General features: G+C 38.6%; 2 protein-coding genes across 5 annotated transcripts; one reads left to right on the top strand and one right to left on the bottom strand.

Annotated features, from left to right (window-relative positions):
• Positions 1-22,615: 22,615 nt before the first annotated feature.
• Positions 22,616-44,040, top strand: LOC117394979 (nucleotide-binding oligomerization domain-containing protein 1). 3 transcript variants are annotated; one of them, XM_059012841.1, is made up of 12 exons: positions 22,616-22,693; positions 30,683-30,993; positions 32,590-32,764; positions 33,332-35,132; positions 35,570-35,653; positions 36,103-36,186; positions 37,149-37,232; positions 37,821-37,904; positions 39,426-39,509; positions 39,880-39,963; positions 42,559-42,642; positions 42,864-44,040. In XM_059012841.1, exons 2-12 carry the CDS (start codon positions 30,796-30,798, stop codon positions 42,934-42,936), a joined length of 2,835 nt encoding a protein of 944 aa, XP_058868824.1. In that variant the 5' UTR covers positions 22,616-22,693; positions 30,683-30,795; the 3' UTR covers positions 42,937-44,040. The 3 variants fall into 3 exon arrangements, with proteins under 3 accessions (XP_058868824.1, XP_033849668.3, XP_033849669.3); XM_033993777.3 differs by lacking the exon at positions 22,616-22,693 and adding an exon at positions 22,893-23,009; XM_033993778.3 differs by lacking the exons at positions 22,616-22,693; positions 32,590-32,764 and having other exon boundaries at positions 30,879-30,993.
• A 22,948-nt stretch (positions 44,041-66,988) lies between these two features.
• Positions 66,989-131,576, bottom strand: LOC117435746 (E3 ubiquitin-protein ligase znrf2-like). 2 transcript variants are annotated; one of them, XM_034059156.3, is made up of 5 exons: positions 130,392-131,564; positions 89,279-89,374; positions 68,526-68,631; positions 67,938-68,019; positions 66,989-67,630 (listed from the first exon to the last, which is right to left on the bottom strand). In XM_034059156.3, exons 1-4 carry the CDS (start codon positions 130,816-130,818, stop codon positions 67,962-67,964), a joined length of 687 nt encoding a protein of 228 aa, XP_033915047.2. In that variant the 5' UTR covers positions 130,819-131,564; the 3' UTR covers positions 66,989-67,630; positions 67,938-67,961. The 2 variants fall into 2 exon arrangements, with proteins under 2 accessions (XP_033915047.2, XP_058868822.1); XM_059012839.1 differs by lacking the exons at positions 66,989-67,630; positions 67,938-68,019 and having other exon boundaries at positions 68,557-68,631; positions 89,161-89,374; positions 130,392-131,576.
• Between the last annotated feature and the right edge of the window lie 4,834 nt (positions 131,577-136,410).

Genomic DNA, 136,410 nt, shown 5'->3' with positions numbered 1-136,410 from the left:
GATTGATTAGAAATCCTGCTGTGTATATATATATATATATATATATTGCTACATTGAATTGGTTAAGAGTCCAAGGAGGGCTTACAAAAAGAAGCAAAATGGATACATAGGCTTCAAGTGGAATCTCCAGGAAGTTTAAATGAGGAACTTTCATTGGTTCCATTTCTGTAATTGTGGCAAAATAATTAATTGTAAAATAAGTTGTTGAGAAACAACTGTTGTGTTTTATTGTAATGTTGAATCTTTCCCTTTAATAATGATTGAATTAGCTACTTGTAATAATCACCAATAATTAGATGAAAATGTAATTAATTTTGTTTGAATACATATGTAGCCGCAATGCGTTAGTGCTTGCGTGTCTGCTGTTTTAAAAAAAATAATAAAAAATGAAGAAATGAATAGTCAACTTTTTTAATTATGTAGTGTATGAGGTTTCACTATGTAGTGTATGAGGCAGGGGTGAAATCTTGCCGGTACTCACCGGTACTCTGTACCGGGACTTATTTTGATGCCAGTACTTGGCACCGGGATTTATTTAATCTGCTTATCATCCAATGCGGATGCATTCCATCCTCTCACACAGTCCACTAGTGCAACGTTTCCTGATACGGCTTCTGTTTCTGTTAGCTGCTATTGGCCATCATTATCGTCAATATAATCACTGCGTGTTGATTGGCCGAGCTTTCATTCTGATCATATTTCATTTTGGCATGCGTCACAAACCTCTGCCCATTTCGCTTTGTGTCCGTGCTCATTCGTTGATCAACGAGAGAAGACTTTAGCAGAGCAACGTGAAAACAGCGATATGGAGTAATTATCATTATTATGAAGTAATAATTATTTTCTTTACGTGGTGGAGAAACTATCTGAAATATTCGAAACGAACATTGGTGCACGTGAATCCGAAGGCAAAAAATCCACGTCAGTGTTCGTCATAAATTACATAGTTGATAAATATTAGAAATAATTGTCATAATGCATTTTGCCTTGCACCGATTGACCACATTGCCAGAATTTGTGTGAAATTTTCTAAAATGTCAAGTAATGTGGGGCACAGTAGGGATTAACAATAACATAAAAAAAACAGGATCAAAGTGCAGCTTCAGATTTGGCAAGCGAGTCAGAATTGGCCAGCAGTGTGGAGTAGTGGTTAGGGCTCTGGACTCTTGACCGGAGGGTTGTGGGTTCAATCCCCAGTGGGGGACACTGCTGTTGTACCCTTGAGCAAGGTACTTTACCTAGATTGCTCCAGTAAAAACCCAACTGTATAAATGGGTAATTGTATGTAAAAATAATGTGATATCTGTATAATGTGAAATAATGTATAATGTGATATGTTGTAACAATTGTAAGTCGCCCTGGATAAGGGCGTCTGCTAAGAAATAAATAATAATAATAATAATAATTGGGATACGGATGTAGGTGTGCTTCATGCTTTTCAAACACAGGCCCAACTTGCAAGGTACATGTTAAGCATAGTGATCAACGTTTTGTTTTGTTGTGATCCTAGTATTTTCTGTTATGAGGACTGCAATAAATGAAAACCAAACAGTGAGGTGTTTTTTCTTTGTACAATGCTCCATTTTCTAAAACATTTTGAGGAGTTTTTTTTAGTTAAATGTGAGTTTTCACTTGAGTGCACATCTAAAAAAAGGCAGAAGTAAACCACAGTAATGATATTACTTTATGAAAATGTGTCTTTTGCCACTTTGTTTCTTGTGCAGAAACCACAATACCAGGGATAAAATAAAAATCAAAAGTCTGTTTCTGCCTGAAAAATCATTTTCATTCAGAACATATTATTGTAAGATAAGTAATAAGTGCAAAATAAATAAAAGAAACAGGTATATATGTTCTAATCCAAGGCTATTATTGTAGCATGGCCAGGTCCTGTTGTAGGTGAGTACCCAGGGTCTAGAAAGTATGGGGATGATTTCAGAGAATACTATGGAGATTAAAATGGCCAAGTATATCATTAGTAGTAGTAGTGCCTGTTACATAATACATTTGAGGGGTATTTTAGCCCCTATTGTGCATTGTTTGACTTAGACCTTTTTGTATAATTTTTTCATAGCACACTTGTTTTTTTATACCCTTTTTTTATAACAGCATCCCTTTTTTAGGATATCTTGAAACGAAACTCCCTCTCTACAGCAGTTACTGCATCGTGTAAGGTTTAACTTAAGTGTTATACTACAGTACATGACTGAGTGATACACGCAGAGGGTACAAAGCTTTCAGTATTTTCAGCTTCTTTGTTTATGGTGAATTAGTTATAATTGATCAGTTATTTTTAAGGCTTATTTTGTATTTATAAATGTAATGTGTACCAAAATGTATACATTTTTAAAGTATTTATTCATTGGTACTCAAATTGTCTTAATTTTTAAAATGTTTACACCTTGCTGTGCATATGAGTACCTGCACTTTTTTGTTGTGAATTTCACTATTGAGCGTATGAGATTTCAGTATGTAGAATATGTGGTTTCAGTATGTGGTGTATGAGGTTTCACTGTGAAGTGTATGAGATTTCACTATTTAGCATATACAGTTTCAGTATGTTGTGTATGAGGTGTCAGTTTGAATTATGTCCATAGCGGCACATCATACCCTGATTCTGGCTCTCTAACCAAATCTGAAGCAGCACTTTGTTGTCCCTTTTCTTTTATGTTAATCTCACACATCACTTCTTGTTGGTCAACCAATGAGCACTATCGCAATGCGAAATGGGTAGAGATTTGTGACATGTGCCAAAATGAAATCTGATTAGAATGAAAGCCCGGCCAATCAACATGCAGTGATTATACTGGCATTAATGCTGGCCATTAGCAGCTGACAGAAACAGAAGCAGTATGAGGGATCAGAAAACAAGCAGCAGTTGTTGGGAGGGTGCTGTGGCGGCACAAAATCCCGCTGATGGCCGCATTGAGAAACATTGGTGTAGAGTTCTCGCTTAAGGTTTAATTACTGGTGTTTATTCCATTATCATGCACATTTATAAACCTGTTCTCATCCCTCTGAACTTGTGGTGGAGCGAGCAGGTACGACAGATTAACCAAACAAAATGCTGAACTTTGGGAGAGGAGTCGGGAACCAATGAAATGATTTAACAGATTGCATTTTAGCAGATTTGGAATTGTATGAATTTAGAAGACATTAATGGTTATCAATATGTGATTTAAGATTATCATCCAACCCTAAAGGAAGGTTCTACCTGCCTGTAGGTAACACTGCTTACCATTGTGCCCCACTTCAGGTCTTGGGCGCAGAGCAGAACAAACTTCCTTCCACATACCAGGTGAAGTTAAAGGCAATAGAGACGAATAATTATGATGAATCGCTGGACATCATGTCAGATGTTGAGGATGCCATCAAGAGAAGGAAGAATAAACATCCATAACAAATATGACAAATGGAACTCATTCTTCAGATGAAGAATTCCAATTATAAGATCTTCAGTAATTCTTAAAGAAACTGTATTAAGGCAGACAAATGTCTTGGCATTAAATTGTATGTTAAGGTAAAGGCATAACAAAGTAAATTCCATAGTAAAGCATGGTGCCAAACAGTGTAAGGGTGGCGGTTTTAAAGCTGTATTTATTTTCACTGGACCCCTATGGGTCTGTTAACCCTCTATATAGAATATATTTTCTGTAATGTAATCAACACTAAATAGAGTAAATGTTCAAAAATTTTGTAAACTATTGTGTACTGTTTAAACCACGTATGTATGTTCAATAAAGAAGAAAAATCACTGTTGGTATATTTTTGTTTTGTATTTATAACATACTTTATGATCATTGTTACATAGAGTACTGGTGTACAGAATCAAAGGGAGATCTACCTTTACTTGAGTTTATACTGGCTTTGAACTGGAGCTAAAGATCCTGAGAACAGCCTTCATCATTTTATTGAAATCATGTGACAACATTACCTCTTAGCTCTGCCAGCCCCACCAACTCGCTGTCTAGATATTGTATAATCATATAATTGACGTTAATCTATACCCATTTAATTTAATTATGCATGTCTGTCATTACTGTAGAATCCCAAACCAATATTTTTGGAAGGGAGTGGATTTATGTAATTTACATTAGCCATTATAAAAAGAAAAACAAAAAAAAAACATGACATATAGGATACATAATAAGGGTCAGTGATATCAGATTTTCAGACTGTTCACGAAACAACAAAATAAAAGAACATACGCTGGCAGTGTGAAAGCCCTGCTGGTGCACATGTGTATGTGTTGATGTTGGAAATATTGGGTTTGCAGGGAGGGGGTTAAATTTCTCCCTATCAAAACATTTGGGAATGTGGCTGGAGCCGTGAATTGAATAAATGAGTAAATGATTAAGTAAGGCTCCAACCACAGGTGTATAAATAGGGTGATCACGGGTGTTAGGTAGAATTAGTAGAGTTAATGTTGGTGCAGCTTCTCTGTCTGAGTCTCACTTCCTGGTAGAAACAGCTTGCCAGTGACGCTGTCCTGTCACCCATACTAAACACATTTAGTGGATATCCCTAATCTATATTAGTTTCAGATGCTGAAAAATTACAGCAACTGCTGGCAGGGGTGCAAATCATTTTGAAAATTGGTGATAAACTCTTTTGAAAGTTTAGCACCAGAGAGCCTATTGGTGCTAAATTATCAACTCCCCTCCCATATCTAATCACACCCATATTTGTAATCATGTTTACCTGCTTTATATTTTGTAAAAAGGACATTCTGCCACATCTCTCTCATCCAGGCAAGACTCATAGCAGCCTGTAATATTATTTATATTTTTTCTTAGAAGAAAAATAATTTGTAAACAAACATGTACTTAAAAATATGGTATTTTAGATGTAGTTTAATTGTCTTTGTTGTTATTATTGCATTATTGTTCCATTTTACTGGATAAAAAAAATAGATGAACAGTACTGGAAACAATCGTGCTGTGTATATATATATATATATATATATATATATATATATATCTATATATCTATCTATATACATACACTGTATATATATATATATATATATATATATATATATATATATATATATATATATATATATATATATATATATATATGTGTGTGTGTGTGTGTGTGTGTGTGTGTGTGTAATCATTTAACATCAGAATTGCTATATTATGAAACCTAAGACAGCAGATCTGAGTAGCCCAAACGTTCATCATATTATGAAAACAATAGCTCATGAATTCAGCTACACTGAATTCTATTAATGGATTAGATTCACATTAGCTGCAACAACTAATTTGGTTTTAACATACATCTGTGATATATGCATCTAACCAAAGCATGAGTATTTTTTAATCAACAAAATGTGTTTATAAAGTAGATAAGCTTAACTTTTGTGGTAAAATGAAGATGTTTGCGAATGTCACAGGTCACTACCCAATATCCCAGTATCACAGTATACCCAGAAACACACACACACAATCAGAGACTAAGAATAACAATTTTTATTAAATAAAAAGTTATTTTGCACATATAGCTCCAAGAACACCCAAGGTTCTGATATGAGTCATCACCCTCGATTGGTACTCCCCTCCCTGTTCCACCGCCACATGGTTTACTATAAACTTGTGATACAAAAACAGGTAAGTATATAGGCAAGCAGAAATACTCAATAAGTATACCAATAAGTAACGATACTCAAAAAGTATACAGGTAAGTGACCATATTCAAATAACCATACTAAGTAAGTTGATAAATAACAATACTCAATAAATACTGTTCCAGCAACTAGCAACCACACAGTGAGTGCCCAGTAGAATTTCTAAAAACACCAATAAACATGTTTCCAATAAATAACAAGATATAATTCACTATCCATAAATAATAATTAATTCATAAAACACAGTGTGTAGTACCTCCTTCAAAATAGCCCCTAAATATGTCTTATCCTCCTCTTAACAGAAATGCGGTACTATGTAATTTGTAAGTACTGTGCACCCCCTGCCTTAGTTCCCTGGTACTGCGCCCAATCTAATTGCACTGTTTGTTTTGCACATAAAAATCGCAGTTGCCTTAATGCCCTGTCCCACAATAGAAACTTGTAATCATGCTTTGCTTTATCCTTCTGTTGTCACTCCAGGGTCCGAGCCCCAGCCTGGAGATATGCACATCATAAGGTTGTCTGGTGATTAGTAACCCATTGCGAGACTGTACCCCGTTGATCCAAGGGCATTGCCCCCAGAGCCAAGTCAACAGGTAGCTGGGCATGCCTACCGAACATAATAAAACAAGGTGTTAATCCAGCACCACGATGCATGGTATTATTATAGGCATGCAAAATCTCAGTGCCTTTGGTCACTATCACTGAAAGACCCTAACAAGGCCAGTAAGATTTGATTTCATCTTTCACAGGCCCCATTTCCTTGCGGATGATACGGGGTTGTCCGACTTTTCGTATACCCGTACTAATGACATAACTTACTAATCATGTTAGATTCGAAATTTGCTCCCTGGTCAGAATGAAGCTGTTCTGCACACCTGAACGGCTGAATGAGGGTTGTCCATAGTACATTTGCGGTGGTTAACCCTTTGCGGTCCATTGTCGGACCTGGTCCGACATTGCAATTATTCCTATCCGGTCCATTGTCGGACCCTGTCCAACATCATCAAAAAAACGCAAAAAACGGGTTGTAGTCGTTTTTTCTCCAAAAAAGCCGAGAAAGCCATTCAATGGCCGAATGGGAGCGACAGGAGCCGAGACAAGCCGATACAAAAAAAAAAGAAAAATGGCGTATCTCATGATTAGTCATACATGCCCCTGGCATTACATAGGGGCGGTCATAAGGAAACAAGCTGAATGGTACTGTATCAGCACACAGAGACTATCACGGACATTTGCAGAGTTTTTTTGAGATGTTATAGTAATAAAATAATGACTTGGATTGCATTATTGAGGAGTTTGGTGATAAAACGAGTGATCAGGAGATGATCGATCGGTATGTACGACTATTATTATTATTATTATTTATTTATTAGCATATGTGAAAGCGATAGTGAACGAAAGGGTGGGGCGGGGCTGGAGATGCCTAGTGAGTGCTTTGTTGATATGTAGGGCCTTTTAAACCCATTTGACTGTGAAAAGAAAATACTTTTAAACAGCGCGTCTAAAATTAACTGCGCATGTGAAAATAAATTGGACCTGACCCGCCTGACACGCACTTAATAAATGGACTGCAAAGGGTTAATGCAGTCTGGTCTTTGGTAGGCACTGCCCAAGCAAACCTGGAGAACATATCAACTATTACCAATATATTTTGTTGAGGATCAGCAGGTCTTCCCAGTGTTAAATAATCAATGGCCATCGGATAGGAACTGTTTATGGGCCGCTTAGGAACGCTGTTAACTGGCCCTTCTTTCAGTACACATATCTCTCAGCTGGCATTCCATTGTTCAACATCTTTAACCATAGTGGTCCAATAAAACCTCTTCTGATGGCTTTATAAGGTTTTTTCTACACTCAGGTGTCCCACTGCTGTATGATATTTCTGCCACACCAGTTATGTCTACGCCAGTGGAGTGATAATTTGTAACCGGTCGACCTCCTCACCTCAGCACACGCCCTCCACAACAATACCCCCTTCTTTACCTGCAGTCGATCCCAGTTCTTTAACACCTCTCTTACAGCTCTAGACACCACCTTCTGTATCTGTTCCTGTGGTGGAATCCCTAACCGAATCCAATACTTTACGGCCCGGGGCACACACTCCTTCCTATTCTTGCCAGACCTTCCGCTGGCCCTGGCCATTCTTCATCAACTTTGGTGGGGACCTCCTGTAAGACAGCAGACACCAACTCTTCTTCTACTAGACTCATTTCTTCCTCCCTTTGGGACAAAATATCAGCATTAGCATTACAGCGTCCAGGTCGATATATTATTATTATTATTATTTATTTCTTAGCAGACGCCCTTATCCAGGGCGACTTACAAGATATCACATTATTTTTTACATACAATTACCCATTTATACAGTTGGGTTTTTACTGGAGCAATCTAGGTAAAGTACCTTGCTCGAGGGTACAGCAGCAGTGTCCCCCATAGGGATTGAACCCACAACCCTCCGGTCAAGAGTCCAGAGCTCTAACCACTACTCCACACTGCTGCCCTATATAATCTGAAAGGAGAAATTGGCGAGTTGCGCCACCAGTTTAGCCGTTTCCAAGTGTACTAACGGATTATTGTCTGTAAAGATCGTAAAGGGCATGTCCCAGAAATATTCCTTGAATTTTTCCATCATGGCCCACTTTATTGCTAGCAGCTTCAATTGAAATGAACTATAATTATAATTATCTAAAAAAAAATCCACAGTATGTAAACCCCTACTAGCATAGGCAATAACTCTCTTTTGTCCTGTTAGTACCTGTGCCTGCACTGCCCCAATCCCCCCCAGACTAGCGTCCGCATAAAGCCTAAAAGGCTGGCTAAAGTCAGCGTAAGCAAGTATAGGAAACTACAACAAGGCTGCTTTCAGAGTATCAAAGGCCTTCTTACAGTCCCCAGTCAAAACTATAGGGTTGTCTTCCACGATCTGGCCGTAGTTCCTACTAAGTCATCCGGCTATTTTTGCAAATCCTGGAATAAAGCGAAGATAGTACCCGGATACATTTGATGGGGCTATTAAACTGCTGACTGAGTATTTTGGACCAGGGCTCAACAGTTTGGTGATTCTATTAGCAAGCTTTTGTAAGTTCATGACTTTGGAACTGGACTTCACACTGCTCCACTGCGGTTCAGGAATTGAAGCGCTACCTGACAACAGCCCCTGTCTTTGCACATTTCAGCCTCTCAGAGCCCACCATCATCACATGTGATGCCTTAGGCACAGCGCTTGGGGCGGTGTTGTCTCAGAATCAGGGCGGGGTGGAAAAACCGATTGCTTTTGCCTCACAAGTCCTTTCATTGGCTGAACAAAAATATTCCATCAGAGAGCAAGAGGCCCTAGCTTGTGTTTGGGCATGTGAACGTTGGCACATGTACTTAGATGGTCAATTTTTTACACTTCACATGGATCATGAATTTGACCACTCCCAGGTTATTTGTTTATTTAGCAGACGCCTTTATCCAAGGCGACTTACAGAGACTAGGGTGTGTGAACTATGCATCAGCTGCAGAGTCACTTACAACTACGTCTCACCCGAAAGACGGAGCACAAGGAGGTGAAGTGACTTGCTCAGGGTCACACAATGGGATTTGAACCAGGGACCTTCTGGTTACAAGCCAGTTTCTTTAACCACTGGACCACACAGCCTTTCTGCTAATGTAGAGACACAGTGTGGTGGCCTGGCATTGATTGAGAGATTTAGCTGCTTGTTTGAGAGTGTGAAGCTTGCCTCATAAGCAGAAAGGCTGTGTGGTCCAGTGGTTAAAGAAACCGGCTTGTAACCAGAAGGTTCCTGGTTCAAATCCCACCTCAGCCACTGACTCATTGTGTGACCCTGAGCAAGTCACTTCTCCTCCTTGTGCTCCGTCTTTCGTGTGAGACGTAGTTGTAAGTGACTCTGCAGCTGATGCAAGTTCACACACCCTAGTCTCTGTAAGTCGCCTTGGATAAAGGCGTCTGCTAAATAAACAAATAATCATCAGGCACTCACAACCTTACTGGGACATAAGCCATTGCAACTCTATAGATGGGCAGACCGCCAGCAACAGTACAATTTTAAGTTAGAGTTTACACCTGGTAATAAGAACACTGTTGCTGATTGTCTCTCATGGCCCCCGGTTTCCAACAAGAGTATTACTCATACTTGTGATAATGAGCAGACCTTGGTGCAGATGCTCCATGCTTCTCTTACAGCATATGTGTCACCTCAGCAGCTCTACCAAGCATCGCACACGGACCCACAATTTGCTGTTCTGCGAGACTACATAACCCATGGTTAGCCGGGCAAAGTTGAAGACTCAGTGTTGCCTTTTTTCAGGGTGAGACATGAGCTGACATGTTGGAATGATGTCTGCATTGCCAGAGGACATAAGGCTGTCATTCCAGTTTCCCTGCATCCCAAGGTTTTGCGCATGGCTCACAGGGGACACCTGGGAGTGGTCAAATTCCAACAGAGATGTAGAGACACAGTGTGGTGGCCTGGCATTGATTGAGAGATTTAGCTGCTTGTTTGAGAGTGTGAAGCTTGCCTTATTAGCAGAAAGGCTCACCAGCCACCATGGACACCCCTGCAGCCTGCTGAATGGCCGACATCACCTTGGGATCACATTCAAGTGGACTTATCTGATGAACTTCATGGTACTCCACTACAACACAAATACTTGGTTGTAGCATATGACCACTCAAAGTGGCCAGACGTCTCCCTTAGATCGCCTCCACCCTCCAATGTTTCCTCGTCCGGCACTGGAACCTGCTGCCACCGTTGAGCGCAGACAGCAAGCAATGAAACATCACCGATCAATCTCCAAGGGTTTGACCCATGGGCCTAAGAAATGGGGACTGGGTCAGAATTAAGAGACCCCGTCGAGGTCCAAAGCTGGGGTCCCAGTAGTTTCCATTGCAAATAACCAAGCAATTACGGCCTGCGACTTTCCAACTACAGGACAGCTCCAGGTGGCATGCAAGTCAGCTGACACGAGTGCCCCCCACCAAGTAACCCAGTTTCCACGTCAAACCATTTGTTGATGGATGTGCCCATCGGGCACCAGGCCTCAGAGACTATGCCAGCGGCCCCCTCGGTTCCAGAGTTTTATCACCTCTTATCACACCGGGAAAAAAAGAAGGGGGGGAGGAAGAAAGGGGGAATTGTTATGTTTGTTTATTCCAGCCATAATTGCCTTTAAGACTGATAGAGTTTATTGTTCAGTTTGCCTTTAAGAGAGAATGATATTATGGGACCGAAAGGGACTGTGGGAGACAACACAAATGTATGTATGTGGAGGGTAAAGGAAGTATGATATGTCTGTCATAGGAATATGACGTCAACACGAGTGGTGAAAGCTTGGAGGCATTGTGATTGGAGAGAGAGAGATAGATAGATCTGCTTTCCGGAACCTTTCAATTAAAATATAATGTGGTATTTTGCTGTACTAATATAACAAACTATGGGTGACTATTACTTTATATAAATTGTCATGTTATGCACGAATGTAAGATTGGCTTTCTGTGGTGATCTACTTTTTTCTTTCAAATAGCATATCATTTGCGTGATTTATTTTAATTGCAAATATATATATATATCCTGCCCACTTACAGTTTTGTTACAGGATTCATTCGTTTATCTGTAATGTTACCACAGTTTTACATATAGACTGCTTGTTCTCAGGGTTCTGGGCCGCTTTGCTTTAATAACGTCCCAAATTCAGGGCCGATTTGGTTTTCAGATAACGTCCCAAATTCTGGGCCGATTTAGTGTTTAGATAACGTCTGGGCCGCTTTGCTTTTCTGAATTCAGCCCAGTTTTTGGGATATTCTGCTCATCTGACAGCCGAGTTTCTAAGTTATGCATGCTCAGTTTAACATAAAAAAGTACACGAGAACTGGATCGCGAATTCATTTAAAAGTAACCCTTAGTACATGAATCAAAGTTAATGTATTTTATTACTCTCCCCAGAAAACATTATTCATTTTATGAAGAAACAGAAATAAAATTTAAATGAAAAAAAAGTATTTCTTTATTACAATGAAGAAATTACATTGCACTAGAAATAGATAAATGAAAATTCATTAAAGCTGTCGTTTTCCTTTATTAAAGGCTAATACTAAAACAAATTTTTGAAGGAACATGGTATTCCAAAAAAAGGACATCTAATTTTCTTATGTAATGTCCATCAATATATTGTAACGTAGCGTATGCAACCCCTGCACGCACACACCACCATGCAACCCCTGCACGCATACACACACAGGCAACATCTGCATGCACACACCAACATGCAACCCCTGCACGCACACACCACCATGCAACCCCTGCATGCACACACCCACCATGCAACCCCTGCACGCACACACCACCATGCAACCCATGCACGCACACACCACCATGCAACCCCTGCACGCATACACACACAGGCAACATCTGCATGCACACACCAACATGCAACCCCTGCACGCACACACCAACATGCAACCCCTGCACGCACAGACCACCATGCAACCCCTGCATGCACACACCCACCATGCAACCCCTGCACGCACACACCACCATGCAACCCCTGCACACACACACCACCATGCAACCCCAGCACGCACACACCACCATGCAACCCCTGCACACACACACCAACATGCAACCCCTACAAGCATACACCCACCATGCAACCCCTACACGCACACACCACCATGCAACCCCTGCACACACACAACAACATGCAACACCTGCACGCACAGACCACCATGCAACAGCTGCACACACACAACACCATGCAACCTGTGCTGCATAAACCCACCATGCAACTTCAGCCTTTAAAGCTGTAATTAACATTGTTAAACCATTTCAATTTCTTAACGACATCACAGATATCTGACGATGATGAAACAAGCTGAAACATGTTGCTAGCTATACATTCCTTGAACAAAACTGTTCGCTTTACACTCACTGAAAAGATTCTGTAGTCACTACACTACACACTGCTTGTTTCATAAAATAAATACATTCTGCCTGGATTATGTAGAATTAGCAAGACACAATAGGGGGGGATTCATTAGGTGTTTGAATTAAAAAGAGCACAATATAAATCTGATGATGTGGAGCAATGAACCTGCTAGCAGGGGTCTCTAATCGTGGTCGTGGAGGGCCGGTGTCCCTCCTGGTTTTTGTTCCAACTGTACCCTAAATTACTTAACTGGACCAATTAAGTGCTTTTTGGAAGCTTAATTGGTCCAATTAAGTAATTTAGGGTACAGTTGGAACAAAAACCAGGAGGGACACCGGCCCTCCAGGACCAGGATTGGAGACCCCTGATCTAGACAGTTATTAAGTGGCACAGGTTGATACCAATATTAGGAATGCCTATGGATTGTTAGAAGTATGAACTACAACAAAGTATCAATCTAGGCATTAAGTAGGTCACACAGATTTATACAATTAACTTGTGACATACTATCACTCTTGCAGTTGACCCTTTTATGGCCAGTATAAATGTTTCCAAGTGGGAAGGACTACACAGTAAATGGCTGAGGGGCACATTTTTACACATTACTTGTACTTTGCACAAGAATGTCTTTAATCTCTCACTAGATGTAATCATTACTATTGTAAAATGTGTTTAATTTTTTTCCATTATATTTGCATAGTCCAAGTTTTTAAACAGTATCTATAGCCTACAGTATAAACTAGGAGGAACAGATAATGAAAATGTTGACTAATACAATACAATAAGATTTATTTGAAGTTGTTGAAGGGCACTGGTCTCGTAAACCCAGGGTTGCTCTTAAATGAATTCACAATCCAGTTCTCATGTACTTTTTTTATGGTAAACTGAGCATGCATGACTCAGCTGTCAGATGAGCAGAGTATCCCAAAAACTGGGCTGAATTCAGAAAAAGCAAAGCGGCCCAGACGATATCTGAACACTAAAGAATTTGAGATGTTATCTGAAAACTGGAGCGGCCCAGAATTTGGGACGTTATTTGAAAATCGGAGCGGCCTAGAATTTGGGAAATCTGAAAACCAAATCGAACCAGAATTTGGGACGTTATCTGAAAACTAAATCGGCCCTGAATTTGGGACATTATAAAAGCAAAGTGGCCCAAAACCCTGAGAACGAGCAGTCGATATGTAAAACTGTGATTACAGATAAACTAATGAATCCTGTAACAAAACTGTAATAGTGGACAGGATATATATTTGCAATTAAAATAAATCACGCAAACGATTATAGATATATGCTATTTGAAAGAAAAAAGCAGATCACTACAGAAAGCCACTCTTACATTCGTGCATAACATGACAATTTATATAAAGTAATAGTCACCCATTGTTTGTTATATTAGTACATTATATTTTAATTGAAAGGTTCTGGAAAGCAGATCTATCTATCTCTCTGAGATCACAATGACTCCAAGCTTTCCCTAGTCGTGTTGACTTCATATTCCTATGACAGACAAGGACCAATCAAAACGCGGGACTGTTATGTGGTTCCATCCCAAAAAACGATTGGAGAGCCTGAAGGAGTTTGTATTAGGTGAAATAAAACTACTTGTTTGTTAATCACATCAGTGTTCAAGCCTGGTCAATATATAACAGCTAGCTATTTTTTTTTTAAATGTAAATGAACACGAATACGAACACGAACCTGATCAAATCAAACTCATAAAAGTAAACTCATGAAGAACCTGCTGAATAAATTACTATAACTTTTAAAACATTAAAAGTGGTATTGTTTGGAGGATTCCTGAGGCTACAGTATTGTTCCTTTATTACACTATTTTTCTTTAGGCGTAATTCCTGAAGTGGCGTGATCACAACTACACCCCAAATTCAACCAATCTCCTGCAACCATGGGTACAGTTAATGCTTACCGATTTCAAGTGGTAGCGTTTTTCTATACCTGTATAAGCTACACAATTTTCTTTAGAGATACATTTTTCCAGTTTATAGAAAGCCGACTTTGTTGCTGTCCCAGATTTTGTAGGTTAAAGGTTGAGCTGTACGTTTAAAATCATATGATATAGTGGGATATGTGGAAAAGGTTGAAGTTTGTAAATACTGATTCATTTACTAGAATTCAACGAAAACATAGTTGTCTTCATGGCATGTACAAATGATTTCAATAATATCACATTGGCTACTTTATATATGTATGTGTGTGTGTGTGTGTGTGTGTGTGTGTGTGTGTGTGTGTGTATGCGTGTCTGGGTGTGGGTGTGTGTGTGTTTTACCAGTATACAGAATAAAACAAGCAGTATGTGGAAAAACAAAGTTTGCAGATGACATTCAAAAACACCTGTTTTACCTGTTTAGTTTAAATGACTGTGTTAAAAATACCTTGTATATCTGCAGCGTAATTTTATTGGAATTAGACCCAACTGCAGCATTGGTTTGTATACAATTGAGCTTTTTGCTGCTTTAATTCAAACACGTGATTCGCATCTAACATCTGTATTGCTTTACCACAATCTTTTCTTAGGGATCAAGTCATTTTTGTTTATTAATGCAAATTGCTCTGTGTATGCACTATTATTCTGTGTTTTGTTATGGTGGTTTGGTATTTAAACGGTTTAAAATGAAATAAAAAGATGACTCCAGAAGGCCGACATTGATTAAAAAAAACAAACAAACAAACAAACAAAAAAAACTTACACGCACCCTACACAAACATTGGTTTTGACCTATAGGATATGCCTGCCTGAGCTGAGCTTTCTATACCAGAGCTGCCGATAGACCCCTTCCTGGGATGATGTACTCGGTCCCGCCCACCAAGGAAAGCCATTTCTCTTTTTCCTTCTCAAGACGGTACAGTAAGACCTCTGTGTTGAGCTGAGCGTATTGATAGAAAAGAGCCCCTCGAGTCGAATCGAGTCTATTGTATTTCCCTTGCATTCGTGCTGAAAGCTGGCTCGCCGCTTTCCCGGAATCAACGTCTTTGAAAAGACAGAGCCTTTTGCCTTTCTGTCTTTCAGCGGCCTCCTCGCTTGCGTGGTAGGCCGCTCTTTGTTATCTGTCTGTCGTGTGTGTGCGGCTGCCTGTGCAATCACCTGCGAGTGGTTGTCTATTTCTTTCTGAGAGTACACAGTTCCTCCACGGGGCTAGGCCTTGCCGCATCTCCGCTGTCAAGTAGACCTCGCCGGCTGCGTAGGCCCGCCCACCTCGGTGAGTCGGGCCTTGTAAACAAACAGTGTGCTATCCCCTATACTATCTTTTTACCGTGGTTTTGCTGTCTGCTTCAACTCACCCACAGCGGCTGCGGCCCTTGTGTCCCCCTGGTGCACCCTACACGTTGACCAGGCGTGTGTGACCGCGCAGTTAGGGTAGGCACAATTGCGTAGCCACCCCCCCCCACCCCCCCCGGTGCTTCGGTACTGCGGTGCATGCATAGTCCTTGGTACTTAGGTATCTCGGTGCATATGGCCCAGCGCTACAGCATCAGTGCACAGTCACAGCGCTGCACAGTATACCGTGCGCATAGTGCTCTTGGTACTCGGTGCATGCGGTGCTTGGTACGCACAGTGCTTGGTACCCACTGCTACAGCACTAGTGCACGAATGCACGGTGCTGTACGGTATGCAGTGCACACAGTGCACAGTGCACGGTACTTGGTGCGCACGGCCATCGGTACGCACGGTGCATGCGGTGCTTGGCCACTGCCACAGAACTAGCGTAAGAGCGCACGGTGCTGTGCGGTACTTGGTGCACGTAGTGCCACGGTACTCGGTGCGCACGGAGCACGATGCTTGGTGCCACTGCTACACTAGTGCATGTGCATAAGGTACTGCACAGTACACAGTGCACCAAGTGCCCACGGTGCTTGGTACACAGGGTGCGCATAGTGTTCAGTACCCTCTGCTACAGTGCTAGTGGTGAGCGCATGGCATTCACACTTTTAATCAGTGCTTGAGCGCAGTGCAAGCGGTGTTCAGTGCACAGCCCATGCACAACCCCAGGTCATGTCAGGCAAGTCGGGGTTCCACCCCTTCACGGCCTGCAATGCGAATTTCCCACAAGAGGATAAACATACCCTTTGTGCGCGGTGCTTGGGCATCCAACATGCCACCTTGGCCCTCGAGAGGGACATGGCCTGCAGCATCTGTGAGTGTTTTCAGCCCCGGGTGAAGGAAGCTAGGTTGGAGAGGCCCATGAAGGCGAGCTCCGCGTCCTCTATGACCGGACCGTCAGCGGCTCTTGGAGCTCCAGAGCCCCTCCTCCATGACCTGTCCCAGGACCCCCTGCTGGACATCCCCGATGCGCAGGCCTCCTGTAGTCGCTCCCCATCTCCGCAAGCGAGAAGGGTGAAGCGCTCCAGGCAGGCGAGGGACATTATGGACCTCAAAGCCTAGATGGCCCAGGTCCTTGAGCACTTGGCCAAACAGGTACCTCCGGCCCTGGCTGCAGTCCAGTCTCCGTTGCAGCCCCAATTGCCATACCCCAGGGGAGATCCGGGTGGATGGGAAGAGGCGTCCCAGCTGGTGCAAGAGGACACGCTTTCTATAGCGGCCTCTGGAGAGGGGGCCTCCTTCTCCTCTGACAATCAGGTAGGCGAACCTCTGCTGAGGCAGAACCTGGCTTCGAAGTAGCCTGTGCTCCCCCGTTGTCTAGCTTGGTTTCGGCACTTATGGGACGTGCTGCAGCCTTCCTGCAGGTCCCCTGGACGCCAGCGACAAAACCACGCAGGTCCGTTTTCCAGACACAGGCGATGGCTCCTCGCCCTCAAAAGTTCCTGGCCTTCCAAGATTTCATGGAGGAGGTATGCTTCTACTGGGATTGTCCGGCCTCAGGTACTAGTGTGCTAAAGCAGGCCACACCGCTTTTTCAGAAGGTGCTGAAAAGCTTGGCCTAGTGGGGTACCCCCCGGTAGACTTCACCATCGTGGCCTTGGTTAAGGCCCCGTCTGTGGGCGGTGGGTGGTTTGGGTAGAGACCCGGCGTGCCCGAAACCTCAATGCAGAGTGACGGAAACGTATCTCAAGCGGGCGTATGCAGCAGAGGCGCAGGCAACTCATCTGTCAAACACGGCGAGTGTGCTCACGGGTTATTTGGACGGTGTACTGTGCCAGGCCCTGGGGTACTGCACCATGGAGCTATGTCTCCTGTCCAGCACGCTGCTGCAAATCTCTGGTCTCCAAGGGCAAGCTCTTTGCCGGAGCCTGGCTAGCTTGATTGTGGCTCGCAGACAGCTGTGGCTGTCACAAGCCAGAGTTCCTGATGCAGATAAGGCCGCGCTGCTTGACACGCCTATATCCCCAGGACATACCTTTGGGCCAGCCGTGGAGGAGATCTTATAGAGATCCCACCGGGAACGAGAGGCTTTGTGCACACACTAGCGTCACAGGAGGTGTTTCTAGGGCCAGCGCCCTAAACAGCCACCCCAAACTGCCCCACCGCAGCCTCAGCAGCTCAAGCAGGGCCCCTGAAGGCTGGTGGCCTCAGACCCCCTTTTTGGTACAGCTGCAGTGCTGGCGCACTTGCACCTCAGACTCCTGGGTGCTCGCCACCATTATTATTTGTTTATTTAGCAGACGCCTTTATCCAAGGCGACTTACAGAGACTCGGGTGTGTGAACTATGCATCAGCTGCAGAGTCACTTACAATTACGTCTCACCCGAAAGACAGAGCACAAGGAGGTTAAGTGACTTGCTCAGGGTCACACAATGAGTCAGTGGCTGAGGTGGGATTTGAACCGGGGACCTCCTGGTTACAAGCCCGTCTCTTTAACCACTGGACCACACAGCCTCCTATACTGGACCACACAGCCTCCTATACCATGCAAAACAGTTACGCGTTTCAGTTCCCCTTGGGACCTCCTCCCTTTCGAGGTATCACAAATACTTTCGTGACAGACCCTCTCCAGGCCTCGGTACTTCAGAAGGAAGTGGCCGCCTTGCTGTGCAAGTGAGCCATTCGTCTTGTATACCCCAACTCCCACGGAGAGGGGTACTACTCGAGGTGTTTTCTGGTACCCAAAAAAGATGGTGGCTTTTGCCCCATCCTAGACCTGAGGCTCCTCAACGGGTTCTTAAAAGAAAGGAGTTTCCAGATGCTGACACATCGTCACATTCTCCAGTCTATCCGGCCGGGCGACTGGTTCACCACCGTGGATTTACGGGACACATACTGTCACGTTCCCATTCGTCCAGAGCACAGGACATATCTCCGCTTCTCTTTTCAAGGAAGCATTTACGAGTTTGCTGTGCTGCCCTTCGGCCTCTCCCTAGCTCCTCGTACATTTTCAAAGTGCGTGGACACTATCCTGGCCCCCCTGCGGCTGCAACGATACAAAGAGTCGGCTTACACTGGTGCAGTGCACGACGTACTTGGGGCTCCGGCTGGACTCCAGTACGATGAGCGCATGCCTGTTAGATGACAGAGTTCCGGCTATCCAGGGTTGCCTCTCCCTGTTTCAACAGGGAATGCAGGTCACCCTCCTATTGTGCCAGAAACTATTGGGTCTGGTGGCCACAAGTGCGGCTCAATGCGTTCCACTTCAACACCAAACACAACAGACACCGTCGGCTGACTCTGTCTCACGCGTGCTCAGCAGCCCTACGCTGGTGGAGGATGATCTCTCACCTGCACAAAGGTGTGCGAATGGGAGTAGTGTTAAACCGCCAAGTGGTGACGACAGATGCCTCCAACTTGGGTTGGGGGGTGGTCTGGGAAGGCAGAGGAGTACGCGGATCCTGGCCGGACCACTGGACACCCCTGCACATAAACATGCTGGAGTTGGAAGCGGTCTCCTTTGCTCTCCACCACTTCCTCCCATTGCTGAGTGGTACACATGTGTTGATCCAGAGGGACAACATGATAGTGGTGGCGTATGTCAACCACCAGGGTGGCCTACAGTCCCTGGGGTTGCATCGCATGGCATTCAGGCTATTGACATGGCCTCAGAGGAACTTGTTGTCCCTACGGGCGATGCACATTCCCGGAGTGGTGAACTGGGCAGCGGACCTCCTCTCCTGGAAGGGTCCACATCCGTCAGAGTGGCGACTCCACCCTCAGATAGTGGAGCACATTTGGGAACGGTTCAGGAAAGTGCAGGCCGATCTCTTCGCTTCGGCAGAGATTACACATTGTCCCCTGTGGTACTCCCTCCACCACTTAGGCGGTCCACTCGGTGTAGACACCCTAGTGCACGAATGGCCCAAAGCGTTTTTGTACGCTTTCCTGCCTATACCGTTGCTCTCGGCCTTTCTCGAAAAGGTCCGGTTAGAGGAAGAGTCAGTTCTCCTAGTGGCCCCCAAGTGGCCCAGGAAAATCTGGTTTTCGACCCTGTGCCAGCTGTTACATGGCCAGCCCTGGTAGATCCCACTGCGCATGGATCTCCTTAGTCAGGCGAAAGGATCTCTTTGGCACCCAGAACCGAGCAGATTCTGGCTATGGGTCTGGCCCCTGAAAGTGACCACTGGTTAGCCCTAGGGCTATCAGATGCGGTTGTGGGTACGTTGCAGAGCGCTAGGCCAGACTCCACTAGGTCCTTGTACATCTGTAAGTGGAGATATTTCCAAGCTTGGTGTCTGGCTAGAAGCAATGACCCCATATCTTGCCCTTGCCAGTCATCTTACAGTTTCTGGAAGAACTGCTTGAAGGTGTATTTAGCAGCTATCTCTGCTTGCCATGCCCCCATAGATTCAGTGTCTCCGGGTGCACATTTTTTTGACTACCTGATTTCTTAAAGGCGCTCGACAATTACGCCCTCCCAGGAGGACTGTTCTCCCCAAATGGAGCCTAAATATTGTACTGGAGGCTCTCACGAAGGCCCCGTTTGAGCCCATACACTCCATAGAGTTGAAGTATCTGTCTATGAAGACAGCCTTCCTCGTGGCTATCACCTCCGCTAAGCAGGTCAGTGAGCTGCAGGCGCTGTCTGTGCACAGCTCCTGCATGCGTATTTGGGAAGATGGCAGCAGGGTGTCTCTGCGCACCAACCCTGCTTTCCTCCCCAAGGTGATCACAGCCTTCCACATTAATCAGTCTGTGGAACTGGAGTCCTTCTATCCACCTCCGCTTGCTTCAACGGAGGATGAGAGATTGAATTTCCTCTCCCCAGTGTGGGCATTGAGATGCTATGTGCATAGGACAAGAGCTCTGCGTCAATCTGACCAGCTCTTCGTCTGTCACGGGACACGGACCATAGGACAGCCCCTCTCGAAGCAGCGACTGTCACATTGGATTGTGGACACAGTCTCGACTGCGTATGATGGTGCTGGCTTGCCCCCGCCTGGTAGGGTAGCCGCACACTCCACTAGAGGTTTGGCTGCATCAGTGTCTGATATTTGTACTGCAGCTAGCTGGGCTGCACCGCATACCTTCTCCAGGTTCTACCGTCTTACTGTGGTAGACCCTGCCTTGCCTTCATTAGGCAGGAGGGTCCTTGAGGGTGTAAGTTCACACAGCTAACCCCTGGGTTAGGCAGTGCTAGTTCTTCCCTCATATGCTGCCGTTCCTTCTCCCTCGCGACGGCTCTGATATACATTATCCCATATATAATGTCATTGGTGGTCGTCTTCTCTTTCAGGTAACCAGGGTTATGGTAATTAACCTAATGTTTGTGGAGATTGCAATAAATAAATAAATAAATAAATAAATAAATACATTTCTGTTTAGGCTAGATAGCTTGGTTTGTTTTTATTCTCTATTAATTAAATTCTATTCATTGAAAAAAGGCAAGAGAGAACCAGACCGTTATTATTGTTTTTATATATTTTTTTGAATAGGGGAAGTTAGCGGGCAATGTTCCTGCGTGGGGGTACAGGCAGGCATGAACGCGTTTAAGTTCAACACTAACCCTAAATAAAATGCTGTTCCTGTTATTAAGCAGTAGTATAATCGGAAGCAGTGGTATCTAAAAATAGCAGAATGCAGTTTTCACTTTAGAAGTAGGTTACAATATTTGTTTTCATTAAAAACGTGTTGTTTGTTGAATTTCATGTTCCGCTTTCATACTGAAGCTTGTTGTGTACTGCTCATTCAATCCAGTGTAGGAATGTGCTTGTGTCGTTGAAGACGTTTTTCAAATCAAGTAAGCTTATTTCATATGAGTATAAAAAAGCGACAATAGAGTCGCAGTCCTTCTTTCACAGCCAGTGGCATGTATATGGTAAAGTAATTAAATGTCCCTGTCAGTGGACTGTCTCTGTTTAGCGCACGCAAGAACTTGCAGAATGGGTAAAACTGTGTTGAGAATTGTAAGAAAACGCATTTGAGAGCAAAACATTTAATGACATTTTTAACTTTCATAGCTAAAGTGCTGGGGCTATGTCAAGCCCAAATAATGCGTCTGCATTTTGCAAAACGTTGCGATGGTTATATACCTCGAGAGAGTTGCGGTTGATTTCCGGTTTTAATTCATGTTAATGTATTAATGTCCGCAGCGCTGCGGTAACTAAAGTTTCTACTGTATATGTCAAATACTATTTCAGAAAAGTTCAAAAAATACCATTGGGATAGCATTATAATATCGACGTTACATCCAGGAACACTAACAGAAATGACCCCAGCATTACCATCAATGGCATAGATACACCCCTGATTATGTTCTAATTACACTGAATTATCAGTGTAGTTTGAAAAAAAAAAAAAAAAAAGCTTCCATTGTCCTTATAATATGACACGCTTTCACCCTTTTTAATGACCCCCCCCCCCCCCCCCCCCCAATTACACTTTATAAACATAAGGACAGGAATGCCAATTCCTAATTGAGTGACTTGGACTTGCAGAACTGCAATCTCACAAAATATTTTGTTTTCTTTAACCTACTCTATCAAGTCTCCCTCTTGTTTAATTTGAATCTCCCTCCTGTAATTTTGTGTTTGACATGATACAGAGGCTGGAGAAGAATATTTATCGGGGTATGACAACAGGCAATTGATATGTAGCACACACTTTAAGTGATTTATATTCAAATCGGACAGTTCAGTCATTCTGTTATATAAATTCGAATTCACACGCCCCTACTGCTAGGCAGTGTCAGCCACAATGGGCAAGAGAGCAGATTCGTCAATAAACCGATATGCCCTCAGTTGGCAGATGAGCAAAATGCAACACGGTGACGCATTTATTACACACCAGTAAGTACCGCATACTATGTTAAGAAAAATAAATAACAAAAGGAGGAAAAAAATAAGAATTGGGCAATTTTGTTTGGGTATTTTAGCAAATAGGTACACGCTTACATCTCAAAGTAGTATTTGAAAATGTTTGTGACAAAAAATAAATAAATAAATAAATAAAGAACTGCTCGCTAATTTGCTAAGAAGCTGTTGTCGACTAACTCGTAATGTGCTTGTGTGCTGAGATGCACCACTGGCCGAAGTAGAAATAGTTTTCACTTCCTGCAAAACGGAAGAGAGTTCTGGGAAGGGACGTCTTTAGTAACTCATTCTGGTAAGTTTCCACCACCTTATTTCGGATCATTACCTATTTTGCGATTTAATGTCTCGTATCAAACTTATGCGTTTTTTCTTTTTTTGTTTGGTTTTGCGTTCAATAATTTTGGAATAGTTTTTATTTCGACTCCTGGTTTGTGAATCGGACATCATTTAAGAGCATGAATACATTGGTAGATGAAGGGAATGTTTAAAATGGGATCCGACCAATTTTATTTGTTGATGTTAAAAAAAATAAAATACATCAACAGTATTATCGAACAACGTTGTAATGCTGTTTTGACATGATCTTAACGCTGGAATTCACTTCGCCAGAATAATCGCATGTGAATGTTGATCGTATAAAACAAATTGTTGCATATAAGTACTGAAAACAATAACCTTGAATGCGAATAAATACAAGTCAATACACTTTAAAAAGCTGGCGTGTACAGCAAGTATGGGTCATTTATTTTGCTGGAAACCCTTTGTCAGTGCAGTAATCACCACGCCCACTTACAGACGTGCTCAAATTTGTTGGTACCCCTCCACAAAAAACGAAGAATGCACAATTTTCTCTGAAATAACTTGAAACTGACAAAAGTAATTGGCATCCACCATTGTTTATTCCATATTTAATAGAAATCAGACTTTGCTTTTGATTTTTTATTCAACATACTATTGTAAATAATAAAACAAGTGAAAATGGCATGGACACAAATGATGGGACCGCTAACCTAATATTTTGTTGCACAACCTTTAGAGGCAATCACTGCAATCAAACGTTTTCTGTAGCTCTCAATGAGACTTCTGCACCTGTTAACAGGTAGTTTGGCCCACTCTTCCTGAGCAAACTGCCTTCTCCAGACTGCAAGTTTCAGCTCTTTCCATAGATGTTCGATAGGATTCAGATCAGGACTCATAGAAGGCCACTTCAGAATAGTCCAATGTTTTGTTCTTATCCATTCTTGGGTGCTTTTAGCTGTGTGTTTTGGGTCATTATCCTGTTGGAGGACCCATGACCTGCGACTGAGACAGAGCTTTCTGACACTGGGCAGTACGTTTCGCTCCAGAATGCCTTGATAGTCTTGAGATTTCATTGTGCCCTGCACAGATTCAAGGCACCCTGTGCCAGGCGCAGCAAAGCAGCCCCAAAACATAACCGAGCCTCCTCCATGTTTCACTGTAGGTATGGTGTTCTTTTCTTTGAAAGCTTCATTTTTTCATCTGTGAACATAGAGCTGATGTGACTTGCCAAAAAGCTCCAGTTTTGACTCATCTGTCTAAAGGACATTCTCCCAGAAGGATTGTGGCTTGTCAATATACATTTTAGCAAATTCCAGTCTGGCTTTTTTATGTTTTTCTTTCAAAAGTGGAGTCCTCCTGGGTCTTCTTCCATGGAGCCCACTTTCGCTCAAAAAGCGACGGATGGTGCGATCAGAAACTGACGTACCTTCACCTTGGAGTTCAGCTTGTATCTCTGGCAGTTATCCTTGGTTCTTTTTCTACCATTCGCACTATCCTTCTGTTCACTCTGGGGTCGATTTTCCTCTTGCGGCCGCGCCCAGGGAGGTTGGCTACAGTTCCATGGACCTTAAACTTCTTAATAATATTTGCAACTGTTGTCACAGGAACATCAAGCTGCTTGGAGATGGTCTTGTAGCCTTTACCTTTACCATGCTTGTCTATTATTTTCTTTCTGATCTCCTCAGACAACTCTTTCCTTTGCTTTCTCTGGTCCATGTTCAGTGTGGTGCACACAATGATACCAAACAGCACAGTGACTACTTTTCTCCATTTAAATAGGCTGAATGACTGATTACAAGATTGGAGACATGTGTGATACTAATTAAAGAAACTAATTAGTTTGAAATATCACTATAATCCAATTATTTATTACCTTTTCTAAGGGGTACCAACAAATGTGTCCAGGCCAAAGGCATGCAAGTATACATGATAAAATAGCTTTTAATTTCATCACTTTTCAGGAGGAATGAAGCATTATTTCAATGAGCTGTAAGGGTACCAACAAATTTGAGCACGTCTGTATCTGTATCAAGCACAAATGGGCGTACCAAATATAGTCCACTTGATGTGTCAAACTAATTGATTAGGCAGGTTTAGTCCACTTGATTGAGCTAGTTAGTACACCTTAAAACCTCAAATGTAGCGTTCCAGTTTAACGCAAATCCAATTTCAGTTAATATGCTTTAACTATAAAAACTAATGGTCCATTGTCACTCAGTTAAACTTTTCTGTGCCTATGCAGCAGTGTCGGCAGCTTAAATGTATGATCTGCCAGTTTTAAATGTGCACAAAGACAGGACATTTATTTTTACTGAAATGTTTGATGTAATAAAAAAAATGTGTCTTCTTTTTGTACAGAGATCCCTTTATATATTTATCTGACACTGAATTCCACAGATCGGATTAGTAAAGAAGGGTTTGTACAGCTGTGGTCAAATGGTCTGCATCACCTTGAATTTTAGGACTGAGACATAATTAAAACACATATGTACATAATTTATATCTTATTTAACATCATGTAATCAAAGAAACTACAACCTAATATTGCACAAGTCTACTGGAAGTCATAATAGTAGTACAGTATTTCATGTTAGATTTCGAAATGTAACATTTCGAAATCTAACATTATATGTAATTTAATATATGACTCTAACATTATTTGGCAGGTTTCATTTTACTTTATGAAGCAAAATATGTTAATTCTATAGGGTGATGGAAAACTTTTGGCCATAGCTGTGTGTTAGTACCCTTATCGTCTAACTTGTTCCACTTGTTCCTGTCAGATTACCGGGATCATCTGCTTGGTAGGTACGCTGCAATCAGTATTAAATTAGTACAGGATTTTCTGGTCGGCATTTTAGTCCACTTGATGTGGACTAAATCACTGGTACGCTGCAATTGACCCAAGAAGTCTAGGCAGCACAAACAAAGAGACAACTCAACAGCAGTAGTTAACATTACAATGATATTATAAATACTGTATAAACAAACAAAAAAAAGGCGAAGCTGCAATATTTTTATTCAAAGTATCTCAACTGACCTTGCTAGAATACCAATTGTGATCGTTACAATAAATTAGACATTTTTGTATTCTTTTTATAAATACAAATATTTTGCTTTCCTAATCGCTGATTTTACAGCAGCAGTCTTTTGGGGATTTCTTACTCATTAGAACTTATACTGGGTGTAAGAAGGCCCAAAAGGCTTCTGGTTCTAGTCATTCAATTTTTTTAAGCAATGCACTATTCCTTCCTGCATCAGCAGAACACGAACACTATGGTGACGTAAAACAGAACGCTATATTTAAACAAATATAGAATAATGTGTAAGTCAGAATGTATTAACACACAATAATATACATCTCGATTTGGTTTTGGGTGATAATATGTTAGATGTTAAAATATGAAATTAAAGTCTCTGGGTTAAGTTTGTATAGGGGCATGAACCCAAAATAAGGCCAGTATTGTCACACACCCTAGTAAGGGTGGCAATATCTTGCCAAGTTCATCAACCAATCCGCTCACAAATAGTAATGCTGTTATCTCTCGCATTTAGGTTTCTTATGGCTTTTTGTTTTTTTATTGATGTATTTGCAGTTTTAACAATTTACATTTTAATCTCTGTGGAACAAAATTGAGAATATCATTGTTTTGTTAAAAAAAAAAAAAAAAAAAAAAAGAAAAATATACATGAAAAAAGTAATAGTAATACATATACCAGGGGTCAAAAAAAAAAGATCAATTGTATTGATAAGAAAGACTTATTATACGTAAATGGAGGGCTACAAAAATACATATCTACTATGATATTATGAAAGAACACTTATTGAGGTACAGTGAAGCTATACGATCAGTAAGATGTGCTTTCTTCTCCAATCTCATTCAGGTAAATAAAAATAACTCCAGGGTGCTTTTTTTCAACTATATTGATATGTTGGTTAATCCTTCATTTTCACCTGTTGGTAACCTTGAAGTGTCATCTACTAAGTGTGAAGAATTTCTCAGTTACTTTCAAAACAAAATAAAGACATTGGAGAACAAATTCCAGTTTATGGTTCTGATTTCAATATTTCAGACAGACGGGGAAACAACGATTGAATCATTTTCTTTAATTACTGGACAGGATCTAAATATGATTTGTAATGCAGATGAAACCTGCAACTAGTACTTTAGATCCCATTCCAACAAGGTTTCTGATCTGTCCTTAGTTACCTGTGTAATGATATTATTGTGATTGTAAATAGTTAACTGGAAACTGGAATAGTTCCAGCTTCTTTTAAAACTGCCCTGGTAAAGCCCCTTCTTAAAAAACCTAACTTAGATCGCTCAGTTTTGAGTAATTTTAGACCCATTTCAAATCTTCCTTTTTTAAGATAAGATCCTTGAAAAGGTAGCGTTAAAGCAACTTAATGGATTCCTGAATACTAATAATAATTTTGAAAAGTTTCAATCAGGGTTTCGTTCCAATCACAGTACAGAAACTGCCCTGGTAAGAATAACCAATTATTTATTGGTGAGTGCAGATTTAAATGCTATATCCATTCTGGTTCTGTTAGACCTCAGTGCAGCTTTTGAAACAGAAGATCACTCGATTTTAAATGACTGTCTTAAGGGATGGGTGTGTCTGGTGGGCAATGTACTAAACTGGTTTAAATCTTATCTTTCAAACAGTTTTTTGTTTCACTGTGGGAGTCAATGTCAGGTTTAGCAAGTATTACCTGTGGTGTTCCTCAGGGTCCTATTCTTGGTTCTGTATTATTCTCTTTACACATGCTACCTCTAGGCCAGATTATTCGTAAATATGCTGTACATTTTCACTGCTATGCGGATCATACAGAGTTATATATCTCTGTGAAACCTGGTGACATTATCACTACATCAGTCTTACTTGAGTGTATTAGTGACATCAAAATTTGGATGTCCCAAAATTTCCTGCAATTAAACTCTGATAAGAGAGAAGTTTTGGTAGTAGGTTCTCAGCAACAACTTGTACTTGTCAAAAATAGACTTGGGTGACTTAACTCCTTATCTTTGACTCTGCTTTAAGTTTTGAGTCGCATATTAAAATGATTACAAAGGTGTCTTTTTATCATGTAAGAAATATTGTCAAAATTAGATAATTTCTGTCATTCTCCGATGCCGAGAAAGTAGTCCATGCCTTTTATTTGATCTAGACTGGACTGTTGCAACGCCCTGTTTGCTGGGTTTATCACAGCTACAGCTTGTGCAGAATTCAGCTGCAAGGGTTCTCGCCAGAACAAAAAAGAGAGCACATGTAACTCCTGTGCTGACATCACTGCACTGGCTTCCAGTGAAATATAGAATAGATTTTTAAATTCTATTAATTATGTTTAAATCACTAAACTATTGTTTGTCCTCTGTTAGTGTTTTTATAATATTTGTCTTTATTTGTTGTTTTATTTTAACTTGTGTGAAGTGCCTTGAACCTCGTGGAATGAAAGGTGCTCTAAATAAAGATTATTATTATTATTATTATTATTATTATTATTATTATTATTATTATTATTATTATATATAACTATACATGCAGGCATACTTCTATATATACACAATATCATTTTAATGTATGTGGAGATCCACTTTATAAAAGTAAATATTTATTTAATGATTTAATTTTATTTTACAGCTTTAATGTAGAGAGTGATTTAATTTGTAAAGGTTTTTACAGAAGGCACAAAGGTTGCAACCAATACCAAATCTTGCATGGAGTCGTTCTGATGGATACACATAGTTTGTAATGAGTTTATTTTGCTTTTGGAGGAGGATTTAAATACAAGGTAGCTGCATTGTTAAAGATTCGTTTTTTATTGTTTGGTTGTTGTTTTTTTTTACCTTTGATAAGGGAATAATGATTTCAGAATTACCCCTCGAAGCCCTTTATTATTGCATTTAGTGTAAATAAGTGTAAACCATTTATCAGTAAGCTGGGGCATGATGGGTTGCATCCAGAATATTGTATTACAATTTTAATAAGAGAAACTGTAGGAGGAGATGCGTTATTGCTAGCTTGTATCTATTTATGAAGTCTTTGTAAGTTAAAAAACAAAGCTGTAAAATAGTGACTTATTTTTTATTTTAATAACTCTGTTATTCTAAATAATTGAATTATGAGGTGTAAAGTCAAAAAATATTTTCTAGTATAGAGGGATACCAGATGGGAAGCAAATACAGATATTTAAACAACAGAATGTATTTTACTGATTCAGTTTGTTAGAGTCAAAATGTAAATGTTACAAGTGCTTGCCAAGAAGAGGTTTAACAGCCAGGGATATGCACAAGGTAAACACAGCTTTACCAAAAACAGGAAAGGGAATGCAGTACTTGGAATAAAATAAGCAATCAATAAAAAAGCTTGCTGATGCATTTCCTTCCTGGTGCACCACGCTCCTAACCGTCCCTTATCGGCATGTTCAGTTACACAATACATTTTCGCTCTGTTGAAAAAGGCCACAAACCACCCATAACTACCTAGTCACAAGACACTCTGTAAAACTAAAATTTAATGTAATTTAAAAAATGCTGTAAACTAGCATTTTAGATGTTTCTAGAGAACTGGACATTCAATTCAGTAGCAGAGTTTCTTGAGTATTAGAATGTAGACTAGATTTCAGTGTTTACCTCTGTGAATTCTGGCTTGTGATCAAGAGATCCGCTTACCATAAACTTGTTCAGACCGTTTCTGCTGAGGCTACTGGCTGTCCCTTAATACTAACTTTTGTAACATTGACATTTTTACATATACTTTAAGCATGGTATAGAAACCAGGAAATAGACTTAGGAAAGAGGGAAAGCGACAATTAGTCACACAGAGAGTGGTGGGGGTATGGAATGGGCTACCTAGTCATGTTAAGACAGAAACACTTGGATCCTTTAAGACCCAACTTGACAAAGTTCTGAGATCAGTTACTAGGAACCGGATGAGCTTAGATGGGTCGAGTGTTCTAAAGCAGGAGTTCCCTCCTGGTTTTTGTTCTAACTGTACACTACATTAATGAGTTGGATCAATTAAGCTTCTAATAATCACTTAATTGGACCAATTAAATAACTTGGGGTATAGTTGGAACAAAAACCAAGAGGGACACCGGCCCTCCAGGACCAGGATTGGAGACCCCTGTTCTAAAGTGATTCTTCAATTTTGGCAAAGGCTTTCTTTAGCACAGGTTAAGGACTGTTAGAATCTGGGGCTATATGAAGCTGCTTGGCCATCCTTCCATAATAAGTACAACCAATAAATGTACTGTAGATGATGAGAAGACAACAATGTGGCCAAACAAATGTAGCACTTCTGTACTCAAATCGAAAGTGGTATTGACATTTTATTGCTTAGTAACGAGGAACAATTGATCTACCACATATGTTATCCATCTATCATTAGTGTGGCAGAGAAAGCAATTCATTCTTTGTTTAAAAGCATATTGATTGCATTAAATAACTAACCAAGGTATTCATGGATATTTTTGCAACTCGCTGCAATGCAGTATAGCCACACGCTGAATGTAACTTATAGTATATTGCTTTTTCAGGTAGTAGAGGAACCTGTTATGTGCTTTTAATGTTCTTAGCGAGGGGGATATACTTCCTACAGGGTATTCAACATATTAACGGACTAAACTTTGTTTTTCATGTTTGTTTGTTTTTTCTACAGCTGCCTTGCAATATGCCACCTGTACGGCTCAGGTTTTCACACTCAGAAGGGTCCTTTTAATGAAAAAATACTAGAGGGAAGGATTTGAGCCTGAAAAACATGCAATTGAAGCAATGGGAACCCGATGTGGCTTTGCTGTGGAGAAACAAAGCCAGTGCAAGCAAAGCTTCAGGCTTCTTACAGTGCATCGGGAGTTGTTGGTCGCTCGCATCAAGAACATTCAGTGTGTCTTGGACAATTTAGTACGCAGTGGCTTCTTTTGCACTGAAGATGCAGAGATTATTCTGCGGTTTTCCACCAAAACTGACCAGGTACAGTGTTATTCTCCATTCCCCTTTTTCATTTCTGTAGTCTGCTGCAGCCCATAAGGCTTTTGAAGGGTTTGTTTAAGGCATTTGGCTGCACCTTGTGTCTCACAACGCATTGAAGGGTGGCGATATCCCACGACACACATGCTGTCGGGCTATATTGCTTCATTATACACCTTGCCAAGTTCATCAACCAATCCGCTCACAAATAGTAATGCTGTTATCTCTCGCATTTAGGTTTCTTATGGCTTTTTGTTTTTTTATTGATGTATTTGCAGTTTTAACAATTTACATTTTAATCTCTGTGGAACAAAATGGAGAATATCATTGTTTTGCAAAAAAAAAAGAAAAGAAAAGAAAAATATATAACTCATTTTCTCCAGAGTTAAAGTACCATACTATGTCAACATAGGATAAGGCTGGTAGGTTTGGAATTTAATGATAGCCAGGTGTGGAGACCAACCCAAAAAGATTGTGTGTATGCACAATAGTAAAATAGATGGCCAGCATCTTCAACATTGTTTTTACAAAAGGCACAAAAGTTGACACCAATACCAAATCTTGTATGGAGTCGTTCTGATGGATAAACAAAACAGTTTGTAATGAGTTTCTTTTACTTTTGGAGGAATTGGGAGAAAAACTAAACATTTTTTCCAGTATTGTTTATAGTAGTTGGAAAAGCTTAAAATGGATTTAAAATCACATTTAAGTAAAAAAATCTAATCCTCCAAAACATTTGAAAATAAAATTTGATATCAAACCACAACGAATCATTGTTTTTAATACAAGCTTTTAACCAGTTTATTTTAAAAGTCCTCCTTCTATAAAAGTCTTAACTATATGAGATTTATTAAATATAGTTTTTTCAGGGTTTCAATTGAAATAAACAGTGATTGGGCTGGGTAAACCAACCTTGATATGCCCTCTGTTTTTGACTAAAGAATGCGTCCAAAGATTGACAGATCTCTTGACTGAGAGTAGTTTTTGCTTTCTCAAGTCTGTTGTTAATGTTTAGAAATTCCATTCTTTCTTGATTTTTTGTAAGAATAATTCCAAGATATTTTATTCCATTCTTAGTAGGAATAGATTCAGTTGAGTAACTAATTTCTATGAAGTGACATCTTTTTTTTTTGTTAAGGGATAAGCCTGAAACTTCAGAAAATATTTCAAATTTTTTGCTGACTGTGGATGTCTGTTTAGCATTTAAGAAAAATTACAGTGTCATCTGCAAACTGGCTTATAATAAATGTTTTTTTCAAGTAAGTTCTTTATGAAAATTGCTTATAGTTCTGCAGCAACAATAAATGAGGGGAAATTGGACACCCTTGCCTTTATACGTCTTGAAATATCAAATCGAGGAGTTCAATTTTAACCAAAGAAATTAAACTATTACATTTTTTATACGCGAGTTTAATTATGTTTATACATTTTTCCCCAAATCCAAAAGACTCCGATGAATTAAAATGGGTTGTTCTATGCTGTCAAATGCCTTGAAAAATTATAAAAAAAGAATATCGCCATTATCTTTGATTAACTCACTGTAGTCCAGCATATCTAAAACTAGATGAATGGGATTTTGAATACCTCTATTGTCTGCAGGTTCGTAAAATCCTGGAACTAGTGCAGAGCAAAGGAGAAGAGGTCTGTCAGTATTTTGTGCACATTCTGCATGAGGCCTATGATGCCTTCATAGACCTGAGACCCTGGTTTAAGGAGATTCAGTACCAGCCATCAGAGCAAATCCAGAGTATACCTGTAATCAACACAGATCCTGGTGAGAAAAACGACTGAAAAACTACTGTGTATAGTGTGTGTTTATTTACACTTTAGAGTCAGATACTTCAAAGTGTTACAGAATTAGACCTTGCCTTACTGAATGAGAAATGGGTTAATATGAAGCTTCCTCAGTTGGTAAGCTAGTTTTATTTTATTTTTAACAAAAACAAGTTAACTAAAAATCAAAGAGCAAATAAAGTCCTCAGTCCATTTGGTGGCTGATGTCATGAAATGCTCTCCTAACTTGTAGAAGGTTCCTGTTCAGCACTGTTCTTTGTTTGCGAACGTTTCAACCAAGGCAGTTTCTAAATAGGTTTATTCAGTTATTCAGTTCAGATGTTAAGAGAGATCAGACTTCCGAGAGCTGCCCATTTTAGTGCAAGATCAGCACCTCTTGCCCAATTTAGGCCCGTAGTTAGGGAGCAAGCAATTGACCTACACTTTTTTTTTATCTCACGATTCAACTAGTTGTCAAGCATTCTTTTTATTTCTTAAATAGTTCCTATTAATGTGGCTTTCTTACAGGTATGTTTAATGTTTTTAAAAATGTTTGGTTTCTTTTCAGTGAGCAAGTACTGTGAAAAGCTTCGTCATGAGCTGGGACAGGACACCAAGTTCATTATCTCGTATGCGCAGAGAGAGGAGACGTTGCTGGATGAGATGTACACAGACACTCTCATGGAGCTGGTGAACGACCGCAACGAGAGCCAGGGCTACTTGGACAGCCTAGATGAGCTGTTCAGCGACAACGGCGTTTTTAACAAAGATGCAGAAACCATCTTAATCCTTGGGGATGCTGGCACGGGGAAGTCCATCCTTCTCCAGAAACTTCAGAACCTGTGGTCCAAGAGGGAGCCAAGTATCCCAGTCAAGTTCTTCTTCAAATTCCGCTGCAGGATGTTCTGCGTCTTCAAGGAGACAGATGAGATATCATTGAAGGACCTGCTTTTCAAGTACAACTGCTACCCGGACAAGGATCCAGAGGACGAAGTTTTCAAATACCTCCAGCGGTTTCCAGAGATGGTGCTGTTCACCTTTGACGGATATGATGAGATCCACTCTGATTTTGACCTGAGCAGCATTCCAGAGGTCTGCTCGCCTGATGAAAAGACCCACCCACTCTTGCTGCTCATGAACCTGCTTGGCGGGAAGCTGCTAAAAGGATCTAAGAAAGTTCTGACTGCAAGGACGGGCACTGAGATCCAGAACAAGGTGATCAGGAAGAAACTCATCCTGAAGGGATTTTCCCCAGAGAGCTTGCGGAAGTACACCACCATGCACTTCAAAGAAAGGACTTACCAGACCTTGGTGCTAAACCAGCTAGAGGCAAACCCTCATCTATGCAGCCTGTGTTCCATCCCCTTGTTCTGCTGGATTATATTCAAATGCTTTGAACATTTCCAGTCTGTTTATGACAACTATCAGTTGACTGACTTGTACGTCACCATCACTGATGTCTTTCTGCTGATGTCGGAGGTTTTTCTCAGTCGTTTGACCAATCCCAGCTTGCTCAAGAAGAGCAGCCGATGCCAGAGTGAGACCTTCAAATCTGGTAGAGAGACCTTGATTGCTTTTGGAAAGCTAGCCCACCAAGGAACAGAGAAGACAAGCTTTGTCTTCGACCAGGAAGAGATCACATCTTTGCGCATTGCAGAGAAGGTGATGCGCCTTGGGTTCCTCAGACCCATTGGTCATTACGATGGCTGTGGAAACCCCACCACCTTTGAGTTTGTCCATGTGACCCTCCAGTCCTTCTTCACCGCATTTTCCCTGGTAGCTGATGAAGATGTCGGTAGCAAGGATATCCTGAAATTCTTTGCAGAGTGTGAGTATCGCAAAGCCAAATTTCCCGTGATGTCTTGTCTTCGCCCTTCCAAACCGCGGGACAAAGACCCCTTCAAGAACAACGAGCACTTTCAGTTCACCAACCTCTTCCTGTGTGGGCTGTTGTCCAGGACCAAGGTTAGCCTGCTTGAGCACCTGGTGTCACCCAAGATGCTGAAGAAGAAGCGTGAAGTCTTGAAGTCCTACCTGTCGGACAGCGTGAAATCCCACTTGAAAAACCTGCCGCGGTTCAAGTCTGAGCAGGAGGGGTGCAAAGTTCATGGGATGCCCAACTTCATCTGGATGTTGAGGTGTATCTTCGAGACCCAGAGTGAAGAGGTTGGTAAGCTGACTGCTAAAGGAATCTCTGCCGACTACATCAAGCTGACCTACTGTAATGCCTATTCAGCTGACTGCAGTGCATTCAACTTTGTCCTGCAACATTGCAGGAAACAAATTGGGCTGGATTTGGACAATAACAACATTAACGACTATGGGGTAAAACAGCTCCAGCCATGCTTCAGCAAGCTCTCTGTTGTAAGGTAAGTTATTTACTGTACAGTAGGGAAAGTATTCTTTTCAGTCAGCATATACAGTACTTTCCCCTATGTCTGGGAAATTTAGATTTTCAAACCAGTGATAAAGAATTTTCAATATAAAAGGTTCAAAATTACTTATTGTGCAGCTGCTGTATAACGTTGCATTGCACAAAGAATGAGCCATTGCATCAAACAGACTGATGATGAGCTATGAAATTAGAAACCAGAATCTCCTGGCTCCTCATCTAAAGATCTAGTCTAACCTGTGAGCCACACAGCTTTCCCCTCACAAGAGATAAAATAGTACATTTCATAGGAGTTTTAATATAATAATATAATAATATATAATATGGAATCTACACTAAAACATTTGAGAAAATCAAAACTTTTACATCAAAATCATAATTTAATAACACATGGAGGTTTGTGTTTTCTTCCAGGTTGTGTGTTAATCAGGTCACTGACTGTGGAGTAGAAGTCTTAGCAAAGGAACTTGTAAAGACCAAAATTGTCAAAGTTCTAGGGTAAGTTTACATTTCTAATGCAGTGGATAGCTTTCCTTACTAGATAGTTATGAACAATAACTAAAATAGTAGAGGAAATGATCATGCAATCATAAACGGTAAGGGATATCCTTGCAGTCATGCAACCTTCAGTTGTGTGCAGCCCAGATGCATGTCGCACACTTTAGTGTTTATAATTGTAATTACTTTCCAAATGCTCTGAAGAGTTGCCTGTCAATGCTGTTTGGTTATTTATTTATTTATTTGTTTATTTTTCATTTTTACCTAAATCTGCAGAACAATTTATCTGGTGGTTTTGTAATATGTACTGTATATATATATAAAATAAGGGTGTGATGGTGATGGATGTAGGTCATAGTGATTTATTCTTTTTGTGATACTAATAGCTCTAATTTTGTATTTACAGCAATGGCAGGGGAGGTATGTTACTAACATTCTTGCTTTTACAGACTTTACAAAAATCAGATAACAGATGCTGGAGCCCAGTGGGTTGCAAAGATCATTGAAGAATGCCCAAGTCTTCGGATTCTTAAGTATGCACAATTCAGTATCTCTCATTTCAGAGTGCTAGAGGTCTGGGTTATAAGCTGACACTGTATGGATCCAAAAAAAAAAAAAATTGATTGAGATAGTCTGTATTTGCTCCACAAGCTTACTGTAGTAAGCTACAATTTGCTCCACAAGCTTACTCAGATAGTGAAGGTTTTTGTCATATAACCTGGGAATATGCGTTCCATCATCTTAAAGATATTGTCTGAATTTATAATTTCTCTTGCTTATTCCTGTTGGTTGGATTAGCAGAAATAACTGACAGAATCCGATTGTCTGGGATTTTTAGTGCAATCACTAAGGGGGTCATGGGACAGTACTGGTAACCATGGTATTACTATCTACTATACATCGCTAACCAGACTGAGGAAGTTCAAGAGAAATTAGAAGTTCTGGGAACTATGTAAAGAAGCTGGGCTTTTTAAAACAATATAAAACACTTTCCCAGATTGTACAGCATGTAAAAAAATCTGAACTTGAGTAACGGCACTCCAAACTACTTTCAACGATTGCAAATCTCTAAGGAAGGGAAAATAAAATGACCCTAATGTCACTTGCACTTAGTGAAGGGTCATTGTAATATGCAGCATCTGTTAATTTGTAATTGGGACATACAAAATTAAAACAATCACTGCAGTGCAGTTTGAGGACCTTTTTCTTCTTCTAGATTAAGGTTTAGATTGTGATGTAAAATGGGTACATTGTTTTTATCTTGAGTTAATCCTGTAAACACTGCTATGACAGGAAATACACTGACTATGAACCTAGCAGAACCTTTAGTTAATTGAAATATTATTTGAGATGTGGTAACATAGGAAAGCGGACTGGAAAAAAGACTCTGAGATTATAAATTCAATTCAGTATGAAAGTGGTTCGATTTTTTAATTTTTTTTCTTATTATTATTTTGTTTTGAACTTGATAAATGACTGATTTCTCACTTTGCAGGATCGGGTGCAACAAAATTACAAGCAAGGGTGGAAAATTGCTGGCCTATGCAATTCAGAAGAGTAAAACTATCTTTGACGTGGGGTAAGGACTGAGATTATTGCATCCACTTCTCTACTCATTCTGGTGAACACTTTACCCCAATTTCTAAAAGACATCTCATCCAAAAATGGATGGTGGAGATATAATGTGTATCAATTATTTATTTCCCAGTACACTATAGGACATAAAATCAGCAACTAAAGATTGCTTTTTTTATTTAAAAAAAAAAAAAAAACTATAGTGTTTTTTTTTTTGTTTTTTTTTTATATTTCTTTCTGTTCTCAAAGACTTTAAAAATAAACTACAGTGATGGAATATGGTCCTTACTCTTTTGTAATTCTATACTAGTGTGAATGAGTAGAATAGTATTGTGGGGGTGAGTAGAATAGTATAGTCCACCCTGGTATTCACTGATACAGCTGAATATGTATAAAAACAGAATAGCTTTCAAAACCACAAAGTTGCAAAGTCTGAAAATACTTTCACTTCTGCTTTGCCCAGTGTGCCACACATTGCACTGCAGATTGTCTTAGATCCCCTAAATAAACGGTGCTCACATCGACGTTACAGAGAGGCAGTGAAAAGGGAAACATTTCGTATTTTGCATAACACATTGTTTTTTGTTTTCAGAATGTGGGGTAACACCATTGGCGATGAAGGGGCAATCGCCTTTGCAGAAGCCTTGAGGAATCACCCCAGTCTAACAAACCTGAGGTACAGTACAGTATGTTACATTGTAGTCATATTGGATTGGGAGTCCATGAAATTAAATCCTCACTTGAAGGAAGCATTCATAACAGAAAGTGAGAAGCACTATCATACAATGTCATACATGCTCCTAAGTTGGTGGTGCATGTCTTGTATCCATGTCCAGAAGTGATGTCATGATTCTGTGTTGTTTTTTGTCAGATTTTAACTGATGTATTCATATAAAACTGGATGCATAAGAAGAGATTCTCTGTTGGAAATTAAAAAAAAAAAAAATTGCTGCAACTGTGTGTTTTTTTTTTTTTTTTTGGTGGGGGGGGAGGGCGGGGGGAGTGCCACCCTATGGACAATTGATGTAATTGTGGTTAATGTCCCAAAGAGAAAGGAAAATCACCTAATAAGGGTTTTACTCAAACAGAAAATATTAAAATAAATGAATAATTTATAAACACATTCCATATTCTCTTACAAATGTAAAAATACATATTACGTCCTTGGTTGTATTACCTGTAGTTAAACCTTTGTAACCTATGCATTCTTTTTCACTTTTTCCCTGAAATTAACACAATATGAAAAGCTTCTTTTGAAGGTTGCTATGGTTGGCCGTATTGGCGTGAAGACATTTCTTCCTTTGTGAAGTTCTTGGCAGTGAAGCTAAACCCTCTAAACTGTCAATGTTCTGATGAAGGAACAGAGCATCTAATCTGACTGCACGAGTCCTTGGTCTCTTGCTTGTCTTCCATCACTGGAAGCCTGGGCCTGAGTCCCAAACAAGATCAAGTGTATACATAAAATAAAAAGAGAAAAAAGAAAGAGAGAAGTTACTGTTGGTCATACATAAACCATTAAAGGGAGGGGAGGGAAGAGAGTTTAGGTTGATTGAAATTTCAAGGAAGGTCTACCAGGCTGTGTAGGAAAAGCACGCAGTTGAATGATTTGTAAGGTGTTTGCTCGCAGCGCGAGTGGTACTGGTTTGATCCCACCCACTCTTTGATAATTGATGAATTTATAGTTGGGTGTAAGACCTGAGGAATCGGTATGCTTTCTGAAGAAAGAGAAGTGGTTTAGCATTTAAAACCGTGCTTGAGTGTACATCCTGTGAGTGGAGTTGAATGAAATATAAATAGACAGGATCATTTTGACATGGATGAATGTCTACAGGACAAAGGGATGCTTGATAATTCAATACCTTGTCTTACACTATTAATTAATTTGATAAACCAGCTCAGATTAGTTTTCTTAGTGGTAAACACTATATGATCTAGGATGTCTGGGGCATGTCACAGTGCTCTACAGGGATCACGTGTACATCATAAAAAAATGTGTAAGCTGTGAGTTATAGTTGCATTTGTGAACAACTGACAAACAAATTTTGCTTTGAACATTAGGGTTTTTTAACAGGTAACTTTTTACTGTATACACCCATACACAGATATGAACATACAGGGTGTTGATTAAGTCCTAGTATACTTGGCGTACACCAGCAATTTTTCCATGTATTTTAACCTGTTGAACGTATTCTTTCAGCCTTTCAGCCAATCTCATCTCTACAGAGGGAGGAAAAAGTTTAGCTGCTGCATTGAAAGAAAACACATCTGTGAATATATTTTGGTAATTATTATTGTGATTTTTTTTCACTGTGAAGTCTTGCCAAATGACAAATCCTCATACTGTAGTGAACAATATTTCAGTTGGATATTAAAGGTCAAAACATGTAAAGGTTGTAAACGTGTTGCAGCAAGTGCAGCCAAGGGTCATAAACCGATTTTCACATGATTAAAATAGAAACAAAAATACATCTGTCTGACAGGTATAAACCCTGACGTCACCATGCTCAAAAACAAAACATCACCAGTGTAGTTGACCTTTTCAGCCTTGTGAAAACAATGCAGTTTCTTCCCTTTAGTATTCTGATGTACTGGATGATGGAATGCTCCAGATATGTCAGCTCCACACTGTTTAATTGCTCTTGTTTCCTCAGGCTGGTGCAGAATGAATTGAATGATGAAGTTGCCAGGTGCTTTGCAGAAACAGTCAAAGTCAACACAGCATTAACCCACCTGTGGTAAGCTTGTGTACACTTTGCAATCTGAACTTGGTGTATTTGCAAACCAGCCACACCAGAATAGAGACAGAACAATAAATAAATTATCAAGGAATAATAGAGTATTTAAAATAGGAGCTGAGAGGGCATAAAAACAAGTGAAAATGAGTCTGATAAAGTGAAAAAAGAGAAGTCTACTTGAATTAGGTATCGGACCCTAAGCTTTAAGTTGTTACTTTTGTGTTTGTGAGAAACAATACACTTTGACATTCATGAATTGTTGCTGGTTTCTTTAACAACATGAATATCAAATGTTGTATTCATAAACACAGACTTTAAATACAGTTGAAGCTTTGTGAATAGAGCACATTATGTCAGGAAGACCTGCTGTGTATAATATTTTAGTGGATCCAGGGAGTATACACTTAATTTCCATATTCATATTTACAAACCTATCACTATAATATGGCATACTCCTTAGACTATGCTACTGGGGTACTTCGTTTTTGTTCACAAACATTCCCATTTCTGGTTTGGAACATGACAGAGGCGTAGGAATGGAAATTTGGATGGGCCCCAACTTCCGGTGGACGGGCAAGTACCTAAGGTCTGACGTCACTGGAAATAATTTACATTACAAGGTTTGAGCAGAGCAAAGTAGCCAAGACTGAAAATGTATGGTGCCGAGTGAAGCAAGGCGAACATTTTTTGCAGTTTATAACAGTAGTTGTACGTATACGCTACAAATACAAAGCACATATGCATACAACCTACAGAAACAAACACACTGTCCACAATAACTGCAAAAACTGTTTCATTTGACAAAAAAGTGCAAACAGAAACTAAAAAATCCCCAAACAAAAAACTGTATTGCTGTTTTTCTTAGCTGTATTGTAATCTGTTAGCTATATTGTAATAACTTGCTACCTCTGTAAGTCGCTCTGCATAAGGGCGTCTGTCAAGCAAAAATTAAAAATCAGGCTAAGCTCCTGCTGCCTTCAAACCAAAACTAAAATCTTAGCTGTGCTGAGAATACCTTGTTTCCAGTTAAATATGGCTGCTTTCGTTTTCACTGCATTTTCTCAGGTACAGCTACAGAAAGATATTGCGTTGGCTGCAAAAAATGTAACAAGCAGACAAAAACAGATTTTTTTAGAAACAGCCTTGAGTGACAAATTCAGCAACATTTTTCAAGTTTTGTAAACCTTTTGAAATTACGTTGACACGCTAATGAAAAGGAACGTGCAATTTCCATATTTTGCTGCCTTTAAAATAAATCTTATACAGAGGAGAAAAGTTAACGGCAAACCTTAAAGACAAAACCCAAGTTTTTGTATTTCTTTACATTTCTAATACAACGTAGCAATAATTATGAAGTTTTAAAACCACAGATACCTTCAAATTATTAATAAATTGTAACATCATACATGCCACTGACACGCTAGGTCATTGTAGTATGACTCGAACACCAATCATGAAGTCGGTATTTGTTTGACCGCGTTGCCATAGTAACCAAATGCACGGCGCTGATAAAAGTATGAATTCACAGTGTGAAATACTGTGAGGACAATAAAATGCCTATTTTTTCACAGGAAAATTGCAAGAAGCTGAAAGCAACTTTTATTTTTTGCTATATCTCTCATGTAAACCATTTAAAATGTTTTAAGTAGAAAATAAATGTACTTGCATATATTCGCAATGAATGCACTTTAAAGTCAAACAGGCAGCGTCACCAAACCAGCGAGAACACAGTATTACATTTTAAGCAATTACTAAATACAGTGAAAGTCAGTCAGTTACTTACCATTGCCTAGTTAGTATCCTCTTGTCTGCGCTCCACCTTACACAGGATGTTGGGGCTTGCAGTATATAGTCATGACACTCCAGAAAATCGCACGTATCTCTTCAAAGGATAGCAATTTTAAGCTATTTGTCAGCATTTGTCTTAATCCTGTTCACTCAAGCCTTTCTACTAAACTAAACTCTTAAAAGTGTGCACGTATTTATTTTGTGATGTTGACCCCCGCACAACTACTAACTTACTTTAAAAATGCACATTAAAATAAACGTATGGGACTTTTCAACAGACTTTCAACAGATCTGTGCCAACTGCCTCGCAAGATGTCAATCAAACATAGCTTGCAAATGATTCGTTGTGTGATCTGACTTAAATATTGCATCGCAGTTACTATTTTGATTTGATTGGCTAAAGCCTGCTGCATTTAAAAAATAGGTTATTTTACCTAAACTTAAACACCTGCCTTCGGGGCGCACAGTTGACGTTTTTTTTTTAAATAAATATACTTAAACTTGGCATTCACATAGGCGCAGTTTTGGGTGGGCCTCTGTACAAACTGGGTGGGCTGTGGCTATGCCACTGGGACAGGATGAAACGTGAGTATTCAGCACATTACAATCCCTCCAGCAAGCATATTCTTTCTATATCTCCACCTGCTGGATGTGAGACTGCATGACAGCACACCCACTGCTCAAAAATTATGTCTATACCACACTCATGCAGGAAAGTATTAGGTACTGAATCCTATTATCACAATAGTTCAATATTTTTTCACTGTCCAGAATGATTTTGTTTAATCAGTCCTTTTGTATTTGTAGGTTAATCGATAATAAGGTCACAGTAGAGGGTGCAAAAATTCTTTCCCAGGCTCTGTTGGAAAACAAAACACTAAAAGAGATCTGGTACGTACCTCCCTCAATGTCACACTATCCAGATAGAACATGTTGAAATAACTTCTCATAATACTAATCTACATAATACTGATTGTACATACGCTGTAATGCATTTCTCAAATCAAGGTAACTAAGTTCAGTTAACTCTTATAACTGTATTAATATACTGTACTCTTCCCTGTGCGCACATTAATAAAAGCCTTTTTTTCTGATCCCCATTATCAAAACAGCCTGAAAGGAAACCTTCTGTCTTTGGAAGAAGAGAAGGCTTTTACAAACGAGAAGCGACTATTCTTCAACTGAAGTGCACTGCTAGATATCTGACACAACTGAACTGCAGATATCTGACACAACTGAACTGCAGATTGTGTTCGGCAGCTCAATGGGTTTGGCAGTGAGGAAGAACAAGGAAACAAACGTTTGTACTCTTTGAAGTAACTGAGCACGGCCAGTGAGTACAGCACTGCTGAGCTGCTAGCTGGAAATGAGGTGGGATGCAAAACAGAGGTCCCGTCTGCTCTTGAGGTTAAAAGCTCATGACGCATTCCTCCAGAAGAATTGCTCCAGCTCTCCAGCTAGAGCAGTGGTGGCCAATACGTGGATCACGATCCACCAGTGGATCTTGAGAGATTTTTGGTGGATCTTGGGGCAAATTTTGAACAAGCATCAACACATAAGCATAGCATAGTTTTAACAGGATTGATTGCGTATTTAAAGGTGGGGTGCAATGATTTTTCATTTTTTTCAGAATTCACTTTTATAGTACTGTTGGTAGGTCAATAAAAGTATCTGTGTAGTTTTAATGTATATGTTTTAACGCTAAGTGTATCAATCAACTCTGAAGTTGACACCTGTATGAAAAGTCCAGCTCACTTGAAGCTGCGGCTCATTTATGCGTGACATCACACCAGGACAAGCTCACCATCCCGTCCGCTGTTTTCCTGCATTACCGCTCACCAAAACCGCTTGCCGAAACACAACGCACCCAGGGGAGAGGTACCATGGTAAATAGGTATGTAATATATGGTTGCTCCAACACAGCAGCGCCATTGATATCTCTCCCCGAGTTAAGCCCAACAGCAGCTGCATCTGCAGCACCCACTTTACCAAAGACATCTTTATTAATTTAATGATGTTCAAGATGGGTGCTGTTAAAAAAGTTAAATTAAATAAGGATGCCGTACCATCCATTTATCCGGATACTACCTGCAGGACAGCAGCATCTTCTTCTATTAAAAAAAATCACTGGGACTCGAGCGGCTGCCAGGAAAAGAGAGGTGCAGAGGGTAAGGGCATGATCCTGTCATGAAATTATAATGATCTCTTACTGTTTGATGAAAATATGTATAAAGTGACGCGATTATATACAACCTCCCATGTACATTATTAATAAATAATGTGATAAAATGATCACGTTATGTGACGTTCTCGTATGCATTCCTGTGAAGTTTCTCGATTTCGAAGAATAATCCCGCATAAAATCTTCTGGCTCCGGATTATTTAGATCGCCAATTTTAACATAAACTTCAACTTTATTTATTTATTATTATTTTCCCCATCCGACCTGCGAAAATGTCTTAGGCTACTTTATGATGTTGATGTAGGCTATATCAGATTCTAATAGGCTACAAGTTAAGAATTTTTTACTGTATATGTAAGAATTATTATATTGATTTGTTCGGAGAAATTTGTGCAGTAAATCCAAAAAAAGGAGACCTCTGGTTCTCGTGTGTTCATAAGTTGACAGTTATTACTGTACTTGTTTTGCATGTTAAATTGAGGCTGATCTGTTGCCACGGAGATCCGACGCACTCTGCTTCTATTGCTCGACTTTTAAAAAGCCTATAGTGAAGAAACGAGACTGGCAATTTTGTACGGAGTTCCTGAGCTGGGAGAACGCACCTTTTTTTTGTTCTTTGTGTCTCGAAACAAAGACGGTATAGTCTGTATTCTTTTTTGTTTATTTGTTTATGTTTAAAGGGTGTCAGCCGACCGAGTGACTAAGAACCTTTGCAGCGAGGCATATTATTATAAAGAAAAATGTAACAACAACTAAAACTTTCAGAATACTTCAGGGTCTATGTCTTGTTTTTTACTGTGAACCTGGACAGTAAACGGCCAGTTTTTTTTGCAGTCTGCCTCCTTGTTGTTTTGTATACTTCCTATCAATCACTGATGTTCTGCCCAGTTAAATACCTGTGCGGGAGATCATTTATTGAGGGTGGTGTAGTCAAAACATACAGTTGATAATTTAACATCTTGTTTGATTAATAACTAAATTCCAGTAACATGCATAGATGCAACAATCAAGCGATTATTCTTCAAAATAAATTCAACGTCTGAATAAGGATGTTTGGCACAAGCGTTTCACTAAAAGCAGGCGTGAAAATACTGCCAAGAAACAAATTCAAATAAAAAAACCTGAAACTGACACAAAAAAACTCTGTCATGTGCTACTCTACCATCAACAGACTGCAACTAAGTGCAAATGTAAACTTTTTTTTTTTTTTACATTGTGAAGCCAATATAAATGAAGCACAAGACCAACATTTCTGATCTGTTTGATTTAAGATGCTAAAACATCTGAACCGGTAACATCGCTTTCACGTCTGTCCTCCATCTACTGCATTTGTTTACAACAGTGAATGTCCTGGTGTGACGTCACGCACACGCGCTCTTCTGGGTAGAGGTCTCGAAGGTTTTTGAAAACGGTCTAACCACAAATTTGCCGTTTTTCCACTATTTAAGTAACAAATGTGAATGAAACTTTCGGGACATGTATAGAAAGTTTAGCTGCACTCAACAATGATTTTTTTTTTATGTCATTGCACCCCACCTTTAAAAAAAACAGAATTCCTGACCATGAATACATACAAAGAAAAATTACATTCATTCCGAATAGTAGATGGCGCTAATAACTGTACTCTGGTTTCCATACCTCAGCAACCAGAGCAACAAGCTTCCTCAACTTGTTGGTGCGTAGTGTACAGTTGTGTTTGGTGGTTTCAATGGATCACTTTGTGGTGTGAGTTACAAAAGATTGGCCTTCTGTGCCTTCCAGTAGTACCAGTTTGGATGAAAATATCCCAGCTGTTTCAAAGAAGGTGAAGCTGCCGCCAAAGCCTAATGAAAGGTGGGAGCTGGAATTTGCTGTTATTTTTGGTTCCACATGCGAGACTACGTTTTCAGCACAGCACTGTTTAACAGTTCTGAAAAAGTGCGGAAAGCTTTCTGATTAAATTCTTGAGGCTCAGCTTTGTTGTGCTGTAAGATCTTTTGAGCCTGTGCTGTAAAAATGGCCTAAACCAAACCATGCAAAAGTTTACACTAAACTTTAGGCAATTGTGCATTTTATTATTATTTTTTCTTTATGCCACTGTGTTTTGGTTAATTGACCCTTAAAAACGGGACACATTTGTCTACTTGACTAAGATGTTTCTTTCATTAATAAGCTAGCAGCTTTCAGAACTTTTTACCTTTGTCCTTTTCTTAAAGTTAAAAATGCTGATATGTTTGCATTCTTTTTTTTTCTTTTTCATTGCTAACTTAACGTATTGGTCAACATTTGGTTAAAAGCCCAAGATAATCCCACTTGGTCAAAAGGGTTTTACTTTATTGTACTCTTGTTCACTTTATTGCTGGTGGATCATGGAGCCCTGTGGCAAAGTGCCCGCCCCTGTGTGTATTTTGTGTGTTATGTGTTGCTGTATGTTGCGTGTGTTAATGTTGGTGTATAGATTGGTACACGGGATATAAACGGGTCTGTGTTTCACGTGTGTTTAAAGTGTATAATTATATTTAGGCACGAGGATGGCACATCACGCACGTGTATTTAAAATATAATATGTGTGGCACGGGGTTGCACGTAATGGGATTCAAGTGAATAACTAATTAGTAATTGAATCCCAGCACAAACAGTATAAATAGATGCACGTTTAGTCACTCGGGGGTTGGGTGTTCGGAAGGAGAGAGAGAGAGAGAGAGAGAGAGAGAGAGTTAAAAGTAAAAACGTGCAAGATAAGTGTTTGTTCTCACCGTGTTTGTTTGTTTGTCTGTCCGTGCACCGTTTGTTTAGTGTCAGTCGTTTTGTCTGTCTGTTTATTTTGGCGTCAAGTGCCGTGTCCTGTTTTGTATTCCGTTGTTTAAACCTTTTATTTTGTTATTAAACGCTGAGTGCAGCCATTGCACTCGGCTCATCATCACAACCACCGTCTCTGTGTATTCCTTTCTGGTCTGACGCCACCCACTCTGGCCGTCTTTGTGACAAGCCCATTGAGATCCACCAAAATGGATCTCGATACTTGGTGTATTGGCCACCACTGAGCTAGAGCGTATAGATCTGTGGCGTGTGTGTCATCCTCACAGACCAGTGTAGTGTGTTTGTGTTGATGGGTGGCAGGGGGCAGGGCATTATCTTGTGTGCTTTAAATTTGAAATTCCAATCCAAGGACAAACTGTGGCTGGATGTCTTTGTCAGCGGTTCAAATCCGGTTCAGTCCTATTCCTACAGTAACATCTAAGTTTAAGGCTGTCTGTTGTACATAATTAATAATACATCTATAATGTGATGGACTTGGGACTTGAAACAAATGCTGTGTTTCTGTCTGTTTCAGGGCTTTATTGTGTTGCACTGTAAATGGGATGGCAATAATAGAAACTGAATGGCATTTTCATGTTTGGGGCATTTTTTTAAATTGCATTGTTATATAGCTTTGTTTCCCATAAAAATAACATTTAGTTACAAAAATGAAATAGATATTGATGATATTTGTTTTATTATTTATCTTGATATGCCTGAGAATAAATGGAAATACAGGAAGGTGTGTTTTTGCATATTGGTCCCTGTTCCAAACAGGCTATCCCGGTTCAATACAGAGTTGTTTTAGCCATGTCAGATAATTGAAACAGCTTCCTGTTATGTGGACTGGAGTGTGCCTGTAGAATACCTAAGTGTTGGGTAGTGGTGGGTATTTTGTGCAAGGAAGACCAATAAGGGCTGATATAGCCCTCCTACCTGTAAACATCTATTTACTTTTCTACATTTTTTTTGTCTAGAAAATCCATAAACTTTATTTTTGTCTGGTTTGTTTTTGTTCTGGTTTGACATCTATTATTAAACGACCCAGACTTGTTTACTGTAAAGATTGTCTGTACTTGAATTTTTCAATACAAACTTGCTGTGCAAGTACTAGTATATCTACTGTCTACAATGCACCGAGCTCCAGCCACTTCATACCAAATGAATACTCTGAGAGTAACATGTGGAATGTAGTTGAAACAAATATACAGCAAAGCTGTTTAAAATGTTGTTGTAGGTAGCCTACTTCCCTAATGCTCTGTCCTGTGTTATTTTTTTCTTGAGAAGGCCATGTTCATTGTTTTAATGCTGCCCTTCAGTTTACTGCAGGTGGTTTATCACATTGACAAAGAAATGTGACAGCCCCATCTTCCCCCAACAAGTTGGCATTTATTCATATGTATGGTAAAAATATGGGGTCTTATTTTCAAAGCATTTCCTCCATTCTGTAACATGTTTTTAAAGGAAAAACATGTTACAGAATGAGACAGAAAACACTTTTAGAGTGCTCGAGAACTTTAAATGTATAACTTAAGGTGCGATTCACATAGTGTACCAGTGGTAAAACTGGAGTTAAGACTGGAGGTGTGTTATTAACACTTCCAAACTTTACTCCTTGCTTCCGCTGTAATTCACAAATGTCCTACTGGAGGTTTTTCTGTGGCATAAAATACCCCCCCCCCCCTCCCTTCTCCCTCCCATCTCCCTCCCATCTCCCTATCACTGCTGACATCCTCCTCATGCTCACCACCATTCACCAAGGATACTCTTTTGATGTTCTAGTTCAGGAATCTCTTTGTCTTTCTGTCACCTTTTGATTTCCTCTGCTGCTCTGAGTTTGTTGTCCCCTCCCCCTCCAGTTTTCCCTCCCTGGGCCACCTCACTCTGGTCATTGATTCTCTCTTCCTACACATTTCCAAAAAGGACTAGTTCTGCCAAGGTCAATTTGTTCAGCTCTGTAAACTCAACTCTTGCCTGTGCATCTTCATGGATTGCACTGTTTATATAATTAACATGGAGACGCCCCAAATTTGTTCACAAAGCTCTTATTAAGAAAAGGTTGCAATTCAAGCATACAGATTGACCTTTGTGGGTTAGATCATTTGCTAAAGAACAGTAAATTTGAATGCCGCATGCTCCGTGGCCTCAATATATCTGAAATACACCCTTGGTGCCTGTGTTAGGGCAGTATCAGGACTGTGCAAGACAAATACAACACTATATTGTTTTAGCATTTCTATATCCACTTCGGTCACAGCGTGCATCACTTTAACATGTTAACTTTCCTATCTATGTATCTATTTTATAATGCATACCTGTGTGTGTGTGTGTGGCAGGGCAAATTTAACAAACCCCATAGAATTCACATAAACTTAAAATAAATTATAAAAGGTTATAAAAAAAAAAAATATTGATGGCAGTAAGCAGCAAAGATATTAACATACATCTCCCTGGCCTTTATAAAAGATCACGATCCTACAAGTTCCCTAATCATCGTGTGCCATGTCTCTTATGATTTGTAAAGAGTTCAGACTCGGTGGCAGACGCATGGAACGAAGCAAAGGAAAGAAGAGGAGGTCAGATTTAGAGAGGCTAAGTTTGAGGAGGTGAGAATGCTTCCAAGTTGAGAGGCATTCGGAGATGTGGGAGGAGAGGAAGATTTGGACATCATCAGCGTAAAGGTGGTAGGAGAAGCCAAAAGAGGAGATGAGAATACCTAGCAAGTGGATGTAGAGTGAGAACGGACCCAGTGAGAGACTTTCACCATATATGGTTGCTAAGGAATAAAAATAAAAAAAATAATAAAATGAAGCTGTCGACTGGCGGCAGAATTTAATGTTGCTGGTGCTCTATGAGGTACCCTGGCGCTAGAATCTAGCGACATAGCGACAAATTTGCCATTTTCAGGGAACCTAAACAAAGGGGCTGATTATCAAAGCTTTTTACTACAACGTGTAAATTATTAAACTTTTTCAAAAGTAAAAAAAGCTTTCAATATACAAATAAACTTAATCATACTTTAAACTGCCTTACATTAAATACCTGCTGTGTTTCAGATCTAGTTCTAAAACATTAGCAGGTGCATTTCTCCTTTTGAAAAACAGTAATTTAGTAGTAGACTTTGAAAGTCAATCCCAATATAACTACTTGTTTAAACATGTCATCAGATAAGGCTGTTTGTTTCTTTTTTATAGGAAGTTGGTCAACCAATTTTACTTCAGCTATGCAGCTTTTCAGAATACTCATTTTTTTAATACCGTCCTACCTATTCCGACCAGGTGCTGTCAAATTGACCGCTACATATAAAACATATTATAACAATGAAATGTTGCGGTATTATTTGTATTTATCAGTTGGGATTTGCCGCCATGTATTGAAGTTTGTTATGTCAGTCTGCATTCCCTAAGTGAGCAGTCTTCTGACATTTCTGTTGTTTCAATGAGCCTCCTGGTAGCCCATCAATCAGCCTTGACAGCTCATGGCGCCTGGCTGTCTGTCTGTGTGATAGTCTATCACCTGTGTGAGCCACTACTTTTCTCCTCTATGTTTTAGATGACCTCTGGTTACTATGTAAGTCACTTGTTTTTCTAAGAAATTAGTTGTTACCCCAATACACATTGAAAATGGATCGCGGAAGAAGCATGACAGCAAAGCAGTGTTTGGAATTACGGAAAATTTCACCAAGCAATAATTCTGATGTGGCAGAGACGGACAATGACGAATCTGGCACTGAAGCAGACTAGGTTTGCGAAGATGAATCTTCCAGCAGCAGTGACAGCGAGGAGGATGCCAGCGAAGTGCGAGGACCGAGGGCGCAGGAGATCCCATGGGAGATGCAGCAATCCTGTGGCAGTCCCTGCAAGGATGCCAGCCACATCACCTGCATCAGCCCCTGCACCTGATCCAGCCGCTACTTCACCTGAGGCAGCCGCTTCTCCAGTGGATAACTGAGCAAGAAGGAGACTGATCAGAGAGGCTACCAAGAGGCCAATGGCAACTTTGCAAGAGCTACAGGCTTTTATGTCCAAGACTGGTCAAAGTGTGCATGTGACAATAATATCCCTAGCACTCCACAAATCTGGCCTGTATGGTAGGGTGGCAAGAAGGAAGCCATTACTCAAGAAAGCCCACCTTGAATCCCGTTTGAAGTATACTTTTGGCCTAAATGTAAAGCGTTATGTTTGGTGCAAACCCAACACAGTGCATCACCCAAAAAACACCATCCCTACTGTTATGGGGATGTTTCTCATTGGCAGGGACTGGGGCACTTCTCAGGATAGAAGGGAAAATGAATGGAGCAAAGTACAGAGAAGTCCTTGAGGAAAACCTGCTGCCCACTGCAAGAAAGCTGAAACTGGGACGGAAGTTCACCTTTCAGCATGACAACGACCCAAAGCACACAGCCAAAGCTACACTGGAGTAGCTAAGGAACAAAAAGGTAAATGTCCTTGAGTGGCCCAGTCAGAGCCCCGAACTAAATCCAATTGAAAATTTGTGGCATGACTTGAAGATTGCTGTCCATCAACACTCCCCAAGGTACCTGACAGAGCTTGAACAGTTTTGTAAAGAAGATTGGTCAAATATTGCCAAATCTAGGTGTGCAAAGTTGGTAGAGACCTATCCCAACAGACTCACAGCTGTAATTGCTGCCAAAGGTGCTTCCACCAAGTATTAACTCAGGGGGGTGGAGACTTATCCAATTATGATCTTTCAGTTTTGTATTTTTAATATATAATTTTTTTCTCAATAAAACCTTTTTCCCCTTAACAGTGTGGAGTGTGGTGTGTAGATAAGTGGAAAAAAACCTAATTTAAATGCATGAAACTGAGGCACTGACACGACAAAATGTGAAAAAAGTTCAAGGGTGTGTAGACTTTCTATAGGCACTATATATATATATATATATAATATATATATATATATATATATATATATATATATATATATATATATATATATATATATAAATACAGGGCTGGCAGTGGAATATGAAACAAGCAACCTGTTCGAGCAAGGTTCCAACATTATTAGAAATCACTGAACTGCCTCACAGAATTTAAAGTGCTGGTAGCTATCTTGTTTACAGTTACAGATGTACAGTAACTATTAAACTGAGTGACCAATTACCAGCAAAAAATTCCCCAAAGTAGTAAGTAGACATGCCGATTTGGATGAAGAACAATTAAATTAACTGAAAGATAGCAAAACAGGAAAAAAAACAACAGAAAAACCCGCTGTCTTTTATACTCACTCACCCCGATTTTGTCACTACAAAAAATGTATTTTTAGAGGTTTGTAAACGCTACAGAAAAACACAAAAAGACACTTCTGCACATTATCCACCCCTCTCCGACACAGACCTTGAAACATTACCGGAATCCGAGACTCCCTTCTGCTGAAACAGCAGCATCTTGCACACACAGAAAAAAAAAAAAATCTGTGCTGTCTCAACTCTTTTCAAATGGCAATGTAAAATTCAACACATCAATTCAACACAAGTAAAATATATTTACTTATTTTTGCATGTTTCAATTACTCAGCTTAACTTAGTGTGTAAAGTTAAAAATGGGTCTACCTTTATGGTCCCTTTATTGGCGTTAGGATATTTAATTAAAAAAAAATTGCCCTAAAAATTACTTCTGTTTTTTTTTTTTTCAAATTCACTGTTTGACCTGGATTACAAATGCAATAAGGCCCTTCAGGGTGTCCGTATACATTGAATATATGGACTTTTCGGGGGTTGGAGGCACTCTACTTCGTCTCGTGCTGCACAACGCCCCAAGGTGTCCATATATCCGACGTATACGGACACCCTGTTGTGCCTTACTGCATACTTATAATCCAGGGCTGGCAATGGAACATGAAACAAGCAACCTTATTGGTCGAGCAAGGTTCCAGCTGTCCGTATATTGGATGGATATTGGCAGTTGAAACCTCATCACATTATTAGAAATCACTGTGCTGCCTCTCAGAATTTACAGCACACTACAGTGGCCATCTTGTTTCCATCTACAGTAACTAGTAAAACTCAGTGACCAGTTGCCTGAAGGTATGAATATCTCACAAGAAACTGAACCACCAAAGAAAATAAATTGGAAGATAGCAAAATGCTTTGCTTTGCTTTTTGACAACCTATATTCACGACAGAGATATGCCTGTGTTACTACTTTTTTCAAATGATCAATATAGTTTCCAGCTTTGTTGCAACATAAAATGATTTTCATTTCAGAGGCATAGTTACACAGCTCGCACTTCTTATTAAGACAAAAGAGTTGACTTCACTGCAAGGTGGCCGAGAGGGTCAACAGGAGCTGAGACGCGATTCTTACGAACTAGCAGAATGAAAACGGTGCAAGATAAATAACATTGTCCTTTAACAAGGACACAAAAAATCACAAAGCTATGCATGAGGCAAACAAAGAGAGCCTCCGTCGCTTAAAAAATTGTAATAAACTTAAGGCTTGGTTGAAACATAATCAATTATGCAAGCATTAATTTATTCAGGATGTATTTGAATTGTGTATATTGGATATCTATATGATATAAATTGTATTGTAACTTGATTTTCTAAGCTGCTGATTGTTATGCCCTTTTAATAGGTAATTTATGACTTTAATGTTGTATGTATTTTTAATCAAATATTCATTAGGAGGTTACTGCTATAGTTTAGACAAGAAGAAATATGGAGATTTATTACTGTTGTCATCAATGTCTGCCTGGGGACTGTCAATGGAAATTAGCCTACTGGCTAAATTGAAATTGCAGTGCATCTGTAAGTGACACATTATAATTGTATCTATCCCTGATAAATAAATACAATAAACAAAACAAATACATGAACAGGCAGGAAACAAAATGTCTCCAGTCGAAAGCCTACTTAACACTAGAACTACCGGAGCGGTTATTTTGACCAAGTGCATTTTTTTAAATGCATTTTTCTCCACTGATTTGGCAGCTAGGCACCTGTGCTTTTTTGACTTTAACTAAATATATATATATTAAACATCTCAAAGCATCATTCGACCCAGGGTTGCAGAAAGGTATGGAGATATAATACATTATACATAGAACTACTGCAGCTGTCATTTTGACCGTCACAGTGGATTTGGCTTTAGTGCATGTGATGGAGCTGCTGAACTTGAAAGCTTGCGTTTATTTTGAATAGCTAGAACAGGATACTTTTTTCAGACAAGTGATTTATTTATCAACAACTGTAAAAATACTTCTTGTCTAGTGAAAACGAATAGACAAACACAACGTAGGACTGCACAGCAAGTTTTGCAGGAGTTATTGGAAGACGAATCTGGACACGAAAATGTGCCAAACCAAGAGACAGCGATGAAACTTACTGTGAGGTTACTGATAGTGACAGTGAAAGTGATAAGGAAGTTGCAGAAATATTGGGACAGAGACAAACGCAGCCACAGCTGCATACTCAAGTTAGATTTTTGTTACCACCTAGGAGGCAGCAATTACCTATCTTAGATAGAGGCTGATCAACAGGCTGCACTCTAACAGTGCAAACCAAGAAAGCTCAACTTTCCAGACGCTACACAAACCACTCCCTCCGAAGCACAATGGTGCATGCTGTCAGCTCTGTAGGTCTAGAAAGCCAACACATAATGGCTGTCTCAGGCTGTTGGAAAACATGGAAAGATGAATTACTGCAATATAAGATGCAAGTATTTACAGTTTTGTGCACTGTTAGTGTTGCAGAAAAAGTGGCAGAAAAGGTATGAGAAACTGATAAGTGCAAGATTGCATGAAATAGTACTGATTGCAGAAATCGTCCAAACCCACAAGTCTGTGCATAGAGCCAACAGTTTAGCAGCTGAAGCAACCACAATCGCCCAGTGCTGGAGGAACCGATATGCCCAAGATAGCATAGTTTAGGCGTAGTGTGATAGCACAAAAGAACAAAAGAACATACCAACATAGCACAGTTTAGACATAGTGTGAGAACACAAAAGAACACACCAAGATAACATAGTTTAGGTGTAGTGTGAGAGCACACAGAAAAAAGGACAAGTACAAAACATAAACACAATCAAGCTAGAACCAGTTTACTTTCTGCAATAGCAACCTCTAGGTCACTTTAGGACACAACACATGATTATTTGAGACCCTCCACAGGTGTAGCCCACAGGGTGCTGTCTTGTGGTGATTGGACCTACAAAGGAACAGGGGAGGGGAAAAACCCAGGTGCAAATGGGTATTAAGAGCTTGTTTCTGGGTGCATTTTTGAATCTGCTAAATTAATATCTGAAGAAAAAGGACTCTGCATTTCTTTGCATCTAAGTCACATCAAGAAACAACTACTCACTACTTCAAGATTTAACTTCTAACTTCAACTTCACTGGCGAGCCAACCGTGGGACTGTTTGCTGACATTTCCTTTCTAAAAACACCCGAGGGGTTGAGACCTGACTGCGATAAAACCTGACCATCGAACCTGAATTCTGAGGCATGAACCAGGACTAGAGTGTCCGGATGGAGACCGCTTCTAATCCATTGACCAGTCTGTTAATGAGGGACGTATCATATGAGGTGCCATGTGTAAAAAAAAAACGTTAATATTTTTTCCAGATTTGACTTAAATCTTGTATTTTTTCCCCAGATTTATACATGTTGTGAAAATAAATAAATATATTTTTTAATGTGTACATTCAGATATAATTTATAAATCTAGTTACAAGATTAACATTTATTTAGATAAATATTTAACTAAATCTTAAATCTCTTACCTAGATTTAACATTTAGCTAAATATTTAACTGGCCAGCTAAATCTGGAGTTTGTATGCAAATGAGCTCCGCCCAATTTGTGCTTTCACTCGATTTGATTGGCTCTTGTAATGCTAATCTGGAAATATGCAAATTTCACCATTACAAGAGCAAATGAGTCAGACAATTGAAGAATTGAACTGTAGAAAAATATCTACTGAGACTAAGAGACTAAGAAAAATGTTTTTTGCTATTAATCGTTACCCTGTCTGCATTGAAGCAATTACGGCTTTCTTTCAAGAGGAGGAGAGTGCACATTTACACTATGAACATTTAGAGTATAATTATGCGTAAATACAATTCTATTTAAAACAAAAAGGAAAATGTAAATGTGTTATCGAAGTATACTGGTAATTTTGTAAGATTATGAGTGCAGACGTAGTTTTATTATGGTATTGTTGCTTTACTTACATAGTAAGTGTTAAATTACAAATTGGTAATAGGGCAGCAGTGTGGAGTAGTGGTCAGGGCTCTGGACTCTTGACCGGAGGGTTGTGGGTTTAATCCCAGGTGGGTGCACTGCTGCTCTACCCTTGAGCAAGGTACTTTACCTAGATTGCTCCAGTAAAAAAACAAACAACTGTATAAATGGGTAATTGTTTGTAAAAAATAATGTAATTATATGTAAAAATAATGTGATATCTTGTAACAATTGTAAGTTGCCCTGGATAAGGGTGTTTGCTAATAAGAATAATTGAGATAATAATGTATATTGCATAAGTGGTTATTGTAATGGTTAAATTTGGCTACCGTTAAAGTATAAATAGTTTTATTAGGAAAACTGGCTGGCATGAACAAAACACTTGCCAGTTGCCTTGCAATAATATCAGTACTATAATAGGGAACAGATTTTTAGAATGGACCTGCAGTGGACTGCATTATAAAAGACTGGTGGAATGGGAGCAGTATATTTTGACGAGGCTGTTCTTTGCCATTGGGGAAAATATGTTCTTTTAGGCATGGAGCGCACAGAGTGATTGGGCTCAATTCCAATTTGAGAGGGAAAAAAAGGAGCAGTAACAACATTGCTGTGCTTGAAGTCACAAAGTACGGATAAAAAAGTCTTTGTCAAGAGAATGCATGCAATATTTAAACAACAAAATAACCGGTTACAAGATTGCTGTTAAGAATCTTTAGAGGGAATATAAAAAAATAATCTATCAGAGGCAGCATTAAATGCTGATACTCATTTGGCATTTAAAAAAGAGGTGACCCAAGCAAAGGGAATAGATTATTTAGTGCAGACTATTAAACACAGGCTCAAACCGCATGTTGATTGTTAAAAGTATGTGGAAAAAAGAATGTGTTAGATGTCTGTGGAGTACATTTTTATACTGAGAAAAATTAGGAAAGCTTTGCACAGAAATTAAGTTTTGGAATGATGTGATTAATTGAGAAAGAAAGTTGAAAGGCAGGACAAAGATTTGTCAGTGTTAGACAGGGTTAGGAAGGGGAAATGTTTATTTGAAAGAGCAAATTAATTAAGCACAGGGAGCCTTCAGGGCTGCTGATAAAAAAGAAAAAATGTGTATCACACACAGTGCAAGGTAACAAATACTGAAGCTACATAGACCACAACCTTGCAGCTCCTGAGCCTGTTTCTCTCACTCTTGACACACACATTTTCTTTTTGTTACCGGGCTATTTCTATAGTAGATCTTGACTGATTGAGTATACGATATTGTAGTGAATCTTATAAATTTACAATTGCAGCAAGAATAGGCAGTACTTTTATTTCTGTATGCGCTATTGAGAAACTAACTTTTGAATAATTTTCTTTTCTACTTTTATTTTGATATGTGCTCTGGGCATCTTGCCAAAAAAAGGAAAAATAGGAGTTTGGTTTAATTGTACTGAATCTTCAAGGATATTATTATTATTATGTATTTCTTAGCAGACGCCCTTACCCAGGGCGACTTACAGTTGTATGATAAGAGAGTGGCTTGGAAACTAGTTTCACTGATAAGCAAGTCTGCTGGATAACTCAAATTCCTAAGTGCACTGATGCAGTTAGTCTGGTGTGGTAATTGTGAGCAATGAAAGAGATGTTTTAACATTAGAGAATCAAATGCATCCTATCTGCGATTGATAAAAGGGAACAACAGTCCCAGTAGAGGTTTTGGGAGTTTCATAAACTTTTAAAGGAGAAACAGACCGCTGCGAGCAGTTGTTTAACTTTTTTCCATTACAGAAAAAAATGAATGTTACAAATCACATATATAAAGATATAGAGACGTGGAGTTACTTTCAGAGTTGGAATTGATATTTTATACTATGTTTACAATATGGGGTGGACAACCCAATTCAGAATTTAGCAGACATTCTGGTGGTAACTCCTGGAAATGCAATAACTTTATTAATTCAGAAAAAATATAATAATAATTTGAGTTTTCTTTTTCAAGTCTGGGGGGTGTACTAATTATAACAGAGATATCTGTTTGTGTGGAGACAAAGGGAGGATTTGCACTTAACCCTTTTGACCCCAGAATAATTAAAGAACCCTTCTGTAGATTCCTCAGAATTTTGGCAAAAAACAGAGATTTCAGATATTCAATACCCAATACTAACTGCTTTGCTATTTATTTATTTTTTACGTTGTTTTTAGCATATGATTCAATTATTTATAAACAGCGCATCGTACAGTTTTCTTATAAGTTTGGTATACCAGCGATATTTTTTTAAACCTGTAGCTCATCTAAATCCATGTCTGAGACAGACGAGAATGATTTCAGATCGCTTTCTTTATCAGAATGAATTTCTGAAACCATCTCAGCAACAGTCTAAAAAAAAGAAAAAAACTTTGTTTCTTCGGCGCATCAATCTTTGTTTTGGTATACTTCAAGCATGGATACTTCAAAAGTTCAAATGTGAACATACATCATTCCACAATCCTGGTCATAGGTGAATCTCTTCGTGTATACGGAAGAGTGATTTGAGTATGTTGATGCGATAATGATTATTGCAGCACCTGAACAAAAACACAGGCGCTGGCAGGTGTTCTTGTAATTTACAGGACGGGGGCTCACAGGCGTTCTGCGATACAGAGGGTTAATATACCTCAGTAGAGATCTTGAGAGTGAATGGCTTTTGTAGCAAAACAGATCAGTGAGATAAAATCAGCAAACATTCTTTCTCTCATACAGACTGCATCAGGTAGGGTACGCATTCCCAGATGAAAGAAAGAATTCAAGGAGAGAATGACCCCTTTTGAAGGTTGAAATGAAATCAGATATTATCAAAAGAATAAATACTGCACTTGTTCTCCACAGTTCCTGAGATGACATTGATGGTGCTTATGTGGATTGGAAGAACGGTGCTGTTCATGGGAACTGAGGGGACCAAGTCATGCTGAAAAATGTTTTAAAAGCAGGAGGGAAGGTCCATATGAGTAAACAATGATGTCTTTTGCACTGACTGTGATCACCATCTGCGTGACGTGCGCCTTGGCATGCACATGGCATAATGGGACTGCTGACTTCCATTAGAGGGGTGATAAGGAAGGAGAATGCGTCAGTAGCAATAGAGGCACTGACACAACATTGGGACGTGGGCATAGGCCTGACCAGCGATAACAGGACATGGTGCTTTTCACCACGAAAAAGCGCTTGGTCGTGCCTCATACCCAAGGGAAGTAACTCCACACAGGTCTGGGTCTTCCCTACCCTTAACGTAGACTGCTGCGGCCCCCGACCCAACAACACACAAACTTGTTGAGCAAAATGGCCATACGCAGGTATCAATATACATAGGGTCAACAGCGACAAGGAAGGTACGTATTGGCTGCAGTGGCCTGGGCCTGAGAAGGTATGGTACAATAGCCAAGGCCTGGAACTAGCATACAAACCAATATGGCCGCAGCCTACCAGAAAACCAAAGAAAAAGACGATTATGGCTTGCCCCACAGCCCAACCTGGGCCTAACAAGGGACTGATACTAACACCCTTTGAGAAACCAATAATTGAGAATGTACAGATTAGAAATGTGCCTGTGTTTGTGAACATTAGTGAGTGGCAAGATATGTTGCAGACACATTGCCCAAACAACACTGGCTCTAATGCCATAATGCACCAAATTGATGTAATGTTTATTATTATTTATTATTATTTATTTCTTAGCAGACACCCTTATCTAGGGCGACTACCATGGATTACCATGGACATGCAGGAGTGATGCACGTACCAACCCACAGAAGAGCCAGGCATTTCCTGGACGAGATAGCAGGTTGGTTCGGAGCAGGTAACTCTGTAGAAATCACAATTGACATTGAGTTAGTAAGACGGTTGCGGTATGGTTAAAAAACACATTTGGATCAGAAGTAAGCAATTTGGCCGAGGTAGCACAAAAACAGTTAAGGGAACAATTGGTAATTGTAAACAACTTCCAGCAAGCGATGGGGACCATTAAAGTATTTTTAGAACAAGAAGAAACATCCAAAAAATACGATCAACTGGCACAGGCCATGATTCCAAAACATGCTCAGGGATGTATATGGGGGAAGGGTGCCGGATGTAATGACAATCGGTAACTGGATGGAAACTGTGGACGGGACATGGAGCCATGGTGGGAGGACGGCTTAAGCTGTCAGAGAATAGAAGTAAAAGCAGGTACCACTCAACACCAGGAAGCATTGAATGTAACTAGGACACGTAATAAACAGCACACAAATAATGGTATACAATGGTTCGGTGTACACACCCCGTGATCTAGCAGAGCTGCAGGAAGAGGTATACTGTGCAGAACGAGGTATTGGAGACTGTGTACCATCACTAACATCAGATGAAATTATCAAAGCCAGAAAATGGTTATTCATGGGATGGAACCTTAGGTTTATACTGAGGGTACCACTGTTCCAAATTGATGATGTGATTATACAGGCATACTGGGTGCGCGCTGTAGGGGTGGTTAGAGGGGACAAAATCCTCATAGAACCAACTCTGCAATATGGTAGCCAAGGAACCGGAGGGATGGGTAAAATTGGGGGGAATGGATTGTTGCCGAGAGCTGAGTGTCTCAGTTATATGTACCTGTTCCATGCATGGAGACCCTGTGGCTCGAAATGGCACGATGAATAACACTATTGAGGTAAAACTGCTGCAGAAATATGTAGAAGGCGCTAGAACAACTAACGGGACATGGTGTTTCACGACAGGGTGGGATTATTATGAGATGGGTGGGCGATTATGTCCGGTGCTTAATTCATCCGTAACAAACTTTTCGATTGTCTTTGAATAAAACTTGTAGTCGAAATGTTTGTCATTGAATTTTATTTTCTCTCAGTTTATCTTCAGTATTGTAGATTATTATATTATCAGATCCTGGTATTAAATCATAGCTTAGAAAATCACCCTAATCATAACCCATTTTTGTTACCAATGCAATGTACAGTATAGATTTCAAAAATATTACAGTTCAAATTCTGCTCTACATAACGAGCAACCATTTTTCCTTCTTCAAAATGTGCAAGCCTGCTATTGAGGGTTTTATAATTATTTCCAGTAGGGAATGAAACCAACTTTTATCCCTGAAAATAAACAGGAAGTTGAAAATGGAACAGACAGAAGCACAGAGAAGTCTTTTATTATTATTATTTATTTCTTAGCAGACGCCCTTATCCAAGGCAACTTACAACTGTTACAAGATATCACATTATTTATTATTTTACATACAATTACCCATTTATACAGTTGGGTTTTTACTGGAGCAATCTAGGTAAAGTACCTTGCTCAAGGGTACAGCAGCAGTGTCCCCCACCTGGGACTGAACCCATGACCCTCCGGTCAAGAGTCCAGAGCCCTAACCGCTACTCCACACTGCTGCCCCAATCTGACTCTTCACACAGCACCACTCATTGCTAGTACTGTACAGTGCCTTGCATAAGTATTCACCCCCCTTGGACTTTTCCACATTTTGTAGTGTTACAACCTGGAATTAAAATGGATTTAATTGTGATTTTTACCATTTGATTTACACAACATACTTAACACTTTGAAGGTGCAAAATATTTTTTATTGTGACATAAAAGTTAATTAAATAAAAAAAAAGACATTTGTTGGTTGCATAAGTATTCACCCCCCTGAGTCAATACTTGGTAGAAGCATATTTGGCAGCAATTACAGCTGTGAGTCTTTTTGGGTAAGTCTCTACCAGCTTTGCACATCTGGATCCTGCAATTGTTGCCCATTCTTCTTAATTTTTAGTTGTTGCCAATTAGTTTTTATTATTTTCTCCCCAATTTGAAATGCCCAATTATTTTTAGGCTCAGCTCACCGCTACCACCCCTGCGCTGACTCGGGAGGGGCGAAGATGAACACACACTGTCCTCCGAAGCGTGTGCCGTCAGCTGCCGCTTCTTTAGACTCTGCAGACTCACTGTGCAGCCGCCTCAGAACTACAGCGTCGGAGGACAACGCAGCTCTGGGCAACTTACAGGCAAGCCTGCAGGCGCCCAGCCAGACTACAGGGGTCGCTGGTGCGCGGTGAGCCGAGGACACCCTGGCCGACCTAACCCTCCCTCCCCCCGGATGACGCTCGGCCAATTGAGCGCCACCCCCTGGGAGCTTCCGTCCACGGTCAGCTGTGGAATAGCCTGGACTCGAACCGGCGACGTCCAGACTATAGAGTGCATCCTGCACTCTAGCGAGTGCTTTTACTGGATGCGCCACTCGGGAGCCCTACCCATTCTTGGCAAAATTGCTCAAGCTCTGTCAAGTTGGATGGGGACCGTTGGTGAACAGCAATTTTCAAGTCTTGCCACAGATTCTCAATTGGATTGAGGTCTGGGCTTTGACTGGGCCATTCTAAGACATTCAGGTTGTGGTGGATCTCTCCAGTTCCTTCAGAGTTACCGTTGGCCTCTTGGTTGCTTCTCTGACTAATGCCCTCCTTACCTGGTCACTGAGTTTTGGTGGACGGCCTTCTCTAGGCAGAGTCGCGGTTGTGCCATATTCTTTCCATTTTTTAATAATGGATTTAACGGTGCTCCGGGGATGTTCAAAGTTTGGGATATTTTTTTTATAACCCAACCCTGATTGGTGCTTCTCCAGACCTTTATCCCGGACTTGTTTTGATAGCTCCTTGGTCTTCATGATGCTGTTTGTTTAGATATGCTCTCTAACAAACTCTGGTGCCTTTCAGAAATAGGTGTATTTAATCTGAGATCATGTGACACTTTAATTGCACACAGGTGGACTCCATTCAACTAATTATGTGACTTCTGAAGGCAATTAGTTGCACCAGAGCTTATTTAGGGGTGTCACAGCAAAGCAGGTGAATACTTATGCAATCAAGACTTTTCAGTTTTTTATTTGTAAATAATTTTGAAAAATATGTAGATTTTTTTCCCCACTTCAACATTATGGACTATTCTGTGTAGATCAGTGACAAAAAATCCTGATTAAATCCATTTTAATTCCAAGTTGAAACACTACAAAATGTGGAAAAGTCCAAGGGGGGTGAATACTTATGTAAGGCACTGTAGCTGTAATTCAGAGCACAGACTGGATTCTGGACAGCCTTGTTAAGAATGAGCACTTTTCAGAAGATGATAAAGAGGTAGAGAACACAACTCACGACCGCTTAATAAGATACAGAGAACCGATAAGGCACTGTATACTTTTATTTGTGTATGTTTGCTTATTTGTAATCTACAGGTACCTTTGTGGAAGTATAACAAAAATATACTGGTATACTCTGCTGTGCACTAGGTGGTGCTGGCGCTTACTAATGTCAAGAGACTTTGGCTGATCTAGCCTACGTTACATATGTCTAGGGCAGGCACCTAGACCTGAAGAGCACCTTAACACAGACACTTAAAGTCTTTAAAGCTAAGGAAAACCCAAAAATGCAACTAAAAATAAGAATAAGCATCACCTCAAAACAAATGTCTCTCTCTATATACATATATTAGGTTTTTGGAATACATTTTTGGGATATGAGCATGTGAACATTGTCTTCTTCACTGCAAAATCACTCCAGACTTTACAAAAAAAAATCAGAATTTGATGGACTGGTATTTGATGATCATTCATATTACTGAGCTACCTTGTGGATTATAAACACATTACATCTGCATGCTTTATTGATCTTGCTGTCGACAGGTGCAATAAGCAGGTGACAATAAGCAAGGGACATGTTTTTTCTTTATTTGGATGATTACTGGCTGCCCACTTTACTGCAGTCATTAGGGACTACCTAGATGCTCCTGTATTAACCCTCTAACTTTCCCCTAAGTAAGGAAGTTACTGGTCATGCAAAGAGGAGACAGTTGCAGAGTGCTTCTTGCATATATTACATCAAGGCAGCCATTACTACAAAGAGCTTCACTCCTGGTTTGAGAAAATCTGGCAGCCGCTCCACATAAGTTCTCCCATGGCAACATTAGTTTTTCAATTGAAGCTACCACAGCTGTGAGCAAATCTAAATGCACTGAATATTAAGGTGCTTTGCAACAACATTCAATTTGCTGTCTACCTTACATAAGAACACCAGGGGTTTTAACAGGTGGTATTATTACGATAGCGACAGTGCTGCTCTGACAGTGCTTGTTTTTCTTAGATAATAGCTGAAAAGTTCCTGATTTGGAGCAAGATGGGCTAATTCACTCTCCAAGCTGTTGTCCTTAGTCCCTTTGTAGTCCATGAGGGACTGTCTGTCTACAGCAGCGCCTTAAGGAAAACACAGTGGTGAAGGAAAGATGGTAAAGAATGGGCTTGCCATTTACAGCAGACATTCTTGTCTCTGTGCACACAGTAAGCTTATAAGCACCTGTGGGCTGGTCAAACCGAGACAGCAAACTTACTTTTCTATGGTCAGTGAGGTGAGATTACAGAGCCTTTGTTGCAGCTTCATATCTAAAGCACCTTTTTTATTCATTGTTTATAGAGTTCTTAGCTCTTTCCTGACCCAACTACCTGCCAGAGAGAGTTCAGTGGCATCCAATGACAAATGTTACATCTAGTTGAAAACGTGTGTCATTGAATTGATAGCTTCTTTAATATTTCTAAATATATTTTCTGAACCCATCATAACGCTAAACACAGGCACAGAAACAAAAACAGCGTAGCACTCCAAAATATGCTTCAAAAGATTTATTTTTATTTATTTAATATATCTGTACATATTTTACATACATGGAATGTTATACCACATACACCTTAAATCATTAAAAAAATATTTCATGATAATCTAGTTGTGTATCATCAGCTTGTCAAAAAGTACCTTAGCACATCTTAACGAGGAAGTTCTCACTCACCGATTTTGATTTAATTACAAAATGTACAAAGCGCTTGTTTCTGGTTCCAAATCAGCTGTGTAGCACTGAACACCTCTGCTTCTGCTCTTCTGAGTAAGCGGAATACATGTGTTTGTTTGCCTTTACTTCATTAACAACCTGTTGTTACCACATTGTAGTAGCAAATAATGTTAAAGCCATTTCAAGTGTGTCACTATATATAGTGCTGCAAGAGTTGTTTCTGTGGTTTTCTCCATTTTACCCCCACCTGCACAATATCAGCATTTTTTAAAACAGGTGGATGAGTTTATGTTACTCAAATCTTGATGAGACCCTTTCACATATATGGGCTCATTTGTGGCACTTATTAGCACAAGCATCAAATAAAAATAATAATGGACTATCATGTGTAAAATCCAACCCATATGAAAACTTCCCTCACACTGAAACACTAGGTATCCCCTCTTAAGGCTCAACCTCGTGGCACAACAGTGCAAAGGGTCTAGGCATAAAAGCACATAGCCGCAGTACATTGAGCCACCTCTCTACCTGAAATTAAAAACCATCTAGCTGAGATCCATTCATTATGAGCACCCAGAAGAATTTACTGGATAATGGATATTGGATGGTTAGTAAAGAGCTGCTGCCATTATAGTTGGGCATTGTAACCGTTCATGAGGATGATACTGTGCTTTCCTTTGCGGAAATGGACCTTAGGGGTTTATTACAATTTTTCTTTTTCATTGAAAAAAGTATTTTGCTTAGTTCAACTTTTCCACCCACACAAGTTTTTTCATGCCATTATTATGATTAATAAAATGTATTATATTACTGTTATTATTATTTTGATTATTATTTTTAATGGAACTCTTTCAGAGAGATGGGTGCTCCAGAAGAAATCCCCTTCAGAATAGTGATGCGGATACTGTTGCACCTGACCGCGTTAGGACCCTGAAATACAAGTTTCAGGCAGCTGTTGAAGCAGCCAGGCTTTGCAGACATTTTTATTCAAGTATCACCTCCATGTTGCTCAAATCAAGTCTGCTTTTGGATGTTGTCGCTTGTAAATGTCCCCTACAACTATCTGCTTCTAAAATTGTCTGAAAGTTGCCTTCTGGTTAAATGGGCCTTCTCATACCCATTTACAGCAAGGTGACTCGAAGTGGGCATCCAATATCTGCCTTACCCAGCTGCTGGACTTTGGACAGCATTCTGTGTATCAAGTCTTTGCAAGCACTTAAAGATTCAAATACCACATATTAAGAACTGATTTGTTTCTTTATTCCTTCTGTGGTGTTCATCTAATTATCATTTACACGTACAGGAGCTTGATAAAAACAGACTGATCAAACCCAAAAAAGCAGGTCAAAGCCATGATTGTAATCAAGCTGCCTTTTTTGCTTGAGAGGATGTTGTGTAGAAATTGTTGTGTTTTTACTTAATTTTTTTCAGTGCAGTACCTGATCTTATATATATATATATATATATATATATATATATATATATATAATGTAAATACCTGTGTACGAACCATCAATACCTTTTGTGTTTTAAAGATGTTTTTTTCTCAAAAATAAAGAAATCTGATTCTTAAAAGTGAATTTGATAAACATGTTTGTTAAAAAGTAAATGTGCATGATGTAGGCCTCTGCAAGAAGCACTGCTGAGGTTAGATTATGTACATCTATCCATGTACTTTTAAGGTTTGAGTTTAGGATCAGCCTTCCTTCATGTCCCAAACAGATATTGCTACAGCTTAATGGTTCTGAGATATAACAGGAGCATCAGCCTTCTCCACTGTTGTAGAAGAGGTCAATTTACTATAGTTGCTGTGTTTTAAAATTCAAGCCCAAAGAAAATAAGACAGTAAACAAGTCACAGATGGACCTTTTTTTTCCTGTAGTAATGAAGTACTGGCACAGTTTATTCTCTAAGGTCTAGAGTTTGGCTCATGTAGCTAAAAGGTTGATGCTCGCTATTTTGAAAATGCACATCATCACATTCATTGTCGCTTATATTCTGCACAGGGTGTGCCTCTCAAATGCAACCATGCTGCTGCCCACATTGGCCAACAGTGATGTAATTTGAATCCGCATTCGGCAACATATCCTACTTTCAAGGACTAGGGTATGCTCTGTATTTGTATTCCCTTTAGGTCTGACTGTGAAGGCACTGAGAGGCAGTGGTGGGAGAGAGACACCTGTGTTAGAAGCAAATTTATGACTAGCCAGTATCAGTCCGGCAAGTAGACAATACATTGATTATCTGCACCGATATGTTCAAGCCCCTGTGTTTTTTTTTTTATGTAGCGAATGTGCTCGTGTACATGTACACACATATCAAGACCAAAAGTGAAAATGATATGTATGCTGCTAGGATCACTTATTTAAAAAACAATATTAAATCAATCAGCCAAAAACAAAATAGCCGCTGCAAACAATCTCCATTCTCATTGGTGGTAGAATCCACTGATTAATAAGAGTGAAAAGTTAACTTCTGTCACAGGGGTGCACAAACTGGAGAGGAATTGATTCAAATAAATGTGGCTTCTAGATGAAGACTACAATGTGATGGATCCAGAATGGCTTTAAACAGGACATGGGTGTGTGCTTGTTTGTATGTATGTATGTATGTATGTATGTATGTATGTATGTGTGTATGTATGTATGTATGTATGTATGTATGTATGTATGTATGTATGTATGTAATCCCTGGTGGTTGATTTAATACGTTTTGGCACACCAAAGTGCTGTGGCAACTGGCTTGAATCGTGAGTATGATTTCTTGAATACAGTGTAGATTAATTGCAGTTTGTGTACTAGCCGTCATTCAGTCAGTCATAAGTCCTAAAAAGATTGCAGAGTCTCTCATTATTAGTGCAGATCACTTTCAACAGGAAAATAGGAAACCTATAGAAGAGAAAAGGCAAAATGATAACAAATCAGTAAAAAAATAAGTATTTATTTTAAATATACACTCGATTTATCAATGATTTTTTAAATCATATTGACGTTCTTAGTAATGTATTATTACCTTCATTATCATTATTATTAGTTAAAGGGTACAGTAGCCCTTCAAGGTTAGGCTCAGCACCTTTATAGTTATGCTTATGTTAAAGCAGATCTTTGAGAGTAAATCCATAATACATACTGTACTTTATGAAATACAACATGGCACCACACTGTACAAGAGAAAAAAAGCGCTTTGTGCTGTTACCTGTGCAAAAAGTAATGAAGCGCTTTAATCTGATGGATGTTCAGGACATGACCGATTCACTTCAAACCATTCATTTATACAACTGTTGAGGAAGAGAAACAAGCACAAAACAAGACAAGTATGAGTGTAACATGTCTCAGTCTCCGCCTCCCCGAGATGCACACTTCAGTACAGTATGGCCCCAGATCATTCTGAAAAAGTCTCTATTATTGCAATACAAGAGCGACCTACAGTTTTTAATGTAAGCAGCCAAACGCATGTTCACTTAAAAGCTCTATAAGCTAATGTGCAGTTAAGGAGCACCTCGTTGTATCTGTAAATTAATTGAGATGAATAAAAACCTTTGGCTAGTGTAAAACCAATGAGCAGTTTCAAACAGGAGAATTCTGTGGCTACCTTAATGTATTGACAGGACACGTTTCTTGCCTGTGACTTGACTTGTTAATGTGACTTTTCAGCCAGAAGGACAGTGGAACACAAACTGATGGAGACATCTCTAAAACAATAGTACTTTACAAAATGTGTTTAATTACGCCTCTTGTGCTCTACAAGACACTGGGCCTGACAGCGTGTGTTCACAACACTTACCCTTTATGGTATATGCATAGACATGGCAGGCGTGCAATGGTGTCTCCCTGCACCAGCTCCTCCAGGCATATTGCACATTCCCCAGCATCTTTAGTCAATACATCCTCTGGGGAGAGAGCAGAGAAATTCACATTTAGTATCCTATAGGGGCCATGCCTAGTTCTGTCAATACCAGACAAACAGTTTCCAGCATTTAGCCTTCAATAGCACAGCAATCAGATGTGTCAGCACTTTGAAGAAATGCAAAAAAGAAAAAAAAGCAAACACTGATGTCACTGCATTATGATGTCATTTTCGTTCCACTAATAGCAGCAAGATACAGAGACCCATGGGGTTTGAATGGTATATTATCCTTAATTTAATGCCACCGTAGTTACTATATTTGAATATCTATATAGTATAAGTAAAATCATAAAATACAGCAACATTTACATGGTTTTAAATTTGCAGTCCATAATCAAATAAAACTGATGACGTTGACAAGTACGGCAAGGAATGCGATCTAATGAATGTTTGTTTCTTACAACGTTACTCACTGCAGAAGGAATATCTATATTAAAATGTATGGATTTAAAAATGTCACCACCTAATTAAGGGTGACTGGATCTCTTTGTGTCACAGGTTTGCACAAACAAAAAACAATAATAGTGCACTCAAAATCCAGTAAGCAGTGAGAGATTTACAGATCAAGATTTGTCCAGATTGGAAGTTGTGGTCCATGGAAGTACAGTACACTACACAAGTCATTGCGTAAATAGAACCACGAACATTATAAAATGACTGTACAGTATTTTGATCATCTCAGTGTTGATCCTGCAGAGGGCAGTCAAGAACTAGTTTGTACTTGGAAAATGTACTGCATGTTTTTTTCTGCTTCATCAATAAGAAAAAAACACACTTAAATAAATAAATAAATATACATAAAACATCCCAAAACGTGTTTGTAATACAAGCAGGGCCAATGCTCATCTCTACTCCCCTCCACAACATCCATCCTTACAAAACTAATATCCATAAATCCACTGTTTCAATGTCAGCTGCTGCAGTAATGGTGCATTATTCAGTTGAGAAAAGTGTGTGTTTCCATTCTGTAGTGAATCAGGGGCTTATTTATTGGGTGTGTTACACAGTATCTCCTGCTAGTAGAGCTCAGCATTCACCACTGGGCTACACCCCCTCATTTATTTAAATACAGGATGCCCCATAACTCAGTCATTGTAGGCAAAATCATCTATTTTGCTGAATAGGTTGTTCTCTGTTTAAATGGCCTCTGCACATGAAAAGTATCTGAATTAATTCCTCTTTCACACCTGAAAGAAATAGAAAAGACTATGCCTGACGTATGGGACATTCTGTATAGTAAAATTACCAGTGTTTCCAGCAGGGACCACCAGGTATACCAGCAACTATGTGCAATCTTAAACTGCTGTTGTAAAACCAAGACCTACCCCATTACAACCAGGTTTGTGTCTGTACCACTTGTTTGTTGCCTCATTCTGCTGAATGGTCAATCTATTCATGAAATCCACACGTTTATATTTTTTATATGTTTCAAGTGCTGTGTATGGAATTGGTGACTGCACCTTTAATTGTGTCGAGTTGTACAGTAGGAGACAGCATGCTGCAGCTGCCATGCTCAGTCTAGTGACATCCTGATCTGACAGCATGTAACACAGACAGCTCTTATGATTTACATACCGTTTATTCTGCAGTAAAAACAAGTTTAAATTGCAGTGAGTTCGTTCTGCTATATTTACGATATTAAATATACCACAGCAAGCACACTGTCACATTTTCATTAGCACAATCTGAGCTAAATTTAGTAAATGGCGTTTTTTTGTTTACTGCAATTAAGTAAGCTGCAGTACATAGTACACTTCCTAATTACAGTTCCAAGTATTTCTGTGTGTTCTGCTTTTTTAAATGGTCAGTTTGAAAAATAAACTTTGTTGTCCCTGCAACAGCTGACCCTGATTTAGTAGAAAACTCATGCTACATACTGTTTTACACAATGGTAACGGTGCTCTTAAATTACTGTGCTTGCTTCTTTGGCTGAAGAGATATCATCAGCTCATCTGGAATACTGTGCAATTAAATCATACTTAAACTGCTGACGGTGAACAATGTAACAAAATCTATTATATCTGGGATGCAAGACGCAACAGACGTGTTGACTCAAGACGTTATTTAGACACGATTTGACTGGCGAAAAATAACATTGGTTTACTGGAGTTCGCAAAGATAACTTTTTTCAGCTTGGTACAGTAACCTTTTCACTTTCTTGTTTGTTTAATTCTTGCGCTTTTTGTTGCATTACAGCCCTTTATTATTTTAAGTTTCCAGGGCATTTTGTTAATGGCACATGTGCAATACACAAACTTTAAGTGTATTTGTATTTGTTGCTGTTCTTGTTCTATGTTTCTTAAATGCAGCTGTTCATTTTAAGCTATTTTTTTACACAACAGTACTCGCACATGTTTGGTCACCATCACAACTGTTGCAAGAAACTGGGGTTCCATATTCTGCTGATGTTGCATTCGTAAATACTGACACTTGCTTTTAAAGGGAAATGCAGCATTTTTGTGCCTAACCCCTAAAAACATTTGTCAAAATGTTTTTGTTGTTGCATTGTAACCATTTTAGTCGCAGTCTGGAGCCCTGCATCATAATTTATAATTTCTCTATGATTCAGTGGTACAAACAGATTGATACATTACGATGGTATGATTGAGGGAAACATTGAGTTTTGAGGAATCATATCGTCATAAAAGAACTGTCGATGCGTACTAGTGGCAAGCCTGTCGCGTACCAGTAAAGGTACGCATACCACAGGTTGAAAACCACTGCTATAGACCATATACGTTACTGCCCATTCCACATTGTACTTGTTAAATCAGAAACAGCAACAACTGATAGAATCTGATTGCATTGGATTTTTAGAATGACGTCAGGGGGTCAAAGGACACAACAGGTTACAGACATTGACTCTGATGCCAATCCACATTGCTTCTACAAGCTCAGAATTAAATTACATTGTAAATAAAACAATGAAACCCTAAGTTATTATAAGTTCATTAAATATAATACTGTCCTGAATCCAGCACTATTTGTCATTTATGCATTACGAAAAGAGACAGCAGTGAGTAGGAACATGGAAAAGTAGGTTCTATTAGTATTTTTCAATATCTTGAACAACAAACATATTTGATCACATTTTTAATATCCATGCAATATATACAAAATAACATATGGGCTGCATTTCGCTCTTCAGTTTATGATGTCACATAACCCCTCGATGAAATATTTTCTCATAATGCACTGCAGCCCATATATTATTCTAGATTTATAATCCAGGGCTGGCAATGGAACGTGAAACAAGCAATGTGATTGGTCGTGCAAGGTTCCAGCTGTCCGTATATTGGATGGATACAGACAGTTGGAGCCTTGTCACATATTCGAAATCACTGCGCTGCTTCACAGAATTTGAAGTAACGGTACCCATCTTGTTTACAGTTACAGATGTACAGTAAAACTATAAAACTGAGTGACCAATTGCTAGCAAAACATCCCAAAAGTAGTAAGTAGACATGCTAATTTCGATGAAGAACAATTAAAATGAACTGGAAGATAGCAAAATAGAAACAAATACCAAAAAAAAATGCTGTCTTTATACTAACTCATCCCTACTTTGTCACTTCAAATAATGTATTTTTAGCGGCTTGTAAACGCTACAGAAAAACACAGAGACAGTTCTGCACATTATGTTCTGCACTCGTGTTGCACAAAACCCAAACTAGCAAGTTCCCTTGAAATGCTTTCCTTTACCTTCCTCTTGGTACTCTCACTCCATTTCCACAGCCATCACCATGTGGCAATTACAGGGCCTTTTACAGTCATTCTTAAATAAGGCTCAGGTGTCTCTCATTGTTGGCCTGACAGCCAGTCAGCCCCACAGCGTCTTGGGAAATGTAGTCTTTCCCCTTCCCAATTATCTCCTTAGAACTACATAGGATTCTTTGACTTATGTACTTCCCATACATGCTACCAGAATACATACATATACACATTATATATATATGTTCTGGTAGTGTGTATGGGATCAATAAGGCTCAATATTTGAGCAACGGCACTTGGAACTATAAAAGAAAGTGGAACTATAAAAGAATGTCATCTGAAGATGCTCGCTCCTTGACCTTTAGTTGTGTTTCTAAAAGATTCGGCTCACTTCTTTGATATTGTCATGGTTTGGGATTGCCCTGGTTTCATCCTTCTGGTTCCACCAACTATTTTGGCAAGAGGACAACTTAATTAATATCACTTCAGCTGGTTTTTATTGCCCTGTGTGCGTAGTGTACAATATAATTAATAAAAACATTATCTTCTGTGAATCTTATGTGGAAAAAGACAAACCCTAAGCAGAATGCACCAAATGCCAAGCTAACGCAGAACAAGAAAACATTAACTAATCACATTTTAGTAGACTGGTTTACTGTGAATTTCTTTGTACAGTACTAAATACATTTTGTTTTAGTTACATCTATTCTGATTTAGGGGCATAATGTTTAACAGAGCAAACAGTACATTACCAATGTAGAAACAGGAGACAAACTCACTCAGGTAGAACTTTATTTGATCAAAACTGTTAAAGCAAAGCATCACCTTTCCACGTGGACTGTTCAGCACAAAACACAGCCAGTTTCAGCTAGTTCCTGTTACAGTGCACATTAACTTGCTCTTTCATCAAAATAACCACGCTTGGCTAAGATCACAGACAGGCAGATTAAAGACAGCTTTGGATTGAGTACCTTAAATGTGCCTATCCTGAAACGAAAGCCTTACAGTAGATGGCTTAACAAAACACAATGCATTACTGCACTGCTTACCGTGCCTTAATATACTGCACTGAAACAAATATTTTAGTGTACACTAAAGAACTGTGTGCACACCTTATTTATTCAGCACTCTTCTTGTAACAGTATACTCACTACAAACTCATTCTGACCTAATCCTAGCAACCTACTGGATAATAAAATAAGTTCCAACATTTCTAAAATATGGATGAAACTGTATGGATGAGTACAGTTTAACCCACAATACTGTACTCAGTAGTATCAGGGATTCATATAAAGAATGTACACGGCATTGTACACGGTTAAAGCCATTCCCGCTTTTACAGCTACTGCAGATCTCAAAGACTCAAAGGAAATTGATGAAACCACGATATACAGTTGGATACTTTGAAATTCTTCCCAGTACTGTCTACTACTGTACAGGTATGGTACAGTTGCTGGCGTAAAAAACAATGTCAGCAACACACTTTCAGGATTTTGGCTGCCCTTGTAATCTGTTCAGCGGACACTGTTAGGAAATCATCTGAAACCCCTTATTGGATTTCAGCTTACAAGTCAACTGCTATATCAGGAATATCATTTAATTGCGACCTATCACTGTATTTTGTCTCTTTCGCCATCAAGTCAGCTACTGTATACTGTCAGCAACAAAAATGCATGCCGAGAGCACAGAGTATTAACCTCCAAGGCTTCTCACTGAAGAGTGGTCTAACCAGGAAGACTTAATGTATGTCTTCAATACAGTATATATCTGTTCCCAAATAAAACATTTGTTTTTACTATGATTTAATACTGTGTTTGTCAGAGGATCAAAATGTAGACCATCTTATTTCTGAGAGAACAGTACAATGTGCAGATCAAGAAAGAGCTACTGTACTTTCACTCCTGTAGTGAACTCATTGGTATGAAACTTGCCTAGGATAGCTCATCCTGGGGAAGTCAAGTAGTGTGACTTGCGCAGGTTTTATCATATGCATGGTCAACAGCCAGTTTATCAATAAGCACTTGCTGTTGACCACACATTCTCATGATTTTATCTGAATGAGGCATTTTAACCCCATCCAGACCGTCAAACAATAATAACAATAAAACAGTGTGTTTTTAAATAAACACAAAACAGCACATTTAAATAATAATAATAATAATAATACAACAGATAACCCAAAACATAAAATATGCACAGGGGCGGGGAGTACTCTGTCACAGTATTGTATTTGCTCTACCCGAGACCTCAATGGAAAGTACAATTATTATTATTATTTGTTTATTTAGCAGATGCCTTTATCCAAGGTGACTTACAGAGACTAGGGTGTGTGAACTATGCATCAGCTGCATTACTGGGTGATAATGGATCTGAAATTGTGTTCTTTGTTCTGCCTTCGGTCAATCATGCCATTAAACAGTATAGTGCAATGGTCTCAAGTACAAATCCACAAATATGAGTACAGTTCTTTAATGTTATTTCCACCATACAGGGTTTTTTAAGTTCCAAGAAGTAGTATATTATCATCTCTTAATATCTCTTAATATCTACAGTATCAGCATACAGTTACTTATTTTTTTTTTTGTAACAAAACATATGGCATTCTGTATAGGATAATTCCATGCAAGATGACCAAAAAAGTGTGATGTACTGGTACTGTAATACATGAGAAGAGATTAATCCAATAATATTTCACCACCCAGTGTCATGGATGTCAAGTCTCAAGGTTTACCCGTGAAACTCACGGTTTTTCACAATTTTGAGAGTCTCACGACCGTGCAATGGATTCTCACATTTGTGCATAACCATAAGTTTGTTATCGTTTGCGAGGCTGTAAAACCCTTTATACATGACACAGCGGTAAATCCAAAACAACTGTCCAAGCGTATTATCTCATTTTGGGAGGGGGGGGGGGGTGGGTAGGGGGGGGGGGGGGGGGTCACCATGAAGTACATTGGTACATTACCATTATATATTTCTCTAGCTGCTACGCAAACTCCCCTCTAACTCCAAAGATAGAACTGCCTTGCTTTTTGCCTGCAGGAGCCTTCTACGTTTCTGTACGCAACACATCATTACTCGGCAGAGTCGAAGGACAGGCTGTCAGACTGTCACTGTCTCGTTCACGCAGAAATTAACACAGAAATAAAAGAGAAATGGACATCAATGAGAATTTAATTATTAAAAGTCGAAACATATAATGTTCTTTATGATGACACTGTCAGTGGTTATAAAGTCAATAGAAAGAAATACGCCATATGGTAAGAAATAACAGAACAACTGGAAACTGATGGTATGTCTATCTCTCTTTATTTCACCTTAATTTTAGTCAAAGTGATGAGGAGCGCCACACACTGGTTTTGTATTTCTGTAAAATGACGCTTTGTTGTTTTAATAATGTTGACCAATAATAATCACATTCACACACTAACTGGAGATTTTATTAAAACTGAAAATCAATACAAAAAAGTATATTAAACTAATTTTATTTACAAATAAATATGTGTAGATGTATTCTTTTTGAATAATTTACATGTTAAACCAGATCACGATAAACATTCACTGTTAAATGTCATTTTTTTTTAGTGTGTGGTGTATCTAGACTATTTCTTTGTTTTATTTATTTGATTTCGTCTCCAGAAAAGGAGCAAAAGCAGACAGTATTTTCTTTTCATAACTAGCTTTTTCTAGTGGTCTAGGGTTTCATCAATCCCAAGGTTTTTCAACAGGGGTCTCACTGATATGAACACTTAGGGGTTGACATGTCTGCAGTGTTTCACAGGATAGAGCAGCCTTTAAAGGAAATGGATAAACCAGTTGTAATATTGGAAATATCAGTTTCTCAAGACCCCAACACTTTTTGGGGAGCTGCTGTACTGTGCTGTCCACTAGAATGTTGTAGCGCTGTTGTTTATAGTCTAACTGCAATTAAGACACAAGACTTAAACTGCAAGCAATACTAATAATAAGAGGGAATTCCAGAATGGCTGACACTCCAACAACATTTATTTGCCCCAGTAGTATTTAGAGTACATGAAGAGAATGAGTAATGGAACAAGTTGCTATTGATAGAAAACATTTTGGAAACACTGTTTTCCATGTTTACAGGCTTACAGCGCATGATGAAATAATCTGCATGACCTTCAATAAACTGTTTGGTTAGTAAAAGAGAAGGTTATTTACTAAAACAGCATTTTCCTGTTGAAAGACTTTCAATCTGCATCATTAGCCACTAAAGCAGAGGATACCTGGTGAATTCCCACACGTGCTTACAGTACAGTACCATTCAGTATTATACATAGTTAACAATATACTGTAGACACAAATCAAACACCTGGCAACCAACCTGAAAACGATGTGTACCTTGGGTGACCTAATACAAGGATCCGTGTCAAGGTAGGATTAGAAACTCATGCCCAACAGACAGAAGCAGGCAAATATAATGTACGTTAAAAATGCGCTGGGATTCAGACCACTGTCTAGAACAACCATAAAGACTGAAACAATGCTGAGGATTAAGAGGAAGATTTCCGAGTTACCAGTCAGCCCATCAGCTGAGGAAGGGTTTAAAGTCCTAAGTCCTGATTTTAATCATCTACTGGCCTTACCTGAAACCTAAAATTAGGTTCACCAGAAAATAAAACAACAGTAAGTGCTTGTAATATACAGTATGCAAGCCAAAATGTGTCTCTTACTAGTGTTTGTACTACTGGCAGTACTGCAAATCTCACATTGAAAGCTATCCTCCAGGCCAATTTAACATGCAGGCTTCCCAGCCCAGGTACTATACAGTAAAATACACACACACATAAATGAATTTAGACACTGCACTGTAAATAGGACACCTGTCCTTTCAACATACAGCGAGCCAAAAATTCACCCCTACATAACAGGATTTACAACCCAGTAAAAGTACAATAGACAACATTTTGGAGAAATTACCTTTTCAATATATTCCACTATTGAACAAAGAAATTGAAATTTCTTCCAACTTCATACTATCCCTCAAAATATATTGTATATATATTTTTTTTTTTACATTGTCAGTATATATAAAATAAAGGTCTTAACAGTGTTACTGTGTATTTGAGCTTAATTGTATCAGAAAAGCTATTAATGTAAGGCCAATGTCATGAGGGTAGTAGAAAACTACACACAGAGCAAAAATAATAAAACGGTGCCGTATTGCAGTGGTGCAGCAGCAGGTAAACACCACCCTACTTGAATGATGCACTTATCTGACATTGAACCACCAGGATTTCCTGACCCGATGCAGCATCTCCAGCAGTCACAAGACTGCAGCAATTATAGACCCGATTTATGTCACCCTCCGAGTGACCTTGCCTGAACGCAAGAAACACAGGCATTCAGGCAGAAGTACTGTACAGTGTGCTCTCTTACTGTTACACAATGCATGACCAGAGCAGGCTGGCTTCCTACTGTAGAGTTGCCTTCTCCTCCAATGTGAGATGATATGCTAGTTGTGCTGCACAGTACTTTACTTCCCCATTACACTTCCCTGACAGAAAGCAGTTCAATTCATTAAAGAAAATGGATGTGTGTCGCTTGTGCCAAGGAAGCATAACTGCGATAAGAGGCTTGTAATCCCAAGTGTGTCCCCACAAGAGGACAGGCTTAGGAGCAGCTAGGATTTCACTCAAAGGAAGAAAAAGCTGCTCTGTATTTCTGATCCCACAAAAACAAAACTCTTGATATCTTTACACTGTATTAAAATTTGACCTATTTACACCCAATCCAGTCTTGACTCTGTGTCATATTTATAAAGCTTTTGGAATACTTTGCAGTGGCAGTGCTATTGTTTTATGAATACAATGCATGTGTACTATATTATTAAAAGTTACAATTCCTCTATTGTGTATGTATCTGTATGTGCATATGTAACGACCGGTGCACAAACAGTATCGGGGGCTCTGTTACTGTAGATCCTCTTCAGAGGGGATGCTCCAGCACAGATTCACAGTTCTTGTTGGACAATGAAGTCAGCACTGTAGTATATTGAACATGTACAGAATATAAAACTCCTCATGACATCATTTACCACTGACAGCAGCCATTTATTAATGATGATATTGAAAAGCATGTTCTTGTCTGAATGTCAATAGCTTCCCTAGCATGCTGGGCAGGCACAAAAAGAGAGAGAGAGAAAAAAAAGTGTCTTCAAGAAATGTAATACAGTATGTGTGTGCCACTTTCTCAAAGCTAATTAAATCAACAGAGAAGGGAACAACAGCTTAGGTGTTACCTTGGCTATAAACTGACAACACAGAGTAAAATTAAATCGCTGTGGTGTAATCAGAGATTATTAAAAGATGTTCTAAAATCCACTGCTGGCGTGGCTCTTAACTAATTGTTTTGCTTTCCGTTTGACAATCTCATGCAAAGTCAGGTCAGTAAGATCCTACAGTATGAAATATATAAACAATATGCTTCTGTGCATGTAGAAGCTCTAGGTTACAGTGGCAAGTCATAGCAACAGCACATGGCTGTAAATATAAAATCTGAGGTACTGTGCACTGTATCAGTAACATAAAAAAGTACCATGGCCAACATCCACTGTATGCTAGGGTAAAAAAAAAAGTAATTTTGACATAACATATAGGTTAATAACTGACACTCTTAATAACTTGTGCTAAAGAATGTCCAGACCAAGTTTCAATCACAGCTGAATATGCGCTAGATGTACAAATTTAAGTGTAACAGACTGACAGGGGTAATCCTGGATCCTGATGAATAGGACAAGTACTGCCAGCAAGGCAGGGCTTCTGATTAACTAAAATACTTGTATAGCCGGAGGACAGCAAGAAATAAATACACTAGCTAATAGAAACATTTTTAATATTTTACTCTTAGTCACACAAAGAAGCAGCCCAATGTACAATCTTCTTGTGTCCAATTTGGTTTTTATTTCAATATTAACTTTTTCCTTTCCTACTACTTAAGGCTTGACCTTCCTTTAAATCGTAACTGGATTTCTAGCTGTGGTTCCCTCTTTAATACAAACGGTTTCCTTAGTGGTGAACCTGCAGAGGGTTGGAAAGTAATGTTCGCCGGGATTGGGCAGGAAGCATTTGCCTTTCAAGATGCACTGCATCTAACTGTAAACTGATTCTTACTGTACATCTACAGTACAAAACAAAACACAGTATTGTATAGGCCATATTTTATAAGGATAAAACAGGTTCAGAAAGTACTGATGTGTACTACCTTCAATGTGAAAAAAAATCTGTAAATTATAAATGACAACAAAAAAAGGTATAGAAGGTCTCCTCTTTTTTATGCAAAAGTGTTGACTATGTAGTGATTATACCTGAAAAATGCAATGAAAACAATATATACAAAAATCAGTTTTTTAAAAGGTACACATGTTTAAAATACTACAATTACAAGAAGTGTATGTTTAGCAACCCCACCTTATCCCATAATTGTATCACGCTTGCCAATACTGAAAGGATATTTGTGGAAACCAAATAAATAAGTAACCCGTCTTTTGTTGGGCAAGTCTTTCAATATGAAGCAGTTCTGTGCAGTGTCCCTGTCCACTGAAAACACAGGTACCGGTAAGCTACTGACAGTCACTGTGGCCAATTGTGATTGTAGACTATAGACTACCAAGAGACCTACAGTACAGGTTCAAACGCTCACTTTAAAAGGTAAAACAACATTTGCCCTGGGTTTTCTTGTGCAAGAAGTGATCCTCCTTGGAAGAATGAGTTAATGTCTTAATTCCATAATCTGCCCACCTCCACCCAAACACGAGGTGAAAGCGATCAAAATTGTATTAGATTTTTTTAAATGGAGGAGCTCAAAAACAGCTTCACAAATGCATCATTTTCTGATGTGAAAATTGTACATCAATAAACACTATAGATCAGAGTGATAAGAGACTACTCTGAGGAAGTTTGAACAAACTTACTCTCCATAAGAAGCCTGACAATCAACAAGCAATTTTGCTGCCAAGGCCTGCTTCAGGTACTGTACAAACAGCAGGGGACTACAGCTCCAATGAGACCCTGGGGATGTACAATTTCAGTGTCCATCTGCCCTGGCTAAGAGTCAAAACCAGCTGGAAATCAACTACAGCTCTCCAGTAGAGGAGAACATCATTTACCATGGAAGGGGTTGTGTAATCAAGCCCAGTGCTACAATTACTGTAAGTTAAAGAATTGTATTAAGTACAGTACTGTATTTGTTTTTGAAGGTGTCCTCTACCTTTTGCATAGAGATAGAAAATGATCACTGCACATGTGTCTCTTTGCCACGGTAAACTCCTTGAGAACTGTGTGTTTCAATCATGGCTACAATCAGCACTTTGAATGAGATCCTGTTATCGCCAAGTCTGCAGGCTCATCATATTATTAGACTGTTTTTGTCTCCAAAACAGTCTACACATACTGTACTGTTACAAAGAAAACAGGGAGGGAAGACAATCGACTCTCTGTTTTTGTATTCGTTGATGCAGAGAACGCTGTCTACCGACACCAAAACTACAGCGTGCATGTCATACAGAATGTCTCGCTATCAAACAGTGGTTTCCCTGATGGATTGAAAAGTAAATATGTTAGTGCTCATACACTGTGGTAATGTGATCTTAAAATAAGGCAAAAAACTTTGTACTTACAAGCACAGTTTTGTTGTAAATTTACACTGCATCACAGAAGGTCATTTAGAAAAAAAAAAAAAATTTAAATTAAACTCACCCGCTGTATAATGCGACAGTATACTCTAACAATAACACAGAGCAGAATTGTGTTTGTCTGGAACAAAATCTGCATGGCAAAAGCCAATAAAAATATTAACCCTCCAAACAAGGTCATTACAAAAAGAAAAGCCCCTTACAGTACAATTAACTCTGATCTAAAAAGCTTTCTAGAGAATTAAAAACTAAGCCCATTTAAAAATCAACTATGACGTTCAAAGCAATACTGTACCATAGCCATTTAACTGTAAATAACTCAAACTGAGAGACACAAATGTGCAGTGAAGTAACTTCAGTAGCAGGTCTCCAGTTCATTAATGATCCTGAAACTTGGATAAGAATATAAGGCGTTCATAGGAAGTTAATAGTAAAAATGTAATTATGTTTAATAATAAATTAGTTCTCAGAAGGCAGCAACATATCTCCTACTGTAGTTCTTCATTTAACAAGTTTGTTCTCTAAGCTCAGGACCAAACACTCTCGGAATGCTCTGCATAGCTGGGGAATGGGTGGAAGTCTCAACCTCCTTACCTCCTTACTTTACAAATGCACAAATGTTTAGGCTTACATTTGTAAGCCTTACAAATCTACAAAGAAGTAAAGGCTCAGATTCTCATATTTTGCATTTGTGTGTGACCAGTGGTCCTGACATGCCTGTGAAAGCTAACAATCATTCAATCAACAGAAGAATGCACAGAAAGCATCTGGATTGCTTTACTGGGTAAGGTAAAAAATTCATAATAATCAACTGTCTTGGGAGAAGCACAACACCAAATATGTGTGCCTGATAATGGAAATATTGCAGACGGTGAGGCATTGGCTGTAGGTCTGATTTATCAGGTCATCCATAAGTTCAAAAACACTGAAATCATAGATTCCAAACTTATTGGAAACCAAGTCAAGTAGACAAACAGTCAGGCTAGTGCCTTGGTCAGTCTGCTGTATTAGCTGGCTGCCCCCTCCACACAACCCTCATCCTGGTGCTACAGTACATAGTATGTATATTGGATCATTGAAAGTCTGTGTGTGCAGATTTTCTATTGAGCCTCCTTTTAACAACCTTCATCGCCTCCTGTTCTTCTAGAACAGCAACTCAATTTCCTCAGATGTAGTCTGTGCTGGGCATACCACAATACAGCCTGACACACATGGATTAAAAAAAGCTTTATTCTGTGTTATAGCAGAGGCCATTGTTTTCTGTGATAGGGAGGGAACAGCAGACAGCAAATCTCTTGTCAGCTTATTGCCAGTGCAGAAAGCAGGCATTGATATGATACTGCTCACTGTAAATGTTTTATATGATATATTCACTCCTACTACAGTACTTTGTGTGGTCTTTTGTTTATTTGATGATTATGTTTTAAAATAATATTGTGTTTGGTGAATATTTTACAGTTCTGTAGCATAAACTAAGGCAGAAGCTATGCAAGATACATTCAGGTAAAAAGCAACTGTGGCTACAGTCTACAAAAGTGACTGTGCTGACTTTTAGAAGGCGTGTTCTTGGAAGGTTGCTAATCGAAATTTGCATAAATTCACCATCTGTACTGTTTATTCCTAGAGAATCATTACACACATGTACAATCAAAACGCCAAAACAGTTTTATGCAAAACAAAACTACAAAGTCAAAATAGTATAACAGTAATGAGAAAAAATCATGAGGTTATTATTAAAAAGGCACAGGGTATTGCTTTAAGTCTTTTCTCTTATCACTTCATCTGAACTTTCCTCATTGGAGGTTGTGCTGTATAGTGTCAATGATACCTGCACTGTTCCTACAGCAATAAAGCACCTGTAGAAACCCCTCTTGTGTCCTATCGCTCTCAGCAGCTGAGAGAATTCAAGGTCTTAATTCCCTTTATTAAATACTCAAATTTCACCAATTTACTGTAACATAAATCTAATCCTGTTAATGGGAGGAATCACTTTAGTGTTAAATGTGCACAGCTGGCACACATCAGTTTCACAGCTGACTCGATGCCACAGGCTGTCAGGTGCTGAGCAGAAATATACTGTATTTGTACCACTCTAGTAAGAGCTTGGTAAATGAGTAGATAATCCGATCTTTCCCATCTGTAGAACATGGTTAACAAAACCAGTGCACACTGGTGACAATGGCAAAAGCCAAAATGTTTGTCTACTTGACTTAATTCCAAACAGTAAGTGTAGCCTTCTAAGTGTTTAAGTAATGCATGGCGAGGTATATTATAAGGCGTCCCTTAACACCATGGAACCAGCTATAAGGCCGCGTGTTCGTGGCTCCCATTTGCCCAATAATGCCATTCCGCTCGCACTTTCATTCTCGCTAGAAGACGGACACAATTAGCACAGTCTTGTAATTACGACTCCTGACTACAGTGTTATAAAGGGGGAGCAGTGCATTGAACTGTTTAATTTCGTAATGCACTGTAACGGGGAGGGGGGCACTGTGTGGAGTCTAACGTGGTGACTAATTCATAGTGCTTTCATTAACTTGTCCAACTAATAAAATGGATAAAGGAATAAAAATACAGTGATGTGGGAAACATAATGATCAACTGTGACACGCACTTGCCGATTCTTCCTGAGCAACATCCGAAGAATCCGACCCTTCCTCACAAACTATGCTACCCAGCTCCTGGTCCAGACCCTGGTACTCTCCCGCCTAGACTACTGCAACTCCCTCCTGACTGGCCTCCCTTCGTCCGCCACCCGTCCGCTCCAGCTCATCCAGAACTCTGCTGCCCGCCTGGTGTTCTCTCTGCCTCGCTTCGCCCACGCTACTCCACTACTCCGCTCGCTCCACTGGCTCCCGATCACCGCTCGCATCCAGTTCAAGACTCTTGTACTAGCCTACAGATTCCTTGACCAGACTGCACCCAGCTACCTCCAGACCCTCATCTCTCCCTACACCCCCACTCGACCTCTCCGCTCCGCCTCCACTAGAAGACTGGCTCTACCTCCGCTACGCTACCCTGCCTCCAGAGCCCGCTCCTTCTCCACCCTTGCTCCGCAGTGGTGGAATGACCTTCCTACAGATGTCAGGACTGCCCAGTCCCTGACCACATTCCGGTGCCTCCTTAAGACTCACCTCTTCAAACAGCACCTGTAGAACTCCTCTGTTTGTATCCTGGGACACTACCACCCTTCATTTAAATGTGCTTTATTTTGCTCTTATCTGCCCCCTATCTTACTGCATTTAATCCTGTACTTCAGAATACTGTAATCTGCCAAGTTTTTAACCTGTAGTATTTTGTATTTAATCATATCCTTATGTAACTATCACTATTTAATCATATCCTGATGTAACTATCACTATTATCTGCTGTATTATTGAATTGTGGTTTGTCACACTTGAACAAAAGTTATTGTATTTCTTGCTTTTATTGTATTACTTGTATTGTAACACTTGAAATGTATTTGCTTATGATTGTAAGTCGCCCTGGATAAGGGCGTCTGCTAAGAAATAAATAATAATAATAATAATAATAATAATAATAATAATAATAATAATAATAATAATAATAATAATAATAATAATAATCTAATAAACAGTATCAACTTTCAAATCAATTATAATGATTACATTGATTAACCCGGCAAAAAAAACCCATCACATTTCTACAAAACACCACACTAAGGTCACAGGGAAATCAGTAGAATTGAAAGATGAAATAAGAGGCAATATGTGCCTGCCATGTTTCTCTGCATGTCTCTGACAAATGAGGTTCTTTTCCTCTGTACTATGTTCGCACTTCCCAGGAGTTGTAAATACACCACTGTCCTCTATAACGAGTAACAATGCTGACCGCCACAAAAAAGATGATCTGTTTACTGTTGATGAAAATGGCCCCCAGGATCAATCTATACACAAGTCTAGAATCAGGTTTGGATCAGGAATCAATTACCCTGAATGGCTGAATCACTGCCTAAATATACAGTATATAGGACATGTTCTTAATACAAGTAAATATGAGACAACTGCAGATATGGGAGAACTCCATTCACATTGCAGCACTGGAGGAACATATTTTTGGTGGGTAAAATGAACAAATACAGTACCCACTCAGCTGTTGTACATTGGTAAGTAAACTGATACATCTTGGAAGACCATATTCAGGTATATTTAATTAGCAAGCATTCAGAGAGGGGTAAAACAGGCAAAAAAGAAAAAGCCCAACCCATCAAGTACCATAAACCAGAACAGGTTTCAATTTTGGTTGGCAAAGAATAGGTCAGAAGTTATGAGTTTAACAAATGCTTTTTTTAAAAATCTTGTTTTCAGAAGATCAGCTGAGGTAGACAATCTTTGTCCTGTTGTAATTGGATGCTGGATTTTTTTTTCCTGTTTCTATTTTGTTTGCTGCAGATGAGCAAGGTAAGCATGGTCAAAAAGCTGTACTGTAGACACAGCTCAAGGGTTGAGTACAGCAGCCACGTCTGAATGAAATGATGCAGTTTTCTAAATCCAGACAAATTTGTCAGAAACCTATGTTCAGACTTTCATTCTGAATAATGTAGGAAAGCTTACATTTACCACGGCCCAAGGGCATGGCAATTCAAGAGGAATTAAAGCATCAGAATGGGCATGAAGTAATGATGAGTGAATAGGCAATATAATCCTTGTTGAGTGGGCTGGCATTCCTACAAGCAAGATGTGTGCAAAAAAAAAAATGCCTAAAACTAGCTCTCCCTTTAGGGTTTGCTAAAGGGAGTTTTGCTTTCCACATTACGTTACATTACCGATATCATGACACAAGGATATTGCGCCTATGGTATAGAAGAAAAAAAAAAAGCATCTTCAATTGACCTCAAAGATGACAGTATCTCCTGTACTTCTAATGTAGTGTTTCTTGATTGCACCACATTCCCTGGCTGCAAGACCCAGTCCAACAATCACTGCACATTACTGAGACTAATTCATTCACGCTAAAAGGACAGTAGTAACAATAGATATTATGGAATTAGCCCCCTGACACAATAGCGTCATTTGAAATGTAAAATCCAAGCTTTTGCCAGTGTAGCCCGGTTGTATTCTTACAGTACAAACTAGCTAAAGCAACAGATTAATCTCAGGAGGCGACTGGTGAGTCATGCATTCAATCATACTGCTCTTCAGCTTTCATTTCCAGCTGAACATTGAAAGCCAAGGGTTCTATGATGAGGCAAGTTTGTGTATTTTGAGCATCACACAAAATAGCTCACAAATGTTGTGAGCACAGAAGGAGCAGTGTGGATTGAAAGGCAGAATATTAAAGTTATAATTTATTTTTAAATTGCTCCCCTTTTCACCATGGAGCTAGTCTTCATCACACTGGTGAGTCATGACATTTTTTGGTTTACCTGCAACTTCTGACTGTGTCATTCTTGTTAATTGTTTTAACACTAAAATAACATAACATCATCAGTAACAAACTCAATTATAAAGACAAGGCAGCTGTGACAGGGTAGCATCACAGCCCAAGCTGGTACGGGCAGGAAAGAAACAGAAAGCTACAGTTTAAGTACTGGTGCACACATTTATTAACAAAACAATATACAAAAACTGGAACAAAATAAACTGGCACGAGGGCCAAAATAAAACGTTAAAAAAAAGAACAAATCACTTGTAGGCTGGGCATATAAATCCCATGGAGAATGACACATTCCAAGCTGCTTGACTAAACCAATCTTTACATTTTTATTTTTTTATTTTTTAAATAGCTTTTTTATTTTTATTTTTTACCTAATGCAAAAATAGGTTTGGGGCAATTACCACAGAAGTTACCACAGGGTGCCACGAATGTATCTCATGGGCAGAACAGGTCTGTATGCCATAATTATAGACCATCACTTACCATACTGAGTTTTATTGTGTTTTATTCTGAGTATCAGCATGGCCTACGTTGTCTGCTATACAAAAAAAAAGTCTATTAAACTGGTGACATCACCAATTGGTCACCTACCTCACCATTCTCTTCATCAACCTTTTACTTTCTTTCAATGAAAATCACAACGAATAAATAAAAGACTGTTCAAGAATAGAAAACAAATATAGATGGATTGTTAGTTGTGTATATTACTAATAAAGCAGAATGGGAGGACTGGGAGAGGGCTGTGTGTGACTTATATCCCCAATCGTAGCACGCAGACGGTTCAGTTCTACTCGAGATTCCCTCATACATAGACGTTTCCATCCTTTAACCTTATAATAGGATGGTACTTGCTTCTTATGCAGCACCAAATTGTAGCCTTGCCATGAACTGTAAAGCTTGCTGGACTGTCCTACTCTTTTTTTTAAAAATCACTTTTTGCACTGTTGTGTCGATAAAATTGTTCAACAAAACATCGGCATTGTTTTAAAACAGACTCAGTACTTCAATTCCTCAGCGACAGTGGCATCGTTCCCTGATGGTTTGTATTACATGTTGTCTAGGCAGAGATGTCGGGGGTGGTGTGAATTAATCTGTCACTTACTGCTCAGTAGGAATAATGCAGCTGACAGAGTCTGTCAGCTAGAGAAAGAAAACTCAAATGCAGTAAATGTCACACACCATTTAGCCAGCATTGCAATCCAGCAGCCACCTCCATACTAATCGGAGGGAGTATAGAGACTGGCAGCTGGAGTTGAAACTGAAATACTGCACTTTACCACAAGAAACAGGAACAAAACTGATCAAACTGACTCATGCAACTGTAAGCTCAAGCTTCACACAAACGTACTGAACACCCAGCACCCTAACAGACAAGGAGCTTGAATATAACCCTTATACTGCATTGTGATACACTTTACAGATTTGGACTAGTATTTAACCCCTCCCATCAGATCTGGACTACTGTTACCTACAGCTTTATGAAAGCTTGTCCAAGACAGGATTGCTCTGTAGCTTGATTTAAGACAGCTGTGCTTGGTTCAAATTGTTCAAATGCTGGATTACTTGTGGGGCAGCCAGGCTTTCTTCATCAGCACAGCACTGGAATCCAAAGGTGGTCAATAAATCCACTCTTTTTGTTCTATGTGCATTAAGAAATTAGTTATCCTCATAACACTACGTTACTTGTTATACCGCCAACCCTTTTGTCTGCCATCTGCCAATTTAGTAAGCCAAGCAAATGTACACCAATGCATTCCTTCCTTTACCACCACTCATAACCAACTAAAATGCAGGAAATGACTGCTTACTCTTTGACACGTTATCTGCCTTGTTGTATACTGCACCTAACACACCATTGTGATTGTTGTTCTGAAAAATTAAATGTTACGATTGCTAACCAAACCTTGGGTTACAATTACAGCTATAATTGTAATTAAAGTTGAACCTTAGGCACACCGGTGTAATTGTATTTGTAATTACAATATAATTGTCAATTACAATCAATTACATGTCTTTCAAAGCCTAATCATTCACAGTTCCATGTTGTGTTTTACATTGAGCGAACATTCTTCTCGTATTTTCGACCACTTTTGGAAACCTCATTTGTTTGAAAAAACATTATCGTATGTTTCTGTATTTGTACCTGTGATCACTGCTTGATAGAATAAACAAAGTAAACATGTTAACGTGTGTAGATATGTTACTTTTTAGTGTAATTGTAATTATAACTGCAATTACTGCAGCATATTTGTAATTGTAACTATAATTATAAAATCGACCCCAGGTTTATTTATTAATTTTTTTTGTCCCTTGTCATAATGCCACCAGCTCCAGTTCGGTACCTGTCCCATAGTTGGCAGTATAGACAGGAAGCACTATAATGAATCATACGGCACTATAAACATATTGAAGTTTTAATGACATTGTACTGCAAGCCCTGTTCCACTTGTTTTTCCATCAATGAAAGGGGTTATGTACAGTATATAAGAGACAACAACTGCAGATTTTTTTTGGCCCAATAACCTATGAATCCACCCACAATATATTATCAGTATTTTAAAACATCCTTGTGCAACACTACTAACTACATAAATTAGTGAAATGAAGGCTTTATATATTCTACATGTGTCATGCTTTATGAAAAGACTCCTTGAATAATTGTTAAGTAATGAACTATAGTAAACAGAAGCAAAATAGAGAAATCACACTGAAGATACATAATAGGTTATTAAACATTAGGAAAATACACACCTGTCAATAAATATGTGAATCACCATTTTCCTCACTGGAAGGAACAGTCTAAAAACGGGTTTGAAGATCAGGCTTGTTTTTGATGGCATTGAATAGAGTAGAGACACATGGGTCTTACCATTGTATGTTATCCTTGGCTTTGTCAAACACATAACAAGGTGCAAGTCCATTTCATCTGAAGGAACAAACTTGGAACAGACAGGGCACTTGAATCCTGTAAAAAAAAAAAAAAAAAAAGCATTTGTTAAAAATAAAAACATATAAAATTATAATTAAAATAAATAGCCTGGACCACTCATTCAGCTGATCTTATTTTCACATTTTTTTAAATTTAGGAAGTGGGCCACCCCATCACATACATCCATCATGAGGAAACAGTATGTGTAGAACTAGGCTATGTGCAGTTTTTGTTTTTTACCCAGTCTTGCCCAGTTTTCACCATTCGACAGCACTTTCCTTAATCTGAATTAATAGCAGTAAAACAAAAACTTGTTAAAAAAAAACAAACAAACAAAAACAAAAAAACATACAATTATTAAATTAACTAGCCTGGTCCACTCAGTCATCTTATTTTCATGGGTGCACTGAGGATCAGATATTGCAGCAAAAAAAAGAATGAATTAGGAAATGAAAACTAAATGTATTGCAGTTTATACCTGGCAATGAACACTAGGGAGGCCGGTCCAAAAAAACTGTCAATAACCTGTGATGTACACTATAAATGTACACTACGATAGAAAGAGAATAAACAGTGCAGTATAAAAACTGTACTTCATGACTGTAACCTTTCTTAAAGGGTCAGAGTAGATTTATATAAAGTACTGGTACTAAAGAATACGCTCAGACAAACATTTTGAAGCTTTATAAAATGTCGTTGTGGCATTAAGACATTGATAATGTCTTCCTGTTAAAATGTTTGTCGAAGATTCTAAGATTTTCTTGTCAGACTGGATTTACCTGTACTGTACACAGAGTACAAAAAGTGTGAGGTTCTGGATACAGTACAAGACTCTCCAGCATAAACATGGTATTAAATCACAGTCCTGGCAACTACAGTGCATGCACTCTATCCTGGAACACTACGATAGTACATTCCACTGCCCCAGGTTCCACTACCCTGCCTTATTAGCATTCTCCTCCTGTATGCTTTGAATTATTTTCATACAGTCCTTTTAGTACAAAGTGTTGACTCCCTGTCTGAATCAGACTATTTAAATATATAGCTTTACATAGCTGTCTGATACCCTGCTCCCTCTTCCACTTTCTGTCTACACAATGTAATTAAATCTCTGACAGCTTTTCAATGGGTCACCTTGGTGTTAATATATGACTATCAGCATTAAGCTTCATTATTTTTACCATATTATCTGGCTCCATTATTAGTATAATTTCTATTATAAAAGATGTGCTTATGTTATTTTGGAAATTTTAACTTACATAGTTAAGTTCAATACATCAATCATGTAGTCATCCCTCGGGGGTGCTATTCTTTCTTGTGGTGTGACTGACGGGCTGGTTTTTGCATGACCATCTCCCGATGGTTGTAAGACTCAACTATGAACCACCTATTAAAATGCACTGAGTTTCATAATTGGGCTTACACAAATGGCAAATTACTACTTTGAGCCGACCTCAGAATATTTATTTTGGGCCTGATGGTCAATCATTTGATTTTGAACCCTTCTATAATATGCAACCACTACAATGCCATATAGTTGGCCCAACGCATCATGACTTAACCACACCCTACACTACATGATAACACTTAGTGGATGAAAACAATAAAAAAAGAATCCCATAGTACAGGAATAGCTTTTCTAATGGAATGGTTTGTATACATGTACGTGAGGATTTGTGTGATCTGTATCACTGATACGACGAGGGGTCTAAACAACATGGCAGTTGAAAAGTACATGTTTACTGGACAACACCGGTAATGGAACTTAACTGGGAAAATACAGTACAGTTTGTACCACAAATTGAGACAATACTGCCTCTCTACAGCAGAAACTTTAGTATGGAAGCCTTATTAGGGAGGTTAATGTAAGGTCATGAATATTGCAAAGAATGCCGGTGTCTCCCTTTTAAAACCCCCGTTTTTTTTTTGCCGTTTTCACCATTCCACAGCCCTTTTCTAAATCTGCATTAAAAGCATTAAAACTAAAATTGCTTTAAATCTTTCTGCTTGATTGGTTCAGCATCGATCTTGCACTGCACAAAAACAGAATTAATTAAAATTAATTAGCAATCAGTTGCTGCCTGAACGCCCTCTGGAATAGGAAGGGTGTGTGTTAGTACGCTTACAAAATCAGAATGCATCTCCCACAGTTTCTTATAGGTCAAGCCAAGAAGAAAGACAACCTTTCAGCAAACTTGAGACCTGTATGACTGCTTAACACCTTCTCATTCACAAACAGGACACTAAGCTGCAAGGCCTCGCGGGAAATTTCCCAAGGTGGTTGCAAGTTTATTTTAGTCAAAGATTATGAGAACCACCAGTATGCACTGGTTTCCTTGTCTATCAACTACTGGGACAGGTAGTTACAATTCTAGAAAATAAGAAGCCCCTTTGTTACTGTAGTGTCAACGTTTCATTTCTTCCTATTACAGTTCCTTCTTACAACTCTGATTTCCACATGCACAGCGTAAAACTAAGAGCCTACATTAAGGTGGTGATAGTGCAACAATCTTTTGAAATATATTCTAAATGTTTAGACAATGGCTAAACAAATGCCTCTTTCAAGAACACCTGAAGACAGACAAACAGTTTGATACAGGAGTGTAAACTGTTTGTCTCTTTTTTATTGAATATTTAAGCAGCTTTGTGCATTATTTTTTGTATGGAAAACAGAATACCCTCAAGGTGAAGCGTAATGTATTCTGCAAAAGGATCATTCAAAAGCAAATACTGATTTTATGCTGGATCGAGAGGCTGGTGTGTAAGGACAGTGCTGTAATTATGCACAGTATGCAGACTACAGTAGTAAAAATAAAAAATGATGGAAACTTGTATTGAATCAATCTACCCATTTAGGTATGTATAACTGTATTCTCTCATACACAGGGGTTAATTTGTGCTGGTTTGCACCGGATCCCAGATTTGGTACCTTTTTGGTGAGAATTAAACAGTTTTCAAATGATGAAATAAAAAAAAAAAAAAAAAAAAACTCTATTTACATAACATAAAAAAAAGGCTTGCCTGTTCCATGAATTGACTGACAAAAGTAGACTGTAACAATGTATTTTAGGATGCAATGTCTATGAGTAAGAAAATTACTAGTTTTATTACAACCCAAACAGTGAAGCGCCAAAAAACTAGCGCTCTTAATAACAGTGTCTTTGCTCCTGTTCATCGATTAGTTGCCCGCTACTGCTATTTTTCAAACAATAAGTTTTACAAATCCCAGATGTCCAAGCAGATGACAAATTGAAGTCTACATGTAATTTAAGGTCAGTTAGTACATTAGTTCTATTCCCTTCAGTTACCATGTGCATAATTGTACGATGTTAGGTTTCCTATCCATGTATCTATTTTATAATGCATATGTTTTTTTGTTTTTTTTTTCAAAATGATGGCAGGGCAACTTCTCAAACTAACATAGAGTTCACACAAACTATTTCTAAACATTAAGAAATTGTGACTGAAGCGGCTATAAATAAAAATGTTGTCCCTTTTCCTCAAGATCCAGTACCTTTTTGTTTACAAATTAGGCCTAACCCCTGCTCATACACACAAATTCTCAGTTTTTATATTAACATACAGTAGCTTTTGTAAATGTGTATTACTTAGGCGCTTAACAATAGTCACTCAATAATTGTGAATACCAAGAGAATGTCAGGGAGGAACCTGTGCTGGAAGAAACAGTTTTGTGTAGTTGTAGTTCTGTCGGCAAAGAACAAAAAGCAGCTGAAAAAATATTTAAGTTAATATACACTGAGTGTACAAAACATTAGGAACACCTGCTCTTTCCATGAAATAGACTGACAAGGTGAATCCAGGTGAAAGCTATGATCCCTTATTGATGTAACCTGTTAAATCTACTTCAATCAGTGTAGATGATGGGGAGACAGGTTCAAGAAGGATTTTTAAGCCTTGACACAATTGAGACATGGATTGTGTACTGTATGTATGCCATTCAGAGGGTAAATGGGCAAGACAAAAGATTTAAGTGCCTTTGAACGGGGTATGGTAGTAGGTGCCAGGCACGCCGGTTTTAGTGTTTCAAGAACTGCAACGCTGCTGGGTTTTTCACCCTAAACAGTTTCCCGTGTGTATCAAGGATGGTCCACCACCCAAAGGACACCCAGCCAACGGCAGGCCAGTGGTTGAAAACAGCTCATTGATGAAAGAGGCCAAAGGAGGCTGACATGAATTGTGCAGAGCAACAGACGGGCTACAGTTAGTCAACTGACAGTCCAGTACAACATTGGTGCTGAAAGACCCATAAAAGAATGCACAACTCGTCGTACCTTGACACGGATGGGGTATGGCAGCCAACGACCTAACAGAGTTCCACTTCTTTCAGCAAAACACAAGAAACTGCGGTTGCAGTGGGCTAAGGAACGAAAACACTGGACACTGGAGGATTGGAAAAACATTGCCTGGTCTGATGAATCCCAGTTCCTGCTGTTTCACGCTGATGGGAGGACTAGGGTATAGAGAAAACCACATGAGTACATGCATTCATCATGCCGCATGTCAACATTGCAGGCAGGTGGTGGTGGTGTGATGGTGTGGGGTGTGTTTTCATGGCACACATTGGGCCCCTTGATAAAAGTGGAGCAACGTTTGAATGCCACAGGATATCTGAACATCATTGCCAATCATGGCAGCAGTGTATCCATCTGCTAATGGATTTTTTTTCAGCAGGATAATGCCCCATGCCACAAGGCTAGGATTGTCCAGGACTGGTTCCACGAACATGACAGTGAATTCAGCTTACTGCAGTGGCCTGCCCAGTCACCAGATCTCAATCCAATTGAGCACCTGTGGGATGAGATGGAACAAGCTATTCGGAGTAGAGATCCACCACCAGCCAACTTGACACAACTGTGGGAAGCATTGGAGTCAACATGGGCCAGCATCCCTGTGGAACACTTTCGACACCTTGTAGAGTCCATGCCCCGACGAATTGAGGCTGTTCCGAGGGCAAAAGAGGGTGCAACTCAATATTAGGAAGGTGTTCCTAATGTTTTGTACACTCAGTGTATATTAAAATAATAATGAGAATAATAAAAAAAACAGCTTTCTAGAAATTCCATGAAACATCTACAGCTGAATAAGAAAGAATAGTTCAAAAGATAATGTGAGCAAGACTTGTTTTTGTCTTTTTAAACTAGTGTGCTTTCTAAGGTGCAGAGGCTTCAAATATCTAGGATCTTTGCTCTGTCCATGAATTCAATGTGGCTACTGAACCCAGTTACTGTGAACCCTGCCCAGAATGCTAATTATTAACCAAGCTCTTTGCTCCCACTTCCTATGAAACAGACAAAATAAATAAATACAAGAAAACAACATTAACACTCACTAGCTGTACAGCAGAAGGTCTGCTTCATTGACTAGCACAAGGCTATAAGGAAAGGGCAGCATGAACTTATTTAGCCATCATTTGCACTTGGAAATGATCATGCCATTAAGAGTGTAATCCCAGATCCCTGTCAGATATTAGAATACACTCCCTTTCCGGATTTAAATCGGGAGATATATATATATATATATATATATATATATATATATATATATATATATATTATATATTACATACATTCAGTAGGGTTCTGTTTGATTTTCATAACATATTTAAAATGTTAAATGTTCTGATTTTACTAAAATCTTGTGCAACAAGGGAAATCACAGTTCTAATTACACAACTAGAAGACATTTAGAAATGGATTAGCTGCTGTAGCGTGCCAAGCACGCCATGAATGTACTGCTTGGTCCCACACTGACATTTTCATTCCAGTATAATGAGGAGTGTGACAGCTTCTTTGCTTTAAAACAGAATGAATTAGAACAGAATTTGCTGAACAACAATTCAAAGATCTTTGGATTTGAAGCTTAAAAATCAACCCAGCAGTAGTCAGTGGCTCTCTTATTTTAGCAAGCCCACGAACCTCAAACATTTTGATGCCCAAAGTCTATGCAACCAAAAACATTTTCCAAAAACGTAAACTGTACAACTAGATGACCCCCATTGACATTTGTTTGACAGTGCCAGTGGGCCAAAGGCTGACTGCACAGTACACGCATATAGCAATACAGAATGTTCCTCTCTATGTATAAAGCATATTTAAAATACCTCTATTCTGTGTTTTTAAGTAAAGGATCAATGGTCTCCAGGCCCCCATATTTTTTATACTTAATTAATTAACTTGCAATACTGTACTAGGGAATTCCAGTGTATCTTTGTTTTGTTTTTTGTTTTTCTGAGTTTCCATATACAGCATACCATCTGTGCAAGACATAAAGGTTTGTTATTGTATCACAGGAAAGAGAAAAAAAAGAAAACCCAATTTTTTGAAGGGGATGTTTGCTGTAAAATAAAAAATACCACAGAATAATGCATGACACACTCGCTGCAGCTAAAGCCACAACCTTCCTGAAACGTGCTATCAATTTATAAGAAGTTCTAGGAGCCCTTGTCCTAGACAGGCACTTGCTGAAAAGGCTTGTCTAGCGCCTTTTTTTAACACACCAGACACCAAGAGGTCGGAGTCAGAACTAGTGCTCTTTTGCCCATCTCAGCTGTTGCATAAAAAGTGCAGCTGACGCCATAGAATGATTAGCACTGCCAAGAGCTGGAACCTGCATGCACCGTTGATAGATTTGACTACTGTATTCAATCTAGTGCAAAGAAAGTGGGACGCGCAGGATAAACAACGAAGCCCAGCCTTTCTGTGCTAATTACCTCTTCTCCCCCCGAGGAAACTCGGGCGACAAAAAATAGACCAAAAAGCTGATTACTCTGCAACAGCAGCCTCAAGGCATAACAGAAAATGTGTACTGTAGGTATCCACATTTCCATACTACAGGAAATGTAACACCCTTTTTTTTGCGACTAAATGCAAAAAGCTTGCAGTATGTTTATCTTCCATCATATATTCTAGCTTTTAAAGTTGAAAGAGATGTATTTCTAAATAACACAGTACTGTTGAGATACTGTAATAATGACAAATGAAACAGGCCTACAGTAAATGCATGCAACGCTCAGTTGTCGGGGTGATTTGCTATACTTCCGCATCATCACACATATGCATGCTTGATCCCATCATACTTTCCTGATCTCAAGACAAAGAATACAAACAAGTGTCAAGTCAGGCAACCTCTTTAAACCGGACACAAAAATGACCTTTAGAACCCAACAAATTGCCAAAATCACGGATAGAAGAAGCAGACAGATACAGAACTTTATGTGCCATGTTAGCAGGCAGTAATGGTGAACATGAACTCCCTGATGCCAAGTGCAGGTAAACAAAACCCAATAAGGACATTTTGTTTCCGCTGCTGAACAGCATAGCCAGGTATAGTGGAGTAAAGTATTTGTTACCAGTGTCTTATCAAACCTTACTAAGCCTAACAACTGCACCTACTATAAGCTTTGATAAATGCCACAAACATGAACCAGTTTCACAACACAAAGAATGTTCTTTGGCTATGGTTCTATTCCATGAGTCGCTTGCAGGCATACCACCCAGAAATCTCTGGAAGCTTAGCCTATTAGGGGGTGGCAATTAGCCCATACAACCTAATTAGCAACATAAGATAACATAGCAAAGGTCACTTCCTGTTGAAAATGTTTGGACCCTGTACTGTAGTATCTAAGCTGACAAGAAAGCGCATAATGCCATAAATCTGTACAGTACTTCTAGTCATTTAACCCTTTTTATTGGGCTGAACTACTGTAGGCTGTCCTGTAGTAAATCAGGTCTCATTGGCTGTACTGTATATGTCGAGCATTTTCTGTTTGCCAGATAAGATTCCCATACAGCAGCATGGCTAATTAACATATCATCTTAATTAGTAACGCCTGACATTAATTAGGCACATTACAGAAGTACAGTAGTTACAACAGGGGCCAATAATGGAAACAGGATGACTCCACAGCAAATAAAAAGCATCTAATTTGAGGTTATATCTATTAATGTAATATTGTATAATACTACTAAATTGAAATTCAGAGAAGGGCATGGTGTTTACCTTAAACACACATGTATCTTGATTCATCACACTAAAATAAAATATACAAACTAGTTTGCATCCTATTACATCAAATAAAGTGCACTGTTCACCAGGCGTAGTAGGTGGAATTTAATTACATTTCTAAACCTGTAAACCTGTTTTTTTAAACGTTTACATATTAGGAACCTTTGTAACTAATCAGAAAACCCATGGTAAGAAGCCCACAAATAGAGAACTACAGTATCTACAAGAACTGATATTTTCTTCACTATAGCCAATGGTTAACATTTAGGCATATTCTAAACGTTTAATCTCTAAACTATTTACAGCCCATATTCAGAACTGTCCATTAGACCATGTCTATTTTCTATTAACCTTCACATGGCTAGAATGTTACTGAATATACCTACAGTTACCCTTAAAGCTGAGCATAGTACAATGGGAGAGCTACAATAATCAAAGCTTAAGGTCAAAATTCAATATTACTGTAATTACACGCTTAGTGGTTTATGCACTGAAATTGCTTTGGGCAATGTTATTAGAAACAGACATGGCGTTCTTTTGTTCTAGAGTGCTCATAAGCTTGTTAGAACCCTTGACTGTAGTACAAGGGCACAGTTATGTGCTGTATTACCCTAGACAATGAGAGTGAGAGGTAAGACAGTTCATACAGCTGTATAAAGTGCAGCTGCACATATTCTAAAACAGGGTACCAGACAACGCTGGGATTAATTTGCAATCCAAAAGTCCACTGCATGGTTTGTGTTTATAATACAGTCCATGCTAAGCAGAGAATATGGCCCTGTTGTACACTTGCATATGCTACAAGCTTGCTTAATCCTAAAATAATTGATATTACTTTAAATTGGATTCCTACCAACTGAAATACACACACACACACACACACCTATTTTAAGAAAGAAAAGAGCAGCAAATCTAAATACATCAACCATTTAACTAGTATTTTTATTAGTAGTAGTAACATTCTAACATACAATAAAATGAATTACAAAAACAATACAAAAATAGTTATGGCACCTCGAAATACATCAATGGGATCAACACCCCCAAACCAGCGCAAAAATACAGTACAGAGCTGCTAATCTGGATGCAAGTTAATGCATTTCCCATTTCAGCTGTCCAAACTAGGGCAATTAGTTTCAATCCATTTTTTCTGTCGTGAGGGAAATCCAGAATAGTATATTTGTGTTACCAGCACAAAAAAAACAGCAAATAAAAGGTTATCTGCCAAGATATATTAAAATACACATATTTAGACATCCTGAAATCGAAGGTGAAGGGGGGGGGGGGGGGGGGTTCCCAAAACTGATACATCTAGAAACTGATAAATGTGGAAGTATGAGCTGACTTTCCAAAACAAATCGAATAGCACTACATTTTTTAAGTTCGTTTTCAGATACTGTAATAACCCAGACACAACACCTCTTTTTTTAATTACTGTACTGAATGCTTCCTCAAGCAACAGCTGCACACAAGAGGAATCGAGAAAACAAAATTACTGCAAATACCATCTGTGGATCTGGCTTGTAATTATAACCCAAATGTTATTTTTGAACGTTTGCCTGATCAGTACAGCATTATATCCAAACGCTGATTACATTTTGTACAAGTTGTTAATTATGGAGGGTTCCAACAATCTGTGTCAGCCTGGCTAGGTAAGTAGAAATACAAAGAATATTAATCTACATCCAAAAAAGCCAAATACTCTAGTTCTAGTACAGATCCCTGGCCATACTAGCCTCTGAGGAGCTAAATTTTAACCAACCCTTCCTGCAGGCATCAGCACATCCTTGCCACATTAAATGTCCTTGGATAAGGTTGTCTTTACATATTACAAACAAGTTTAAAGTTTTGTATTTATGCAAAATGCATGGCGTGTGTACACCAAGTGTAAGGGGAGATAATGATCTTACACTATACGCGGATAAAGTCTATCAGGTAGATGCCACCTTTTGTTTTTTCAGGGATTTGTTTAAGAAACAGCCAGTCAGTATTGGATAGAGAAATACGGTACTAATTACAGTATGTTAGAAATCACTGGTCTGGCACAATTCTAAAGTTAGAAAAACAACACTATATGTTAAATATGAATAAGTAATATACAGAATCTGTTTAAGGAAACTATTCTAGTACTTACGGAACTTACTATATAATCACAGATCATTTCAGACAGTCACTGTATACTTATCCCTCAGACGATGCCCAGAAGCCAACGCAACTTTAGAAACAAAAATGTCACGCAACCTAAATGATCCAATCCAGGCAAATACATTTGTTTGGTTTATAATAGCCTTATCATCACCTAGGATCCGTTAGCCTAAGTGCCTTTGGCTAGGGACCTCTTACATCTGTCATGGTCAATAGTCCAGCAGGGAAGTACCACTGTGCCAGACATTAACTTGATTATTTACTCTTTCGCATTATTGATAGCCAGATACTACCCAGTCTTTCCAGTCAGCACAAATACAGAACTGCAGGGTCACTTAGGAGCATGTTGCCCTTGGAATGTTATGGGTCCTACTCCAGTTAAAAAACACCATGGGACCAAAGAATTAATAGGGCCAAGCACAAATATTTTTAAATGCTTGACAATTCAAAAGGCTCTGTTAGCTTCTTTCTATTATATTCTTGGCGTACAACTGGCTTGAGTCAGCTGAAATGTTGTGTCTTAAATCGCTTTTCACTTCCTGCCTATTAATTCTAACTAAGATTGTAAATCAACCATACTACTTTTTTTATTTTTATTTTTACGAGTGGAGGAAGCAATTTAAAGGCTATTGTTTAATATGAATGACTTAATAGATTGGTCACTGTAGTAACCTTGTGTTCAATTAAAAAGTAAAACAAATTAGTTGATTATGGTAATGAACAAAACAATATTACATCTTTTCATGCTGTTATAGTACGTCTCAGACACCTTTTTCTTCGCAGAATCTATGCTCATAAAATAGCCATTTTTGTTTTCTTGGATATAGCCACTGTGACAGTGTGAGTGGTCCCCCGTCTTGTATTACAATGGCACAGGTTCGCATTGGCAGTGCAAAGCTTGTGCTGCGCTGTGACGCACAGCCACGCTTGCTGGTTTCGCCAAAGCCAAATGGTCTGGAAACACCTAGTGTACACCTTCATGAGCATCTACACATAATATTACCTTAATCACAATGTTACCCAAAATGTTTATAACTTATTCCTAACCTTAAAGTATCAGATTACAAAATTGTTATTCGGTTCCCCAACTGAACTACGGTCAAAATAAAATACATTTGCAGAAACAGGAAATGTTATGTTAAGTGAATCTGCATTAGAAGTAGTAGGCCTAATTTACACTAAGCAACTGTTAAATTTGTCCAGGACCATGTCGTAGCATCAGGAAATTTGTTTAATCCAAGCTTGTCTTAATGAGAATTGACTGTATTATTCTCTACAGATGACATTCAAAAGTGTGGATGTTCCCAGACATTTAGTACTGGAAAAATTAGTTAGTAATTAACATGTGTCACGTGTTTTGAAATGCTAAGTTCTCATGTGAATAGAACAAGGTAGGAAGACATGTGAATACGGACTCACAAATAGGCACGAGTGGAAGGCCATAGGAAAACAGTACTGTGTCAAAGGGAGCTCAGTTTCCTCCTTTAGTGTTTAGAAAAAATCAATCTAGGAAGCTAGACTGTATTAAAACAATATAATCTGCCCCTTTTAACCATGAGTTATGGATAGTTAATCTTAAAACCCTGACAACTTGAGTGTAAGTTACACTAAAAATGTATTATACCTATGACTTAATTTATAGTATGCTGTCTCAGTAAAGCAATAATCATTTCTCTTCTTATTTGCATATAAGGCCCATTAAAAATGTACCTTACAGTTCCACTTCTGTGACAGCAAGTTTTTTGATTAATTTTCTTTCTTTACAATGGAATGTAATGTACAATTGCATTATGACTGAGAGATTAATCCTGTTATTAACTCATTAGAAGTGGTTTTAGGCACTTCCTTTTTCTAAATCATAAGCAGAAGGACAGTCATGCTGGGTTTCTCAAGCCACACCAATAAACAGCTTGGGGCATCAGCTGTCTGTTATTGTTTTTCAAAAATCATACAACTGCGAAATCAAAAAGGGGACCAAGCTGCATTTACCCTTTTGAAAAGTAAAAATGATCCATTATATAAATCTCTAGATGATCGGGCATTTGAACTGAGCACCTCAATGCCTCCAGTCCTCCACTTTACTATTTTATTTGTTTTAAAAAAGAATACGGTACAGTAAACTGGCAAATGTCTTTGGAGAAATGAAGCCTTAGGGTTGGAAGCAGCTGGTAAAGAAAGAACAAAATCAATAAAAACGTACACTTGCACACCAGTTTGTGAGAACCATTCTACAGCACTTACTGAATACAAATCAGTTGTTGTTGATGAAAGACAGGGTAGCAGCAGCTGGTAGGAGCCTACTGATGATACATTAGGAGATCTACAGTATAAAACACTACTAACGCAGTTTCAAATACTCTGAGACTGTGGTTTCTCTTTGACAGTTAACTAGGTATGAATCTGTAACAAAAAAGAACAACCATGACTTACAGTACAGTAGCTGGTACTGTACTTTTCTCCTAATAGACATTTTAAACAAGTATATTGGTAGCTTGTACATCCTCCGTCTTAGCAGGAAGTACAAAATTAGCATCACTGGTATGAAAATGTACCATGACCTACATCCACTGTGTGTAAAAGGTACAAATGCAAGCATGATATATACGGATGGACAGACAGGCATCCAAGCCTTATATTCCAAAATTTTGTCAACCTGTATAACATACAAACAACCAAGACAGACAGGTCTCAATAACCTGTGCTACAGGATGTTCTTAGCAGGTTTCCTTACATATGGAAGCTGTCCTCTACATAAATATAAAACTGTGGTGTGGCATTTGTACTATGGATGGTTATACAGTACAACCACTTTCACTTTATCCCCACAGCCACAGATAAGCAGGTAGGCAATACAAATATTTGGCTACCTATATTGTACTGAAACTACAAAACTCATCTCATTCATCTACTACTGCAAATAATACTAACTTATGTGTTTTTTTTTTTTTTTTTTAGCTGGCACCATGCATTACTGGGCCAATATTAATCACCTTGTTGAACGCGCTTCATTTCTTCCATTTGTTAATAAGCTAGGATTTTAAGTAATCCCTTTTAAAATGGAGACAGATTGTTTAAAGGATTGTGCTTCAGAAGAAATTACCTTTTTTTGCAATAGCATCATATTTACTGTGGCATGGAAACGGATAGCAAGCGGTACAGTCATTTCTGATACTTGACTATGGTCCTGTAATATGAATGAATGGAGACGAGACCGATTCTTTGCCTAAGATTGCATCTGATTAAAAATCAGCCTCCTCGGGCTCCCGAGTGGGCCATCTGTTAACGGCGCTCCGTGTGGAGTGCAGGATGCGACCTATGGCCGACCATGGCCGAGTGCCACCCGGGGGGGGGGGGGGGGGGGGGCGGCGCTTAGGTCGACCAGGGTGTCCTCGGTTCACTGCGCACCAGCGACCCCTGTGCCCCTGTGGTCTGGCCGGGTGCCTGCGGGTTTGAACTGCCCAGAGCTGCGTTGTCCTCTGACGCTGCAGCTCTGATGCTGCAGCTCTGAGGTGGCTGCATGGTGGGCCTGCAGTGTGAAAAAGTAGTGGTCGGCTGACGGCACATGCTTTGGAGGACAGGGTGTGTTCGTCTACTAAAATATATATATATATAAAAAAAAAATGACTCCATCATTCTGCTTCACCAAGGTGTAATTTATGACTCATGTTATGTTTTTCTTTTTTTTCCAACTTAAGGGCTTAACTTGTAGGAATTGATTGGTTTTCTTTGCCATCCATTACTGGGAACAAAGCCACACAGAAACTTCACAACCGAAAGCCCTTGGCAACATGAGCAACTGAACTAATTAAATGGTCATTTTCATTAAGGAAGAAATGGTAGACATAACTTGATAATGGATATTTGCATTTTCCTACAGAGCAGCACATTTTTATTAATTTCTTTGAAAAAATAATCTTATTAGCCAGATTTATCAGTGATACCCACTGCTGTATATTGAACCAATAAGAAGCTCAATACAGCAACAATGTTATCAATTTCTCTGCAGCCACGAAATACAAAAACAAATAAATAAAACTGTTAGGCTTCTCAGTAAAAAAAAATAAAAAAAATAAAAGTGGATTAGTATCACAAGAAAACAAAATGTGTAACTACCTACGGTCAAACTTAATATTCACTTCAGAAATGATTTATTAAATCAGCTGGGGTAGAATGGCTCATATAGTCAAGTGAACGATACAGTACACCCATTCCAGAACGATGGGAGACTTGGATAGAGGAAATATGTCAGCGTAGGAACTTTCTGGAAAGGAAACTTTCCCTCCGATCTACAGATCGAAAATATGCCTCCCTGAATACTGTATGCAGTGTGAGAGAGTCTCATCAGAAATGTCCAAGCCTATCCGAGTACTGCAGAAGAGGAACCTAGTCTAAAGGAGGTGCAGCACGTCAGCTTGTCAATTCTGGAATTATTTATTGCTGAAGTAAAAACATCTGGTTTCAGTTCTTGAAAACAGACCTAAAAAAGCAAAAGATAATCAAAGCCCTGGGAGGCAGAAGTGTGCTTTAGTGGTAACATCAGGGGGATGCTTGAATCACTGGAGTTGGAATGTCACTTGACCTTTTTCTGTTTCAGTAAGAAGCTGAAAGCCCACAATAAAATTATCTTCTGAATCTCATTTCAGTTTTCTTTCTACAGTATAAACCAAATACAGTATGTTAGTAACACACAGTTCATCGCCCAGTTACGGCTGTAAATTCCAAATTAGAACAACCCATGACCTAAATGAGTATGAGTGTACAGACAGGCCATACATTTATTCCCATATTCTGGTACTCACAAGAACTTGTGCTACAGAATGCCCTAACAAAGTTTCACAACAATAGCATTACAGGTTCTCTAGATGTAAAACATGTACGTACTTCAATATATCCCCATCGGGGATTAATAAAGTTGTGTACACTATTTAATCACTTATTTCTTTCTGTCTTTCTTTTTTCCATAATGTGTCTAAAGCAAGCTCCTTCAGCCCGCCGCACACAGCCCGACTCAAGCCGTCCCGACTCATCTCATCTCAACTGGCCGTATAGAGTCTGGATGAATCGTAGCAGTGTGCGTGCCCTTAAAACCAAGATTATGCAGATTCCAGACAGTTTCGTTCAGATGTGATCAGTCGGTCTGTGTGCGGCGGTTGCCGACCAAGATAAACTGAGACAGATTAGTCATAAGTGTGTCAACCAATGGTGAAGCAGGTTTAAGTGACGTAGCTTGTCGTACAAGATGGCGGAATATTGACAGATTTAGTTCCACAGGTTGCTATATACCAGATATGTGCACATTTTAATAGTATTTTAGGCATTTATTAATCAAAGGTAAAATTATCAATTAACTGGCAGCCTATATTTTCTTGCTGCACTAAAACAGAAGTAACCGGTGCGTCGATCTCCAATAGGTCACAAATCACAATCCCCTAGATCCACACGCTGAGAAAAAAATGCCAGTGTCAAACAAAAATGAACAGTGTTGGAAAACATGGATCGAGAATTGATTAGCAGTTTGCTACGCATGTGGACTGGCAGAGCTATACTGGTGTTCTTTTCTGAAAAGAGACTAATATTGCAGATAGCAGACTGTTTGGTTCAAATTGCATGTACTGCTAACAATTGATAAGAGACCTTGCGTCTACAAGCTTCTTGTCCAATATTGACTGCAAGCTAACAAGATAACAATGCTGTGAACCAGAAGGGGCCAGGCTCTAAGACTTTTGGAATACAAAGCATAAAGGAGCTAAAAGGCTCCCAGGGACTGCCGTTGGACCCAAAGGAGAATAAGAGATAATGCCACTGGACTCAAAGGGTCTCAGGCAAAACGGAGAGATATGAACAAGGAAGATGACAAAAACTAGATGTATGGACCTTTTGGGGGACCACCAGGGGTCTGAAGAATGCACCGAGTTCAGAGGTCGTCACACTAGACTACACACACACACACACACTAAATTAAATATATGGTAACAGAATAATGTGTTGTACCTTTGCTATTAGTTAAGTGTCAGAGAAAGAGGAGGTGGACCATCTATACAGAAGGGTATGTAATGTCATGCAAAAATTGTAAGAACGAGTATTCTGTTTGTCCTGTACCTGGGACCAGACTCCCTGCATATTTCAATAAACCTAACAACTGATTGAAGAAAGGGACTCTGTGCATTTTCTTGAATCTACTTACTCACCATCCTTTTTTTTGTAAGTTACATCAAACAGGTTGGATTTTATTTACCACAGGCTAAAGTGTAGTAGACAAACTATACAAAAGTCAAACACTGCCTGAAACGTCTGCACGGTGTAAATGGTCAACAGCTAAATTAATAGGCTAAGTGCTTCTTTTGGTTGCCTCACGGTGCTGTCTCTGCTGTCTAATCAGCATACGATGCCATTCATAATATGAGGGTCGCTATGTTGGGCGAAGTTAATACAAAAATGTGTACAGGGCAGTATTAATTTCATACACAGTAATCACCAGTCTAGTTGTGGTCAGTAATTCAGTCTTAGCAGTGTGTGACACCCAGTCGGGAAAAACTCAATTGTGACGTTAAACCAAAACTGAGCACTGAGTATGCAGAATCTGTGCAAACTCAGATGAAATGTGTCAGGACGGCTTGAGTCGGGCTGTGTGCGGCGGGCTACAGACATCAAGTTAAATGAATATTAGTGGCTGATCATGAACTATTCAGTGTACCTCAGACTTGATAATTCAATGTACTGCACAGTACTGTACGCACTCTGTGCTTTACCAACATTAGCAGCATAAAAGCCTTTCGGTGACAGTGGTCACAGGTTAAATTCACAGCTTGTATTGACTCACTCAACTTTACTTTTCAAGTCTAAAATGAGTACTCTTGTGTCCTGTTGGTTGGTCTTGTGTCCTGGAAATAGGGAAGTTACTGCAGCTGCTTGGCCCTGTAGGTCATACTGGGGATTAGATAAGCACTGAGAAAAGCAAGCTAAGAGGAATGGAGCACAATGCATGACATGAATTGAAGAACATTAATAACTTCTCTCATTGAAAAGCTTTTCAGGGGAATATGCACCAATTATACTAAAAACAATATTCATCCATGAAGAGGTAATCCCAGAAGCAGCCATTTAAAAAGAATGTTCCGAGGGTGGTTTTAAACAAGATAACATAATTTAATACCAACTGTGGAAGCAAACAATTGAATGTGGAACAGTAATACTGATTAATACATTGGGAAGGGGGTTGGGGCAGTGGAGCTGTATATTTGTGCTTTGAATGAAGGAGGTAAAAAAATGTGACTTTTACTTTTGCAATGGTGTGCTGAGGGTGAGGGTCCTACTCAATTTATTACTAAACACAGCTTTAAGGTGCTTGGGGTTATTTTAAATGTTATACACAGTGGAAATGTGAAAAAATGACTAGTTATCAAAATCGCCCAGCCATTTAAAGTGGAGATTTCAAAAACACAAGCCAAGTTTCAAGAAACAATTGGGGCAACCTTGCCGAGCATAAAGCAAATAGGCACAACCGTAAAACCTATGGGGGCCAAGGTTGCCCCAATTGTTTCTTCTAACTGGTATCAAAAACACAAGTTAGGTTAGAAGAAACAACTGGGGCAACATTGCTAGCACCAAGCAAATAGGTGCATTATATATTATCTATATATATATCTATATATCTATATATCTATATATATATATATATATATATATATATATATATATATATATATATATAATTTAAGGCAGGATTTGAACCCTAAGTCGTCATACTTTCACTCCAGCTTGAAAGCCGCTATGCTACACAGATTCACATCTTAACCCTTTCAGCAGTCTAGGCTACTATTTATATTTACCCTATCCAAACGGTAATATAGGTTGAAGCAAATAGGCACAACTGTAAAAGCGTTGGGGGTCAAGGTTGCCCCAATTGTTTCTACTAACTTGGCTTGTGTTTTTCATGCATTTAATCCACTTGTAGCATAGCGGTTATGTAGCTGGAGTGAAAGTATGACCAGTTAGGGTTCAAATCCTGCCTTAAATTTTATATACATTAAAGTTATGTGTGCAAAAGTATGTATGTTTAATGAAAGTGAATTTCATAGTAACTATATCTTTTTCATATAAAAAATGTGTTTGTTACACATAAATAAAATACATTTAATTTTTTTTAAAGTTTGCAATATAAAGCTCGCAATGCAGACGCCCTAGCTTTCACGCGGGGGACCACAAATAGCGTTACTCTCATCAACCAGTATCGAGAGGAAACCGTACTTCCTTGCACCAATAGGGACCACAATGAGCGGTATGCTGACAGGAAACCAGATCAGAATGATGAGATGACTCGAGAAAAAAAAAAAAACTCAAAATGTAAAAAATAACATGTCGTCCAGAGAATTCTCAGCTGGCTGACTTCCTCTTTCAAAATACTGCTTGTTTTCTCTAATCATGTAGCACTGACAGTAAACACAACACACTTGCAAACTGAAGGTTATAGTTTCAAATCCCACGCATGCTAGACCTTTTTTATGTTTATATTATATAAAAATAGATTTTGTTTGCAGGCAAATGTTCAATTTTAAAACAGAAATAGATCATTTAATATAAACGATATAGACGTCACAATAAGCGCGTTCCCTAGTATATTTCCATACTGACAAAACAAGTTAATTCTCATTAAAATCAGATGTCCTGTAATACACATATGTGTGGATAAAACTCCCTGGAGTCTTCAAAAAAGTTTTTTTGTTATTCTTTTGTGTGTGATGTGTGCGACTAGTCAATTTTAAAATATCAATAAATCGTTTAATATAAAATGATACAGACCTTATAATAAATACATTCCCGAGTATATTTCCATGTTGACAAAACAAGATCATTGTCATTAAACTCGGATGTCCTGTTATATACATATGCGCAGCAGTGTGGAGTAGTGGTTAGGGCTCTGGACTCTGGACTCTTGACCGGAGGGTCGTGGGTTCAATCCCATGTGGGGGACACTGCTGCTGTACCCTTGAGCAAGGTACTTTACCTAGATTGCTTCAGTAAAAACCCAACTGTATACATGGGTAATTGTATGTAAAAATAATGAGTAAAAAATAATGTAATTGTATGTCAAAATAATGTGATATCTTATAACAATTGTAAGTCGCCCTGGATAAGGGCATCTGCCAAGAAATATTAAATAGAAATAAAAGTGCCTGCGGTCTGCAAAAAACGGGAGAAAATGAAGGAGGACATTTCTACCTTACTTTGGCGACTTATTTCTCTTACTGTATGACAGGTGTTGACGTTTTTTCTACATTTTGGCTAAGAGTGTTGGGAACTACAAATTAAAAGTGAAATGGTGCTTTTGGCTGATTTACTTTTGCTGTGCCAATACCCTGAAAACCTGTAAGCTATCCTTGCTGTATAGAGTGTCTCTGGGAGTTCGCGCTGATAACTTGGCACGAGGAACTACCGTCCTTCTCAATTATAGTACTACATTGTACATTTGTTATCTTCAATTCCAATGCCTGCGCTACCAGTGCGTACCATTATACAGCAAAATGGGTTGATTGCAAGGAGAAAAAAAAAAACAAAACATTTAAATGGATACATTGGTTATCCTGATGAAGGATGCCCACTCACTGTGATGGGTGTGCATGAAACGATAAAGCTTGGGAACCTCTACTGCACATATAGTACACTTGAAATTTCTAAGGAAGTGCAACACTATTTCAAAGCAAGACTTGCAAACAGACATTTATTTAACCAGGTGTACCTGATTTTTGCTTTTAAAAATTAAATACTGTATATGTTTGCCATAACAACACAAGATCATGCAATCATTCCCAGTCATTGACAAGCCATGACAACAGAATTGTTACAACATACTGTATAACATGCATAACGACCATCTCTCTATTGCTCTCATGTAATTGCATTATGACACATATGACATTTGTCAAAATATCTTTGCTTATGATCTTGAGGTAGTCTAAACCAAAAACAAAGTTCAAAGACAAGAACAGCCAGAACAGGCACCTGCTGATTGCATTGTAATCCAGTGAACACACATCTACTGTATATGACATAGCAGTTGGTGATAAAGCGGTAATTAGTTAATTGCATAAGCTTTCTTTCATTTAACCTTTACAGTGCCACATTTTCTGCTCCCCACCCCCAGTGTACTAACATAGGATACTAATAGAAGCTGGAACAGTGTGGTCTTGAAGTGCTAAAGCTTTAAAAGAAAGCAATAAAATAAAAAGCCAGTGCTCATGGTGAAGCTCTCTTTAAAGCCTGCTCCTCTGCGAACGGCTCTGGTTACATGGAACCTCCTGCAGCTCTAGCAAGAGAATGAAAGAGCTGGAAATTATTTGTGAAATTCTGTATAAGAAAAAAAAAAAGGCTTTTGCCAGCTCATCCATAAAAGTGTCAATAATTCCTGTTTTGGATGCATTCAGGTGTCTGCTAGAAACTCTAGGATGACCTGCGGAGTGAGACGATAATGCCTTACCACCGCATCCTCCAGCATCCCAACCAAAGTGACCCTGGGTTTGAATTTGCTGGGTCTTTTCCTTCTCTTCCGAAGGTTTTCCTGCCTGTCCTCAACAAGAGCCAAGCGTCGCTGCATCAGGAAGTGTACCACATCAGCCATCCTGATGCCAATGACAGGTTTCTGAAGGTGTGTGTCTTTATTCTTAATTACTCTCTTCTACAATGGTTTGCACCTTGTAAGAGGAGGTGCAACATTTTTAGAGGGTCAGCAAAAGTGCAAGGCAAAATCCTTACATCTCATTATAATGTTTGAGCCTGCTTGGTATACCAGATCACTGCCCAGTTCCATGTTCTTTTCTTAATTTGACTACATTTCAATATCATTTAAATGGATTAATGATGGCAAAGTGCTCATCTGATAGCGACTGCAGAACAGCAGGTGAAAAACATTCATTACATACGCCTCATTTTTAGTGTCTGCTAAAGTTCCACGATGTGTGCATGCAAAACTAGGTTTTTGGCAGCAATATAGGTTTTGCAGTCGCAAATCACTTTGCACATATCCTTACATCAGCCCCTTAGTATTCTCCTACACATTAATGCTGTAGGTTATCACAAAAATGTAACCACTCTCCAAAAGAGGGCTTCTCATGATGACTTAAATATAAATTTAGTCGTCAGCAATGTTTTTTTTGTACAATGGAAAAGAATTGTCTGTCTCCGTACTAAGGGGCCGTCCGAAACCCTACAAGTGTGCACTGGGGGGTGGGGGGTGGGAAGTTCATGATATTTTCAGAGCCTTGGACTTTAACCACTGGGCCACACTACCTCCTATGATCTGCCTATTATGATCAACTTGCAAGCCATAGAGGGAAAAGATTATCAAATTTTGAACAGGTGCTCAAAATCTGCAATGTCTATGTGTTTGTGTACAATGTAGGACACAGTAAATGAGTCAAAAGCAACTATTTTCACTTTCTCTGTGCTGAATAATTACATTTTGCTTCAGATGTTAGCATTTTTGAAATTTGAGACAACCCCTAAGTCGGTGGCACATTCAGGAGGTCATCATACACTTTTCTATATGTAGTTGGTTCATATTAACATCCCTTAGTAAGTTTAATGCAGTAATATAAATCAAAAGTTATGGACTTGAATTTGGACATTCCGGGATGACCAAAGACCAGGCTAACCATCAGACAATTGCAGCCTTTGATTTAGATTTAGATGAGGATTAGTGTTTATTATTTATTTATTACATCGTCATCTGTATTCAGTTAATGTAATTCTCCATGAGTTCCACACAGTTTAATGAGCATGTTTTTGTCTTGACCTTTCTTTTAGGTCTTAGACTAGATTGTAACTACCATAAGACCTACCAAACAAGTAAAGCATGTAAAAAATTGTACAGCGCAAACTGCCAAATTCTAACATCAATTGAGAACCGTCTTGGTCAAACCTAAGGGACACACTGAACTAATTTCTGCCATTCTCAATCTCGTATTTGATTTCAAACTCATTTTTTAAATGGGAAAAGTGAAACCTGGCATCATTTGGATACTCCTGTTTCACAGAGGCTAAAAAAAATTAAAAAAAACAGGAAGTGCTTGCTATCTGTAGAATACACTTTTGTGTAAAGAGTCTATCCCTCACATGACTGAAAAGTAGACCTATACACTTTTATTGCAATATACTGTAGAAAAGCTGATTTCAATAGATAAGGAATGCATACAGTAGCAGTTCACATAAACTTCTACTGCTGTAGCAGGCACATTCTTTTTTCTGCCACTGTACTCTCTAAAGGATCTGTAATATTTCTGCTTAGTAGATATAAACAAGGCAGCAGTAAAGGTCAGCAGATCCTGTCCACTCCCTGTCATGTCATGCTCTCTCAGTTGGAGAGGGAGTCTGGACACCCATCTGTTTCGTTTGGGGAAATAAGACAGCAAAGCTGTGAATAATCCTCCTCCTTCCCAACCGACTAGTCAAAACAGGAGAAATCCGCAAAAGGACAGCTTTTCACATCCCTTACGTGGTTACGTCATACCAGAACACAGAGGTACTGTAGTAGCTCTACTACAACTCTAGCTTTAAACTTTGCCATTCTTTCCATTTAAAGGAAACAAATACGTTATGTTCATTTTATTAAGCTTTTTCAGCATTCAATATATCAATACAATAAATACAATTAAATTGTTTATCACATTTTAAAAGAGATGCCTGGGGTCCTAGGAAGGGATCAAGAACCATCATTTATGAATGGACTGTCATCACTTTCCTTTACGGTTGCACTGCTCCCCCATGCCATCTGTTGTTATATTGTACAGTACTATGCTGTACATATTTTTATGCCAGAAAACTAAAAAACAGACATATTGCTTTCTTCACTTTCACTACATACAATGTGTGGAAGACTGTTTCACTTTTACATGTATTTAGTTTAATACAGTCAGCACTCGGATATACGACACTCAAGATATACGCCAGTCGCGTTTTACTATCCTTGTATTAAGAAACAAATCAATTCCCATTACACATATGCAACAGATTAATGCACTTACCTGTCACACATGATTTCCGACTCCATCACCAGTTTTCGGATACAAAGCCCATCTCTTCAATGTTACAATATCTGTCACAGCCCGCGTTTGTTTTTCCTAGCATGCGCAAACTCTAACAACTATCCAAATGGCTGGAAGTTTAAAGAGTAAACCAGAGAAAATAGAGTGAGCCAGTAGCCCCCATTATAACCCCAATGGACAACTCACTGTGATGTGTCCTTGTATAGTACTAATGACAAGTTTATAAAAGTATAAAAAAAAATGTAATGAAATGAAATGCTTAAAAATACCCACTTTTTATTAGAAAAAACAGTTCTCCTATTTACAATTACATTCTGAATATATTTATTTATTTTATATTTCAGTATAAGCTCATGTTTAAAATATATTTCTGTCTTTATTGCATCTAACGTTTTCTAAACTCTTGGCACTGCAAGGAACAGCAGGAGCTTGCCTATTTGGTTCACAGATTGCAAACAGGTTTCAAGGTGGAGTGGGAGGAGGGCAACTCATGTCCTTACAATTATCATATTACCTTTAGAGAAACAAAACAGACCACTAACAAGCCCTTTGTTTTTCAGTGCACAGAAGGCGGAACGACAGAAAGACTGTACATGGAATTACCTTAAAGTGTAAAACTGAAAGGGCTTTGGCACACTGCAGCTTTAATAATTGATAGTTGTACAGATATTTTTAAAATGCAAGTATCCTTCTAATGGGTATAAAAGTGTCTGGCTCACATTAACATGGGATCCCTCAAGATTTAAAATAAAATATTATATATATAAAAATAGATAGTAGCTCATAGATTTTCTTTTTTATTATTATTCATTATTAAGATCCTTACTAGCTTTTCCGCTTTTTTTTTTGCACCATAAAAGCCACCAAGTGGATGTTTTTTAAGGTCCTCATTCAAAATGTGTAATTCACAGATCATGTCCATCTATACACCTGTCTGTCCTCTTCAGAGTGAACACACCTGCCTTTAAGAAGGCACCAGATGAAAATGCATGCAAATGCTATGTGTTAATACTTGTTGACGAAGGCTGCCAAAGCTTAAATATTGCGAAGTTCAAAAGTGCAGAGTGCTTTTGTTTAACAACGTGCAGACATGTCATCGCAAAACATACTTCAAAAACATTCTTAATATTATTTGTGAGTTAGATATGTAAAGCTCCGTGAAATTATTTTTATTTTTTATAATGTTTTGTTTTATTTTTCACAAATGTTTTATTTTATTTTATTACAGATACAGATTAATAAAAATAAGTCAACTAGATGTATATAAATAAAAACAAAGTATACATCATGTTTTAACTATATACATATTTTTATCTAAAAAAAAAAAATTAGTTACCATAATTTCTCATTAGCGACAGTAACGGCAACATACATAAAGTCCCCCCACTATTCTTAATTAACTGCCTGTTTACAGTAAATACCTCTCATGCACTCTATAAAAATACAATAAGATAAAAATAAAAATACAAAAATATTTTTATTACTGCACAATGGAAATCAAATCAGCATGAAGGATACTAAATCAACAAACACAAAAATGGCGTATTTCAGAATATTGTACAATTCAGCATTAACTCAAAAAGCAGGTTACTGAAAGAAAATTCATATATTTTACGCATGTGTTCATAAGGAGCTTCAATCTAGCACAAATATTCAAATTAAGAATTAAACGCAAGCATACAAGAGAACTCTACGTTTTCTTTTTCATGGTTTGTTACCTGTCACTTATAATCTGTGAATACTTAGAAAAAAAAAAAAAAAGACAACCATTCAGGCAACGGAAACCACAGGGTACACGAGACAAAGATAAGCTGGCATTCTGGCACCTGAGCCCAAACAGCATGGCAATAATATCTACAGAGACGCCAAAATTATTCTTAACTGCATCTTTCACACTGTCACTTAGTTTCATGTACCATGTATGCAAAAACGTGACACCTGCCATTTTTTTTTTTTTTTGGGGGGGGGGGGTATTGTATATCAACATATTTTATACTGTATATTTAATAACAACATTTCAAAATTAAATATTAACTTATCAATTTTGAATGCTTCTTAATATCGTTTTCACCTCAGTATCCAATTCTAAAATGTTTTCTACAAAATGTATAAAAACTCTGAATTTGCAAAGGAGCTTACTTTTTTCTTTGGTGGAGTAGGCCTCCACTACCAGTGTCACTTCAACTTTTACAGTCAGCCATTTTGCATAAACAAAGATAACACTGAAACCAAAACATTCTATGAATTGTATTTTGTCTCAGGCTTTTGGGGAACATGTGATGTGAGTGTAAAAAGTCACATGATAGTGGGACTATACAGTTTTATGTCTTAGATTGGCTATCCAATGTGCCAAGGTATTGCAAAATGATGCGGCAGGGGCGGGGCTTTGCTCCAAACAGATATGCTATGGTTTGACTGTGGCACTAAACTGTAAGATTGCACTGTGCCTAGGAATCCGGGACAAATTCTGTCCCAAAGTCATTTAGCCCGGGACCGGGACTTGATCTTTACATTTAAGGACTGTTCCGTCCAATTAGGGACGGGTGGTCACCCTAGTAACACAATACAAAATTATTTATTTCCACTTCCCTCAGCAGTGACACGTTCACAATACATTCCTACAACATGTTTGTATTCACTGATGCCTGAGTGGCTATCTCTAGTGGATTAAACAGTTGGCCAAGAGAAATCAGGAGAAATTATTTGCAGCATTGTTTAATTGTTATGTGCGGTTTAGGCATTTTAGAAACACCTCTTGTCTTCCATCACAATTGAGACCGTGTCTATGGTAACGGCTGAGCCGTGACAACTACAATTCCAAGTATTTTTTGTATCAACCTCCCAATTTAAAAAAAGTTATTGCATTTAGTTTTATTTCGCGCTATTTCATATTTACGAAAAACACGGGGACAAATAACCAAAAGAATGCTGTATGTGACGTCAATCTGGCACCTTTCACTCTCACTAAAGTCTTCAAATTTTGACCAAAATTCTGAAGACTGTCGATGGCATTTTTTGGGGGGGAAGTTGTTCATTCATCATGATGAAATATCTTCAGCGAAAAGTGCCATCTGGGGGGCATTCATCCATGAAGAAGTGGCGTTTGAACTGTTGATATCAGCAGAAGCAAACTTATGTCTGCTGATGCTAGCCAACATAAAAGCTATCGACCCGTTACAGTACATGAGACTTTTGCTTGCTAAAGCAGTGAAATAGGTTATGGTACAATCTAAAATACACAGAGATCATGCGGTTTTCCATCTAAATTACATTTTCCAACCAAGGGGTTTACTAAAGACATGTTTTGTTGCTATTACAGTGCCTATACTCCCCACACTACTACATGGTATTACATCAAAGACATACATTAATATGTCAGCAATGTAACAAGTATTTCAGTAATGAACTTCCCTGCCACTACCATAAATAAAATTAGACCATCATGACCTACATCCACGGTATGTACAACATAAACATTTATTGGAAGTGTGACACATGTACATGCAGTAATCTTTCCCCAGATTCTGAAACTCAATGAATAAATAGTTTTATTACAGGACAAGAGACTCTCAAGCATGCCATCCTGACTCAAGGGGAGCAATGCTAAAGCTGACAACTCAATAGCAAATGAATAATCCTCACAAGTGGCCCATGTTACAATTTTTGTCTAATTATATAAAACGACACTGTCTTTATCTTCATTTAAAACCCATATTTAAAAACTGGTTGACAGTTTGTTCATTTTTCTTATTCAGAGATAAATCCTCCTGCTCTTGAATCCTAATGTTCTTCAGATCAATGGTATGTATGTGTGTGTGTGTGTGTGTGTGTGTGTGTGTGTGATTTAGTCATGCAATTCTTAGTCATGCTCCTTGGCTTTACCTTGGTGGCTACTTGATACAGTTTCCATAATTGCAACATCAAAACCAAGACCTCACTCAATCCTGTGAATTTCTTGGCTCCAGTGTCCCAGAAACTATAGATGGTGCTTGACACTTCGGTCCTTTCTGCTTGTGCATATATCAGCTTCATTATTTTGCTGTAAAGTACCCTTAAACAAGCATCAGCCCCTTCTGTGATCTTTCGGTCCTGGCAGTTCTCTAGAAGAAATCTGTTGCTATGTCACTGCCCCTCTTTCATGGTTGAATTGACACGTAATAACATTGTGATTGCTTTAGGCACTATTTAGTATACACAGCACGTTTACACGCTGAAGCCATGAAACCGTTACAATATTCTTTATAATATACTCTTGTGTGCTCAGCAGATGCCTAACTCAATTTTCTTTGATAAAAAAAACAATCATATTTTATACCTTGAGGTGGAATCACCCTTGAAGAATGCTCACATGATTCGACTGTGCATTATTATCTGGGTCACTGTACGGTAGACTTTGATCTTGATTTTGTTAACAAAAGAGATAATGAGTTTATCTGTCGGATATGCAGCACTTTTGATAATACATTAAATCCACCAGCTTGTCATGGGTTTAGCAGTTTCCTTGTCTAGTAAACATGTGCATTTTATTTATATAATGAGTAACTTGTACCATTAACCCCAGCATCGTCCGTCAGCTGATATCCTTCCTACAGAATGTACTTGAGCTTTGTTAAATCATAATAGTGTGATTTCCAAACAGTGCACAGAAGCTCAAATGAATGCTGTATGTAAAATAAACTGTTAACTGACTACAGTTACATAAAATAACATTTCACTTGTGGTATTTAAAAGGATGTTTCCTACTGAATGTGTAAGATTCCATGCTTAGCATTACATTCTCTGGAGTCTCGACAGGTGGAGAAACTTTTCAAAAGTATTTAGTTCGTCTATCCCCTACTTATGTAGTCACTTCCAGGATATGATATCATCACCAAGTGACTACAACGAGAGCATAAGCCCCTCCCCCCAATAAAGTTTAAAGACAGACAGCCAGACAGACAACAAATACATAGTCACAGTAAGACCCTTTCCTTACCTGAATAATCAATTCCATGCTGAGCATATCCTATACCAGAGTACAGTGAAACGTGTTAAAAAGGGGGGAGAAAAAAAGGTAAAAGTGGCCACAGACAGAATGGCCGGCCCAAAAGTCAGTTGTCCAGACATAACGTCCATATTACAATGTCTGGTAAAAGCATGAGAGGATGGACAAGTGGCTGCTCTGCAAATATCTTGTAAGGGCATAGATTTTAGATTTGTCCATGCTGTTACCCGCTTGGTAGAGTGTGCTTTGATTTAGCAGTGGGGAGTCATCCCAGCCAGCTTGTGTAATCTATGCAATTCTTGATCCAGAAAGAAACAAACAGTTTGCTTGGGAACTGCATCAACTTTGTTACAAGGCCCAAAAGACATAAAAGAGATCCTTTGGACATCCAGATTATGAAGCACCTCCTCTTCTGCATCTTTGTGAGATGCTTCTGCTTGATCATTGACACAAAACGGTCAACTTGGTCACAGTTTGTGATAATCACCAATTTAAATAAGGCATTTAAGAAGACAGCAATAAATCTTGGGGTCCTCAGAGGGGTTCTACCTTCCTGTGGATAGTGGTAAGGTGAAGCATGCTTGGTAAGTTTTGAACTTTAAACATTTATTTTAAATATCTATGTAATGTACATAGTAATGATAACCATACAATGTAATTTCGTCCACAGTCTGAACTTGGAACAATTATTTAAAATATTCAAAGTGTACAGAAAAGTGAAAGATTATCTGGATGTTATAATGTGGAATATTTCCGGTCATCAGCATTTTGACGGGAAACTTTAAAGAATCTCAACTAGGTCACAGTTGATAATGTGAATCTGTGTGATCCAAGTTGACCTACCTTGTGACCAAGTTGACCTATTCTATCTTGTCTAATTAAACCATATAAATTAATTAGAAAAAGTAAAGGGAGGCTATTGTTTGGGGGGGGGGGGGGGGGGGTGGTACTGTTCCAGAGGCCTTAAACATTTCTGGAGGGGGTAGTGGAAGGGTAGCCTAAGAGTTTAAGGAGCATTCGATTAACTCCGGTCATCTTTTTGTCATCTGTGGATACAATGCAATTGTGTAGGTGTGTCGACTTTTAGACCTCCCCACACCCCAATTAGTTGTTTTTGAAGTCAATACAGTAAGTGATTTTAATATGTCTGTATATGGTATTTTCCTTTGAAAGAGAAACAATGGTAAGACTTGAAGACAGAGAACGACAAAGAAAGGCAAAAAGCTGATCCTATCAGAAAATGCAGCATATGATGCAAGAAACTGAGAGCTACAGAGAAATGATGTGTTAGAAGGAAAGATAAAGCAACCAGACACACTTAGGGAAGTCAATATTGGAAACTAAAACACCAAGAATCCACGAGAAAAAAGAAGACTACAAAACAAATGTGAGCATCTCAATTCAAACTCAAACATTTTAAAAGTTTTAAAAATGAGTGGCATGTAACAACATAGGAGTGAAAAACTAAAGGATTAAATAATGAATGAATAAAGAAAAACAAATAATTAAGGAATACTGTAGCTCTTAAACATCTCATTACAAAAATGCAAAAAACTAAGTTTTGAAAGCTTTGAGCCACGCTTAAGATACAGTATTTGAAAGTATATATTCATGCTATTGCAATCAGTATTCTTTAGTGATATAATATAAAAGTATATAGTATACAATAAATGTGGCATTTTACTTTTTAAAATGAGTGGAATTTCAGGGAATTAAATTATATTTCCTTTCATTCCAATTCAAAATTCCAATTCTGTATCCTGAAGATTTTTTCAATTCAAATTCCAATTCCAATTCTTGAATTGAATTGGAATTTACCAACAAATTCCAATTCCATTCGGAATTGACCCCAATCCCGATTTAGTCTGGTATGTAACTATTCACAAACCACCATTTACAACATCCTTAAATTTACAGTACCGTAGAGCTACAACTACGTTACTACAAAAGAAATTCCATAATTTAAAAAAAAAGAAAAAGAAAGAAAAATAGATTTAAATAAAAAAAAAAAATCTGATTTAAATCAAATAAATCCGATTTATTTTATTTTATTTTTTTAAAAATCTGAAAAAAATCGCCAACCCTGCATTGCCATAAAAACATCTACTGTATACTACTACTCTACTTAACAGAAATTCAGGAGGGACAGCAACCTGAAGATGTCATTTGGTCGGCCTACTTTGGATTTACTTTGTAGCCTTACTCGTTACAATTAAAAAGGCATTCCTGGGGAAAGATCTGCTTCAATCCCCTAAGTCTAGCCTGGAAGGAAAAGACACATTTTAGTTTATCCAAAGAATGTACTTTTAGTATCTCCTGCATTACCTCCCTCACACCAATTCTATAGTGAAAGGAGATCTTTCAATGCTGCTCCTGTCACCAGTTTTGACTAAACGATTAATAAAATTCAACAAGTACTTCCCAGAAATGTAAAAACGAGGCTAGCCAAAAAAGTAAATAGAAACCGAAACTTCATGAGTTGTCAAAATATAATCTACAAGTTTAATTTAAGTAATGTTTGAAGCTAAAGTTAGAATGTGTAGATCCTAAAACACACACACACATACAAATAAACTAAAGAGAGCAAGTACAATATTAACAATTGTATCAGTATTTCCTGATAATGGGTGTATTTGTATTATTGGCAATTTAGAAATATAAATTCCAGTGCTGCATTTTAACACATTTATAACTTTGAACATTAGTTGGTATACAAAAAAAATCTAAAACCAGTATCAAAAATATATAGTACAACTAAAATACATACAATACCTTCATGAAAACAATGCTAGTTTGAGTTAGTGAAATGCAGGATAGCAGGTACATCATTGTCAGTCATTTGACTGCAAGTTCAGAATAACCAAAGCAAGTGCAGGGGAATGTTGTCAAGCGTTATTTCCTGACTGAACTTCTTCCATTCAAATCTCAGTTAAATCACCTGGATATTTTTCACCGACTGATCAACCACATGTGTTTTGTTTATTTACTATAGCTCTCTTTGAAAGCTTGACTTGCAGGCACAACAAATCTTAAACACAACAACTTAATATTACCCATGTCAGGATGACATTGAGCTACTCTGATGGCAGGCTGCCACATTAAAGGTTTTTTTTTGTGTGGTATGTCACTTCATGTTGTTTTTAGCATGCCTCTAAACCCACTTTATACAGTGCTTGGAATTCCCTGTGCCCTAATCAGAAACACTTCAGCACTTCCTACTAAGTGGGTATGATTCACAAAACAAAACAGTTTTTCCGGTTTCTTGGGAATCACATACAAGTTTATGTTACATTGCATATATATCTGGTTTATGCACATTCATTAACATAGAGATTTTGAGTGTGCAGAACATCAGATAAGATTATTAGCCAGTTAATTATTGTATACTGAAAACAGCCTGTGGTTTCACCTGTAGGTTTCAGAGCTTTCAGCAGAAATGACTGATGGCTTAAATCTGGCTGCCAATAACAAACACAGGCAAAATAGGCATTGGAAAATATGATTAACTTCACAATGGTCTTTCTATTGCCTAAAAAAAAAAAAAGGTGTGTCCTCCAGAAAAAAATATTGAATCTCAAAAACATTATAACAAAATACAGTACAGTATTTAAGTGACGTTTCATTGGAAGGATTACAAAAGAAAATGAGTATACATATTGCATAGGTGTCACGTATAGAACACAATTAACAGACAAACTGCACAAAATCCAATAAATGTTTGAGTCAGTCAGTTAAAATCTACTGGGTATCAATCAATCTCATTTTAAGAATTAATCAGTCAGAGTTGTTTCAAAATTAAAATAAACAGCCCAGAAGATTAAATATGCACCTAACTTGTTTTTACTAGTTTTGTTTATTTTTACATTTTAGAAAAGAGGCAAACAACATAGTTGGTCCATTTGATAAATACACATATATCTATAATCAATAAAAACGTAAAAATAATATAATAATTAGCAAACATTATTATTTGTATAGGATGTCTCTAGCAGCAATGATAGAGAGATGTCTTGAGAAGCAGGAAGCAGTGTTTGCAAAAGACAGCAAGCTCTGGAGTTTAATGTCATCTGTAAAACATCTACCAACACTAGAAGAGCTTGAAGCTGTGCTCATGCCTTTTGAAAGGTGTAATGACATCTCTAGTGTCCTCCCTCCAACGTGTGTTGTCATATTGTGATGTTTTTACACAGAATAATATGAGCAGCAGATCTTTACATGATCTGAACAGAAGAGGTAATACCCTACGAAAGACAGAGAATAAGGATTGAACACCAAAAGTGGTTATGAGGCATAAGCACAGATTTTGAGAGAACTAACCTACAAAATGCTTGTCCCATGGACAATTGCAAGGCAGATCACTGGTTGTCTGCAACACAAAATGCAAACAAATATACACATTACAGACGGTCCATATAAACTGTAATATGCTAAAGTACAGTAGTTTACTACAGGATATCTAGCGCTTAAAGTTTGTTTCTAAAGATACTTTAGAATAACAGGCACTTTTAACTTGGGATGCACCGACTATATTTTGGGGCAGATTCCGATATTCCAGATCAACAAATGGAAGATACTGATTCTGATACAGATTTTTTCCCCCCCCTATCATTAATAATACAATTGTAAACCATCACTTTAAATTGTAATTTGACATTTTTTATTTAAATGTTAAACTGAACACATTGCAGATTGTACTTATTGTATGTATTTTGATAGATTTTACATTCTGCCAAAAGTGAATTTAGCAAAGCACTGGTAAATAAATAACATGTGGCATATTTACTGAACTTAAAAATGCATGATATACATTCACTGATTGGGTGGAATTACTAAATAGCAGTATCAGAGGTTGCGCTACACTAAAACCTGCATTGACATTTTGCCTTTATGTTTGACATTTCAAACACAAAATACAGCGTTTACCATGGAAAACATAAATAAAACTAAATAAAAGTAAAGACAAGCATCAGATTTTTTTAAAAATTTTAAAATAAAATCTATTATACAGCATTAACATGAATAAATAAGATTGCACTTCCTGCCGTGAGCTGGCACACCCACAAGGCAGAGTGTGCTTGATTGATGGGGAGATCCAAAGGAACAGGATGGCAATTTGTAAAGCATGAATTGGTGATGAAAACTCTGACTCAGACCTCCATGTTGAACTGAAGTATAACATCACAGATTTGAGACATAGCTTTCAAGGGCAAATAATAATAATAATAATAATAATAATAATAATAATAATAATAATAATAATAATAATAATAATAATAATAATAATAAGTGACATGCCAATTACAAATTATGGTATTTTAGTAATAAATCGCCGTCGATTCGGTTCATCCCTAGTATCAACTGTGGTTATGTGTTGCACATTGTCCACTTGAAAAAAATGGAACAAAACTTGTACTGTAAATATTTGTAATCATGTCACTTGACTTGAATGTCAGGAAAGCCAAATAAAAGTAAAACATGTGGAACTATTCAACACACAACGACAAAATATCATAAAACTCCCACTGATGTACAGCTATGGCCAAAAGTTTTGCATCACCCTATAGCAGTGGTATTCAATTACATTCACTGGAGGGTCAGATTAGGCAATGTTCAAATCTTGGGAGGGGGGGGGGGGCACAAAGCTTTGTACGTGCACCCATAAAATACATTCAAATCATTTTCCATGTCAGAAGTGGACCAGGGCGAACAGCAAGCATTTAAACATGTGCTGTATGTATTTTACCTTAGAAAAGGATAACAAGAAAGTTCAATTGTCATGATATATTTTCTTAAAACCAGCATTCACAGGAACATGTTGTATGTAAACAGGAACTGGGATTGTTCAACACAGCGACTGTTTTCCCTGGTCTGCGCTCTGGTGGGACGGAGTGTGGAATAAAAAGAAAATTCATAATACTTGTCCTTTCTGTGTATCTTGTTTTCTGTTGATGCTGTCGACGCAAAAATAGCAAGATTTCATGATCACCATATTGGTTTAAAAAGCAACTTCGATGACAAAATACTTCAATACTTCAAATAAATTTCACCAATAACAAATCTGAAAACTATCTGATCCTTTCTCCATACCACTGGATAGCGACTTTGCCTCTTAAAATAAAAAGCATAATCGTGGTTCTCCAGGTAACAAAACCAATGGCGTTTAGCCCAGTAAGTCAATGGAGGCAGGGACCTTAAGGACAGATAGAAGTTACAGGAGAAGTTATTTGGAGAAGTTAAATAATAACAGTAAACTGAAAAATATTCACCGTTAGGTTATGGAGTGTACTGATGCAAATGGGAATGAATGTGCATACCGAGTGTGTGACTAAACTAAAGTGTACTGATTGAGGGTAGCTTACATTGAAAGTGAGTTTTAAACAAGGAAGGAGAAGGGTTATTACCAGATAAAGTGCAGTGATCATTTGTTCCTGTATTATGGCATGTTGGCAATAAATATCGCTTGTTAGGGGACACAAATGCCCTGTAGATAGTGCCGACCTTTCAACCATGTGTATCTGCAACTAGCATTTGTAATGAAGGTCAGCTGACACCTGACGGGCCAGATGGAAGGCTCTCAGGGGCCGGATTTGGCCCGCGGGCCACCAATAGAAAAACACTGTCCTATAGAATTAACTAATTTTGCTTAATAAAGTCGAATGAAACCTGCTGAATAATGTTACGTTAACATACTGAATTACATACCGCTTTGTAGTCTTCCATATACTTAATGAAAAACTGACAAATGAAAAACCTGACATTTTGCAACATAGTTTTGTAGTTTCTTTGATACATGTTAAATAAAAGATCTAAATTATGTTCACATATATGTTCAATCCTTAAATTCTAGGTGATGCAAAACTTTTGGCTATAGCTTTACAGTCGCCTATGGTACTGTGCTCAGCTGAAATTGCAATTTGATTGGTAAGATATAAGAGGTTTGTTGTTATGTACATTGCAGATCCCAGCATCTCCATGATCTTTAGCTACTGTATCACAACACAGATGCCGGCACACACCAATACAGGACGCATCAGCTTTCAATATGCAAGATGTTGTTAAAATACATTTATGAAGCACTTGTCCTATGGAACCCCGAGTATGCTAGAAGCACTTCTCTATCCAAATTTTTTAGTGTCCCAGGTAAACAGACAAGCATTTAAAATAAAAACAAATAAATGTTTTGTACTGTACTGTATATTAACTTATATAAATGTACATGATTCTCATCTAATCACGCATTTAAAAAAAAAAAAAAAAAAAAAAAAACTTGACTGCTAACCCTGCCACTGTGCAAATGGGGGCAGATCCTCACAAATGAAAAAAATGTGCCTCCTGGGAAACAATAATATTAAGTTTGGGCAAGACGGCATTCAAATCTACTTCTTTCCCCCACCTAATATGTGAATCTATTCATTGAATACCAGCTTCCCAGAGTTATGATATATCATCATAGTGGGAGTGAAATTGAAGTGTGTGGGAGAAAACTTTTACAGAATCTGTCGAGTCTTGGTCCGAAACTGACTCCTCTGACTCCTAATGAGAAATAACAAACACCATGAACTGCTTTCACTTGCTGTCAGACCTACCACGAACAAGGCTGTTTATATAGCTGACAAAAAAAATAACAGTTCACAGCAAGGCACTTGCACAGAAGTACACTCTTCTAGAACCCCAACATACTGTACAGAACTCATTTCATTTGTTTGCATTTTACCAGATACATGTAACGCAAGAGTGGCCATTAATATATTAACCCTAACACTTATTACCATTGCACTTTGCTGTATATTAGATACCAATAAACTTATTGATTGCTGGATAATGTTAAATGTCCTTACAATCTTATTATACACAAACTGTGTAATGCCACTGATATTCTGTCAACAATCAAACATTTCTCTTTTTATATACGCATTTTAAAAGTGTGGTGGGACATGCTCTCTGCAGGTGGTTAGTAAAAAGAAGGCTGATGATGATGAATCACAAAGTGAAACAACAGAGCAGTGAAATACAGTACTTGTGCTTTAATGCAGAAAGGATAGTAAAACAAAAAAAAGACGACTAGCTCTGTCCCTATCAATAAATTTGACAAATACAGGCCAAAGAAAACTCTTAAATCGTAATAAACAATGTAATTATATTACAAATGTAATTGGTTCAACATTAACAAAATAATCTATTTATTAAGTGTAAGGATGCCTGTCTCTGTATTGATTTGTTGCATTTATTTTCAGAGTGGTGATGCTTTAAATCATATTCCCCTTGGCTCTAACAATGAAAAACAGTAACTTAATCTGACTTCATAAGTGTTGCTATAGCTGCAGGCAGTAGTATGATACTTCATTCTCCCACATGTCCCACAATTATCTCTTTTTGCCAAACTCTTCTGAACAGCCATTGCAGTAGTGAAAAAAGCTTGAAATGTGTCGTTCTGTTCCCCTGTTGGCTTCTTATCCAGTACACGCCTCCCTGCTACGTGATGCCGTAGGTCCTTTGTGGCCAGGTCTGGGCCCCATCGGAGTATATGTTATTTATTAAACAGATAGCCTACAGCTGGAGGAGGGGGGGGGGGGGCAGATTCTCACACATTCTCTACTGAGTAATACAGGCAAATCATCTCTTTTAGCGAATCGGGTTTGAGTGCTTTTGTTTTTCTGTGTTGTAGGCGGGGAGGGCAGACCCGTGCAGTGTGTACTGAGCAAGTCAGGGCTACAGCGTTTTGAATCCCGGTCACCTGCTTGGTAGCAACAAATCAAAAGTGACGTCCGTTTTTCCTGAGGACTGAAACGTCTTTGGCAGTTAAAGGTTGCACTGATGGAAGATCTAATATGAAACGTGCAAAATTGAAATGACACCTCACAACAAAGCACCCAGAGTATAAAGATAAATGCACAGACTTCTTTCAACGAAAGAAAGAAGAATATAGTCCGCAGAAAACTCAAATGGCAAGCATACCAACACGGACATCAGGTGAGGAAATATTCAAATTACTGGATAATTTCATGAAATCTGAATTGCTCAAGTGAGAGAAGTGCGTTGCTGTTTGCACAGACGGTGCTGCCGCTATGACAGGCAATAGGAGTGGTGCTGTAGCAAGAATAAGAGCCATAAACCCACAGTTAATCATAACACATTGTATGTTGCATCGGCAGGCCCTTGAATCAAAGAGAATGGAACCCGAATTACACACTGTGCTAAATGCAGCTGTGACAGTTGTGAATTTTATGAAGTTCAGGCCTTTGAATTCACGCCTATTTGCAAAGCTGTGTTTTAGACATGGGTGCAGAAAATGAAAAATGATTGCTTCATATAGAAGTATGCTGATTATCTTACGGCAGAGTCCTGGAATGAGTTTTTGAGCTTCGCAAACAGGTGCTGGCTTTTCTTTCTGTGCACAATCCTACATTAGCCAAAGATGTTTCTGACCCGTTATGGATAACGAAGCTTGCATACAGTACCTTGCAGACATTTTTAACCTGTTAAATGTGCTGAACCTATCCACATTTAGGAAGAAAATAGAGATTTGGAAAACTAGACTAAGCAATGGGAAATTCAGACATGTTCCCGCTACTGACAGAATTTTTGGATACAGACATTATGACAGTTGAGTGTGTGAAAGAAACGAGCATTACTCTTCTTTCCATGCTGGCAGAGTACTTCAGTGTTTACTTTGAAAATATAAATACAGATGAATAGGATTGGGTTCGGGATCCATTTTCAACTTTTGCAAAGTCATCTTGTGGCTTGAGTGGAAAAGCAGGAGCTGGCAGAAACTGTCCTGTGACAGCTCGCTGAAAAGTACGTTTCAGGAACAGACACCTTACCAATGTGTTGCCGCGGAGTTCCCAGCCTTAGTAACAGAAGCAATGAAAGTGTTGCTACCTTTCCCAACAACAGATACTTGTGAAACATCATTTTCTGCTATGGCAGCTTTGAAGACAAAGTTTACGTCCTGACCTGAAGTGGAAAATGATTTACGAGTTCGCTTGTCAACCATCGCACCAAGGACAGAAAGACTGTGTGCCCCCCATCAAGTCGCCGGCACTTTTTACTGAAAGCCATCCTATATTTTCCAAATTGATCAGATTGATCGGCCATCTATAACAATATTGTTATTATTTCCCTGTGAATCTTAAACAAAATCAACATCTGCCTGTGCTCGGCAATTTCAGCGATACGTTTTCTGTGTCTACAGCTATGGGCAAAACGTTTGCATCACCTACAATTTTAGGATTGTGACATAAAAAAAAAAAACGATATGAGCATAATTTAGATATTTTATTTAACATTATATAATCAAAGAAACTACATAATGATATCGCAAAAGTCTACCGGAAGCCATAAAAGTAGTCCAGTATTTCATGTTAGATTTTGAAAAATGTCACATTTTTTAAAATGTTTTCAGTTTTTCCTTAAGTATATGGAAAATTACAAAGCAGTATAAAATTCAATATGTTAATGTAACATTAATCAGCAGGTTTTATTTGACTTTATGAAGCAAACGTAGTTAATTCTATAGGGTGGTACAAAACGTTTGGCCATAGCTGTACATGCCAAATATGTGAGATGGGTTTTCGTGTTTATGTGTTGGCATGTGGCATGGGGCAGCAGTGTGGAGTAGTGGTTAGGGCTCTGGACTCTTGACCGGAGGTCGTGGGTTCAGTCCCAGTTGGGGACTGCTGCTGTACCCTTGAGCAAGGTACTGTACCTAGATTACTCCAGTAAAAACCCAACTGTATTTGGTAATTGTATGTAAAAATAATGTGATATCTTGTAACAATTTTAAGTTGCCCTGGATAAGGGTGTCTGCTAAGAAATAAATAAATAAATAAATAAATAAATAATAATAATAATAATAATAATAATAATAATAATAATAATAATAATAATAATGTAGCTTATACATGGATATTGTATGCACTGTTAAAATATGTATACATCCCCTCAGATTTAACAAGCAAACAAAAAGCAAACTCTCTCTCTCTCTAATTTTACTGTATTCGCAGACAAACTAGGCAAACACTTTAGAAAAGGTGAAAAACTATTTTTCAATTACAATTACTATTCCTGTACGAAGTGCTTCAGTCGCTCCAGAACTGCTACCTAACTTCACAGGGAAAAGAAAAATCACGTACATTCCGTAAATAATACTGGGCTAGAAAAGTAAACAGTACAGGTGTGCCAATAGTGTCATCGGAAGAACAGTGTCTCATTTGTAGTCAGAACACATGCGCAGTCGTGCGAATTCATCTGCGCATGCCTATAATATTTTTCCTCCCTCTGCCAAAAACTGTCACCTTTCATTTTGAATCAGTACTTCACATTTTTTAACTGAGGGTAAATACCCTAATAATTGTTGCAAAAACCAACAAAGAAATTTTAGAAGATATGCCGACAAGTTCTCTATGGAAGGTAGCAAAGTACAGTATTGAAAACTTTCTTACAGAACCTAGTCTGCAGCTTAGTCGGCGTTTTTCTTTTAACAGTTTGACACCTTAATGAAAGGTTGTTTCAGAAATAGAGAATTGGTAATGTTTATTAGAACAGTCATATTCCGTATGATCTGCTCATAAGCGTACAGTAGTGCGTGTTTCACTGCTGGTCTATCGGTTGTCGCAGGTAACAATGGTAAAGTTCACAATTAAATTATAATATGAACAAAATAAAAGTAGTTATTGAAAATTACCCCGGTGTAAAAAAATTTAAAAATCCTTAAAAAACCCAACGTTTAATCGGAGGCGATACTGAATAGCATCGTCGATTGGGAAACCTTTTTCATTAATAAAACAAAGGAAGGTACCGTGCACACAAACCATCGAATGCAGTTCTGCAAATGTGATCTGTTATTAATTAAGATCATTGAAATAACATGAACATTAAGTAATTAGACTAACTGAATGCAAGTTGTCACTGTATATAAAGCAGCCCAGTTTTGTCAGCTTTGTTTACAGCAGTCCTTGATGAAGATCGGAGCTTCCGACCAAACATTGGAAGGGGTTTTAAATGTTGCTTTTAGGATTTGTCCTACATTTGAGTAATTTGAATTTATTTATATATATAAAAACAAAAAAGCTAGCTGAAGGGCACAGTCTGAAACGCTCTGATGATTGATTTTATATTAATTATTCACATTTTTATGTACCTATATTATCTTTTTCACCTTTATTTTGATTATTTTGGTACACAGCAGTTGCCCTTTAAAATTATATAATATATATATATATATATATATATATATATATATATATATATATATATATATATAATAAAAACAACACATAATCAATATGATGATTATGCAATCTGTTGCACATTGTTACTTTATTCGTAATCTGGCGACACTATTTGGCAACTACAGTGGCAAATGCTGCCACTGCCAAATAGTGTCACCATTGAAAACGTAAATGCAGAGAGTATTCTGCTACGTAAATACACTAATTAGCAGTACAAAAAAAAAAAAAAAACACAACACAATTAAAATGTCAAATTAATATGATGGTTGTACAATCCATTGCACATATCAGTCGTAATATTCAATGAGACACAATTGTGCTGGCGACACTATTTGGCATGGGACCGTATTTCGCACTAATACTGCCAGGTGACACTATTTGGCTTAACACCGGTACTTGACAGAGAAGGATGGCAACGCTGTTACTGCGACAGCTGGAGTGGAATTATCAATAATGTTCAGCCTAAATAACACATCCCCTTAAAAAATAAATACTACGTCAGGTGTAAACTTGGGGGTGAGAGAAGGTAGTTACAAAAGGGGCAATGACAACATAGGGAAAATAAACAACAAACAGTGCGTAGCTATAAATATAATTTTAAAAAAAGCAAAACGACTTCTTAATCTTACCTCCAAACATATGAGGTGAGAGGTGTGCAGGAAGCGAACCTATCAAGAGCCTGGGCGCCCCGTGACCCCCGCTTGACCTGTCCCGTTCACCAGTATTTTCTTCTGGGGTGCCGTTATCGGACTCCTGGGAACTGTAAGTACCACTGCTGTTCGGGATATTGAGCCCGGCCTGATTCAGCGCCTGGGCTCGGGGTCCTGACCCACCTCCACTGCCCCCCATGGAGCGGGTCCTTTGGCCAAGATGATGAGCGGCCGCGGCTCCCGAGGCCCCATGCGTGGACGGCCCATAATGACCGTACCTCATCGCCAGGGCTGCAGTTCGACTGCTGTCATTGCTGCTAGAAGTGCTGGAAGGTAGATCCGACCCCGAATAAGCCCTTGTTCGGCCGTTGGCAGATGGGCTACCGGTACTTTGTTTGGCACCCATTTAGTATATCCAGAGATTTGCTATTGATTATTTAAGTTAGTACCGATAAGCACCAGTAAGAGCGTATTTCTGCGTTAAGAATAAGAGTCACAGAAACCCATATCCCGTAAGAATTTTTTTTAAAAAAAATTAAAGATAAAAGACGGCTGTTTTTAAAACCCCATGTTTGAACAGAAATAAGAACAAAAAAATAGGAAAACACCAGCAAGGGGAGTAGACAAAAAAAAGCGTACTAAAAAGGGCACCGAAGTGTTCCAAACGTAGACTCGCGGTGTTCCACCACTTCTGGCTGCTGTACTCCAAATCTTAAAGCTGCTCTCGCCTCAGTTGCTTGTATGGCTTAATTTGATTAGGCTCTAGTTTTCTTATTAGCGTCTTCTCCGCCATACCGCTTCTTTATTGTGAAAGTGAAGAGACATTGCTCACACTTCCTTCTTTTGCTACTACTGTACTGACACATAAACTGTCATTGAGGAAGAAGTGCCTTTTTTTTAGCAAAAAAAAAAAAGCACAGAGCCCAAATTAAAGAGAAAAAAAGCAAGACAATCTCCTGTCTGGTTACCGAGCGTGTGATAGTCAGCAACTGCCCGCCCCTTTGCGCGTCAGTTGACGTCAGCACCAACAATGCACCCAGCAGCAACAACAACAATAATAATACAAGGACCGAGCAAGTGAGCCGGGCACGGCAAGACAGGACACCTTAGCAGAGGGCACACGGTGACAGTGCTGCGATTGCAACTGTGTCACACCTGCCTGAGCAGGATACAGGCTGTCTTGGCACTGCACACTGCTGTGAGGAATAGTATTCGCACACCTGGGGTGCGTACGTCTCTTTGCCCGCCGATTTGTATCTGCTTTCGGGAGATTTGGTGAAATTCATCAGCAATCCTCTACAAAAAATACACCACTGGTGTAACTAAGTTATTGTAATTGCAGTGTGTATTTGGTCGTATTTCTACAGTATCTGCGTTTGTAATACTGGAGTTCCTTTTTACATTGATAATAGTACAAGTCAAACTATTTAAATAACACAAAAAAAGTTTTTTTTTAATTTGTTTTTTTAAAGTCACCTGTGTTAGCTATCCATAATGTCATGTTAAAATGTAACATTTCCAGCAGTTAAGGGAATAAAATGTTTGTGTAGTTTTCTGGTTGCGCCATTTTAGCACAGACCTATATTTTCTTCTACAAGAAAAAAATAAAACAAATGAACTGATTTGATGATATTATTATTATTATTATTATTATTATTATTATTATTATTATTATTATTAGTAATAGACTGGAGAGGAGAAAATTATTGACCCTAGGGAAGACAATTGTTACCGACGGGGCTATAATGCCCGAAGCCGCAGGAGGCAACGTGGAGGTAACAATAGCCTTCCCGAGGGGCATTTCATTTTCCACTCTGGCTGTCTGCAGTACATATTTAATATATGAATCAGTCAAAAAAATAAGTGAGACAAGGTTGGATAGTAAATACAACTTTATATATTTTGTTTTAATATAGCTGATACAGCATACGTAAATAAATAAATAAATAAATAAATGTTTTTGAAGTTCATATCGTATAGTTGGCAAAGTTTTTCTCTGTCGCCGTCTGGTTTGCTGACTGCTGCATAATCCAGTTTATATCCCGCCTGTCGTATTTGTTTTCGTCCAGTTGAATTTCAGGAAGTCAGAAAACGGTGACAGTGACGTTTTAATCGCAATTTTAGTGTTTGGGGCATCTCCAAAATTATTGGCACCCTTGATAAAGATGAGCATGTATGTATTAAATTTGCCATTAAGGTCATTAAAATAGTTCTCTTTGTGGGCCAAGGTTAGGAAAATCAAACATCTAACAATGGAGCCTCTTGAAAAAAGAATGATGGGAAACCCCAGAGAGGTTGATATTTAGAAACACCACTGTTTAGATGAAATGATTAGACCCCACAAACATCAGCTTTATAGGATTTTCTAGTTGACTGTTTTCTATAGTTGCCTTTCTATTTCCATCCTACTGTATGAAAAAAAGACAGATCTGGTAATAAAGTAACCACACCCTGTAGCTGCAGAAACAGGCACTTAAACAATGCAGTAATAACTACAGTAAAGGAAATAAAAACAGTTAATAATAATAATTCAGCTGTAGAAAGCCTCACAAGATGACCTGTTCATTACATACATACACAAAATACCACACAAGCACAAGGAAAGATAAATTCTAATTTGTACTATTAATACATGTGTAGTGGAGCTGTTTAGTTCATGAATTACATGAATACTACTAGTTGCTTAAAAAGTTGTCCATACCGCCATATCTCATGGCCCTCAGGAATCTGACCATCTGCTAAATTGGAAAGCAGAGCAATTTATTTCAGCCAATATACCTCACTGCTGTTCTGAAATTAGATTTATTAAAGTACCATATAAACACTGCTTGTGAAGGACACAATAAGTAATACTTAATTCTATTTCTTTGTTATGTTTGGGTTAAAAAAATCCCCAGACTACAGTTCAGATTGCAGGGTGAGTCACGCATGCATTGTTTGAACCTGCTTTTGATAAGTTGCCGATCTTGATTTGAGACCCAAAGGAAACACTAACCTGGCCTTGGTCCTTTCCACTAGGTTAGGGTGGAAAATAGGATGGAGTGGGTTCAGTTCAGTCCAGGCGGTGACTTCACAGGCTCCAGTGATCAGGAGCTTCATATCTGTTGATTCAGTGGTGGTAAAATGATGAGTACAGGTTGCTCGTTGCTATTCAGTCCTGATCAGTAAGTGAGTTGCAGCAGATGGTGCTGGAAGGTGGATTTCAAATGCACTTGTTTGTGTGGTTATAAGGTAAGTGGTAAACTTACAGTTTACAGTCCGTACTCCTCATAAATCACTAATCTGAACACAGTGCAGTCCCAACTATTTCTGATTACTACTGTCTCGAGATGCTACTACTATATTATTATTATTATTATTTCACCTGGTAAACAATTCCATGTGTTTATAACTGTAAAAAAGTGCTTCTTACCTTCTGTTCTGAAATTACTTTTACTCACATTATCTTAATTTTTTTATTTGATTTGGAATTTTAAGGGCCACTTTAAAAATAGTGGTGATATAATTAAAATGTAATCCTATTTGTAGATTTTACTTTATCTATCGAATTCTGCCTTGCACACATTTCAGTTAAACCCCCTTTACCCATCCATTATTTAAACCTGCACTCATTGTCCTGGAATTAGCCAGCTCACATCATTCTCAGTGCAATAATATTGTTTCTATATTCTAAGTGGGGTCAATATATAATCTTAGCATGACTAGACTATGTAAGATAGTATTCTGTTTGGACTTTTAATTGCTTTTCCACATTGGCGAGATACTTAAAAGTCCACAATAACTTTTTTTTTTTATTACAGTTATATCTATTATAACTAATACCAAGGCAGAGGGCGGGGATACTTCTTTACAGAGACAGTGGTGAGGGTGAATTATTGAGACCCAATTATGTTTCAGTAGTTCGGGACAAACACCAATCACAAAATGTTTTAGTACAAATATTTATTGTAGAGAATGCGGAGTATGCGATTTAACAGAAAAGTATGCTGTATATACACATTCATTTGGCATCAAACCTAACTTGGTTTGAGGGTTCGCTGCCTGGCCAACTGGACGAGGCTGAGACCCCCATTTGATAAAACATAAAAACTGTTATTAAGAAAGGTGGAGATGGGGAGGTGGTGGGTTACGATGAAATCAAAACGCAACTGAGAGATAAGTGAAGAGGGTATTTATAGTGCTAACAATTTAAATTAGCTAATGTGTAAATTGAATGATTCAATTTGGTGATGCGGAGATTGGTGTCTGACCCTCCTCCCGAACTTTAATTATAAATTTCATTTTGAGATCAATCAGCTACAGAGAACCAGAGGAGCCTTGATGTGTCCCCTATGCGTTTTTTTATGTTCTTATTATATTATTATTATTTGTTTATTTAGCAGACTTACAGAGTCTAGGGTGTGTGAACTATGCATCAGCTGCAGAGTCACTTACAACATCTCACCCGAAAGACAGAGCACAAGGAGGTTAAGTGACTTTCTCAGGGTCACACAGTGAGTGAGTGAGCTGGGATTTGAACCGGGGACCTCCTGGTTACAAACCCTTTTCTTTAACCAAACAACCACACAGCCTCCTCTTCAGAGCGATAAGAGCTCTGAAATGGAACAGGTTCACCAATTTAAGGGCACTTGTATTTAGATCCACTGCTGTTCTTATCATTGAAATAGAAAAAAAAAGTTCTACCCTAGTAGACAAACGCTTTAACAATTCCCCATCTGATTTCACTAAACGTGTCTGTCTACCAGAGTCACATTAGTTTTACTGAGATTTTCTAATTGAGTGTTCAGATCTATGGATGAATAATTTTAAAAATACTCCAGCCTTCCACAAAACCCTCTGGTTCATTTCGCTTTCAGTTCTGTCATCTAAAATGTTTTATTTTTTCAAGAGCAACTGTCAGACATAACCAATATTTGACCTCTGAAGGTAATGTATTTGACCTAAACATTATTGCCCTGCTAGTGGAAAGTTTGACCTGCCCACTGGAATAGTAGCCCTGATTTATTATTTCCATGTCATTGTATTATCATAAAACAAACAAAATTGGGTAGAGGATAAACTCAAGAGCAAATCCTTCTATGCTGCACATATAAAATGTTGGTTTATAAGCTGCACATACACAGCTTTGTAGGGAGGCATTTCCTGGCATCCTGTAGTTTTGCAAAAACTTTCTCTAGTGTTTTCCCTTTACATTAAACAGTGGACAAAAAACAGGAAATATTTTCATTACCAGTTGCTTCCGGAAATAATGATTTATACATGTGTCTGTGTTCCAAACCATTTTTTTATATAAACCTCAATGGCCACCATGTGTGGAAAAAGCAAGAATAAGCATACACCTGGAATAAGCAGAAAACACAATGGTTCATGAGTGACTCAAAAGTAACTAAACAAGTTAGTTCAGGTTAAAAAAAAACTGTAAAAATCCACAATAAAGTTTGTTCGGGCAAAACGGCGATAATAACTAACGAGTAAAAGGTTGCATGTAATACCCCAGAAATTACTGTGACAAGCTTTTTCAGTCAATAGTTTGGCTGCGCTATTTTACAAGTCATCTCTTATATTTCAAGAGAAGCAGATACATTTATATGATTTAACTTTTTAAACTTAAGCACTCTATCAAATATTTCATCTACTGCTGTCATCAGAGAGGCTTCTCTTTAGTTTCAATCTTGATTTTTCAGAGAATATTTATTCAAATAAAATTTGCAAATAAACAAGTAAGTGATGTTTAAGTGATAAGGTTTAAGTTGTTGGTTTCCCCCTATGGTGAGTAATTATATTATTTTAAGACTGATGGCTGGCCCAGAAATAGTCTGGTCTATAAAGGGTTATAAATAAGATACTGCCATTTGTAAAACATCCTGTTTTTATGAATGGTAGCCAGAATACATTGACTAAGGTGGATGGATTTACTTTTCTATATTGCAGTGTTTAACCTTGCAAGATGAAAAGCAAATGCAAGCGCTCCAGAAGCAAGCGCTCCAGAAGCAGGGCT

Source organism: Acipenser ruthenus, chromosome 3 (genome assembly GCF_902713425.1).
Source record: "Acipenser ruthenus chromosome 3, fAciRut3.2 maternal haplotype, whole genome shotgun sequence".
NCBI classification, from domain to species: Eukaryota; Metazoa; Chordata; class Actinopteri; order Acipenseriformes; family Acipenseridae; genus Acipenser; species Acipenser ruthenus.
The sequence above is the reverse complement of the archived record's forward strand: the minus strand, read 5'-3'. Positions and strand labels throughout refer to the sequence as shown.

Coding starts and splice junctions, on each gene's coding strand:
- LOC117394979 (XM_059012841.1), top strand. CDS start 30,796: ATGGGAACCCGATGTGGCTTTGCTGTGGAGAAACAAAGCCAGTGCAAG. Junction 37,233..37,820: donor AAAACTATCTTTGACGTGGG/GTAAGGACTGAG, acceptor TTTTGTTTTCAG/AATGTGGGGTAACACCATTG. Junction 42,643..42,863: donor AAAACACTAAAAGAGATCTG/GTACGTACCTCC, acceptor TTATCAAAACAG/CCTGAAAGGAAACCTTCTGT.
- LOC117435746 (XM_034059156.3), bottom strand. CDS start 130,818: ATGGGTGCCAAACAAAGTACCGGTAGCCCATCTGCCAACGGCCGAACA. Junction 89,375..130,391: donor CTCACCTCATATGTTTGGAG/GTAAGATTAAGA, acceptor TTTTTTTTACAG/GATTCAAGTGCCCTGTCTGT. Junction 68,020..68,525: donor CTATGCATATACCATAAAGG/GTAAGTGTTGTG, acceptor CTTCCTCAACAG/TTGTATAAATGAATGGTTTG.